At 40.5% G+C, this 144,179-nt stretch overlaps 1 protein-coding gene, 1 long non-coding RNA gene and 2 other non-coding genes across 5 annotated transcripts; 3 read left to right on the forward strand and 1 right to left on the reverse strand.

The window, feature by feature from the left end:
• Positions 1-50,972: 50,972 nt before the first annotated feature.
• Positions 50,973-51,079, forward strand: LOC131252273 (small nucleolar RNA R71). The gene has a single exon (XR_009174306.1). It is a non-coding gene; the product is annotated as a small nucleolar RNA R71 (small nucleolar RNA).
• A 37,572-nt stretch (positions 51,080-88,651) lies between these two features.
• On the forward strand, positions 88,652-91,291 carry LOC131252086 (uncharacterized). Its single transcript, XR_009174166.1, has 3 exons — positions 88,652-88,727; positions 88,838-88,926; positions 90,987-91,291. It is a non-coding gene; the product is annotated as an uncharacterized LOC131252086 (long non-coding RNA).
• A 557-nt stretch (positions 91,292-91,848) lies between these two features.
• LOC131252087 (squamosa promoter-binding-like protein 15) lies at positions 91,849-107,917 on the forward strand. Of its 2 annotated transcripts, none has more exons than XM_058252996.1 (3): positions 91,849-92,003; positions 92,079-92,309; positions 107,866-107,917. In XM_058252996.1, exons 1-3 carry the CDS (start codon positions 91,875-91,877, stop codon positions 107,875-107,877), a joined length of 372 nt encoding a protein of 123 aa, XP_058108979.1. In that variant the 5' UTR covers positions 91,849-91,874; the 3' UTR covers positions 107,878-107,917. The 2 variants fall into 2 exon arrangements, with proteins under 2 accessions (XP_058108979.1, XP_058108980.1); XM_058252997.1 differs by lacking the exon at positions 107,866-107,917 and adding an exon at positions 92,606-93,087.
• A 22,897-nt stretch (positions 107,918-130,814) lies between these two features.
• LOC131252194 (small nucleolar RNA R71) lies at positions 130,815-130,921 on the reverse strand. Its single transcript, XR_009174227.1, has one exon. It is a non-coding gene; the product is annotated as a small nucleolar RNA R71 (small nucleolar RNA).
• Between the last annotated feature and the right edge of the window lie 13,258 nt (positions 130,922-144,179).

Consider the following 144,179-nt stretch of genomic DNA (forward strand, 5'->3'; position numbering starts at 1 on the left):
GACAATTTTAGAAATATGTTTGTTTTCAGGACAATTTAAGGATTCCTTTTCTTCACTTCAAATCTTTAATTCTCTTTATTCCTCACTTGGTTTTCTTGGATCTTTGGCATGTGAATTCTTTATTAATGATTCTAAATTTCTAAATCTTCATTTAGTAATCTTTTGAGTATAAATCTTCCTTGACATCAATTTTACCTTAAGCTCTCGAAATCACCTCGCACATGAAGACATGCTTAATTAAATCGATTAAGCACTATCATGTTTATAAAATCAAGGTATAAATAGGAAAAATATATAATAGTTCACACTCAATACACCCCCCAACCAACATTTTGCTAGTCCCAAGCAAAACATGTGTGAAGTATTTCTCAATTCTCATTGTTCAAACCCTTTTTCAGAAATCAATCATTTGCGCAATCAAGTATGGATGAGTAGAATTAAGGTAAGAAAGTGGAATTTTGAAAACCTAGAGTTGAATCATATAAGCAATCCATGAAATAGGTTCTTTATCGATTAAATCATATCATAAATTCATATATCAAGTTTTTCTAATGTGCCTAGTGAATTCTAACTTACTTTTCACAAAAATATACTATCATTATATAATATTAACCATGATCATCACCTCAAGATTAATTGAATAATCATGTACTCATTCCGAACTTATCCCCTTTTCCTTCTTTTTTCAGTTTTTAATTTTATATCGACAGGCTCTTTTTGTTTATTCATTATTTTCAGACTTTCCATTCTTTTTCATTCTTCTACAGTCTTTTTTCTTTTCTAGTCTTTTCATAATATATGACCTTTTTGTTAATCCCATTATCTTTTTTAATTGGTTCTTTTTATCTTTTAAGGTGGATAAAATTCTCCAAACTTAATTCACAATCATCTATCAATGCTTAACATACAAACAATCAGAAATTCTAGCATAATTCACAGAAAGCAACTTGAACATGTTTTATGACTTAGATTAACATGATATTCAAACTTCCTCTTAATAAATTGAGTGCAAGAACTATAGGTAATATACTACTTAGTTAATCAAACTCTAACAATTCAAAATTTAATATCAATCTTATCATCATACTCAAAACATTCTTTACATGCACAATTTATCATTTTTCGAACAGATTTCAACTTGAAACATTGAAATTTTCAAAAAATAAAAATAAAAATTTCTTAGAACTAAGAAAACATTGATTAGTTTACCTAATTCACACCCTCCAACCTAAAATCTGCATTGTCCTCAATGTAAAAAATATATATATAAGCATGCAATGCATATGAGACAACGAAAAGAAATGAGAAGTGATGGAAAGGTTGTACCTAAAGAAAGGGGATTGAAGCTTTTCCAAGGTTCTCAATGTGAAGATGGGTTAGCACAATGACTCAAACAAACTGAAAGTAAATTATCCTAATCCTAAATCTTATGAAAGCAATAAAAGCTAACTACACCTCCATCAGACCAGGAGATCAATCCTGGTACACAAGATCAGTTAGAGGCATGGACATTTCCTTTGAGTCAAATTTCTCAACAAATGGCATTAAACAATGTCGGTTCATTTTTAAAACATGGGCATTCATTGGATTCTTTATCTCAACGACCCTATGTGGGTAAACATTAGTAACAATGAAAGGGTCGGTCCATCGAGATCCGAGTTTACTTGGAAAAAGGTGTAACAGAGAATTGTACAGAAGAACTTTTTGACCAGTTATGAATGATTTCTGAAGGATGTTCTTGTCGTGGAACACCTTCATCCTGTCCTTGTAAATTCTCGAGTTCTCGTATGCGTCGTTCTAGATTTCCTCAAGTTCATTTAACTGTAGTTTACACAGTGAACAGCGTTATCCAAATTAAAGTTCAAATTTTTTATAGCCAGTAGGCTCTATGTTCCAACTCTACAGGCAAGTAGCAAGCTTTCCCATAGATGAATCTAAAGGGAGACATTCCAATGGGCATCTTAAAAGCTGTACGGTATGCCCATAAAGCATCGGTCAAAATGGATTGACCAATCCTTACGGTCAGGGTTAATCATTTTCTCCAGAATGTGTTTAATTTTCCTATTGGAAATCTCAACTTACCCACTTGTCTACGGGTGGTATGGAGTGCTCACCTTATGAGAGATGTCATATTTCTTCATTAAGTTTTCAAATGGTCTATTACAAAAGTGTGGACCTCCATCACTAATGATGGCTTGAGGCGTTCCGAAATGGAAAAGGATATTTTCTTTTAAAAATCGAATGACCATACGATGGTCATTATTCCAGCACGGGATCGCTTCGACCCACTTAGTGACATAATCAGCTGCTAGCAAAATGTATAAAATTTCAAAGGATTGGGGGAATGACCCTATGAAATTGATGCCCCAGTAATCAAATACTTCAATGATAAGAATGGGGTTCAGAGGCATCATATTTCGACAAGACAATGCACCTAATTTCTGACAGCACTCACAAGCTTTGCAAAATCATGAGTGTCCTTAAACATAATGGGCCAGTAAAAGCCACACCACAGAATTTCAATTATGGTCTTTTTAGCAGAAAAGTGACCACCACAGGCCTGCGAATAATAGAAGGAGATGACACTTTGGTGTTCATTATCTGGCACACATCTCCTTATAATTTGTTCTGGGTAATATTTGAATAAATACGGGTCATCCCAGAAGAACTTACGAACATCGACGAAGAATTTTTTCTTATATTACACATTCCAATGAGTCGGCATGAAACCTGTGGCAACATAAATAGCAATGTCAGCAAACCAAGGTAATTAGGAGAGTTTAAACAATTTTTCGTCAGGGAACATATTGTTTATAGGTGACATCTCATGAGAATCGGCCACCTTATAATTCAAATCTACTACTCCCAAATCAACTTCAAACACACAAGCTACAATTGCTATAGACCCGCGTTTAAAGTGGGGAGTGACTTCGGGGAGATCAAGTCTCGAAAGATGGTCAGCCACTGCGTTCTCTACTCCCCTTTTGCCCCATATTTTTAAATCAAATTCTTGAAGTAGGAGGATCCATCTTATCAAGTGGGGCTTATCATCATTCTTAGAGAGAAGGTACTTTAACGCCGCATGATCAGTGTAGATGATGATCTCGAATTCAATTAAGTAGGACCTAAATTTATCCAAAGCGAACACTATGGCTAAGAGTTCTTTTCCGTAGTAGAGTGGTTCACTTGGACAAGATTTAGAGTTTTACTTACATAGTGAATAACATAAGGCTTCTTTTCTTTTCTCTGGCCTAACACTGCCCCCATAGCATAGTCAGACGCATCACACATAATCTCAAGAGGAATGCTCTAATTGGGTGGCTACATGATAGGTGTAGTAATCAACATGCCCTTGAGCTTAGTGAAAGCTTTCTAGCATTGGTCAGTCCACTCGTATGGTATACCTTTTGAAGTAGATTGCATAAAGGACGAGAGAGGTGACTAAATTCCATTATAAATTGTCTATAAAATCCAACGTGTCCTAAGAAGGATCGTATGTCTCATATGCTCTTGGGTGGAGGTAGGTTATAGATAAGATCAATTTTACCTTTATCTACCTCAATTTCCTTGGACAAGATGATATGTCCAAGAACAATTCCCTTACGAACCATAAAATGACACTTCTTCCAATTTAGTACCAGATTCTTTTTCCCACATCGCTTCAGCACATTTTTCAGATTTTCCAAACACTCATCGAAGAATGAACCAAAGACAGAGAAGTCATCCATGAAGACCTCTAAATATTACCTTATCATGTCAGAAAATATACTCAACATGCATCACTGAAAAGTGGCGTGGGCATTACACAGTCCGAATGGCATCCTTCGGTAAGCAAAGGTGTTAAACGGGCATGTGAAAGTGGTCTTTTCTTAATCTTCAAGGGCTATCTCTATCTGATTGTAGCTTGAGTATCTGTCAAGGAAGCAATAGTAAGAGTGACCAACTAGCCTTTCCAAGATTTCATCAATGAAGGGCAAAGGAAAGTGGTCATTCCTCATGATAGTATTCAACTTTTGTAGTCAATGCACATTCTCCAACCAGTGGTAACTCTAGTTGGCACGAGTTCATTATCGGCATTAATTACGATGGTGATTCTGAACTTCTTAGGAACCACCTGAGTTAGACTCGACCATTAGCTATCAAATATGGGGTATATAATACCCACATCGAACTTCAGTACCTCGTCCTTAAGCACTTCCTTCATGTTTGGATTTAATCGGTATTGTGGTTGTCAAGAGGACTTCGTATTATCCTCAAAATGAATGTGGTGAGTATAAATCAAAGGATCAATTCCCTTGAGATCCGCAATCGACCATCCAAGGGTTCCTTTATACTCAATGAGAGTAGAGATAAGCATACTCCCCTGTTCTTGCTCAAGATGGGAAGAAATCACCATCAGATGTCTCATGTTGACCTAAGTATACATATTTAAGATCAGAGGGTAAAGGTTTTAGGTCAAGCTTTAGTGCTTTGAGGCTATACGTTAAAGGCACTACATTAGTTTGGGGCAATTCTTTAAATTGTGGCCTCCACCGGTTAACTTCAAGTATTGACATAGCATCAAGTATGGCATCCATCTCCCTAATAGTGTTATCATCCAAATCAGGGGAGTGGGCCAAGAATGTCTTTAGAGTGTCGGAGTATAGAGTCAAGATTGCTCTATCTTCCATGAAAGAATCTATCAAATTCATGTCATGGATGTTATCAACATCCACTGACTGTTTTCTCATGTTGAAAAAGATATTGAGCTCTAATGTCATATTTTCAAAAGATTAATTCATAATTTCATTCCTTCAATTAATGATTACATTTGATGTATTAAGGAATGGGTGACTAAGAATTACGGGAATTTGAGTTCTCACATCTATGATGGGTTGAGTATCCAGGACAATAAAATCTACTGGATAGTAGAATTTATCAACTTGGACAAACACATTCTCAATCCTCCCTCTCGGTACACGAACTGAGTAATTAGCAAGTTGTAATGTGGTCTGGGTGAGTTTTAATTCACCTAGACCCAATTGTTTATAAACCGAGTAAGGGATCAAGTTCACACATGCCCCCAAGTCAAGAAGTGTGTGCTTAATCCGATAGTTCCCAATTGCACAAGTAATAGTCAGGCTATCGGGATCTTTGTATTTTTGTGGCACATCTTGCTTGAGGATAACACTCATTTTTTCTGTCAAAAAGATTTTTTTTGTATGTTTTTCCGTCTTTTGGTAATACATAAATCTTTTTGAAATTTGACATATGAAAAGATTTGTTTAACGACATCCAATAGAGAGATGTTGACCTTCACTTGTTTAAGCACCTATAGAATATCCCGAGAATTAGATTGAGGTTTTGGTACAATCAATCGTTGAGGGAATGACGCAATTGTCTTATTTTGAGGTTCTAGTTCTAACCCATGTGGAGTAATGTTAAGTCTATCATTCTTATCTTCTTCGGTATCCTTAGGCTTTTCAGCCCTTACCGGAATAGATATGTCAATTGTCTTTCCATTCCTAAGAGTGGTAATAGACTTAACTTGCTGCATTTGATTTGAAGAGCTTCGATCACTAATTTCACAATGTGGATTTAGATTGGGGAGAGGTTGGGCTAGAAGCATTCCTTTCTCCTCACTCACTAAGTATGACTCAATCCTTTGAATGGATGATACAAACATTCTCATTATTGTCTGATATCTTAGAATGCTTATACCATATTTTGGTTGAATAACTCTTGGTTTTGCATGAATTTTTGAACCGTATCCTCTTAAGGCCTCTTTTGATTTAAAAATTGAGTAAGGGCCTCTTGTGGGTTAGCCGTTGTACATTCCTCCAACTGAAATTTGGATGGTTTCTCTAGCTGGAATTGTATGTATTTGAGGTGGGTCCTCTGAAAGGTCTTCGCTAATTGTTCACGGCATTCAATTACTCATTCAATATCTCTTGAGAAGCAAGAATTGTTGGACAATTCTCAGTTGTATGTATGTAATAAGCACAAATACCACAAACAATTTCTGTAGCCTTATCAGATTTGATAGGTTCTTCCTTCTTAAGTTCCATGGCTTCGACTTTTCTTGTGAGATTGGCCACTCTTGCACTCATATCATCTTCCTCTTTTAGAACATAAATTCCTTCCCTTTCCTTTTATTGAGTAGGTTTAAAAGTGGTGAGTCTTGGAGAGGTGTCCTAAGATTGCGCATTTTCTGCCAATTGATCAAGGTAATCCCACATATCATCGGCCTCTTTGTTCATGAATTCACCATTACACATCATCTGTACAAACCGACGCATTGGTGAAGTTAATCCATTATAGAAAAAGCTTATTGTTCACCATACTTCGTAGCCATGAAGTGGACAGGAATTCGTGGGACTTTGAACCTTTCCTAGTATTGGAAGATGGTCACTTCCTCTTTTTGGACAAAGTTCATGATTGTCTTTCTTAAAGTATTAGTTTTATAAAACGCGAAAAACTTTTTTAGAAATTCCTGAGTCATCTCGGCCCATGTGCCGATGGATCTTGGCTTTAAGGAGTGCATCCATATCTTAGCCTTCTCTTTCAACGGTGCCAAAAACTTGTTCACAACCCCATGTGTAGGGTCGCTATGTAGTAATAATCTCGGTAAGTGTTCAAAACCCCAAGTGTAGGGTCACAATGTAGTAATAATCTCAGTAAGTGTTTATATCACCCCGAAACTGAAGGACTGAGTAACTACTCAGGTCCCGAATTCCTGAGTGCCACATGTACAATAATGAGTCACAAATGCATATAGTTAATCCGGTATTAGAAAGCAATGATGAATTAATCTAAGCATATATAATTTCTAATCAGATAGTCTAGAATTTAGATGCCACTAACCAATAGAGTACCATAGAAGGTTTGTATCCACTACGTTGACTGAATAAAATCAGTTTAACAGTTATCCATAGTTTTACTCTCAACACTCATCAATGCCCAAAATGAACTAGGCTCTAGCCCAGTCCCACCGACATCCCTCTTGCTAATATGCTTTGCCAAACTCCTGGTAGTATGCTTGCTCCTCATCGTCGTCAGCACCGACAACATGCAATGCATGTTGCTCCAGGGTACCTGCACTATATCGGGTTCTGGTTGGTGTTTTAGAACACTGTCCCAGAGTGAGAGTGAGTGATCAACTCAGTGGTACCATTAACAATAGGCATCGAATTATCATGCATAGAATGCATTTAATGAACAACAAATAGCATAGAATTCTAAACACTGTTATTAATGTAAATTCATGATTATGATATAATGCATGCTCCTCACCCAAAACCAACACTCCCTCAAGCGACGACATCTGATGTTCGCAATGAAACAACCCTCCCTCAAAGTGACCTCGACTGCATAATCGCCACAAATATAATGTAATGTCATGAAATATGTTAGCTTGGTTGATTAGTTAAGTTCGTTCATCCAGCTGGTTGGGGAAACCGGAATACCCTTAATGGAGTTATTGCCCTAACCCGATCGCGCGGCTCAAGGGCTGTGGTTATGTGGCTGTCGCGACCCTCAGCCCTATCTTAGCGTCATCAATCTTAAAAAGTGGTATAAACATAGATGAAATAGGTTGGGACTTAAATGTCGTACTCGCGGTCACTGTAGAGAGGTTGTCACCCCAACAAAGGCCAATAACATAGGTACAGTGTCCCATACCATCGTTCCCGGCTCATGACTCCAAGCCCTCAATGGACATTATGAGGAGGCTCTCACCCTGGCGTAGGCCGACAGTATGGGCATAGTGTCTCATACCACCATCCCCAGCTCATGAGACTTTGTGGGCCGTAAATCATAGTTAACAATGGGCACAACAGTCTTAGGGTACTTCAGGTTCATACAGGCGTGACCAAACAAGGTTAATGTATAAGGATGGTCGACTATTAGTCAATGTGCCCCGACGGGCTAAACCATAACTAATCGGCCTGAGAATGTAGTCTCATGTAGTCCAACTATGGCCAACAACTTATAGTTCAACTATTCAGGCCAGATTACTCACGGGTAGGTCCAACAAAAGGGGTCGCGCAAGTAATTCTAGGTAATCGGCCCATCCATAAGGGTTTATACACAACATGTATCATCAATTTCAAAGATAGTTCACTCATGATAGGCATAAATCAACAAATTTAAGTACATGGACAGCAATATATCAAGTTCCACTAACCTATACAGATCATGTTCACCATGTTCCAACATATACAACCATAAGGCAGCCATGCACCAACATACAACAACTAGCCTTCCATGAGTTAACATAAATCACATAATTCAGCTATAAATTGGGGAATTCAAGCAAGTAGTTCAACAAATCAGTAATGTGACAACATTTTATGCCTTTACACCTAGCACAATTTACATGTAGCAACTATTCAACCGACAATCAACAATTTACAATAATACATGTCATTGTTAAAGCATAGTTAGCTCCAAATTAGGAAATCAACAACCAACTAGCATAGATTTGGGGAAAGTTAGATATTTGCACCCTACATGAGCATGCAAATGCATAAGTCACAGATTTGGGGTATTAGGGTCTAATCCCCTTCATTAATTTCAGCAATTTCTAGTCCATTATTCTAATCATGCAACCTAAATGATAATTCAGCAACATGCACTAACAATGCACCACACACATTCACTAAACCTATACTAGGCATGATAATCGACTACCTAAATGTAATGGTCCTCACCTAAACTTAACTGGAGATTGCTAAGATGATTCTAACGACGCCGGGTCCGCAAGCTCGAGGTGTCGGGGCCCTGCATTGCATTGAATGGACATGAATCACATGCATATTGCAAAAATTATGAAAATAGTGTGAGAATCCTATATTACCTTAGATGGGTTGGAATTTCTCTTCCAACGGCGGAGAACAACTAGGATTTTCCGACAGAGGAGGGGAGAGGCTGCCAAAATTCACAAATTACCATCGCCGGAGTCACATGCAAGTGAGGTGCCCCCAAAATCTCTCTCCTCTTCTCTCACTTACTCTCTCTCTCTCTCTCAACTGCTGGGAATGGGGTTTGAGAGAGAGGGCAGCCTTATATATGCTCAGAATTATGTCTATTGACCCTAAGTTTTAAGAAATGCTTCCCATGGCCCCGTTGGATCCAAATCTGGCCGTTGGGGCTGTTCTGATGGCCCCATGGCCCATCTGATACATGGGATAGGTGCCCCATGACTCGATGAAGGGTTAGGCAAAGTTTGATCACAAACAAATGCAGTGTTTTGCCACAGTGGCCCGATTTATGATCAACGGTCACCGTTCCACGATCAACGGCCAGATTTTGTAGGTGTAAGTTTGGACTTATTTCTAACCTTCGGTGTGAATTTAGAAGAGATTCGATGGATGGAACACCCAGATTTGCATACTCAAGCAGCGAGGTTATATGGGCAGATTTTAAAATTTTATTTCTTTAGGCCAGGCGACTTGGAGCTTGCAAGTGCCAGCAGGGCAACGCTGCTTGACAGTTTCGAGATATTCCGGGGCCTAGCATCTACGTGGGACCACAAGCCCAGCGAGCCCAAAGGTCTAATAAAGTTTCTAGATTTTTGGATCTACCTCAGGCTATACACGGCCCGTATGGACAGTCACTGAATATAAAGGGGCTACCTGGCTCTACGGCCTGTACTCGGTCCGAGCATGGCTTGATTTGATCTCATTAGTGGTTAAGCTTAACATTAATTAGTCCATAGTAGGCCTACACGTGTGACTGAATTATCCAACCTTGTGTCGGTTCGTACGTGCGTCTCATGACATTGTTCCCTTTTTAGAGGGGTGAATAATGGGATTTACCAATCTCACTATCTCAAAACAAGAAAAGAAGATATCCAAAGCTATCATAGCATCTATTGTAATTTGAGTCATAATAAATCATATAAAACTAAAATATTCCTTTAATATCAAACTAGAAATCAATAAAGTTCAATAAGAACAATAATCAAAGCAAAAAAAAAATCTCAACACGCTACAAGCTTCACCTCTTAGCCCTACCTAAGAGGTTTATCAAACAATAGATATGATTGAAACCAAATCTCTTAAACAAAGTATGAAAAATAAACTAGGGATGAAAAAAAAAAATCTTTAGTGGCTAAGCCACCCTTGTGCTATGCACCTTGAGACCTTTTCAAATACTAGAAGATGTTTTAGAGCATCATAAGGAGTCCTACTTATAGTTGTGAAACTCCAACTTTCGCACCGAGTTGGAAAAATCTATAACCCGCCTTAAATATATGCACTCCGCGAACTTTTCTGAAATAGACTCGAGGTTTAAACCGACTCAAATTTAGCACTCTGCATAGTTTCCCAAATATATACTCTGAGTTTCAGAATATGCATTTTAGGACAATTTCAAAAATATGTTTGTTTTTAGGACAATATCAGGATTCCTTTTCTTCACTTTAAATCTTTGATTCTCTTTATTTCTCACTTAGTTTTCTTGGATCTTTGGCATGTGAATTCTTCATTAATGATTTACAAATCTCCAAATCTTCATTTAGTAATCTTTTGAGTGTAAAACTTGCTTTTAGCATCGATTTCACTTTAAGCTCTCGAAATCACCTCGTACATGAAAACATGCATAATTAAATCGATTAAGCACTATCATGTTTACAAAACCAAGGTATAAATAGGGCAAAATATGTAATATTTCACACTTAATAATAAGAATGAGGTCGTATCCACATGGACTAATCTCATATGTTTCTGAAAGTAACTAGAAGTAGAACTAGAAGAAGATCTATGTCTAAATCTCAGTATTTAGAAAGAGTAACTGTGAAGGATGTAATTAAAATTTGTGAATTTAAAAGTGAGAACTAGGGTGCTAAGGATCCACTTGTAGCTATTGAGATGCTACCTTACTTGATTCAAGAAATCTAATTGGAATCAAAGTCTTATCCTATCTAATTGGAAAGAGAGATGATCAAATCTCTGAACTTCTCATTGATCTGGCCTTAATGGAAGAGGATTGTGAAGATTTGTAAGGGATTCTGTTACCCAACCATGCCCAAGAAATGATGGCAAATAACAGGATTTACCAATCTGACAATCTCAATTAAGAAAAGAAGATATTCAAAGCTATTACAACATCTATTGTAATTTGAGTCACAATAAACCATTGAAAACTGAAAATACTGTTATAATTAGAAATTAATGAAGTTCAACATAAACATGAATCAATGCAAAGAAACATCCCAATCACGCTATAAGCTTCACCTCTTAGCCCTAGCTAAGAAGTTTAGCAAACTATAGACATGATTGAACTAAAAACTCTTAAATAAAACATAAAAACAACTAAGAAAGAAGAAAAAAAACTCTTAGTGGTGGCTCTCCACCCTTTTTCTCCACTCCTTAAACCCCAGAAGATGCATAGGAACATCCTAAGGACTCCTATTTATAGTTGTGAAGCTCCACCTTACGTACCAACTTGGAATTTTCACAAACCGACTTGAATTATGCAATCCACAACTTTTCTGCGTTACGCTTCAGTCGAACCGAAATCGAATCTAAAGTCAAGTCTAAATTTAGAAAGGATTTTGTTTTAGTAGTTGTATGATTTTAGTCGGACCGAGATGTGTTCGGTTGGACTAAACTTAAGTCTTCGATTGAACCGAATTAATCTCTTTCAGCACTGGAGCTTTTTGTGTACTTTCGATTGGACCGAATCCTCCTTTCGATCAGACCTAACTAGGTATCAGTCGAACCGATCGAACCGAATTAGCTTCTGAATTCCATCATCTATCACTAGACTATTTTGTGTAAGTTAGATCGAACTGAACATGGACTTGGTCGGACCGAACCTGTCTATTTTCTGCTACAGATTCATCGATCTTTCAAGTACTTTCTTTAGCTTTTGTACTTAGTTTCCTTGGATCTTTGGTATGTGAATTCTTCATTATTGGTCTTCTAAGATCCCTCTTTTGCCTTGGTGATTCTTAAGCATTAACTCTATGCTTTTAACATTCTTTTCAATCCAAGCTCTCAGATTCACCTTGCAACACAAACATGCATAAAATATACCTTTAATCAGCATCATAATCATAAAATTGAGACATAAAGAGGGGAGAATATTCAATATTTGACACTCAATACGTGTTTCTCGACTAAGAGTGTCAGATGGACTTTACATTGACACATTTTACTTACTTCCGATGCATTTATTTTAGTGTATATTTGTAAGTGCTATGGTTTCTTGCTCTTATAATTATCAAATTTTATAGTGCCAAAACCTCTCTTGGAATCTGTGTCTTGTGTAGCTTATCTACATAATGAAGACTGTGCATCACTCAAGAATAAAGATCTTTACTTCAAGAAATACAAGTTTACATGGTCATGTTCGAGTACAACATCAAGTGTGTGTTCAATGTTCAAGATTCATAGTACAAGCTCCAAGTCAGGACAAAGTTCCTATACTTTGAATCTCAAGCTCAAGATTCAAGATATTTTAAGTTCAAGCTTCTTAAAGTTTTAAATTTAAGGTTGAATATATTTCAAGTTGAAGCTTCAAAAGGTTTCAAGTTCAACGTTCATCATGTATAATGATCACAAGCTTCATGAACTTTAAAAATCATTTATCAACCGAAGGAAAGGAAGTTTCAATGTTCATACTTCATGTATAAGGTATGAATGACCCAAGATTGACCTTAGGGTGGGTCATTTTGAATACATAATTCAATTAGATCATTTTATAAGTGAATAGACTGTTGCTCGACTAGTCTTGGACTATATTCAACTAGTCCTAGCACTGGCTCGACTAGTCCAAGCAATTCCTCGACCAGCCCTAAGTTCGTTACAAATTTTTAAATTTTTTTATTAAGCCTCAACCAGTCCAGGAGACTATTCGACCGGTCATGTGAACAATGCTCGACTCGTTCTCGACCAGTCTTGCAGCCTCGACTCAAAGTCTAGCAACTAAATTTGGTTCCACACAACTAGTCGTGAACAGGTCACGACCAGTTGTGGAGGTCCCTCGACTGGTCATGAAGGGTCTACGACCAGTCGTGGAATGGCTTTATCTAATCGCACCTAAATTTTAAAAATCTGTTGGTCCTACGACCAGTCGTGGGGACCACATGACCAGTCGACAGTATGATTTCTTCAATTATAAATAGAGCACGAATTTCAGAGTTTTTCATTCAATTCAAGTTAAATCAATATGTCACTCTTAGAGATAAGTTAGTGATCTTTTTAAGCTATATTGTGCTCATTTAATATTTTCTTTTATTAGCTTTCTTTGCATTTGATTTTGAATTTTTGCATTCCAATTTTATTTGAAAGAGGGATTGAAGTATTCCGATTTCTTAGAATCAAAATCAAATCAAGCTAGCCCAAGGTGCTTTAAATCTAAAATCAATTTAGAACCTAAAACTATTTCATAAGTGAGTTTGGACATTGAACTTCTACTCCGATTTAGTTCTTCCGGACTTCATCAAAAAGAAAATATCCAGGTATTTTACATTATTGTAATTCATTGAGATTGTGCCAGAAGAATCTCTCTGTTCTGGTTTGTCTGAGGTGATTCAGAAAACTTAGTGTGTGGGGTTTTTGAATTGTGTAAGCCCACTTGAAAGAGACAATTGTAAGGGTTTTAGGTGAACCTGGAAAAATCTATTTTCATAGTGAACACTAATATCCACTATGTGAGGATATTAAGAGTGGAGTAGTTGTGTAGATGTTTTTCTAAACAGTTGGTGTACACATAAGTTAACCACTATAATTTCTAGTCTTATGGATTGATTATTTATTCTTTTTTGTGGATAATTGTAATTTCCCTTTTTGCATTTGTTGGAATGTTGCAATAGCTTAGATTTCTTTTCTCGTTATTTATTTCTTTATTCCTCTGTATCAGTTTGAGTTTTTGATACACAAACCGTTCTAGTAAGGTTGTCCTGCCATAAACACTTGGTTTTTATGGTGAAGGTTGTCCTTAGAATAACATCTGTATCAACCTCTCAATACTCGTTCCTTTGATGTTGTCTTTAAATTCAGCATTGTGGGATAGTCTATTATTATTTGTATTTAATTTATTTAAATTCCGATGTAACTTTTTTAATTTGGTATAGTCTTATTCACCCCCCTCCCCCCCTCTAGGAAATATAGCTCGGTCTTTTCAAGTGGTATTAAAGCCTAATCGCTATTTAAATTGTTATTTCTCTTGGATTAATTTCCTGAGCTAATCGATTTGGGCTTTGTAAGAGTCAAATTTTTTATAGTCTTTCAGTCATTAGGCCTCCACCATTTAATGGCTCCAATTATGCCTATTGAAAAGCCAGGATGAGAATTTTCTTAAAATCCATGGATAAGAGTGTGTGGCAAGCCACAATGACTGATTGGACCCCTCCTACCACTGAAGTAACTAGCATCAATGGATCCAAAACTATGAGAGTTACACCTTACTTCTCTTGGACCACTCTTCAGAAAAGTGAGAGTAGTACCAATGCAAAAGCACTAAATGCAATCACTTGTGCACTATCACCAGATGAATTTAAAAGAATTATATCCTATGATACTGCAAAGCAAGCTTAGGATATTTTAGAAATGATACATGAGGGAACAACAATTGTCAAGAAATCTAAAGTCCAAACCCTCACAACCATACATATGAAGGAAAGTGAAACTTTCATAGACTTTTATACTACATTAAATGACATTGTTAACTCTATGTGGGGTCTTGGTGATAAAATCCCAAAAAATAAAGTCTGCGCAAAGATAATACGCTCACTACCTGAACAGTTTTATTCATAGGTGACTGCGATCTAGGAACTTCGTGATACGGACAATATAAGGGTAGAAGAATTAGTTGGGTCATTACAGACCTATGAGTTAAACTTTAAAGCTCCTAAATGTAAATCCATCACCCTTAAATCTTCTAAATGTATTTCTCAAGAAAATAGTAATTCTGATTTAGAAAATTCTGAAGATGGTCCTTTTAGCTAAAAAGCTTTATAAGATTTTCAAAAGTAAAAAGAGGGTTGATTTTTAAAAATCTAATGATAAGAAAAGATCTAAATCTAAAACTTGAAAATCTTTAAAAGATAGTCAATGTTACAACTGCCATGAATATGGGCATTTAGCAAACAAGTGTCCTAAAAAGGACAAACCTAGAAAGAAAGGTATGTTGGTACTTAGGATGAATCTTCAGACACTGAAGCCTCTTCTGAATCAGAAGATTCTGAAACCGAGTTAGGTAATGAAGTTAAAGACCTTATGACTCTAGCCAAGTTCACGTTTTCAGATAATGATGATTCAACAAGTGAAGAAAATCTGAATAATGATCATGAAAATGAAGAAGATCTTCAAGATGTTTACAATGCCCTATACAAGGAAAGTTGTAAAATTGTGGTAAAACTAAAACTTCAGAAAGAAAAGTTTTCAAAACTTAAAGAAAATTTGGACACTCTTGTTTTAGAAAAATCTCACATTTCAGATTGTTTTGAAAAAACTAAATGCGATCTAGATTTCAAAACCTCCCTTATTGAAAATCTTAAATCTGAAACTAAAAAACTAAAAAATGAAGTCTCTTCACTTTTGAGTTTAAAAGACACTTGGAGGTATGCCCAAGGTGATCCTAACTTAGAAAATGTAACGCTCTGAAAATCGGGGGTCGAGTAGATACCCAACTCCCGAGTTCCAATACATCACTTATGCAACATACATAATGATGATTTGATGTTGTCCATGTTAGTACATAAAACATGAATGAGATTAAGCTAAATCAACAGATCATACTCCAGGAACAGTTAAATTTACGCAAGCGAAAGACTGTAATCAGAGTATAAAATATATAAATCATTGTAAGTCCCCAAAGCATAACACATTGCCAGGTCAAATAGTTACAAGTATTGATTCAAAATACAAAATGTCAAAAGAGTGATAGTCCTCTACAAGCATAAATCCTGAAGCCCCATTGATTCAGAATGGTCTACGAGAACCCGCCTGAATACTGCATATATGAGAAAGCATCCTCATCGTCCTCAAAGTCCGGCTCTGCCTCGCAGGCTACGCCATCATCTGAACCTATGACAGGGTCTAGTTGGTATGTACAACACCATCCCATAACGTGGGAGTGAGTGATCAACTCAGTGGAACAATAAAGCAAAGGTTAACATGTTATTAAACCAATCAAGCAGTAGTGATAAAGCAGCACAATCAGACATCCCTAAATACTCGGATTAATGCAAGAATGATATGAATTAATGATACATGCCCTCGCCTGCGCTCCCTCAGCGACTTCATCGCACGATTGCGCATGAAACACTTCCTCAGTGCTTGACCTGCTATGCCAAACACATACGTAATGCGATGCATAAGCGTGATTATTAAGTTCTTATTAGTCCTTTTCATACAGCAGGATTGGGAAGCTAAGGTACCTCCCTTATATCAATTCCTAAATAATGATTCATTCTAGGGTCGTCAGTCCTAGCAATTCTCATACAATGTTGCGGTTCTAGGTCGCTACAAAGGGCTTGTCATCTTATCAATGTAGGCCTAGTTTGTACTATTGTTGCTACAGAAAGGCTCTTCGCCTCTACGCAGTCTTAGAATACGCTGGAGGTCACTACAAAGGGCTCGTCACCTTATCAGTATTAGCCGACAACTTGAATACAGTGTCCCATACCACCATATTCGGCTCACGAGGCTGTGTTGCTCACTGGACACTACAGGGAAGCTCGTAACCCTAGCGTAGGCCAACAGCTCGACCACGGTGTCCCATACCACCATGCTCGGTTCATGAGTCTTAGCGGATCGAGGTAACAAGGTTAAAGGGATTTTCACTGGTGAATTTGGTACCTTAGATTCAAGCAGTAGCGTCCGTACATAGTGAACATACATCAGGCTAATCGGGTTACTTGATGAGCTCGACCGGTATGAGCACACATCGAATTGATCGACATGAAGTGCATGAGCACTCCGTGTGGCCTAAACACTGTGGACAACTGAAGTACGGCTCAGACTCATCGAACACGTCCTATGGGTGAAAACAACCTCAGCCACCAAATCAGAACCTATTACTAATTGCCTAGACTATTTCATAGTCCCAACCACACTCAGTACCAACAAGAGTTCATGTGAGATAATCAAGCAGTAAGTAATTCAAATCCTATAACCATTTAAGCATTTTATGAAATACAATATAAACATGAATTCACACATGCATTTCATAAGTAATCAGATAATATAATATAAGGTACATAGAGGGATTTATACACATAGTTAAGGTAGTTGAGAACCTTATCTCAATGCCCATATACAATACAATTCACCAATTACTTACTCATACAGACAATTTATCAAACACTTATACTACACTTATCGACATACATGACATATGTTGATTTTTAACATATACTTGGACAAATCCTTCTGACAAGGAGTTGTCACATACACCATCATCATGCACTTACATCTCATAGCCACAGTAGGCACAAATCATGATTTCATATTCATTCAGTCCTTTCAACAAACACTTAAACTACACCCTTCAACATACATGACGTACATCGGTCATAACATGTGTTTAGGCGGATACTTTTACTAAAGAGTTGTTATAAATGCAACTATCCTCTATCCATGATAGATAATCATGGCAAACACGATTCTCAATTCTACACGCATTTAATCATTTCAACAAATACCTAGAATATACTATAGTTAATATAGTTCATATATATCTGAAACGTGAAACAAACGACGCATTTGGCATGTGAAATAGCACCGACGTCAATAATAAACCATTAACTGACATTGAGAGCCTTGAAAACTATAACCTATACGTTTATAGTCCGCACCTTACACTGGTAAACTCGTAACGGATTCATTTTACACACTTATTTTCTGAGGGGTTGTCAAGTCCGGAAAGGCAGTCATAACCGTATGGTTTCGGGGTAATCGGACTTTCGACGTGCTGCTCAGGTCCGATACGGAGTTTCAAGGTGCTCCCGAGAGCAACTGGGTTTTGAGATGGATCTTAAGTTAAAAGATAATGTAGCGTAAATGATTCTACACATTTTGAGTCTTGTAGTTCGTATTTAAAGTAGTTCAAGCTAATTCTATTGATTGTTCAATTTAACACTTAACTAAATCATGCCCTAATTATGATAGAATAAGGTCCTAGGGCAGTTCTACACTCCTTTTTGGCACTTTTAGTTGGTATATTATTTTAATTATTTTATAATATTTCATCATCAAGTTCAATTCATCCCTACCAAATTTCATTATATTTCAGTTTGTAGAAAAATTCTAAAAATTTCAGAAGCAGTAGTTGTCCAAACTAATGATTTTCAGATAGTTGTCACAACGACCTATATTTAACTATATTAAGTATTTTATTATATTTTTTACTTATTTTATATGAAGAGACTTATCAAGTTTCAATATAGCTTTTGAATCACCTAAATAGGAGTTATAACGAGGGAGATATGACTTTTCAAAGTTGGAACCAAGTCATGGAAATTTGCGAAAAGCGGACTGCCCGGCCCGATGCGGCCTGGCCGGGCCCACTGTACGGACGAGGCCTCGCCGGTCGCTGGACTCTGAGGTGATGGCTCATCCCAGGGGTGATGTCCTCCCCCCCCCAGGGGTGCCGGATACATGCGGGACCCACCTTGGGTCCACACGAATTGTGTTGTTTGGGCCCCTGAGTCCGTCAAGGCATTATCGGGTCTCATTTGTAAACTAAAATGAGTTATTTGATGTGCAATATATGATTTTGGGGTAGGAGAAGCTAATCTATTTAAGCAATCTATTTATTTCGTAAGATTTCAAAAGGTTAATAGTCAAAAGCCCATTTTATTTATGTATTTACCATTTACAGTAAATTTTAGTTTAAGTATTGTTCTTCATCATTTAAACTTTAGGATTAGTATCTAATATGAAAGAACTTAGAAAAATTTGAAGAATAAGGTGGTGAAAGGTGAGATTTTTGAAGGAAATGGGAGATTTTTAAGGAAATGGGTTGAAAGGGGATTTGAGACTTTGGGATTGAGTTTTTGAGAAGTAATTAAGGTGGTAGGATCGACCCACTGCCTAAGTACGTCCAACTCTAAGTTGGCAAAAATTTGGGGTGTTACAATAACTCTTATCTGGATCTAAAAAATGTGGCGACCAATCTATTTTGGGTTACGACAGAAGTATTCCTCCCAAACATAAGAATACACCTCCTAAGTTTGTGAAAGAAGAGTCTTCAAACTCAAAAGGGAAAAGTTTAAATCAAAATTATCTTAAAAATACTAAAACTTTTCAATCGTTGAAACCTAAAGCAATCATATCAACTATAAAAAATCATAATCGTAATCCTTTAACTGAGAAAATTGTTGATTTACTTAAGGATCTCTTAAAATCTAACTCAATGGTTCAGTCTTATATCAATTACAAATACAAGAAGACTAACTATACTACTAAACCCAAAACTGTAATGAAATGGGTTCCTAAGGTTACTTGCTTCATTGCCGACATGGCTTTCAAAGCTTCAAGCCATTCAAAGTGATAACTAGACAGTGGATGCTCTAGGCACATGACTGGTGACAAAGGTCTGTTCACCAATCTTAAAGACATGACTGATGGTTTGGTCATATTTGGTGATGGTAGCAACTGCAGGATTATTGGCCAACGTACGATTCAACTTTCTAAACTCCCTTTATTTGAGAATGTTTTATATGTAAAAGGTTTAAAATACAACTTATTAAGCATCTCTCAAATATGCGATAAAAATCATAACATAAAATTTTCTTACCTAGGGTGTGAAATTTTAAATAAAAACAGTTCTATAATATTAACTGATCACAGAACTTTTGAAAACTGCTATATTGTAAGTGACTCTAGCTCATCTAGCCGTGGACATGTACATTACCGTAACTTGTATAGATTGAGCAAAAGAGAGTTACTAAGAGGCCTACCCAAAATACAAAAAGTAGATAAAATATGTGGCGAATGCCAGATTGGCAAGCAAACTAGGAGTTCTCACAAAAAAGTAGACTCCAATACCACATCTAAACCGCTCGAACTCCTCCATATGGATCTTAATGGACCTACTATAATGGAGAGTCAAGGTGGCAAGAAGTACATACTGGTAATTGTAGATGACTTTACCAAATATACTTAGGTAGTCTTCTTAAGAGATAAATCAGAAACTCTCGATGAAGTAAAAAGGGTACTCAGACGTATCCAAACTGAAAAATAATCTCAAGTCTGTAAGATCCGTAGCGATCATGGATCAGAATTTGAGAATAGTAGTTTTGAGAAGTTTGCAATGATCAGGAAATATCACATGAATTCTCTGCACCAAAAACACCATAACAAAATGGCATAGTAGAAAGAAAAAATAGAGTGCTTCAAGAAATGGCAAATGTAATGTTAAATAGTATGAAGCTCACTAAAAATCTTTGGGCCAAAGCCGTAAGTACTACATGTTATATAATTAACCGTGTTTATACTAGAAAATCAAATAGTAAAATGGCTTATGAAATGTGGTTTGATAAGAAGCCTACTGTTAAATACTTTCGAGTTTTCAGCAGCAAGTGCTACATTTTACATGACCGATAAAATCTGGGAAAGGTTAACACAAAAAAGTGATGAAGGGATATTTTTAGGGTATGCTCTAAATATTCGAGCATATCGGATTCTTAATAAAGGGGTCGGTGTAATTCAAGAATCAATTATTGTGGTTATTGATGATCACTTAAATACACTTGTCTCAAGTTCAGATAATGATGAAGTACTTCTAATTGATAAATCAGATTCTTCATCAAGTCCAAATAATTTTAAACTAAGGACTGCTAAAGACCATCAACTAATCAATTTCTTGGAAACCCTCTTATTGGTGTACGCACATGTAGAAAACTAGAAGATGTGTGTAACTATGTGTGCTTTACATCTCAGATAGAGCCGGCTGACGTAAAAGAAACTCTTACTGACGAAAACTGGATAGTTGCGATGCAAGAAGAGCTTAATCAATTTTTTAGAAATGATGTTTGGTACTTAGTTCCTAGACCAAAAGATAAACAAATTATCGGAACTAAGTAGATTTTTAAAAATAAGTTTGGTGAACTTGGTAATATTATTTGAAATAAGGCTAGACTAGTTGTATAAGGATAAACTCAAATTGAAGGCATCGATTATGATGAAACCTTTGCCCCAGTAGCTCGTCTTGAATCGATCAGACTATTTATATCCATTGCTTGCTTTAGAAAGTTCAAAATTTATCAAATGGATGTAAAGAGTATTTTTTTAAATAGCGATTTACATGAAGAAGTATATGTTGAACAACCAACGGGTTTTGAAGACCCTAAGAATACTGATCATGTATATCGCCTAAAAAAGGCTCTCTATGGTTTAAAACAAGCTCCCAGGGCATGTTATGAAAAGTTGGCTAAGTTTTTGCTAAGTCATAATTTTTTAATGGAAAGTTTTGATAAAACTCTATTTGTAAAGAAACATAATGATCACATTTTATTAGTGCAAATATATGTTGATGATATTATTTATGGATCTACCTGTGCTAACATGACTGTTGATTTTGCAGATCTAATGAAATCTAAGTTCGAAATGAGCATGGTTGGAAAATTGAATTATTTTCTTGGGTTGTAAGTTAAATAACAACCTGATGGTTTCTTTATTTCTCAAACCAAAATTGTTCTAAATTTAATTAAAAAGTTCGAATTTGAGAATGGAAAAAATTTTGATACTCCTATGAGTACGACTTTAAAACTCTCAAAGGACTCTACAGGTAAGAAAGTGGATCCTAAATTGTAACATAGTATAATAGGTAGTTTGCTGTATTTAACTGCGAGTTGACCTGATATTGCATTTAGCATAGGGATTTGTGCTAGATATCAATCTGAACCTAAAGAGTCACATTTAACTACTGTTAAGCAGATTATACAATATGTCACAAGTTTAGTTAATCTGGGTCTTTGGTATCCACATGATACTATTGTTCAATTAGCTAGTTACACTGATGTTGATTGGGCTGGTAACATTGATGATAGGAAATCAACTAGTGGTAGTTGTTTCTATATTGGGAACTATTTAGTTTCTTGGCAAAGTAAGAAACAAAGTTCTGTATCACTCTCAACTACTGAGGCTGAATACATTGCAGCAGGTAATGCATGTACTCAGCTTGCATGGATGAAAAGAATATTAAGCGATTACGAAATTACATAGGATTTTATGGTTTTATATTGTGATAATTCCAGTGCAATTAATATATCTAAAAATTCAATCCAGGATTCATTAACTAAGCACATTGACATTAGATATCACTACATCCGTGAATTAGTGGAAGAAAAGTTAATTTCTTTGGAATACATTCCGACCGAGACTCAACTTGCTGACATTTTCACAAAACCGCTCAACAAAAGCAGGTTTTATAAGTTAAAATTTGATCTTGGTATGTGCAATTTGAATTGATTATTCATGCATTTTTGTATCATAATGTATATATATTTGATATTTTATATGTTTAAAATTTTAAATTTCAAGAAAATTGCATTTTTTTGCTATGCACGACTAGTCGAGTACATACTCGACCAGTCATGGCATGACCAGTCAAGAATGTCCTCGACTAGTCGTGTAACGTGGGTTTGATGTTTATTTGGGAGAAAAACTCATTTTTTCTTTATTTGGGTTTCTAATCCAATAGGTCTTAGCTCGACCGGTCGAACCCATCTCCCTAGTTCTTTAAGTTTAGTGCTTTATTTCCTTTTTCCTTCTAGATTCAAGTTCTTATCACTCCTTTTTCGTCTTTGGTGTGATTTATTTCTTGTTTCATAGAGGTTTTTGGGGTTTTCTTCTCCAAAATCTGATTTTGAGAAAACCTACTCTACTTCTTTTGCAACCTTTTAATTCATTGATTTCCTAGTTACAAATGGAAAGCAGAGGTAAAAAGAAAAGTTCTCATAGTCCTTCAATATCTACATCGACACCTATCACAAGGCGCCACCTTCGATCACCCGAGGATGATCCCTCTTATGTGCGAGATTTAAGGTTGCATTGTGCAATGTTATAGTTGAACGACGAGTTCATGTTGAACATTTTGTTCCATTTAAAATCCTTCCTCTTCTCCGATTTGTAGGATGGGCCAACATTCTACATTAGGGTGGGCTAGTATACCGATCTATTGCGTAAGCTATGTATGCATGTATTTCTAATTTTTCAACCGAAAATTTAACTTTTATTATAGCAACTAGAAAAGGTCCATTTGAAGTAGACCGACATTAGATTTCTGGCTTAATGGACATACTTGTCAATGATAAAGGTATTCCAATTAGCACTCTAATAGGTAAACCATCTGAATTAAAAAAATATATGCTTACTAGAGCATTGTGCAATATAGATGCTCATTGGAGTCAAAATGGGAATGCGCTTGCTTCAAAGTATTTGTTACCCTGATATGGGGTTCTTCACAGAATATTTATTTCAAATCTTTATCCACATTCTGGTAACAAAACCGAACTCACCTCTCTCATGGTTTGGATTCTACATTCCATCATCTCTCGTACATCTATATGTCTTTCTTCTTTAATATGTCATTCCATCATACAATTTTGTCTCCATCCTGGACACAGTGATATCCCTTTTGCATATCTTATGACTATGTTAGCCACCCATATGTTACTAGTTATGCTTGTTGGAGAGGCTCTTATTCAACACCTATTCTTCAACAACTCAAATATAAACAAGATGAATTTGAGGTTGGCCATAGGCCAAGTCAATGTAGGTGTTGGTGGAAATGATGCCCCAAATGAAGAAGAAGGAGGTGATTTACCTCCAGATGACATTAACATGGATGATATCTTTGATGAGATTGAATCAGATTCTAAGGTTGGCCCTGATTATCAGCCTTCTGATTTCGCTGAGAGGTTGAATACTCTTGAGGAACAGGTGGCTTGGATTCGTGTAACCCGGGATTCATAATTTTCTTATATGTGTAAATATATGAGGTGCATTAATAAGGGTTTACATCAAATTGATCCATCTATTCATGCTCCCTCTTCAGGATCTGATTAATATTTTCTAATCTTATTTTGTAATAATTTTAATGATACTTGGATTTTTTTTTTGTCTTTTAAGGTAGTATTTGGTTGAACTTAACTTGTTAGTACTTGGTTAAACTTGGTTATATATGTTTGAACATGACTTGCTTATGGATTGTCTATCTTGCTCATTTATTCCTCAATACTCTTCTTATTCTTCCTTCTTTATCTACTTCCACTTCTATTTCTTGATTCCTTCCTTTGTCATATTGTGACAAAAAGGGGGAGAATTTTGGCATGCTTAATAAATGGTGATTGTGGTATATTGGTATATAGCATGTGGATTGTGGATGGATTGTGGATACACCTTCCTTGAGTAAGGGGGAGGAGTAAGTAAGGGGGAGTTATTGTTGGTGGAAGAATTGATGCTTTGTTTATAATTGGTGCATGATTCTTTATTGTACGTATAATGCTTATGTTATTATGAAGTGTGTTTTGTCACAAATTTGACAAAGGGGGAGATTGTAAGTCCTATGGTTTCTTGCTCCTATAATTATCAAATTTTGTAGTGCCAAAACCTCTCTTAGAATCTGTGTCTTGTGTAGCTCATCTACATAATGAAGATTGTGCATCACTCAAGAACAAAGATCTTTACCACAAGAAATGCAAGTTTACATGGTCATGTTTGAGTACAAAGTCAAGTGTGTGTTCAATGTTCAAGATTCATAGTTCAAGCTCCAAGTTAAGACAAAGTTCCTATACTTTGAATCTCAAGCTCAAGATTCAAGATATTTTAAGTTCAAGCTTCTTAAAGTTACAAATTCAAGGTTGAATATATTTCAAGTTGAAGCTTCAAAAGGTTTCAAGTTCAAGGTTCATCATGTGTAATGATCACAAGCTTCATGAACTTTAAAGATCATCTTTCAACCGAAGGAAAAGAAGTTTCAATGTTCAAACTTCATGTATAAGGTATGAATGACCCTAGATTGACCTTAGGGTAGGCCATTTTGAATACATAATTCAATTAGATCATTTTATAAGTGAATAAAATATTTCTCGACTAGTCTTGGACTCTGTTCGACTAGTCCTAATACTAGCTCGACCAGTCCAAGAAATTCCTCGACCAGTCCTAAATTTGTTACAGATTTTTGGAATATTTTGTTAAGCCTCGACCAGTCCAGGAGACTGCTCGACCGGTCGTGTGAACAGTGCTCGACTCGTTCTCAACTAGTCCTTCAGCCTCGACTCAAAGTCCAACAACTAAATCTGGTTCCACACGACTAGTCGTGGAGGTCCATCGAATGGTCGTGAAGGGTCTACGACCAGTCGTGGAACGACTTTATCTTATCGCACCCAAATTTCAAAAATCTGTTGGTCCTATGACTAGTCGTAGAGACCACATGACCAATCGAGAGTGCGATTTCTTCACTTATAAATAGAGCACGAATTTCAAAGTCTTTCATTCAATTCAAGCTAAATCAATACGACACTCGGAGAGATAAGTTAGTGATCTTTTTAAGCTATATTGTGCTCATTTAATATTTCTTTTATTAGCTTTCTTTGCATTTGATTTTGATTTTTCGCGTTCTAATTTTATTTGAAAGAGAGATTGAAGTATTCCCATTTCTTGGAATCAAAATCAAATCAAGCTAGCCCAAAGTGCTTTAAATCTAAAATCAATTTTGAACCTAAAACCATTTCAGAAGTGAGTTTGGACATTGAACTTCTACATTGAACTTTTATTCTGATTTGGTTCTTCCGGGCTTCATAAAAATGAGAATATCCAGGTATTTTATATTATTGTAAATTTCTGTATTTTGATTTCATTGAGATTATGCCAGAAAAATCTCTCTGTTTTGATTTGTCTGAGGTGATCCAGAAAACTTAGAGTGTTGGGTTTTTTAATTGTGTAAGCCCACTTAAAAGACACAATTGTGAGGGTTTTTTGTGAACTTGAAAAAATCTATTTTCATAGTGAACGCTAATATCCACTGTGTGAGGATATTAGCAGTGGAGTAGTTGTGTGGCTATTTTTCTAAACAGATGGTGTATACACAAGAAAACCATTATAATTTTCGGTCATGTGGATTGATTGTTTATTCCTTTTTGTGAATGATTGTAATTTCCCTTTTTGCATTTGTGGAGAACGTTGTAATAGCTTAGATTTCTTTCCTTGCTATTATTTCTTTATTCCTCTGTATAAGTTTGAGTTTTTTATACACAAAACGTTCTAGTAAGGTTGTCATGGGATAAACCTTCAGTTTTTATGGTGTAAGGTTGTCCTTAGAACAACATCTATATCAACCTCTCAATACTCGTTCATTTGAGGTTATCTTTAAATTCAGCATTGTGGGATTGTCTATTGTTATATGTATTTAATTTGAGGTTGTCTTTAAATTCAGCATTGTGGGATTGTCTATTGCTATCTGTATTTAATTTATTTAATTCTACTGTTATTTTTTTAATTCGGCATAGTCCTATTCATCCTATCTAGTTGATAAGAAGAGATTTGTCAGATCTCTAAATGTCTCATGGATCTAATCATCAACAGATACGATTGGTGTAGATTTGGAAGTGATTCCATCACCTAACCATGCCTAGGAGACTATGGCAAACAACAGCAATTTACCAATACCACAGCCAATCACAAGAGAATTGTGAAAGTTAGGAAGGGGTTCCGTCACCCAACCATGCCAAGGAGACAATGGTGAACAACAGAGCCTCCTAAGTTCACAATCTCATAATGAAAAGAACATACTCAAAGCTATTGCAGATCTACTATAATTTGAGTCACAATAAACCATTAAAAACTAAAAGTATTCTTTAATAATCAAACTAAAATTCACAAGAGTTCAATAACCATGAATCAAAGCAAAGCTAACAACCCAATCACACTACAAGCTTCACCTCTTAGCCCTAGCTAAGAGGTTTAGCCTATCATAATCATGATCAGACTAAAGTCTCATAAAAGCATTAAAAGAAGAAGAAAAACTAAAAGGGAAGAAAGAAGAAGATCTTGGCCGACCACTTTGCCTCCACGGCTGACCACTCTCCATAGTCCAAGAGATCCCTCTCTCTCCTGTGCTTCACGTCCAGCCCAAAGATGATCCTTCTCACATTCTCTCTCTCTGTTTTATAGGTGCTAGGGGCGGTGGAATCGGTTACACAGCAAGAGTCGGTTGAACCGACACTATTTCCGCAGTTTGCAGTGGAACCGAACTGCGCATGCAGTAAAAACGCATGGACAGTTGCTTCACTTTGTAGCCTAGCTCCATGATTAGGGTCGTTTCTTGCTTAACCTTCATCTGGATGGTCCAGATCGGCCATCTAAACAACGGTGGTGGTCTACTACTTCCCGGATCATCTGGAACTTGCGGACGCGCTCAATTTGCACAGCAGCTGCGCGGAAGGAAAACGGAAACTTCCGTTTCCATGGATGAGGTCGGTGGGGTCCACTTATACTGACTTTATGGTGCATCAAATCCAGTATTAGAGCTTCTGTATTCATGCTTGATAACAGACTCAAATTTGGAGTGAATCTATTATTCATATGGGCCACATCATCAATAAACGCAGCAGCGTTTTCCTTACTACTACAATCTTGAACGTGTGCATGGAAGCTTGGAATCACTCAGGTTGCGGTCGAATTTATCTTCTGGGTGCATTGGATGGTTCCGATCATGAAAAAGGATGATGGATGGGGCCCACTGGCAAAACCCAATCGCAAGCACGTCTGTCACTGGATGTTTTTGACACTATTTGGATGTTTTGTACAAAAAATAGGAGGGGCCCACTTCTGATGGTATTTTCGGAGATCTGTTCCATTCATCCTCTTCTTAGTAACGTGTAAGCCCATGAGTCAAAGTATGAAGTAGATCTGAACACTAGGTGGGCCACACCATCCACATGTGATGAGTCACTACCCATCGTCAAAGCAAGTCAATTCTCAGTTACGTGCATGGATATGGAGTTCATTATATTTACAAATTTTCCACTCTCCATTTCAGAAACGTCTATCGTTCATTTCTCCCTACTGTATCATCCAAAAGAAGTGAAATTTGATTGGTATCCACCGTTTTTCATGCTCTTTCCATCGGTTCAGTTTGGGTCCTGATCTCCGAAGGATGTCCAAGATGCTTTCTTAATGGTTATTGTCTAATCTTATCCATCGGGTCACTTACACACTGATCTAAGGGCTGAATTTTGATACGTACGGTTAATTTGTGGTCCCTTGGTTATGTATGAAGTTTTGAGCCGAACGGAAGGTGGGAACCACATGATCTTGTATTCTTGACAAATTTTGGACTACTTGATCTTCAGTTTTCTGATTTTCTCAGATCTCTGGCGTGTAAATCTGTCGATCTCAGTCCCCTGTAGTCCCGTCCATTGCCTTGGTAATTTCTGAGCGTTAAATCCATGCTTTTAACATCCTTTTCGGTCCAGGCTCGTAAATACACCTTGCACCAAAAACAAGATTAAAGCAGGGCGCTTAACATTATCATGTACGTAAAATCAGGTAATAATTAAGGTCTAACATGCAATATTTGACCCTCAACATAGATCACTAATCATGACATGTCTTAAATCAACGTACTAAAGACTCGATTAAGTGAGACATTCAAAATGAAGGATCGGGGAGTTGCAAAGATGGTTTTCAACATTGAGACTAAAAGAGGAGTATACTTTGGTTATCTCAAGTAGAATACCTAAGGTAGGTATTGATTAAATAAGTGATGGACCAAGCAAAGCCGAAGAGCGTTCCCTACGTGTCTCTCCTCAAGTTTTCCTCAAGACATATCTTAAAAGAGATGAGGAAAAGTAGGATATATCTCATGAGCCTTATTCGAATGCGGTTGACAGTGTATGCCATGGTCTGTATTAAAAGTTATTTCATAGGCTATCGGTGTTATGAGCAAATACCCCAGCAAGCAATATTAAGTGGCGGTGAGATGACACAGAAGACTACGTCTTACTTTAAGAAGACAGGAGCAAAGGTAGTTGAGCATGTGGATTTAGATCTGGCAGACATGCTCACCTAGATCGTTCCTGCAAAGAAGTTCAAGTTTTGTGCAACTTCTCTAAGCTTGGCGATGACGTAAAAGGAAAATGGAGTGTGCACAAGAAGCTATGATGTGATGCAGAGATGAGAGAAGAGGTCAAGAAGCTACATGATTAAAGATTGAAGATATAGTAAAAATTGCTGTTAAAGGATGTCTTAAATCTTGGCGCTGCTCGACCAGTCGAGGGACTGGCTCGACTAGTCGAAAGAGTCCTCTCACTAGTCGAAGTAAGTTTGACTCAAAGTCCAGCAATAATGTTTTTGAAAATCTCGAGGTCTTCGACTAGTCAAAGCCCAGGCTCGACCAGTTGAAGGTTACGCAGATGGTGCTGGATTCTACGCGGACAGTGTAAATTTGAGCCGGTTTCAGAGAGGTGCGTAAGGGGAGTTTCCTAAACTATAAATAGGGGTCCCTAAGACCTTTTATAGGTATGGTTAACGTTTCCTAAAGGTATTCCAAGGGTTTCTAGAAGGGTTCTAGGGTATCAAAGGGTGTAGCAGGGGTAAGATTCGAGGTTGTTCGAATCGGGTAAGTCTTGTCTCTTTGTTTTTTCTATTTTCATAGTGAAGATTCGTTGCTTTGTGCCATTCTTTTTTTCCCGAAAGGGTTTTCCACGTTAAATCTTTGCGTTCTCTTGTGATTGCTTGGTGCTCTTGAATTGTTATCATAGATTTAGTTACATGTGATTCTAACATGATTAATCCAACAAATCTCTTTAAACTATGCAATATATATATATATATATATATATATATATATATATATATATATATATATGTATATATATATTTTAGAGCAAGTACAATTTACTTATTCGAGCACATGCAAGTAGACAAAGACTTGATAGTCTGGGTGAGCATGATGGATGACAAATAGGCACTTAGAAATAACTTTGAAATTACATATGTGACATAGATGTTAAATAAACCACCAAAATGATGAATCCCGGTTTAGATCTATCATGAAAAAAAAACTTAAGCTCATCAGCTATCAAATTAATAGAAAATTTATTGGATGGTTAAAAATGAAAAATATGAAATGTTCTTACAACAGCAAGTGTCATCACTTGGATGTCATGATCATTCAAACAATTTGATTTTGGATTAAAAAGTGCTTCTACAATTTAGTTTTTTTTTGAGTTGAGGGATGTGAGTCTACAGTTTCTCCGTAACTTCATATTAGGCATCACTGCCTGAGTATCATGCAACTCGCAGGACAAATATACTATGGTAATGGAAAAATAGATAATATTAGTTTCCACAACGAGGGAAACTGAGGTGTCCAAATCCCAGGAGACCCTATAGACCAGTCCCATACATGTCTTCATGTGTGTAAACTTGGCATAATGGGAAATATGAGACTTATATCCGGTATGCCCTACCATAAAGACACCGTGGATATAAAAAAATAATAATAATAAATAAATAAATAAAAACAGGCTGGTTTAAAGACTCGATGAGTAGATACATCCAAAATTTTCGGTGAAGGAACGGGTCGCCGGAGCATAGTTGCGCATGTGGAATTGGGTATGGGACCGCGTTATACCCCCATGAGAACATCAGCAAACCTTGGAGAGGCTCACATCTTCCTTAGGCCCAAGAACCGTTTGGTCAAAGCACGAAGTTTCCCATGAGGTAGGGACATCAATTATAAAGAAAATAAGAACATCATAGCTAATGTGTCATGTTTTCCAACAGTGCACATGCGTTTTATGTCAAAGCACGAGGTTTCCGATTAGGTGGAAACATCAATGAAACGGGAAATAAGAACATTGTAGCTGACGTGTCACATGTTTTTCAACGGTTCTATATGAGTGGGCCATGTCCCGCAGTCAATACGCCCTAAAACGTTTAAGAAACTTTATACTTTCCAATTTTTTCATAAGCGGCCTACCATTTCCATAGGTATGGTTAAAAAAAATTTTACTTTTAAACTCTCTCCCCAAAATCACCTGTTGTTGGAACCGTTAACCCCAAAACCACTTGTGACAATTTTAACCAAAATATTTTTGTGCTGTCAAAATTACCCATCTCACTTTTTTTTTTAGAAGACAGATCTTTCTTAAGGTACTTTCGACAAAGCTAGATGAGACACTTTCTTGATACTTGTCGCAAATCCAAACCGTCCACCATTTCCGCCAACTCACTTTACACAATGAACCTAAAAATGAGGCAGAGACAAGTCTCAAGTGGATCACAGTGCAAGAAATAGTTAGATTAAATACGTACGGTTGCAAAACTTCTTGAGGCCACAGAAGTTTTAGATCAAGCTAATATTTGTCTCTTCCCTCCATCTAGGTCCATGTGACATTATCAACAAGTTGGATGGCAAACACACATCATGTTGGGCCCTATAAGAATATTTCAACAGTAGGTGTCATTGTTCCCACTGCTTTATCTACCGTGGTCCTCTTGAGCTTTGGATCTACCTCATTTTGGAGCTCATGTCATAAAATGATACCGAAAAATGGATGGACGGCGTGGATAAAACAAATAGATGATTGTGGGGGCCACAACTTTCCCACATATACGTGGTATAAATGTTGGCATTGTCATGCATAGAGGTGCATAAGAGCCCAACAAAGTCAAGCTTCGCCCAACTCGGCTTGGCTTGGGGTAGCGGGCTATCCCAGCTTGAACTCGGCTTGGTTCGATCGTCGAACCTAATTGGCCAACTCTGCTCGGCTCGATCAATAGCTCAGGCCAATTCGAGATGAGTTCGAGTTTGAGCCTATGAGCTAAGTTCGAGTTTAGATTTTAGGGATTTTAAGATATATATATATATATATATATAGAGAGAGAGAGAGAGAGAGAGAGAGAGAGAGAGAGTACCGGTCTCCTACAAACCGTACCACACAAAATTTATGTGTGAGCCGTCGTGTACACCATAGGATGAGGAGAGCGGCTGGGATTCCACTACATTGAGAAAGAGAGAGTCTTCGACTCTCTCCTACATTCACGCCGAGGGAGGCGGATTAGCTGCTGCTAGCCAAACTTGAAGTGACGTTACCAAGTTTTGTGAGCCCACCTTGATGTATTTGTTGTATCCACACCGTCTATCCAGTTTTAGAAATCATTTTAAGACATGAGAAAAAGAATGAGCATATCGAAAGCTGGAGTGGACCCCACCACAGAAAACAATAGGGAGAGAGACACCCACCGTTGAAACCTTCCTAAGGTCCACTCTGATGTTTATTTAAGATCTATCATGTTCATAAGTACATTAAAGAAGGGAAAACACTAATATCAGCTTGATCGAAAAAACTTTTGTCGCCCTTAAAAGTTTTTAATGGTGAGCATCACTTTCTCCACTGTTTTCTGTGGTGGGGTCCACTCAAGCTTTTGATCTGATTCATTCTTTAGCTCATGCCATAAAATGATCTCTACAAATGGATTGACGGTGTGGATACAACACATACATCATAGTGAGGCCCACATAATTAGGTGACGTCACTTCAATAGCAAGTCTTCTCAACCAGTTAGTTTTGGACGGGGATTGCGTCCTACCCCAACTCGGATGGGCAGGGCTCTGCGAGGTGGACAGTAATGTTTACATGCCATATGTAGTCGTGCAAGCTCGACAGAAATGTTTACATGACATCCACACCGTTCATAACATCATTTCTACTGAGATAACTAAAAACAAAAATATTATCTTGATTCAAAACTTATGTGGCCTCTTGAAACCATGGACATTCAATCCTCATATTTTTAGTACACTTGAGTATTGGATCCAGCTCATTTTTTACCCCGTGTCCTAACATGATCTCAGAAAATGGATGAATGGGATGGATTTCTCAAAACATTACAGTGCACCCCACCTAGGTTCTAGTGTAGGAACTTGATGCGAAAGGCTGTGGCAGGAAATTGGGAAACGGATTGGCTGGTAACCGGCTAGCCAATGGCTAGTGGTCGATGCTCCGTGAGCCCCACCATGATATGTGTGTTTCATCCATTCAGTCCACCCATTCTTTTATATCATTTGATGGTATGAGCCTAAAAATGAGGTTGATCCAAATCTCGAGTGGACCGCAGTGTTGATTGAACGCCCACCATTAAAAACTTCTTAGGGCCACAAAAGTTTTGGATCAAGCTGATATATATTTTTTCACTTCTTCCAAATTTGTATGACATAATCAATAGGTTAGATGTCAAATAACCATTACAGAGGCCTAGGAGTTTTTTAATGGTGGACTTTCAATCAAATTTCTTTTCCATGGTGTGGTCCACCTGAGATTTAGATCCACCTCATTTTTTGTATCAAGATATAAAATTATCTTTAAAAATGGATGGACGGTGTGGATAAAACTCATACATCATTGTGGGGTCCACATAGAACTGACCACTAGCCACCTGGCTAGTGGCAACTTACTAGCCAAACCACGTCTAGAAGTCTGGATTGGAAGCGGATTGCGTGCTAAGTAACTCAGTACCCTAAGTTTACTAAGTAAAATCTGTGGGGGCCACCATGATTTATTTATTTTATCCACTCCATCCATCCATTTTATCATATAATTTTATTGCATGAGTTCAAAACTTAAGCCTATAAAAATATTAAGTGGACCACATCATAGGAAACAATATAGATTGAACATCTACCAATGAAAAATTCTAGGAGGCCACGGAAGTTTTGGATCAAGTTGATATTTTAGTTTTCCCTTCATCCATGTATTTGTGATCTTATGAACGGGTTGAATGACAAATAAACATCATTGTGCGCCATAAGAAGATTTTAACGGTGTAAATCATTATTCCCACTGTTTCTCGTGGTATGGTCCACTTGAGCTTTGGATATGCTTCAATTTTGGGCTCAACCACTGTAATGATCTGAAAAAATGGATCAATGATGTGGATAAACCAAATACATTCACCGTGGGCCAACGAAAAGAGCGTACTGAGTAACTCAATACGCAATCCAATTTCGTATGGATCAGACGTTGTACCACACACGACTGGAAATGGATTGGCTACCCCCTGCCACTAGCCATGTGGGCCCCACTATGAAGTATGTATTTTATCCATGCCCTTCATCTATTTTTAAAGATCAATTTAGAGCTTATATACAAAAAATGAAACGGATATAAATCTAAGGCGGACCACACCACAAGAAAACAATAGTGATTGGATATCCACCATTAAAATCTACTAAGGCCCATTATATTGTTTATTGGACATCCAATCTGTTGATTAGGTCATACAAACCTGGATAAAGGGAAAAAAAACAAAGATCAACTTGATCCAAAACTTTTATGGCCCCCAAAAAGTTTTTAATAGCCGACGGTCAATCAACACCGTTTCAATCTCTCCCTATTGTTTTTTGTGGTGGAGTCCACTCCAGCTTTCGATATACTCATTCTTTTTCTTATCTCCTAAAATGATTTCTAAAACTGGATGGACAGTGTGGATACAACAAATACATCAAGGTGGGCCCACAAAACTTGGTGACGTCACTTAAGTCTCACTGCTCAACTTGGCAGTAACTAATCTACCTCCCTCGGCGTAAGCGCAGGAGAGAGTCTTTTTTCCGAAGTCTCTCTCTTTCACAGTGAAGTGGAATCCCAGCCGCTCTCCTCATCCTATGGTGTACATGAAGGCTCACACATAAATTCCATGCAGTACGGTTCGTAAGAGACCGGCACTCTCTCTCTCTCTCTCTCTCTCTCTCTCTCTCTCTCTCTCTCTCTCTCTATATATATATATATATATATATGTGTGTGTGTGTGTGTGTGTGTGTGTGTGTGTGTGTGTGTGAACTTTATCCGAGTTGAATCAATTCGAACCAAGTCAAGTTCGAGTCAAGTTCCAAGCAGAGTCGAGTCGAGCTTGGTCTAGAGCAGACTCGGCTCGGATTTTTTTCAAGCTTAAAAAATCCCATTCGACTCTGCTTGAACCCAGTTTCAAGCCAAGTCGAGCCGAGTAAATTAACCAAGCTAATATTCAATCCTACTCTAGAAATACGACGGTTTTTATGCATACTTAATCTTAGTGGGTCTCACTTTGATGATGCTTGTTGTAAATCCGAACCTCCATCTCATTTTGGGGTTGGGCCTAAAATCCTGACCGATCCAATGCAAAGTTGGTCCCATGACATAAAAAAGTTGGTTTTATGGCTTACCATTGTTAAAACTATCAATGGTCCATTTTTTTCAATGTTTAAGCTATCAAAATTGTTGAAATGACATTCCTATCCATTCAGAATGTTAGTCCCATTCAACTGAACGTAACCACCGGTTTTTGTTCCTGATCTAATTTGTTTTCATCTAATAATGCTTCGAAGGGCTTGGGTTCAATATGCATTGTGACTTGTCATAGCCATTTTAAACGTCGGATCTAGATTTATTTTGAGCATAGCCCTAAAATCATACGAGGAAAATGGTGGACGGCTTAGATTTTTCACATTGAGCATAGTGTGCCTGATTTTATGAGCACCTTCTCCTAAAGCTGGAGATGTGATGTTACCATGCAACCAAAAATTTTGGTAGGTCTCACTTTAGTCATGCTTATTACAAATTTGAACCATCCACCGTTTTCACCATCTTAGTTTAGGGCATGAGCATAAAATTCCGGAGTATCCAATGCAAAGGTGGGTCACACATAGGTCACACATAAGAAAAGGAGGTTGGTAGCTTACCACCATTAAAATTATTAATAATCCATTTTTAAAAATATTTTTAGGCTTTTAAAATTGTTGAAATGATATTCCCAACCATCCAGGCTATCATTAACCGATGATTGAATTTTGCCGTTGATCTAAAATTTCTTTGGCCCTGCAATGATTTGAAGGACTTATGTTCAATGCGCACTTTCACTTTTTGTGTGACCCACCAAATCTTTAGATCTTGATCTGTTTTAGCCCAAGCCCTAAAATCATATGAGGAAAATGGTGAACGGCTTTGAATTTTCACAAGCGGAGCCATGGTTAAGTAATCCAGACCATTGCTCTGTTGCATTCCACTATGCACAGGTCCAGGCTCTGACAATGAGGTTTGCTTATCCCACATGATTGTACAAGGGAGCACATCTACACGCCACCCCATATATGTGTGTGCGATCCATCTCATCCATGAGACAGGCTTCATGCGTAGATGCCCTTCAGTGAAGAAGCGGCTCTTCCTCTCATTATATAGGCCACAACATCAGGAATCTAACGATGGCTCAGGAGCACATTCCTTATACGTCCAATTATTTTAAAAAACTCTACCTCACTTAATAAGTGGACTGCCTCCAGTTTTGGCAAGGGCGTCTAGAGAGGATGATACATCCATGGATGGCTTGGATCTCACACATGCTAGGCACCCTTTTACACCCATGAAATATGGCCTGGGTCTCAGGCACGGAAGCAGATTGAGTGGGTGCGATGCGGCTGGTGGCTTTGGGCATGAGCCCGGCATATTTTATTTACATGCTTTCCCTTTGTTTTGCCAGCTCATTTTACCATATGAGCCAATAAATGAAGCGTATCCGAAACTCAAGTTAACCATACAGGAAATAGTGGCATAATGATACCAACCTTTGAAACCTTCTTAAGGAAAAACAGCCAAATTTGTAGTCAAGCAAGAACGAGATGCAATTTTTATTCTAGTAAAAAGACATTTTTATTCTTTCATTTTCATCCATCCTCTTACGTTTGAAACCGATTGCAATCGATTACAAATGGGCGAGTACAAAGCCTTAAAAAATTGTAAAAAGTCACCAGATAGTAGCAAATTGTGTCCTACCCCACCTAGATGCTAATCCATCTAGGCAGCCCTCTGCAGGCCCGCCATCATGTATCGATTTTATCCATGCCATCCATCCATTTTGGAAGATCATTTTAGGGTATGATCCCAAAAATGAGGTAGATCCAAGGTTCAAGTGGACCATACCATAGGAAGCACCGGTGACAATGAAGCCCAACATTGAAACCATCTTAGAGCCCACCCTATCGTTTATTATCATCCAACCTATTCTTAAGGTCACATAGACATGGATGAAGGGAAATCATAAATATCAGCTTGATTCAAAACTTATGTGGCACCATACCATTACGATGTTATCCATGCTGCCCACTGTGATGTTTATATGTCATCCATACCATTCATAAAGTCATTCCTACTAGGATGATCTGAATACAAAGAATGAAAATTATTGACCTGATCTAAAACTTGAGTGGCCCCACTAGTGTTTTAACAGTAGAAGTTCATTCCTTGTTGTTTCATATCCCTGCCTCACTTGAGTTTTGCATTACCTCATTTATGGCCTCATGTCCTTACATGTTTTGGAAAAATGTATGGAAGGTGTGGATTTCTCGTAGATATCATGATGGCCCACTTAGTATACAAAAGCCTTTTACAGGCACTTTGCCTTAGTTTCGCCCAACCAAATATGCTCCAGTCGGAATGGCGATGCCAGTGTAGGGGTCGGTCGCATGGGATGGGATCTCCCATTCTTTGTTTTTGAAAATTCAAGTTGATCACTTATTGCATGACCTACTTTCAAGCATAGGTGTTAAAAACGAGTCTCATACCTGATTTATTATTTTTTGGAAATCTAATGGGTGAAGTAGATTTATTATAATTATTACAGTGGAATGTGTAAAATAAAAAAATAAAAATCAGCGTTCCAGATTTGTCCCTAATGTTTCCTTTGGTGTGACTCATTTGAATCATAAGTTAGCTTGATTTTTTAGCCTTGGGTCTAGTATAAGGTTACACAACTAATGGTTGGAGTCAATTTCTTATATGCATTAAGCTATGCTTGAGTGTACTTTATATATATATATATATATATATATATATAAAAGCTAGATTCCTTCCCGAGGATGCCATATGCTAAACCTAAATCTCATCATCAAAGGGTGGCACTGCCAATTTTTGATGGGCCAGGCATAATCTGTAAATAAAATTCATTATAAACAATTACTTTCCTTCCTGGGATATTAAAAAAAGAATTAAAGAAATAAAAAAATCAGACTGGTCTCTGATTTAGATGGGCCACGCCAAAAGAAACCACGGGGATAATGTTAATTTTTTATAGGGCTCACCATAAAAATTATAAGAAATCCACTCCAACTATTAGATTTTATAATAACATTTATGCTTAAGGTTCAACAATTAGGACAATCCATAAATCATGTGGGTTAGACAGAAGCAACCAGTTTGGAGGGCGCCCATCATCATCGTGTACACTATTTTCAATTGTACGGTCCACCTAAATCATGGAAAGGTCTCCTTTTTAGTACTCATATGTAAATTAGATCACACAACTAATGATCAGCTTGGATTTTTAGATACACAACAAGTTAAGGGTCACATCGCCTTTAAATTTTCAAAGTGTAATATCTGGCACTGGGAAGAGACGGGGCCTCCGGTTTTGCGAAAATATCTTCTAATAGTAAATCTGACTTTTCATCTTGCATTTGTATACTAGCTGAAACGTTTTGGTAAACATGGATGGTCAAAGCACGTTACGGGAATCAGAAGCTTCAAGGAATTTTCCGCTAAAGAACTCTAAGAGAAAAATAATTCTGACTCCCAGTACAAGCGAAAGTTCTTCCTATGGATGTGTTCCACTTCAACGCACATGCTCTAAGCAAGGTAACGGAACCTCCAGTGGGTCTATCATGTTCTAGGTCAAACAGACGTGTACGCTACGAAACTTAAGTGACTTAAAGTATGCTACGAAACTTAAGTAGGTCACTCCAAACGGAATAACAGTGAGGCTTCGTACCAAATGATTATTGTATTTAGTGCGGTGGCCCACCTGACCATTGGATTGGTTTCATTTTCGTGGAAGCCCATAATCATCAAGAATGGGGATTGCCTCCTACCCAGCTCGTCTTCAACTGAGTGGCCACAATGATATATGGGTCTTATCTACACCATCCACTCATTTTTTTTCATATCATTTCACCGGGGTAGGACTAAAATTTAGGCAGATCCAATGCTCAAGTGGATAATACCAAAGGAAGTTCTCACCGTTGAAACTTTTCTGGGGCCTATCATGATGTTTATTTGCCATCCAACCTATTCATAAAGTTGCATATACCCGTTTTCCGTCCAACTTATTCATAAAGTTGCATGAGAAAATTACCACCATAGATGCCGGCTTTTATCCCGCTTCTTCTCTCAACGGCCCAAAGCTTACCTTCCCAACTAAGACCTTTCATATACGGACCAAGTATTTGAGAACGAAAATACCCCTGCTATTCAGCTAAAAGCAGCTGAAAAGTAGGAGTATTTTCGTGCTCAAATACTCTGTCGGTACGTGAAAGGTCTAAGTTGGGTATGTAAGTTTTGGACGGCTCAAAAATAGGAAACCAGATAGAAGGTTGCGTCTACGGTGATGATTTTCTCAAGTTGCATAAGGGCCCATTTGGCCTGGTGGATTGGAAGGGATTGAATGGTACTAGGGTGGATGGCATGATGATGTTGTCAGTGGATTGTCTTGAGATCCATGGGATTGCTCTATCCCTTGATCACCATATCCAGTCTGTTTGGCACGCCGGGCCAATCTTGGGATTAAACCTTTCCATCCCTTCCAATCCCTCGAACCAAACACCAAACACGTCCGAGGCAAATTTGAATGGATTAGGGTGGATTGGATAGGATTTAAAGGTAATGATGGTGTTGTCAGTGGATTGTCTTAAGATCCATGGGATTGGGATCAGATCACCGATCACCGACTCTGTTTGGCACTCCCTGCTAATCCCGGGATTTAACTTCCAATCCCTTCCAATACCATCCAATCTCTTCCAATCCGACCGGCCAAACCGGCCCTAAAGGTCTCAACAGTATGCTGCAAGCCTATTGTTTTCCAGTGGGAGCGGTACCCCTGGGCTGGAAACTACCTCGTGTTTGGCTGGACCCTGTTGCTCTCAAGGGTTGTCCATGCCTGATGAACGGTATAAAGAGAGCATACACATCTTAATGGGCCCCACAGTCCAAGAATTAGGCACCTAATCTAGGGATGATGCAGGCATTGAGATGGCCAATCCAACGGTGGTCCACCAAGTCCATGGGTGGCTGGATCATCTCACACATCAGATGACTGATCTGAATGGCGATCCACCGGTGGATGGATGGCCCAATCGGCACATGCATCAAGTGGGCCATCTCAAGCACAAAAATGAAAGAACTAAAGAGAAATAAGGTGCAAGGTGAGTTCCCAAGTTTGTGTGTTGGTGTCCCTCTCCCCCGATGCAGTCTGTCTGAAGATCTTGGCCCACCTAGATGGCCCATTACAACTCCCAATCTCAGCAACACACACCCTTTCTTCTACAAATTTCCAAATTTCTTACTCTCTACCTCTTCGAAAAGTTTTACAGCTGTTCTTTCCTCTTCTCACGGACGTCTAGTGGGGCGAATCACATTAAGCCGTAATTGCTACTGCATTACCCAAAAAAAATGGACTATGGCGCCCACCACAATATTTGTGTTTTATTTAAGCCATCTATCCATTTTGAAAGATCAATTTAGGGTATAAGTAAAAAACAGGGAGGTAAACGAAGGCCCAAGTGAACCACACCGTAGGAAACAATCGAGATTAAATGTATACCATTGATAAGTGGTGTGCTCCATTCCAAGCTTCCATTTACCTCATTTTTAGGATCACGTCCTAAAATAAACGGTAGAAATGGATGGGCGGAGTGGATGAACAAAATACATTACAGGTGGGCTCCATGAGCCCTGAATTGATCATCCATCTCTATCCCTTCCCCACACGATTTTCCATGCTAAAGCTTTTTGCAGGAATGCAGGAAGTTCCTGCACTCGAAACCTAGGTGGGGCTCACTATGATGTTTGTTAGAAATCCACCTCATCCATCCATTTTGTGAGATAATTTCACAACTTGATATCAAAAGTTAACAAGATCCAAGACTCAAGTGAGCTGCACTAAAGGAAAAGGTAGGCAGTGAAATTCCTACGTTAAAGCTTTCCTTGGTCGAAAATGATGTTTACATGCCATCTATACCGTTCATAATGTCATTCCTTTGGACACGGGTTGGTTACTACCCCGCCACCAGCCAACGACTGATGGTCTGTTCTTTGTAGGCCCCAAAATGATGTATGTGTTTCATCCATGCCGTTCATCTATTTTTCGATATCATTTTATGGTAAGAGAGACAAAATTAGGTATACCTCAATCTCAAGTGGACCACATAAAAGTGTTGAATGAACGTCAACCATTGAAAACTTTTTGTGGGCCATAAAAGTTTTGGATTAAGCCAGTATTTGTTTTTTCCCTTCATCTGTATCTGGATCAGTATAACCTAATCAACAGGTTGAATTGAAAGTGCCATGGTTTGTCAATTAGCGTGAGTGTTGAGTCAGTTAGACTGCAGAGCCTCATAGGAAGATCAAATTAAAGCATTTGTCTCAACCGGATGTATGCAAGCTCGCCACAGGTAAATCTAAGCCTCACATCCCATATCCCAAAACACCAGGTATATAAAACCCTTAAAACAAACTAGAATATCATAAGATTTTTAAGTTAAAAAAACTTTTTCAAAATCAGAAAACTCTCGAAGTTTTCTTACTTTGTCGATTTTATCGATACACTTCTCGATAGAATCGACCTGTGTTTTCGATGTCCTTGATGCTTAAACAATACAATCGAAATGAGAACAAAATACGTCCAGCAAACACATATATCTCTGGACGGATTTATCAATGTATCGATATACCTATCGATATCATCGATATTTAAATCTCGAGTCCATCAAAGTTGATTAGATAATATCGACAGACAGATATCTGCGCCCCACTTTTTACTTAAGAAAATCACATGTGCATCGATATATCAAAGCCGTTATCGATACCATCGAAGTTCAAATCTTGATGGCATCGGAGGGCTCTCAATATTATCAGTCATGGGCGCCTAGTCTTTCAGCAATTATTTCAGGGTTGTTTATCTGTGATCGAGGGTCACTCGATAGAATCGATATTCAAATATCGATGATATCGGTACGGTTTCGATGGCATCGAACAGGGACAGAAACTGTCCAGCAAGCTTGAATGAAAATCCCTTAAATTTATCAATGCCTCGATACATCTATCAATATCATTAACATTCAAATTTCGATGATCTCAAAGGTCCCTTGATCATTCTTGTAAACCTGAAATATTTCAAAGCAAGTCTCTCTCATTTTCAAATGTCGAGAAATCGAACCTCGCATCGATGGAATCGGAGTTCGAAATCCGATGACATCGATACGTGTTTCGATTCCCTCAACCAGCTGACAAATGGTTTCAAAAGCGTATGACATTCGAGTTTGTGTCAACAAGTAGACCGTCGATGCTATCGAGAGTATATGCTCGATGATATCAAACTCTATCATAAATGTGACCATTTTATATCCGTTGGAACCTTTTGCCCATATAAAGAGAGCTTGTCTATTGTTACTGGTAGAGAAAGAAGAGAGTGCTTTTGACTGTTTAACCTTAGATCATATACCCAAAGCTCTTTCTTTCAGGGAAGTTCATCCTCCAATCCACCCTCATCATTGATATTCAATAATGTGGATTGGGGAATGAACTTCCGCATTAAAGGATTCTCCAACTACTACCTTAATGATAAATCATTAAGCTGGGATGCATTTGTTCACTCCCCAAGTATAGGGTTGTGATGTAGTAATAAACTCGGTAAGACCGAGGTCGAATCCACAGGGACTGAAACTTGTACGTTTCCTGAAACTAGATAGAAATAGAACTAGCCTAAGATGCAATATAAATTAAATAGAATTTCCGAAATAATTATCTAAAACTTTAAACAATTCAAAGGAAGGAAACTAGGGATTCAGAAGATCCACTTGTAGGGATCAGGGAGATCTTTATGCCTGCATCAAGAATTATGGAATTTAAACTGAACTTACTTGATCTGGTTTTCAAGAGATGAAAGGTATATGAATTAGAATGGATTCCATCACCAAACCATGCCTAGGAGACAAAGTAAACAACAGAATTAAACTAATTACCAACCAACCAACAATGTATGAAAATCAGGAGGGGTACTGTCATCCTACTATGCCCATGGAACAATGATGAACAACAGGGCTTCCTGACTTCATAAACATTAAAAGGGGAAAGAAATATTCGAAGCCATTGCAAACCCATTGTAATTTCAGTCACAACAGACCATTAAAGACTAATAAAAATATTCCTTTAATAATCAACTAAATCAAATTCAGTTTATGAAATTTAAAGGCTCAAAGTAGAATCTCCCATCTCACTACAGGCTTCACCTCTTAGCCCTAGCTAAGAGGTTTAGCCACACATGAATGGGTTAAATCTTAAAAGAAATATAAAGGAAAAGAGGAATAAAAACCAGGCTGCTTCACTCTCTCTCTCCGTTCCAGCTTCTCCTCAGCTTTTTCTTCTTTTCTTCCTTTTCTTTTCTCCACATGCTGCCGGCTTCGCAGCCAATCCTTTCAATAAACTCCAGCCACGTCCAGTCCCACGGTCCAACAGCCCCTCGTCCAAAACCTTTTTTTTTCTTTTCTTTTCCTCCCCACGTTCCTTTACGTTTTTCCTTTGTTGCTCACGTACCTGCCCAACTGTCTTCTTACCTTTTCTTTCCGTTCCAAAAGAATCCCCCTCGGCCTCCGTTTCTCTCTTGCTTATATGGTGGTCTCAACCTTCCTCGGTTGGGAGTGCGTAACACAATGCGGAATGGTTGCCGCGAAATCGTTTCGCAACCAGTTTGCAGGTTTCGGGATTCCTTACGCAACATACCAAGCTGCAACTGAACCTTTTGGATTGCTGATTCCTTCAGTCGAAATTCCGGCGACATAGCTAGGATCATGGCTGACCTGCGCTCCTACTAGACGGATCAGATCAACCATCTGATCAACAGGGGTGGACCACATCGTCACGGATTTTCCGGATCGCGTGAACAGAGGCACGCACGTCCGAGCGCTATACTGCTGGTGGGGCCCACTTCACTGCTGGTTCGAGGAATCCACGACATCCACTGTATTCTACTCACAAAACCGTTCGGATATGGTCGGTTTTGGATCGACGCTGAAGCGGCCCACCTGATTTTCTATTTCACCGTTCAACCTGCGTTTGAACGGTATTATCCTGTGTATGCAAGCATCGATTTGGAAAAACCTCATGTGTACGGTCATTTTGACCTTCTGAAACAAATGGACGGTCCAGATGAGGCTTATCTGCGTTGATGATGGCCCACCTGAAGTCACCCGCAACTCCCTGTTGCGAACAGAGACGGTGATTTCCGTTTCCTTTTGAATAAGGTCGGTCAAAACTGACTTTGACCGCTCTTGTTGGTCCGGTGCACAGCGGGTGTACACTGGCTGTGCACATTCGCCTCTTGAAGTGGGGTCTACCTTGATGTTTGTGGGAAATCGGATCCACTCGTCCCTTTTCTCATCTCATTTAATGGATAGAGTCCAAGTTTGAAGCATATCTGAACATCAGGTGGGCCTCAGATCAGTAATTCGTGGGCTGATCTGACCATTGGACCACTTCCAGAGGGATCCAATGGCTGAAATTTTACGTGTACGGTTCATTTATGGTCCTCAGGCCACATATGGAGTTTTGAACTGATCAGATGGTGGGAACCCTATGATCTTGTATTCTGGACACTTTTCAGGCCACTTGAGCTTCAATTTCTCAGGTTTTCTTGGATCCTTGGCGTGCAAATCTGTCGATCTTGGTCTCCTAGGGTCCGTCGCTTGCCTTGGTGCCTTCAGATCGTTAAATCCATGCTTTTAGTACCCTTTCCCAGTCCAGGCTCGTGAATATGCCCTACATCACAAACATGATTAAATCAGGCCGTTAAACAGTACTATGTTTGTAAATCCTGGCAACGACTGGGGTCTGATATGCAATATTTGACCCTCAACACAACCCCCAACCAGCATCTTGCTAGTCCCGAGCAAGGTATGCGAAAAATAAATTGAGAATTACAGGATAATTTCTACAAACTCAAGAGATTTATGAGAAACAATTTAGATACTCGAATTCTAAGATTCATAAATGTTGGCATTACTTTCTCCTGAAATCAAGCTCACGATAAACTTCATAATCAAGCTCAAATATTAATCCATTAATCAGAACGATTCTAAATATTGAGTTCCATGGGTGTATCGTGTAATCTTGGTTTAACATTATTAAAATTCACTTCTCTATTTTAGGATATCATTGGTAACCACAAGAGAATTCATGATAACCAACACCTAAACCAAAGCTTGATTCATTCTTCCAGCTTTTAATGACTTTCACACTATGTCAACTTGTTTAAAAGTACAGCCAAGGAGGAGAATCGAATCTACACATATAGGGAACAAACCTATGGTAAAGACCGGTCGCCAAAAAAATTTATGAATGTCAACCTTGGGGAATCAAACCTTCACCTGTAGGGAGCAAACCTATGGTGAAAACCATTCGCCCAATCTTTTCAATTTCTCAGGGTTGGTTCCTTTCAAGCTTAGTGATCACCAAATTAATCCTTCAATATCGAATGAAACCTTAATGTGTAAGCGAGATGTGACATGTAAAATTATGATTCAATCAATGTTTAAAACTTCTAATCATGGATTAATAGTTCTAACTTAACTGTGAAATTTAACAAATAGTTGAATCCCAGAGTCATCAATTCCAACATCACTTATCTTATAATTCTAAATCCAAGATGGCCGTCAAAATCGCTTGAATTCATACGAAATTCTAGAAAAATTTAAAAATTTTCACAACTTTTGCTCAAGACCAAGAAAACACTGATTAGGAGACCTAATCTCCCACCCCCAACCAAAAGTCTACATTGTCCTCAATGTAAAAGAAATAAACATGCAATGCACATGGGACAACGGAAATATAAGAGGAGTGATGGAAAGATAGTACCTGGACGAAAGAATCAAGAGGTTTTCCAAAGATATCTACGTAAGAGCGGGTCAGCACAAGAGAGAAACCAACAAAAATAAAAATAAAAATAAAAATAGCACAAATGAAATCCTACTTACACCACTTTCGCAGGTACTCTCGATTGCACTTAGCATATGCAACAAGCCTTTAAACCCCTAGGTTGCCCCTAGTGGACGAGTTTGAGTCTCGTGAGGGTTTGCAGTAATGTTACCCACAAACATTGAACTAACTAATGATAAAAATGACATGAAATGAAGAACTGGATTGCCTCCCAGGAGCGCTAAGTTTACCGTCTTCAGCCAGACAAATAAAGCAACTACCCTAGTCCTAAGAAAACAGGAAACCTACCTATACCTCCATCAGACTAGGAGATCAATCCTGGTAAACAGGATCAGTCAGAGGCATGGACATGTCCTCTGAATCAAATTTCTCGACAAATGGTTTCAATCGATATCCATTGACTTTAAACTCCTTGCCACTGTCGGGATCTCTTATCTCAACGACCCCATGAGGAAAAACAGTAACAACAATGTAAGGGCCGGTCCAACGAGATCGAAGCTTACTCGGAAAGAGATGTAATCGAGAATTGTACAAAAGGACCTTCTGACCAAGCGTGAATGATTTTCGCACAATATGTTGGTCATGAAATGCTCCTGTCCTTGTAAATTCTCGAATTATCGTACGCATCATTCCGGATTTCCTCAAGTTCATTCAATTGAAGTTTGCGTAGCGAGCCAGCATTGTCCAGATTGAAATTAAGATTTTTGATCGCCCAGTACGCTTTATGTTCCAGCTCCACAGGCAAGTGACAAGCTTTCCCATAGACAAGTCTAAAGGGAGACATTCCAATAGGGGTTTTAAAGGCAGTACGGTATGCCCATAAGGCATCGGTCAATCGGATTGACCAATCCTTATGATTAGGGTTAACCGTTTTCTCCAAAATGTGTTTAATTTTCCTATTAGAATCTCGACTTGCCCACTTGTTTGTGGGTGGTACGGGGTGCTCACCTTGTGAGAGATACCGTATTTCTTCATTAAGCTCTCAAATGGTTTATTACAAAAGTGTGAGCCCCCATCACTAATAATGGCTCGAGGCGTTCCGAATCGAGAAAGGATGTTTTCTTTTAGGAATTTAATGACCATGCGATGGTCATTAGTTCGACACGGAATCGCTTCGACCCATTTAGTGACATAATCCACGGCGAGCAAAATATACAGATTCCCAAACGATTGGGGGAATGGTCCCATGAAATCGATGCCCCAGCAATCAAATGCTTCAATGATAAGGATGGGATTCAAAGGCATCATATTTCGACAAGAGAATGCTCCCAATTTCTGACAACTCTCACAAGCTTTGTAAAATTCGCGAGTGTCCCTGAATATAGTGGGCCAAAAAAAGCCACATTGCAGAATCTTGGCCGTGGTTTTTTTAGCAAAAAAGTGACCACCACAAGCCTGAGAGTAACAAAAGGAGATGAAACTTTGATGCTCATCGTCTGGCACACATCTCCTTAGGATTTGGTTTGGGCAATATTTAAATAAATAAAGATCATCCCAGAAAAATTTGCGCACCTCGGTGAAAAATTTCTTCTTATCTTGCACAGTCCACTGTGGCGGTATGGCACCTGTAGTAAGATAATTAGTAATATCAGTGAACCAAGGTGAATGGGAGACTCGGAACAGTTGTTCATCAGGGAACATGTCGTTAATATGGGTCGTCTCAAGGGGATCAGAGGTATTAAGGCGAGAAAGGTGATCGGCCACAACGTTTTCTACTCCCTTTTTATCTTTAATTTTCAAATCAAATTCTTGGAGTAGAAGAATCCATCGTATCAAGCGGGGCTTAGAATCATTCTTAGAAAGAAGATACTTCAGTGCCGCATGATCTGTATAGATAATGATTTTGGATCCGATCAGGTGGGACCTAAATTTATCCAAGGCGAACACTACGGCTAAGAGTTCCTTTTCCGTAGTCGAGTAGTTCACTTGGGCAGGATTTAGAGTCCTACTTGCGTAATGAATGACGTAGGGCCTCTTATCTTTTCTCTGGCCTAGGACCGCTCCAAGAGCATAATCAGAAGCGTCGCACATAAGCTCAAAAGGAAGGCTCCAGTCAGGTGGCTGCATGATAGGTGCAGTGGTTAACGTGCCCTTAAGCTTGGTGAAAGCTTCCTGGCATTGCTCAGTCCACTCGTACGGAGCATCCTTTTGAAGGAGAGTACATAAAGGATGAGAGAGGAGACTAAAGTCCTTTATGAATCACCTATAAAATCCTGTGTGTCCTAAGAAGGATCGCACGTCTCTGATGTTCTTGGGTGGAGGTAGGTTAGAGATAAGATCGATTTTTGCCTTATCTACCTCGATTCCCTTGGACGAGATGATATGCCCAAGGACAATTCCCTTCTGAACCATGAAATGACACTTCTCCCAATTAAGTACCAAGTTCTTTTCTTCACATCTTTTCAGCACACATTTAAGACTTTCCAAGCACTTGCTGAAAGATGAACCGTAAACAGAGAAATCGTCCATGAAGACCTCTAGATATTGCCCTACCATATCAAAAAAGATACTAAGCATACATCGCTGAAAGGTGGCAGGGGCATTACATAGTCCGAATGGCATCCTTCGATAGGCAAAGGTGTCGTAGGGACATGTAAATGTGGTTTTTTCCTGGTCTTCAGGGGCTATCTCTATCTGGTCGTAGCCTGAATACCCGTCAAGGAAACTATAATAGGAATGACCAGCTAACCTTTCCAGGATCTGATCAATGAATGGTAAAGGAAAGTGGTCTTTTCTCGTGACGGTATTCAACTTCCTGTAGTCAATGCACATTCTCCAACCAGTAGTGACTCTAGTTGGCACGAGTTCATTATTAGCATTGGCTACGATGGTGATTCCGGACTTCTTAGGGACCACTTGAGTTGGACTCACCCATTGACTATCAGATATAGGGTATATAATACCCACATCCAATAGTTTAAGAACCTCGGCCTTAACCACTTCCTTCATGTTTGGATTTAGTCTACGTTGTGGTTGCCGAGCGATTTTTGCATTATCCTCAAGATATATGTGGTGAGTACAAATCGAGGGATTGATTCCCTTGAGGTCCACTATCGTCCATCCCAGGGCTCCTTTATGCTCAATGAGAGTAGATATGAGCATACTCTCCTGTTCTTTCTCCAGGTGGGCAGAGATCACCACCGGGTATGTCTCATCTTGACCTAAATAGGCATATTTCAAATCAGAGGGCAAAGGTTTTAGGTCAAGCTTCGGCGGCTTGAGGTTAGACGGTAGAGGCACTACATCGGTTTGTGGCAATTCTTCAAATTGTGGCCTCTACAGGTTAACTTCAAGTACCGGTGCAGTATCAAGTAAGGCATACGTCTCCCTAATCATGTCATCATCAAAATCATGGGAGTGGGCCAGGCACGTCTCCAGATGGTCGGAGGATAAGGTCAGCGGTGTCGTATCTTCCACGAAAGAGTCAATCATGTTAATATCGTGGAAATCGTCATCATCCTCTGAGTTGCTGCCGTTATTGAAAAAAATGTTTGACTTCAATGTCAAATTTCCAAAAGACATAGTCATGACACCATTCTTGCAATTGATAATTACATTTGACGTGGCAAGGAATGGGCGACCAAGAATAACGGGAATCTGAGTGCTCATGTTATTAATGGGTTCGGTGTCCAGGATGATAAAATCTACAGGGTAGTAAAATCTATCGACCCGGATTAACACATCCTCAATTATCCCTCTTGGTACACAAACAGAGCGATCAGTAAGTTGTAGTGTGGTTAGGGTAGGTTTTAATTCACCCAAACCTAACTGTTTGTATACCGAGTAGGGAATCAGATTGACGCTCGCTACAAAGTCAAGAAGTGCGTGATCAATTCGATGGTTCCCGATTACACATGATATGGTTGGGCTACCGGGATCCTTGAATTTCTGCGGCACGTCTTGCTTCAGGATGACACTCACTTTCTCAGTCAAGAAGATTTTTTTTTGAATAATTTTTCATCTTTTGGTCGTGCATAAGTCTTTCAGAAATTTGGCATATGAAGGAATCTGTTTCATGACATCAAGTAGAGGAATGTTGACTTTCACTTGTTTCAACACCTCTAGCATATCCTGAGAGTTAGAAAGAGGTTTTGGTGACACCAACCATTGGGGGAACGGAGCAACTGGCTTCTCTAGAAGTTCCGGTTCTAATTTTTATGGGGCCTCACTAGATCCATCATTGTTGTCCTCTTCTGGTTCTTGAGGCTTTTCAAGCCTAACTGGAAGAGTTTTATCAATGATCTTTCCACTCCTAAGAGTGGTGATGGATTTAGCGTGCCCCATCTGATTTGAAGAGCTGGGATCATTAATCTAGTACTGCGGTTTAGGATTGGGGAGAGGTTGTGCAGGAAGCATCCTCTTTTCTATAACCGTTATACGAGAATCTATCTTTTACATAAAATCTGTAATTTCCCGCATAGCCTGAGCCAGCTCTTATATGGAATTTTGAACCGGTTCCTCTTGAGGTTTCACTTGATTTGGATTTTGATTGAAGAAACCTGGAAGAGTAGCCATTTGTCCATTCCTCCAACTAAAGTTTGGATGATTTTTCCAACCAGGATTGTATGTATTGGAGTTAGGTCCAGTAAAAGGTCTTTGATAGTTGTTTACGGCATTAGCTTGTTCATTCAACACTCTTCGAAAGGCGGGTATTGTAGGACAATTTTCAGTTGTATGAATGTTGCAATCACAGATGCCGCAAACAATTTCATTAACCTTATCCTTCTTTCCTTCCATGGCCTTAACTTTCCTTATGAGCATAGTCACTTTACACTTGAGATCATCCTCTTCTTTCAAGAGATATAATCCACCTTTCTCCTTTAATTGAGGCGGCCTAGACGTGGTGTTCGACTTTGGGTAATAGTCCCAAGATTGTGTTTTTTCAGCTAGACTGTCGAGGTAGTCCCATACCTCGTCAACATCTTTATTAATGAACTCTCCATTACACATTGTCTCGACCATTTGGTGCATGGAAGATGTCAGTCCATCATAGAAAAAATTTGTAATGCGCCACGTTTCAAATCCGTGTTGTGGGCATGAACTGACCAAATCTTTGAACCTTTTCCAACATTGGAAGAATGTTTCATCTTCCTTTTGGGCAAAGTTCATGATTGCTTTTCTGAGGGTAATTGTTTTATGATGTGGGAAGAATTTTTTTATGAATTCCCTCTGCATGTCGTTCCATGTGCCAATGGATCTAGGACGCAGTGAATATAACCACGTCTTAGCTTTCTCTTTTAAGGAAAAAGGAAAGAGTTTCAGCCTAATTGTATCCTCAGATACATTAGGAAAACATAATGTAGCTATAATCTCATCGAACTCTTTCAAATGTAAATATGGACTCTCTGATTCAAGTCCATGGAATTTGGGAAGGAGTTGGATAACTCCTGGCTTGATGTCCATTTGTCCTGTGTTTTCAGGGAAAATCATGCATGAGGGCATACTCACTCCCGCCGGTTGCAGATAATCTCGTAAAGTATGAGGCGGGGGTGCCTGTTGCACTTCATTTTCATCTTGGGTATCCTCCACCCTAGGTGGAAGTAGAGGAGGTTGGTCTTCAGCCATAACTTCAGTTAACTCAGGGAATTTTGAGCGGTGTCTAGTCCTGCGATGGATAGTCAACCCCTTAACCAATCCTTCTTCAGTCAAGAGACGTCGAGTGTTGTCACGGGCCCACTTGGGCATGAAACACTCACAGCCCTCAATCAAATTTAAAGCCTAGTCCTAAGAAAGGAAAAGAAAATCTAAAAAGAAAGAGAGGGAGAGTTGGAAAGAAGTTACCAAATTGGAGTCCTAAGTTAAAACCTACAAAATAAAACAAATTAAGTTAGATTTAAAAAGAGAAGAATGATCCTTTAAGAGAAAAATAGTAGTAAATTAATTTCTAAAAGAAGGAATTCCGACAAGAAAGTGGAAATTTTTAAAATAAATTAGGAAAGACCTAAACTAGAAAGTAAATTATTAAAAGAGAACTGAAAAATAGAAAGTAGAGAAGGAGCTTACAGAATTAGAAATTTCTATTTTAAAGGCCCACAAAATAGGAAGGTTAGTTTCAAAACAAAAATTCTGAAAATAAATTAGGAAACAAATTAGATCCTAAAAGAGTTAAAATTAGAAAGTTACTAGAGAACAAAAATAGAAGGTTAATCTCTAAAAAAGGAAATAACTAACCTAGTTTCTAAAAACAAAGGAGGAAAGTTTTCTAAAAATAAACTATTTCCTACAAATAGAGAAATACTAGAGTTAGAAAATTTCTAAGATTTAAACCTTAATTCTAAAAACAGAAAAAGTAGAGAAATTAGGAAGGAATTACCAATTTAAGAACTTATGTCAGGATCCTACAAAACAGGAAAACAGGTTAAGTTCTAAAAATAGAATAAAATAAAATAAAACTTTTATCCTAAAGTAAGTAAAATCTTAATCCTAACCTAATTCTAAAACTAATTAATTTCAGAAAAACGTAACCGTCAGTCCCCGGCAACGGCGCCAAAAACTTGTTCACTCCCCAAGTATAGGGTTGTGATGTAGTAATAAACTCGGTAAGACCGAGGTCGAATCCACAGGGACTGAAACTTGTACGTTTCCTGAAACTAGATAGAAATAGAACTATCCTAAGATGCGATATAAATCAAATAGAATTTTTGAAATAATTGTGGAATAATTATCTAAAACTTTAAATAATTCAAAGGAAGGAAACTAGGGATTCAGAGGATCCACTTGTAGGGATCAGGGAGATCTTTATGCCTGCATCAAGAATTATGGAATTTAAACTGAACTTCCTTTGATATAGTTGTCAAGAAGTGAAAGGTATATGAATTAGAATGGATTCTATCACCAAACCATGCCCAGGAGACAAAGTAGACAACAGAATTAAACTAATTACCAACCAACCAATAGTGTATGAAGTTCAGGAAGGGTACTGTCATCCTACCATGCCCATGGAACAATGATGAACAACAGGGCTTCCTGAATTCATAAACATAAAAAGGGGAAAGAAATACTCAAAACCATTGCAAACCCATTGTAATTTCAGTCACAACAGACCATTAAAGACTAAGAAAAATATTCCTTTAATAATCAACTAAATCAAATTCAGTTTATGAAATTTAAAGGCTCAAAGTAAAATCTCCCATCTTGCTACAGGCTTCACCTCTTAGCCCTAGCTAAGAGGTTTAGCCACACATGAATGGGCTAAATCTTAAAAGGAATATAAAGGAAAAGAGGAATAAAAACCAAGCTGCTTCACTCTCTCTCTCCATTCCAGCTTCTCCTCAGCTTTTTCTTCTTTTCTTCCTTTTCTTTTCTCCACACGCTGCCGGCTTCCCAGCCAATCCTTTCAATAAACTCTAGCCATGTCCAGTCCCACGGTCCAGCAGCCCCCCGTCCAAAACCTTTTTTTTTTTTTTCTTTTCCTCCCCACATTCCTTTAGGTTTTTCCTTTGTTGCTCACGTACCTGCCCAACTGTCTTCTTACCTTTTCTTTCCGTTCCAAAAGAATCCCCCTCGGCCTCCGTTTCTCTCTTGCTTATATGGTGGTCTCAACCTTCCTCGGTTGGGAGTGCGTAACACAATGCGGAATGGTTGCCGCGAAATCGTTTCGCAACCAGTTTGCAGGTTTCGGGATTCCTTACGCAACATACCAAGCTGCGACTGAACTTTTTGGATTGCTGATTCCTTCAGTCGAAATTTCGGCGACATTGCCAGGATCATGGCTGACCTGCGCTCCTACTAGATGGATCAGATCAACCATCTGATCAACAGGGGTGGACCACATCGTCCCGAATTTTTCGGATCGCGTGAACAGAGGCGCGCACGTCCGAGCGCTGTACTGCTGGTGGGGCCCACTTCACTGCTGGTTCGAGGAATCCACGACGTCCACTGTATTCTACTCACAAAACCATTCGGATATGGTCGGTTTTGGATCGACGCTGAAGCGGCCCACCTGATTTTCCATATCACCGTTCAACCTGCGTTTGAACGGTATTATCCTGTGTATGCAAGCATCAATTTGGAAAAGCCTCATGTGTACGGTCAGTTTGAGCTTTTGAAACAAATGGACGGTCCGGATGAGGCTTATCTGCGATGATGATGGCCCACCTGAAGTCACCCGCAACTCCCTGTTGCGAACAGAGACGGTGATTTCCGTTTTCTTTTGAATAAGGTCGGTCAAAACCGACTTTGACCGCTCTTGATGGTCCGGTGCACAGCGGGTGTACACTGGCTGTGCACATTCGCCTTTTGAAGTGGGGTCTACCTTGATGTTTGTGGGAAATTGGATCCACTCGTCCCTTTTCTCATCTCATTTAATGGATAGAGTCCAAGTTTGAAGCATATCTGAATATCAGGTGGGCCTCAGATCAGTAATTCGTGGGCTGATCTGACCATTGGACCACTTCCAGAGGGATCCAATGGCTGAAATTATATGTGTACAGTTCATTTATGGTCCTCACGCCACATATGGAGTTTTGAACTGATCAGACGGTGGGAACCCTATGATCTTGCATTCTAAACACTTTTCAGGCCACTTGAGCTTCAATTTCTCAGGTTTTCTTGAATCCTTGGCGTGCAAATCTGTCGATCTTGGTCTCCTAGGGTCCGTCGCTTGCCTTGGTGCCTTCAGATCGTTAAATCCATACTTTTAGTACCATTTCCCAGTCCAGGCTCGTGAATATGCCCTACATCACAAATATGATTAAATCGGGCCGTTAAACAGTACTATGTTTGTAAATCCTGGCAATAACTGGGGTCTAGTATGCAATATTCGACCCTCAACAGCATTGAATGCACAATCGGAATCACTCTACCTTCTTTATAGGAAAACATTATATAGAGTAGGATTCCGTCTTAACCTTGACCCAACCCAAAGCCTCGTATTGGTACATCATCTGAGTTGTGGATCAAGGAAGTCGAAGATTCTTCATCAGCAAGAAGGAGAACTTCCTCAACGTGCTGAATGAGACTCATCCACTTAATTGTAAGTTATTAGAGTCCAGAGGACACTTGTGATCATTCCTTTTTAGGATTGAGTCTAAAGTGTTTCTCACCCTTGTAAGCCCCCGTATGAGGCCTCTGACGAGAGTGTACGTGGTGGGTGTGTTGTGTTGACCCTTGCTCTGTGGAGAGCATAAACAGTTAGGGTCTTGTGGAAGATCCTTAGCCAGTGTGCATAAAAGTGGGTGCTATGTGTTGACCCTTGCTCGTGAGAACATAAACAGAGGTTCCTTGTGTGGATCCTTGACTAATGTGCCTAAAACCTGGGTGTTATGTGTTGACCCTTTCTCGGGGAGCATAAACAATCAGCCTCGGTGTAGGTTGTAAAGGTTGAAGGTGAACCGCTGTAAAACTTCCTTAGTAAAATCCGGTACACTCAATGGTTGAGTACGGTTACCTGGATTGGAGTAGACAAGTAGTCAAACCACTATAAAAATGACTGTGTTTGAGATTATTATTCTTTTGATTATATGATTTACTTTAATACTTTCGTATCTGAGATCACACCTCACACATATATACAGTCATATCCATCATAAATTAATTTGCATATTATTCATTTCTTAAATAGTTTATGATTAGATCCTCTACCAGGCTTGGAAGCCAGTAGAGTTACTTTTGAGTAATCCTGATAAGTATCGCCTGTTAGGATTAGCGTAATAGGATTTTTAATAAATCATAAAAACTTTAAAAAGTCTTATTCACTCCCTCTAGGATATATTGACATATTCTTACTTCAACTAAAGCGATCCTTACCACAATTTCAATTAGTATCAGAGCGAGTCTCTCTTTAAGGGCTTCACCACCTAGAGAGTGATCTTAACTGAAGTTGGGAATATGACCAAAGGAGAGGGCTCATCGGTCACTAGGCCTCCAGTATTTGGTGGATCAAATTATGCATACTGAAAGGCTAGGATGCACTACTTTCTGAGATATTTGGATCATGATGTTTGGGATATAGTTGAAAGTGGATATGTGCCACCATCTGAACAAGTTATACTTGACAGTGGCACAACCATCACAAAACCCAAACCAAAAGAAAAGTGGACAACGTTCGATAAAGGAAAAAAAACTGTTGAAGCTAAAGCTATGAACGCCATCTACCGTGTTGTGTCCCAAGATATATTCAATCAAATAAGTATGTGTGAGACATCCAAAGAAGCATGAGATCTATTGGAAACAACCCATGAAAGCACAAGCACTATGAAGAGATCCAAACTACAACTCCCTACTTCACAGTTCGAAAGTCAGAGAATGGAAGAGCATGAGACCTTTATGGAGTTTTTCACAAAGTTGAATATCATTTGCAACTCCATGGGTGGTTTGGGAGAAAAAGTTCCGATTCCTAAAATCTATAGGAAAATACTGAGATCACTATCGGAACAGTTTCATCCCAAAGTAACAACCATTGAAGAGTGTAGGAATATTGATGAAATGAAAGTAGAAGAACTGGTAAATTTCCTACAAACTTTTAAACTACACTTCAAACAAATGCAAAAATCTAAAACTACTGTCCTAAAAACTTTAAAGAAAACAACAAATGAGGACAGTGGAAGTGAAAAAGATGATGAAGATGAGGAAGTGGCTTTGTTGGCACAATGATTCAGGAAATTCTTTCAGAAGAATCGTGGCCATCCCTTCAAAGGTAGAAAGGTGAACAACAAACCCTCTGCAGGCAAATTTGGTAGAAAGACCAAAAAACCATAATGTTATGCCTGTCAGAAGTATGAACACCTATCTACTGAATGCCCAAACAGAAAAACTAAGGCCAAGGCTATGGCTGCCACATGAGATGATATAGAAAAGTCAAACTCAGAATCTAGTAACTCAGAGAGTGATGGAGATTAGAAATCCTTGAAAATTCTAATAGTCTCCATTACTTCAATCATTCCCAGTGAATCTGAGAACGAAAAAAGAACAGCAAGCCACTGAATCATTTCCATCAGATAATGAGAAAATTGAAAAGAAAGAAGAAGAAGAACAAAACAAGCTACAAGATGCTTACAATCAACTATGCATTCATAGGATCAAAGTTATTAAAAGACTTGGAATATCTGAGAATAAGAAGGAATTGCTGCAAAAAGATTTGGATAAAACTCGGGAAATAAATACATAGCTAATCAATGACTTATAGCAATATCACTCAGATAATGACAGACTTAAGAGAATTAACACCTTCCTTAAATCAGAATTTGAAAAACTAAACAGACAGGTCAAGTAATTAAAAGATAAAAATATGCTCCTACAAAATGAAAATCATACACTTCTATTTGATTTAGAAGAGTCCAGAAAAATTGCCAAGCTAAACTGTAAGTTTTCCTAGAGTAGTGAAAAGATAGAAAAACTTTTAGGTATGGAAAAATCTAGAAATAACAAAAATGGCCTAAGATATGAACAAGTTAAAGCAAAAACTGGATATGAAGCACAAATAGAAAAATCTGGTGCTTCTAAAAGTAATACAAGAACTAATAGGATGATAGAACCATTAAATCAAGTGGGTGAATCAAATAAAAAAACTAAAACTACCACAATAAAAAATTCTGTTACAAAATGGGTAATTAAAGAAAAGAAAAATTGCTTTGCTACTCACACAAAACTTTCAACAGCCAAAAATACTAAGTGGTTCTTAGACAGTGGTTGCTCAAGACATGTTATAGGTGATAAATCCCTTCTTTCAAACTATACAGATCTTTATAATGGGATAATCACCTAAGGAGATGGAACCACCACCAAAGTAATTGGACAAGGAATCATAAGAGGAATTAATTTGCTCAAAAATGAGAATGCTTTTTACATAAAAGGATTGACACATAATCTACTAAGCATATCTCAAATTTGTGATAATAAGCACGTGGTTACATTCAACAAAGACGAATGCAAAATCTTAGACCTATCAGGAAAAATAGTTATGAAGGGTTGTCGCACAAATAACCACTGTTATGTCATCGAAGGCAAATGTAGGGCTGATACCTATGCCTAGCAATGTCAAGCACGAAAAGACAAGTCTAGGTCATGCATCTAGATTTGGATATTTGCTAAAATGATGCAATTTTTTGCTGAGCTCTAAATGATATATCTGAGGTTCCTCACCTCAATCTTTTGTATATAAACATTCAAATGTTTATAATTTTGATATGTGCATTGATTGTACAAATTTTTACTATGTATACTGTTGATACATAGATATACTAATAATATACATGGAAGATTACTAAATGTTGAAAACTGAAAACATTCACATTTAAGACACCTATTGATAATTCGAGTGAACAGTTCGATTGCATCGACCTAGAATCGATACCATCGACTATCTCTTGAGAAGCTGAATCGTCGGGACGGTTGAACTTTCTTCTGATCTTCATTGAAAATATCAATAAGGTACCCCGATGTCATCGAAACAATGCTCGATGATATCGATGGTTACGAAAAAATTAAATATGAAAGAATGGAAAAAGAGACTCACTGGTTGATCTTGGAATGAGGTTACATTTCTTAGAACAGGTTTCCTTTCAAACAAAAATGTCTAAAAATCTGGTTCTTCCACAACAACCCTTAATGAAGAGCAAGAATGGAAAGAATAAATCAACTGACTCATCCCCACTTTTCAACTTGAACCTTGTGGTAGAACGGTCAGTTCAGACGAAGGGCATTATACCTTTTGGGATCATCAATCTATTAGAATTGATTAGATGGGGGGAATATCATGAATCTTGGTGGTGGATTTTAACATAATCTAGTGCATCAATTTTTTAGTCTAATCTACAATGTTGAAAATAATCCTCCAATTGTGTCAGTAGCTATCACAAATTGGACCGAGCACATTACTCCTAGATTGATAAGCCGATTGATTGGGGTAGAGGTGACTAGAATACCTGTATCAGAACGAAATATGAATAGTCTTGGTGTATGGGGTGAAGTTACTCGAGCGATGTGTAATGATGCCACTATATCAAGCAATGCAAAGAATATCCTTCATGTTAAATATCTCAATCCCATATGCAAAATTCATCACAGCATTTTCAGCACAAATGTCTATCCCTATGACGTCTCTGGCAACATGCTTTCTCCATACATGCTAAATGTCTTGTATGATGTTCATCTCAGTATTCACATCTGCCTACCCACTCTTATTCTAGAACAATTAATTCAGGTGTCTTCAGATGAATCCATCACTGTACTTCCATTCCTATATCTTATATCCAAGCTATCTTGACAATTTGGGTTGTCTCCTACTAACGATCTCCCACGCCCATGTGCCTGGTTTAATCATGAAGACATCTGCAATATCATTGCCAATGTGCCTCGTAAGGGAAAATCGATTCAGGCTCAGACAAAGGGTATCCTGTGCACAGCCCCATCTCTATTGAGAACATTCAGGCTATCCACGAACAAGATACTATTCAGGATCTGCTTGAGAGACAATCTTACATCATGAAGCGGCTGGATGACTGTGAGGGTTGTCTATTAGAGATTAAAACCTTGCTAGTAACTCAGCAACATGCTACTCAACAAATTCTCGATGCCTTACCAACATAGTAAAGGTTTTTTATTGTCTAACGTATGACCAATGCATCACATACCTGGAGTCTCCTTGAAATGTTAAGGGCATAAAATATTTTTTTTAATGCTCTTCGCTCATATATATGTGTGTTATGCATTACTAATCCACTAAGTGTGAATATTTTTTGTTGATATTCTCTAAGTAAAGAATATATTTTGGTGTTAGGGGCCCATAAAATTTACTGCTGTTTGTGGCAGTATGTGTTTTGGATATTTGGATATAGCTGTTATTATTCATTATTTTTACTGCCATGATTATGTCTCATCTGTCCCCTAGTTTATTCAGTTTCTGACAAATAGAAGGCATGTGATGTTCTTCTCATGATTATCCTAACTGCTCTATCTAATTTTCTATGTAGTTTCTGAAAATGTTGTCTACTTAAAGTATTTCGATCATTATACATCAATACTCTATGTATGTATGCTTACTGAGTGAGTGGTTCTCCCAAATACTTCAAGCTATCAACTGCTATATCTTTGTTAATGACTGACAAAAAGGGGGAGAACGATTCAATCACCCCGAACAACGGAAGATTGTATATCTGCTTGAATGGTGCTCCAGGTGTTAGGGGGAGCAACTGCACTAAGCAAGGGAGAGTTTTACAGTTAGGGGGGGTAAATTTTGGATATGTTGTGTATATGTCATTGTTAGCATTGTACAGTGGTGTAAAGAACATGTACACACAATTTAGCATGTCAGTATAGAAGCTGGTTTAGGGTATTTTGGTATTTTGTCACGTAATTAATAAAGGGGGAGATTGAAAGTGCCCTGGTTTGTTAATTAGCGTGAGTGTTGAGTCAGTTAAACTGCAGAGCTTCATAGGAAGATTAAATCAAAGCGTCTGTCTCAACCGGATGTGTGCAAGTTCGCTACAGGTAAATCTAAGCCTCACATCCCATGTCCTAAAACACCAGGTATATAAAACTCTTAAAACAAAGTAGAATATCATAGGGTTTTTAAGTTAAAAAAACTTTTTCAACATGAGAAAATTCTTTAAGTTTTCTTGCTTTGTCGATTTTATCGATACACTTCTCGATAGAATCAACTTGTGCTGTCGATGTCTGCGATGCTTAAACGATATAATCGAAATGAGGACAAATTACATCCAGCAAACACATATATCCCCAGACGGATTTATTGATGTATCGATATACTTATTGATATCATCAATATTTGAGTCTCGAGTCCATCGAAATTGACTTGATAATATCAACAGATAGATATCCGACGCCCCTGTTTTTACTTGAGAAAATCATATGTGCATCGATATATCGAAGTCGTTATCAATACCATCGAAGTTCAAATCTCGATGACATCGGAGGTCTCTCGATATTATCGGTCATGGGCGCCTAGTCTTCTAGCGATTGTTTTAGGGTTGTTTATCTGTGATCGAGGGTCACTCGATAAAATCGATATTCAAATATCAATGATATCGGTACGGTTTCAATGGCATTGAATAGGGACAAAAACTGTCCAGCAAGCTTAAACGAAAATCCATTGGATTTACGATGCCTCGACACATATATCAATATTATCGACATTCAAATTCTGATGATCTTGAAGGTCCCTGATTATTCTGGTAAACCTGAAATATTTCAAAGTAAGTCTCTCTCATTTTTAAATGTCAAGGAATCGAACCTCGCATCAATGGAATCGGAGTTCGAAATCCGATGACATTGACATGTGTTTTGATTCCCGGCAATTGGTTTCAAAAGCGTATGACATTTGAGTTTATGTCATCGAGCTGACCGTCGATGCTATCAAGAGTATACCCTTGACGATATCGAACTCTGTCATAAATATGACCGTTTATATCCGTTGGAACCTTTTGCCTATATAAAGAGAGCTTGTCTATTGTTGTTGGTAGAGAAAGAAGAGAGTGTTTTTGAGTGTTTTACCTTTGATCATATACCTAAAGCCCTTTCTCTCAGGGAAGTTCATCATCCAATCCACCCTCATCATTGATATTCAATAGAGTGGATTGGGGAATGAACTTCCGCATTCAAGGATCCTCCAGTTACTACCTTAATGGCAAATCATTAAGTTGGGATGCCTTGAATGCATAATCGGAATCACTCTATCTTCATCATAGGAAAACATTTTATAGAGTAGGATTCCATCTTAACCTTAACCCAACCCGAATCCTCATATTGGTACATCATCTGAGTTGCGAATCAAGGAAGTCGAAGATTCTTCATCAATAAGGAGGAGAACTTCGTCCACGGGCTGAATAAGACTCATCCACTTATTTGTAAGTTATTAGAGTCCAAAGGACATCTGTGATCATTCCTTTTTAGGATTGTGTTTCTCACGCTTACAAGCCCTCGTAGGAGGCCTCCGGCGGGAGTGTACGTGGTGGGTGTGTTGAGTTGACCCTTGCTCTGTGGAGAGCATAAACAGTTAGGGTCTTGTGGAAGATCCTTGGCCAGTGTGCCTAAAAGTGGGTGCTATGTATTGTCCCTTGCTCATGAGAGCATAAACAGAGGTTCCTTGTGTGGATCCTTGGCCAGTGTGCCAAAAACCCGGGTGTTATGTGTTGACCCTTGCTTAGGGAGCATAAACAGTCAGCCTCAGTGTAGGTTGTAAAGGTTAAAGGTGAACCTGATTTAAAACCTTAGGTTTGAGGTGAACCACTGTGAAACCTCTTTAGTGAAATCCGGTGCACTCAAAGGTTTAGTGTTGTTACCGGGAGTGGAGTAGACAAGTAGTCGAACCACTATAAAAATGACTGTGTTTGAGATTGTTATTCTTTTGATTGTGTGATTTACTTTAATACTTTCATATCTGAGATCACACCTCACACACAAAGACAGTCATATCGATCATAAATTAGTTTGCATATTGTTCATTTCTTAAATAATTTGTGATTGAATCCTCTACGGGGCTTGAAAGCCAGTAGAGTTACTTTTGAGTAATTCTGATAAGTATCGTCTTTTAGGATTAATGTAATAGGAATTTTAATAAATCATAAAAACTTAAAAAAGTCCTATTCACCCCCCTCTAAGATATATTGGCATATTCCTACTTCAAATAAAGAGGTCCTCACCGTAATTTCATGAATGTCAAATAAACAGTATAGTGGGCCTTATGAGGTTTTCCAATGGTGTGGTCCACCTGCGATTTATATCCCTCTCATTTTTGGGATCAAGCCCTAAAATAATCTGTAAAAATGGATGAATGAAATGGATGAAATACATACATCATGGTGGGCTCACATAGCACCAACCACCAGCCACCTAGTTGGTAGCATGGGAGCAGCCCATTCGTTGCATGAAATCTGCGTCCTCTCCGCCCCGCCCTAGATAGTTCGGAAGCCGTTTGGCTGGGGTACCACTCACCAGCAATGTAGCTGCTATGTTGGCATCATTAAATTCCTTGGGTTTCATCATGAGGTATGAGTTATATCCAAACTGTCCAATTACTTAATGAGTTCATCGTAAGGCTTTAGTTGAAAAGTAAGACAGATCCAAAAATCAAGTAAACCACACTGTAAAAAGCAGGGGATTGAACACCTGCCATTGAAACCCTCCAAGGGTCATAAAAATTTTGAATCAATATGATATTTGTTTTTCTCTTCATCTAGGTCTTTGTGACCTTATGAACAGATTGGATGGAAAGTAAACATTACACATTTTTTAGATCAAGACCTGGAATAATCTCTCTAAATATATGAATGATGTAGATATGATAAATATATCATTATGGAGCCACGTAACTTTCAGATTTGTTCAAGAAAAGCCAAATGTGTGTATCTCCTTTGGACTGTTCGTACAACTCGGAACTTGAGGAGCGTCAGCAGTCGGAAGATGGAAACGGATTCCCCTGCCACTAGCGAGGTCAGTGCTCCATAGGCCCACCATGATATATGTGTTTCATCCATGCGTTTATATATATATTTTAGATAATTTTAACGTATGAGCCCAAAAATCAGATATATCTTAATCTCGAATAGACCACATTACATTATAGGAACAGTAGTGATTAATCATAGACTATTAAAAACTTTTTAGGGCTGTAAAAGTTTTGAATCAAATAATATATATATATATATATATATATATCCTTCATCTAGGTCTGTATGACTTGATCAACATATTGGATGTCAAATAAACAGTATAGTAGGCCTTATGAGGATTTTAATGGCGAATATCCAATCACTATTGTTTTCCTATGGTGTATCCGTTTCGTTTTTATATCAAGCCCTAAAATGATCTCTACAAATGGATGAATGGGATGGATAAAAGACACACTTCACAATGGGGCCCCCAGATGACCGACTACCGGTCACCGGGCAAATGGTAGCGGAGGAGCCAACCTGTCAATACCTTTCCGGCGATACCTCCCTCTCTCTCTCACTCTCTCTCTCTCTCTCTCTTGAAATTGTTCCCATCAAAACCCCTCTCTCGTTCCCTCCCTCTCCCTCTCCCTTTCAATCTCTGTGGAGTGATGCCAGTGGTGTGTCTATCTAACTAGTGATGCATCTACCTGACCAGTGATGCGTCTATTTGACTAGTGGTGCATTCCCTCTCTCTCCCTCTCTGCCATTTTGATTTCGATTTTTGAGGCTTATTTGGGCCATCTGGACCTTTGTCGTGCTCGGCTCCACAGTGGATGAAGTATGCCTCAAATCATCAAATCCAACACTTAAATCCATGGCTTCACCATGTTTTAAGCAATGCTAGGGCCAGGATAACATTTTAGCCTCTTTGGAGGTTTTTGAATTTTTGGGGCTCTTTTGTTGTGGTTTCTCGAAGAGAGGTCAGATCCGCTGTAACTCTTTGCAGGTTGAGCTTAGCCCAGAACAAGATGTATAGAGCCCACCATGATGTGTGTATGACATCCAATCCGTTTTCATGTGCACCCTCAAGTTATCCAGGTGTCCAGAAATCAGGCTGATCGAAAAGTCAAGTGAGCCACACTGTGAAATCATGTTTATGACCTCTAAGTCACACGCTGATGCTCGCCTAAGTCTTGTAATGGCTGGTTTTTTAGGGGGCTATCTTTTGAATGGATTAGATGGCATATGGAAAAAACATAGTGGGCCTCACTGGTGAGCATCCCCAAGGGTGCTATTGACTGTCATATTATTAAGTTCATCTTTGGCTTTTGTTTTCTTAAATTTGGATGCTTTAAATATCTTCAAGGAATACATATGAAGCTTCAAATCACTAGCTTAGACCTCTTGTTCTTCAACTAGAGCATCTTAGACTATTGACAGACTGTTATCTTAGGAAATAATCATGTGGGTAGTAATGGGCCTTGTTATTTGTATAGTGTAGACGCCCTACCCAGGCTAACATCTTATAAAGGTAAGGACAATTCGGACCATGATCAATAACCCAAACCCCAAAACCTAATCAAAATCCTAATCCGAGCCTAAAACCCTAATCCAAACCCTAACTCGAACCCAAAACCCCACAACCTGACTTAAAACCCATTAGAGCCAGATCAACATGAAATACACCCAGTCAAGCCAAAAAACCCGAAAAGAAGATCATCGGATGAACCAGTGCACCAAATAAGGCCCACACGCTCGAACCCGACCTGGGCTGTAGTTTGACTACCGCCTGTGGTACTCTAATTACCGCTGCTCGCGGGGCGCATGTTTCCTCTGAGAAACAGCAGTCACATCGTCCAAAAGTCGACTTTCTTTCAGAATTACCCCTCTAGCCTACCCTATTTACCCTTTTATCAATGTCACGTGGCATTTCTCTACCACTCACAAACTGCCACATCAGCTTTTACCGCTCATAAACCCTACAATTACCATAAAACTATTGGAGAAGGCTATAAATAGCCCTCTCCTCTTTTCATTTTTGCAACAACAATAACTTCCACTATTTAAGGGAGAGAAAGAGAGGGAGAGTGAGGGTGAGAGAGAGCTCTCAAGCATCCAAGATCAATTTTTTTTAGCCATCTCTTAGCATCCTGCTAACCTTCTCGATCCCAAGTCTAGCCCGGATTGATCATAGTACAACCCATGTCTTAGCCCACTTAAGTTTAAGCCAAAGATCTTTTCATTTTATATACAAGTATTCATCATGACATATATTCCCCTCTCAAACCCCATGCTTCTTTAGATCTCTAATGAACATATGCTCTGTGACTTGTCGTACATCGGATCCTGTCACATCAAAAATTCCTAGTGATCTAGTCCACCTTTCTTTACCTTTTTGCATGAACATCATCACATCCACCTTCTAGACACATTTTTGGACGCATGCTCTGTGGTCTGTCAAAATCTTGGATCTTGCCGCATCAAAAATCTACATATGTCTAGTCTTACCTCAACCACATCATTCATCTCTTGAGATTTCCGTACCACACCAAGTAGAGACCGTACATTTGTACAGGCAAAGAGGGTGCCTAACACCTTCCCTCTTTGTAACTGAGGTCCCTTAACCATAATCCCGGATCGTAGACCAGGAGTCAATCTAAGGTAGGAGAGTCTTTGGATTTCTCCAACCTTACATATTTCGTAAGTTCAAGCCAATTGCGGGATTTTGAGATTAATTGGCTAGTGGTGACTCCAACATTCACAAATCAACCTACTAACCCCCACCTTTCACACCAAAAATATTTAAATCAGCGTGGGGTGCCAATTTTCAATATTCACAGAATGACAACTCCACTGGGGAATTTTGTTAGCTCCCACTAGCCGAGACCCGATTCGAAAGTGTGTGGCACTTTAATCTCAAAGGATATCATCACTGCATTCATACCAAAAAAATCAGTCTTTTACTTACACTTGTTTTGAGCATCAATCCGAGTTATGACTACTCGATCTCGAGCAACCTTGGTTACCCATGAAGAAGAGCCAGTAGCTCCGCCAACTTCAAAAGCATCAGTATCAGAACCAACACCTGTACCAGCACCGACAGCTCAAACAGATTCGCCAGTCACTACAGCCTTGAATGAGATGTCTCAGAACTTCAAGGCATTACTGGAGTTGTTACTTTGCTTGGTATCAAGCGCCATATTAAACACACAGGCAACGCAACCTAGTATCCAAAATAGCATAATCCCACAAACTCCTTTTGCTTTCTCCCTCATTCCTCAAGCTAATCCTGTTCTCCCTCTTCCAGAGGAGTCAACATAGCCACAACAACAACCAACAAATGGGAGCAATCCTAATACACATCACTACTCAACACATCACAACAATCAGGTTACAACACAAGTTCTCCCTAATGAGAATCAGAGACAAGAACTGGTGGATGCCCACGAAGGGGGTCGATTTCGAGTCCAACATACTCCCCCTTATGGGAGTAACATTCCGTAATTGACAAATACCCTGAGTGGGAGCCATTTTCGTACATCACACCCTCCCCTAAAAGAGAGTGGAGTTCAATTTCAGCTACCTTCCGCCACCGGGAGTCCATCTTCTCTCTAACAACCCCCCATTCTTGAAAATCAAAGGGTCAAAAAACTTGACTCTTATGAGGAGGAAGCAGCACAAGCCCTACAACAAGGCAAAAGATATACGCAACCCCACAAATCTGAAATGGATTAAATGCAGGAACAGCTGCAAATGGTACAAAATCAACTACAGAGGCAGCAAGGAGTGGATCTCCCATCCACTAAGTTCAAAGATTTATGTCCCTTTCTAGATGCTTAGGTGCCTTCAAACTTCGAGGTACCAAAATTCAAAAGATACGATGGTAGTGGATGTCCTACAACATATCTAAAAGCTTTTTATGGGGAACTCATTACAATAGCCGAGAATGATGGAGCCTTAATATGGCTTTTCCAAAAATTCCTTAAGGGCGATGCCCTGGACTGGTATACTTTATTAGACAACCATCATATTAGGACTTGGGAGAGACTCTCCCAAGCATTCATTGACAGATTTTCCTATAATCTAAACATGGCTCCGAGAAGAGCCGATCTGGATGCCTTGAGACAAAAAAGCGACGAATCATTGTCAGCGTATGTGGGACAATGACGGGCCATGGCAGCCCGAATAAGAAGCCCCATTGATAATGAGGAACAAATATCCGTGATTGTCCATTCGGTGAATCTAAACATCTCAGGATACTTGATCTCATACCCATAGATAAACTTCTCCCAATACATCTGAGCTGGAGAGCAGGTAAAAGCTGGGATAAGAGTCGGAACCATTTCACCATGGCTACATTAGGCCCCCTCAATCAAAAGAAACAAAGTCATGGGAAAACCCATTGGATATGTGAATGGAAATGGCACTGCTCTCGTGCAACATACCACCAAAGTCAACAATATCATCACCACTACTTAAGGCAACCAGTACACTCTGCCACCGGAGCTGCAGCAAAACAAGTAATACCAACCAGAGCAAATCCAATAGGGGTATTAGGTGCAGGTGCCTCAACCGCAACCACAACAGCATAAGGGAAATGCACAAAATTCATACAGGCAAGCTATGTTGGGTAGGAAGTTCATCCCGCTCGCACAAACGTATAGGTAGGTCCTGATAATGTTGATGCAAAGGCAACTCCTAATGCAACTCCAACCGTGACTTCTGCAATCCCCTACCACTAGGATACAATGAAAATTAATATTGCACATATCCAATCTCCTGGTCATCTAACAGATTGTTGTTTTGCCTTGAAACACGTAGTCCAAGATCTGATCGAAAGTCAGAAAATTGTGATCAACCCACAGGCCGACAGCACCACTCAAGCCATCATTCTTTAGAATCCCTCGCCATCACATCAAGCAGGACCCAACATATTTGACACCTCTACCGTCAACAACATTGAGAAAGAGCGTCCCACATATTCCTCCTCACATCATTCCATAGAAGTAATCATGCCTGATACAGCAAATTGGACATGGGGATACTGACAGCCGCCTCTGCCTAGGCCATAAGTATTCCTCAAGGCAGTACCAACAACACCACCTCTCATCCTTGATGCAACACCAATAGCACCACCTCTCATCCTCAAGGCAGCACCAACAACACCACCTCTCATCTAAAGGGCATCAACAACACCCACTAGGTCACATTCTTAGCTCTCTCTCTCTCCAACAGGCATGTCCAGCCCCATCCCCGGCATATCCAAATAGGTCAAATTCTGAACCCCTCATTCTTCTAATAGGCCTCCCTTATCTAGCCCCACTAACCTTACAAGGGGCACCCTCGGTCCAATCCCTAAGTTTCCTAATGCCTCACCAACAGGAACATGCCCAAAGGATCCCTCCTTCACAGATTACACATCAAGAGGAGAAAAATTCCACTGTCAAATCCTGCCAGGATTCAGTTATAGTCCAAGAGAAATCATGAAGTCCACCATAAACGGTTCCGGTAACGAATCCGCCGCCTTAGGATTTGATGATATACCTAGAAGGGAGGATGTTTCCCTCCTATAACACGAGAGCAGTCCCAAGGCACTATTCAAAGTGTGCTGAAGTGGGCAACAATGGTAGGTATTTCAGGAGAGACAATCAGAACCCAAAAGAAACCTGGGGAAATTTATTAGGAACAACCCACAAAACTGATGTTGCCTATGACATCGCAGCTTAGTTCAAATCCATTCCTGCATAAATTTCCATCTGGGAACTTTTGTGTACGTCCAGATCGCATCAAGAAATCTTTACATAAACTTTGAATGATGTACATATCTCTCCTTACGTACCTTCTGAAATGGTGGTAAGCATGATCGGACAACTCCTCACACCGCGAGCTATCACTTTCTCTGAGGATTAATTGCCACCTGAAGGTCACAAACATGGGCGCTCACTCAATATAGGCGTTCGTTATAGGAATTTTAAAATACCACTCGTACTCATTGACAATGGATCAAGCCTAAATGTTTACCCTTTAAGGATTGCCGAATGTTTAAAGATCAAACCATCTTCTTTCAGGCCCAGCACCATGAGTGTCAGAGCCTTCAATAATTCCCGAAGGCAAGTAGAGGCATAAATAGACATTGAATTACAAATCGGACCAGACATGACTCTTGTCACGTGTCAGATCATTAACATTCATGCCTCATTCAACCTTCTGTTGGGACGGCCATGGCTCCATGCTGTTGGAGCCATCGCATCTACTCTCCATCAAAGGGTTAAATTCCCTTTAAGAAATCGGATCATCTCAGTGCTGGCCGAACCAGAAATCATCCTACTGGTGGTAGTCAATACCCTAAAAACTGATATTCCAGTGATTGACATCCAACATATGGAGAGCGACATACCATATTATAGTTTCGAGTTCAAAATTGTGAACTCCATTGTCAACCCCTACCCACTCGCAGTCGAATATGTCATCCCTCTTATTGAACGGCTAATCTCAAAATACCGTATTGAGTTCTATGAGAAAGGTATGGTAGTAAAGCCAGCTTGGGCCAATGTGCAAAGACAGGGACTGAGGTATCAACCAACACCGGAAGATGAGGCCACAAGGTCAAAAAAGAGCCAACTGTTCAAGTGCACACTCATCAAGTTTGTTAAGGCCGGAACAGTCTGTGGTGACATGATGATCTCTCTTGAGGACCACCTCCAGTAGCTCAAATTAACAGAACATTCCAGCCAGGAATCCATTTAGCTGCCAATACGATGGGATAAGATCATCACGGCATCAAAAGCACACTCAATTCCAAGGGCAGAACCCCCGGACCTATCACATGAAGCTGGGGGCACGGAGGCAGGGCCACCCATAGAGGATCCAGGACTAGGAGTGCCCATTATAAGTCACCCAGGCAAGAGCGGGGAGTCACCCATCCTCACCAACAGTCAAGGGGAAACACCCCCACCAACAGCACAACAGTACAAGGGGCAGAAGCAACCCATCCATTAGATCGAGAAAGGGAAGTGGCCTTCTCTTGACTGGACAGACATCAATATCACACCAAAATGTGGACCTGATGAGTCTGAAGAACTCCAACTTCTGAGTGAAGAGATTAAATCGAACTCAGACTCTGAACCCGGTCCCACAGACATCATGGTCATCGGGACGGCTGACTCATAGGAAAAAACAGAGCAGAACAGTAGGGGTAAAGAACCACGCTGGATAGCTACCCCTCTGACGATCGAATCAGCTAGTAAGCCACCCATGGATGCCAGCCTTAAAAAAAACGCCAATGTAAATAGTAGTTGGTACCCCAAATCAGGACAGGATTAATCATGGTTTGTAATATCGTCTTATTCGGGATCCTTCGGTGATATAAAAAATTCAGAAAACATTCAAAACACAAAAACATCAAATATTTCTCAAAATCACAAAACATTAGAAAATCTTCAAAAATAAAAAAATATCAGAAAATCTTTCAAAATTCATTGTTCCAAACACTCCACACGAAGCAGTAGAGTTCGAGGTCGACTCATATGATTTCGATCTAGAGTTGGACTTCGAGCTCATGGGTTTGAATGAAGCTTAGGATGAGGGAAATAATGATACAACTCTTGAACTTGAGGATTCTCTCGAAAGGTTCGAAACAAAGGCCAACGTTGTAGCAGATGATTTCGAAGTTGTGAACTTGGGATCACAGGAACTCCTTAGAGAGACGCACATCGGTAGATCACTCTCTCCGGAATACAAGCTGAAGATGATGGAATTCTTGAGACCAAGTTGGCCAATTTTACCTTTTCTTACGAAGATATACCAGGGCTTGATGAAGATCTGGTGGTACATCGCTTGCCAACAAAGCCAGACATGAAGCCTATCAAGCAGACGCTATGGAGAATGAAGCCAGAATGGGCCTTGAAGGTCTGTGATGAAGTCATTAAGCAGTACAATGAGGGATTCTTGGTATTCTCTAACTACCCAGCTTGGCTTGCATATATTGTACCAATTCCAAAGAAAGACAGCAAAGTCAGGATGTACAACGACTTTAGGGACCTTAACAAAGCAAGTCCTAAAGATGATTTCACTCTGCCTTATATCGGCACGTTGGTAGATAATACTGCTGGACACAAGATCTTCTTCTTCATGGACGGCTTCTCTAGCTATAATCAGATCAAGATGTCCGTCGAAGATTGTGAAAAGACTTCTTTTATCACACCATGGGGAACTTTCTGCTATGGGTTTATGCCCTTCGGGCTGAAGAATGCGGGAGCCACATATCAGCGAGCCATGACTGCCTTGTTCCACGACATGATAAACAAGGAAATGGAAGTCTATGTGGATGACATGATTGTGAAGTCTCACACGATTGAAGGACATTTTAAAGACCTCAAGAAGCTCTTCAACAGGTTAGAAAAGTTCAAGCTCCTCCTTAACCGGCAAAAATGTGTCTTCGGCGTAACCGGAGGCAAGTTATTAGGTTTCATCGTCAGCGAAGATGGCATCCGAGTGGACGAGACCAAAACCAAAGCAATCATCGAGATGCTGCTGCTCAGTACCGAAAAAGAGATTTGGGGTTTCCTCGGAAGGATCCAGTACATCAGCTAATTCGTCTCACAACTCACGCCCATCTGTGAGCCCATATTCAAGCTTCCAAGGAAGAATTCGGCAAAGGAATAGAACGACAACTGTCAAACGGCTTTCGAAAAGATCAAGAAGTATCCGTTAAACCCTTTAGTGCTCAAGCCACCTATCATAGGTAGGCCCCTTCTGCTGTACTCTGTTGCAGCAAAAGCAATCAGATGCGTCCTCGGCCAACACGACGATACAGAGAGAAAGGAGCAAGTGATCTACTATCTAAGCCGACAGTTCACAAGCTATGAAGCCAAATACTTCAGCTTAGAGAAAATGTGTCTCACGCAACGCAATGGTTACGACAATACAAGATCGCTCACCCAATCCTTCTGCTTGCTTACATGAACCCGTTGATGTACTTATTTGAGAAACCGGCGCTAATGGGTAGGATTACAAAATGGCAACTACTGCTTTCCAAGTTTGACATCACCTATGTTGCTTAGAAAGCAATCAAGGGGCAAACACTAACTAACCATTTAACAGCACACTCTCTACCAGATTACCAACCATTGAATACCTTCTTCCCTGACGAGGACATCCTCCTAATCGAGGAAGAAGAAGAAAGAAAGGCAGGAGAGTGGACACTCTAATTCGACAGAGCTACGAATTCAAAAGGGAGTGGGGTAGGAGCAATACTCTACTCTCTCGATGATGTCCCAATTTCCATATCCAGGAGATTGATGTTCCAATGCACCAACAACGTGGATAAATATGAAGCATGTATCGTTGGTCTAAGAGAAGCCATAATCCCTAACATGAAAGAGCTACGAGTCTTTGGAGACTCACAACTCATCATCAATCAGACGAATGACGACTGGAAGACCAAGGATGAAAAGCTGATCCCGTATCACGTCTATCTAGAGAATCTAACCAAGGAGTTTGAAGAGATCACATTCTCTCACCTGCCCCTAGCTAAGAACCAATTCGGGGATGCTCTGGTTACCATTTCCTCGACACTGGAAATCCCAAAAGGAGTTGTTGAATGAGAACTCACCATCGAACTCCAGGAAGAACCCGCGTTCTACCTATAGATTGACGAAGCCATAACGTCTCCGAATGATCAGCCATGGTACACAGACATCAAGGAGTATCTCGAGCATCAATAGTACCCAGAAGGAGCGATGTTAACTGATCATCGCACCATCCAACGGTTAGCGGCCCAGTCACGATCACCGAGGGCATCCTCTACAAGTGATCCTTCAATTAAGTCCTCTGTTGCATGGATGAAACAGAAGCAGCATAGATCATGTCGAAAATCTACGAAGGACCATGAGGCCCACACATGAACGAACATATGATGGCAAAGAAGATCCTACGGCTTAGTTACTATTAGCTAATGATGGAGACAGATTGCTGCAAACATGTCAGGAAATGCTTCAAGTGTCAGGAACATGTGAACCGGATCCATGTGCTTGCTTTCAAACTCTACAACTTGACAACACCATGGCCCTTCTCTATATGGGGACTTGACATCATCGGCAAGGTCAACCCCAAAGCTTTAAACGGGCATGAGTACATCCTGGTGGCAGTAGATTACTTCAGCAAATGGATAGAGGTAGCATCCTACACCACCATCGCAGCATTTCACATAATAAAGTTTATGCAGAACAACATCATCAGCCGGTACAGGGTTCCTCATGCCATTATTATAGACAACGAGACTCCATTCGTCAATAAAAGGATGGACGATTTCCTTGATAAATTCAAGATTCAATGTCATCGGTGAAGCCCCTACCGTCCTTAAATGAATGGTGGGGTTAAAGCTGCAAACAAGACTATCATCCACATACTAGAGAAAATGATCAAAACGTATCGCAACAGGTCAGAAATGCTCCCATATGCACTCTGGGCTTATCGGACGTCTGTACAGTTTGCTACAGGCATAACTCCATATGAACTCATATATGGAATAGAAGCAGTGGTACCAGTTGAAATCGAAATCCCATCACTCCTGAGTATTGCTAGAGAGAAAAGTCGAGTGGCAACAAGCAAGATACGATCAACTGCATCTGATTGAAAAAAAGTGCATGCGTACGTTAAGTCACTTGCAATGCTACTAAATAAAGATCGCCCAGGCTTACAATAAGAGGGTCCGAAAAAGAAGTTTCAAAGTGGGTGACATGGTTATGAAGCGTATCTTATTGCCACACTTGCAAGATCCTAGAGGAAAGTTCAAACCCTCATGGGATGAACCGCTAATCATTCAGGAGGTACTTCCAAGAGGCGCTCTTCGGCTCATCAGTTTAAGAGGAAAAAATCTTCCTGAGCCCATCAACTCCGACAATGTGAAGATCTATCACGGGTAACTATACCTAACCTTGTTAATGATTACAATCGCAAAGTTGTACCGATCAACCCCCAACCCGGCTCACCAATCTGAGAGGAGAAGATCTTCCTGAGCCCATCAATGACTACAATTGCAAAGCTGTGATCAACAAAAAAAGAGTACCCATCACTTCTCCCATAGAAAATACCAAAAAAAGGAAAAAAAGAGAGAAAAGATATATATATATATATATATGTCATTTCTCCCATAAAAAAAAAAAAAGAGGAAAAAATACCACAACAAGAAGAAGAAACAAAGAAAAAGAATAAGAGAAAAAAGGAAATGACAGAAAATCTCGTCTAAATCAATTCGGCTATTCTTTCCTCGCTTAAGGTGCGGACTTTAAGTGTATAGGTTATGGTTTTCAAGGCTTTCAATCCCGAGTTAGTGATTTATTCTTGTTATGGATGAGATTTCACATGTCAAATGTTATGTTTACATTGCTTTCCGATATGCATGTGCTATATTGAGATTTGTGTATTCTAAGTGTATTTATAAAGTACCGTATACGTATAAAATACGCACTTGTGCTTGCCATGATTATTGGTCATGTATGTATGCTAGATGCATGTATGACAACTCCTTGGTAAAGGGAATTGTCTAAGTGCATGTATTCCAACATACGTCATGTATGTTATTCCTTGTATGCTAAGTGTTTGTAGAAATGCATGAATGACCTAAGTGTAACTGATTACACTAAATGCAGGCGTTGAGAAGTGATTCTCAATACTTCTATGGATGCGCATGATTTCCCTTATGCATTTACATTCCAAGTTATTTAAATTCAAGCATTCCTATGCTTACATTTATGTTAAGTTGATATTCTTCGATGTGTATGCACCATGATTTGAGTGGTTGTTCCATTCTTGTTTGACATTCCATATGAATATCTGTAGTAGTGTAGGATATTTGGGACTATGCCTTAGTCCAGGAAATCGGTAATTGACCCTATATTCGTGGTTGAGATTGCTTTCGCCACGTAGGACGTATTAGACGAACCCGAGCCGTATTAGAGTTGGCGGCAGTGGTTTGGCCACGCGGAGTGTTTGCGCACTCTATGTCGTTCAATTCAACGTGCGCTCGTGCTAGTCGAGTTCGTCAACTAACCCGATTGTCCAGTGTATGTTAACCATGTATGGACGCCATTGCTTGAATCTAGGTACCGAACTTACCGGTGAAATCCTAATAACCATGGTACGATCCGCTAAGACTCATGAGCGGACATGGTGGTATGGGACACCGTGGTCGAGCCGTCGGCCTACGCGGGTGACGAGCCTCCCGTAGTGACCGGTGAGCAACTTAACTCGTGAGCCGATTATGGTGGTATGGGACACTATATTCGTCTTTGTCGGCCTACATTGATTGGTGACGAGCCCTTTGTAGTGACCTCGAGCATACCTGGATACCGCAAGGAGGTGACGAGCCGATCTGTGGTAGTAAGGGCATGAAAGGCGTGCATTGATTGGTGCGAGCCCTTTGCTACGACCTCAACTATATGATCGTATGAGATGTCTAGGATTGACGACCCTAGTATGGATCACGGTTTGGATGGTGATATGAGGAAGGTATCTTAGCTTCCCAATCCTGATGTATGAATTGGACTAATAACAACTTGGTAATCATATCCATGCACCGCATTTGCATGTGCTTTGTAGATGTGGCGCACTTTGAGGCGATGTCATGCGTAACGTAAGATGAAGACGCTGAGGGTGTACGCGTGAGGGCACGCATCATATTGCATTCATACTGCATTAACAAGAGTACTTAGGATTTATTTAATTGTCCTGCTTTATCATTCCTGTTTGATTGAACTGATTACATGTTAACCAAGGCCTTATTGTTCCACCGAGTTGATCACTCACTCCCACGTTTCGGGACGGTGTTTTAACCACCAGACTCTGTCTTAGGCCCCGATGTTGCAGATGTGGATGCGACGTCGAGGCAGAGCTGGATGACGACGAGGCTGCCTTCTCCTATATGCAGTTTTCAGACGGGTTCTAGTGAGCCTCGGTCTGTTGCGCGGGATCTATGGGATTACTATTTTGGGAACTGAAATGATGTAACTTGTACTTATAATTTTGATAAATAACACTTTTACACGATCTGGTTGTATATGTAATTCAGGGACTTACACTTGTACACATATTTTACTATAAGTCTTCCGCTTGCTTTATTCACTTATCCCTGAATCATATCTGCGTTTTGGCTTAATCTATCCCATGTTTATGTGCTAATACAGTCAACATACATCATTCATTAATTATGTTGCATAAGTGATGTTTTGGAACTCGGGAGCTGAGTTATGCTCGACCCCCGAATTTCAGGGCGTTACATGCCCCGAGCTAAGAACCAATTTGGGGATGCTCTAGTTACCATTTCCTCGACACTGGAAATCCCAAAAGGAGTTGTTGAATGGGAACTCACCATCGAACTCCAGGAAGAACCCGCGTTCTACCTATAGATTGACGAAGCCGTAACGTCTCCGAATGATCAGCCATGGTACACAGACATTAAGGAGTATCTCGAGCATTAATAGTACCCAAAAGGAGCGATGTTAACTGATCGTCGCACCATCCAACGGTTAGCGGCCTAGTTCACGATCACCGAGGGCATCCTCTACAAGTGATCCTTCAATTAAGTCCTCTGTTGCGTGGATGAAACAGAAGCAGCACAGATCATGTCGAAAATCTACGAAGGACTATGAGGCCCACACATGAACGAACATATGATGACAAAGAAGATCCTACGGCTTAGTTACTATTAGCTAATGATGGAGACAGATTGCTGCAAACACGTCAGGAAATGCTTCAAGTGTTAGGAACATGTGAACCGGATCCATGTGCTTGCTTTCAAACTCTACAACTTGACAACACCATGGCCCTTCTCTATATGGGGACTTGACATCAACGGCAAGGTCAACCCCAAAGCTTTAAACGGGCATGAATACATCCTGGTGGCAGTAGATTACTTCAGCAAATGGATAGAGGTAGCATCCTACACCACCATCGCAGCATTTCACGTAATAAAGTTTATGCAGAACAACATCATCAGCCGGTACAGGGTTCCTCATGCCATTATTACAGACAACGAGACTCCATTCGTCAATAAAAGGATGGACGATTTCCTTAATAAATTCAAGATTCAATGTCATCGGTGAAGCCCCTACCGTCCTTAAATGAATGGTGGGGTTAAAGCTGCAAACAAGACTATCATCCGCATACTAGAGAAAATGATCAAAACGTATCGCAACTGGTCGAAAATGCTCCCATATGCACTTTTGGCTTATCGGACATCTGTACAGTTTGCTACAGGCGTAACTCCATATGAACTCATATATGGAATAGAAGCAGTGGTACCAGTTGAAATCGAAATCCCATCACTCCTGAGTATTGCTAGAGAGAAAAGTCGAGTGGCAACAAGCAAGATACGATCAACTGCATCTGATAGAAAAAAAAATGCATGCGTACGTTAAGTCACTTGCAATGCTACTAAAGAAAGATCGCCCAGGCTTACAATAAGAGGGTCCGAAAAAGAAGTTTCAAAGTGGGTGACATGGTTATGAAGCGTATCATATTACCACACTTGCCAGATCCCAGAGGAAAGTTCAAACCCTCATGGGATGAACCGCTAATCATTCAGGAGGTACTTCCAAGAGGCGCTCTTCGGCTCATCAGTTTGAGAGGAAAAAATCTTCCTGAGCCCATCAACTCCGACAATGTGAAGATCTATCATGGGTAACTATACATAACCTTGTTAATTATTACAATCGCAAAGTTGTACCGATCACCCCCCCCCCCCCCCCCAACCAAAATAAATAAAAAAAAGAGAGGAGAAAAGCACCGTTTTCGTCAAAAACAAAAAATATACTCACCACTTCCCCCACTAAAATGTACCCATCACTTCTCCCATACCAATATATATATATATATATATATATATATATATATATATATATATATATATATATATATATATATATGTCATTGACAATGTCAGTCTATCACACACAACAAGATCAAAGAAAAAGAAGAAGAGAAAAAGGGAAACGACAGAAAATCTCAAAAAGAAGACAATAAAGGAGAAGAAAATAAGATCATCATCCCCAAATAATCCAACTGACATAAAACGGCTTACGATTGTGATCAAAGACAAGGACAGGAGGGTAATGAATTGGTCGACTATGAAGGAAATCTCTCCATCTCTTTCGACACTTCAACAAAAAAAAGAAGAGAAAAGAATGCCTAAGCAAAAAGGGTGAGTTGAAAACCTGAAAGGGCAACTTGAGTAAAAATAGCAGGCATGTGGTGGACTTGGTGAAAACCTGAAAAAGTGCCAAGGGTAAAAACAGTACAGTTGCTAAGGGATAGGCAAGAACAAAGACCCGAGACGTAGTGAAAATTTGAAAGGACGCTACGGGAAAAAATGATAGGAAAAGCCAGTCATAGTGAAAACCTGAAAGGATGCTATAGGCCAAAATGGTTAACAAATAAAAACAAATATATATATATATAAGTGCGGGTATAGAAGAAGTCGAGGCAGCAAGCGTAACAACGAGATACAAGGAAATGACTAACTTCGAATCAGTATTCTATCAGATTCTACTCAAATCCAAAGGACAGGATCTTGGACACACTCTCAGGAAACCAAGATCTCTAGTACACAACCCAGACGACTGAATGCAACATGGGCCGAGTCCAATGTTCTGATCCCAATCGTCCAAAGAACGAATCCAAACCTAAGCTAACATTCACAAGTTTTGGCGCGCACAAAAATATCCTTTCCTGTCACAAGTCTTTGACATCACTTGCTTCTTTTACTTGCAAAAACAAAAATAAGAAAACAAATATATATATATATATATACATATACATATACATACATATATATATATATATATATATATATATATATATATATAATATCCATCCATACAGGAGAAGCAGCTGGTCAAAATCAGGGATCCCAGGTAAGCTCCTATCCCTCATACACCAAAAATTTTTGCCTGAGTCGCTCTACCTCCATGTGCAGATAGAAGACATCATCCCTCTCCAGGCGATGCGTAACAAGCATGCCCTCATTATACCACCTCCCCACTGCCAGCGGGCGGGCCATATCCTCATAGGAATGATGAAGAAAGGCAATCTCGGATATAGGATGGCTATGCGTCGTGAGCAGAAACGATGGATCAATGAACGACCATTCCTCGAAAGCCTCCAACAAATCATCAACACATGAGGAGGATGAAGCAGTATTGCCAACCATGTCTCAATCATCGGCCTCATCCGCCAAGTGCTAACCCGAGACCTAATGATAAAGCGATTGCTCCGTTACCCATCGCTGGTATGATACTGTCGCTAAGGGCGAAGCCTAAGACTCGAACTCCAGAGCCGTTGCATCCAAAGAGCCCTACAAGGAAATCTAGACTCGTTGATACAGAGCAATCAATCCAGAAGGAAGAGGAGCATGTCCAAATCCAGAAAAGACGAGGTCAGGAACATCCTGCCAAAAGCCAAACTGCCGAAGAAAACGAGTAGGATGATAAGAGCAGTATCCTCAGAGGCCTAGCAACAACAAAGGAGTGTGAGCTGCACTACAAATTAAAGGCTTACAGCGGAGCCATGGAGCCTCCCAGCTAATCTCCCATCCTCGGAGTTGGGAGAGCATGCAATGGTAAAGTGACTTAGTGGCCTCCGCACTAAGGGGAAGGCCATCAAGCAATAGAGACAGCATATCATCACGACGGGAGTCAGGCCACAAAAGCAGAGGGGTCATATAAAGGTGCTCCCACAGCCATACCTGGAGAAAGGCACAAGTCGAGCTCAAGTTGCAAGCAGATAACAAAGCAGAGGAAAGAAAAGAGGACGAAAGCAAGAAGTACCTGAAGGAATAAACAGCAGCCCCGAAGAATGCGGGTATGACTGAGTGAGCACTCAGTCAAACCCAAAAAGACCTCCGCTAGCACCACAGAGACAACGCTCCGATGGCCTAGAACGCGATGGAAGATATCAAGCAAAACCACCAGAGATGACTGTCGCCAACATGAAAAGAACAACTGCGCCAAGACACAGAAGATCAGTGCATTCAAGCACTGAAGCTGGCGGTGAGATCCTGGAACCCCTCGAGCCGTCGAACAACGGTCATATAAAACCTCGGGTGAAAACTCATCAACTCTACTCTCTAAAGTGGGAAATGCGGCTGAAAATCCAAACTATGGGCCTAGATAAGCAGGACGAACTAGCTCGGATGAAGGAATGTAAGGCTCCCGAGTGAGAGGAAGACCAAGTAAGCTCGCGAACTCCTCTAAAGATGGGCCCAGCTCCAAATCATTGAAGGAAAACAAGTTCAATGCTAAAACCTAATCATATGAAGCTGCACTCAACAATCGTCAATTTATGTGAACTCTGTGGAAGTGAAGAACCTCTCGGAAGCCCAAGGAGCCTAACTCGAAGATCTCGGACTTAGTCAAGCTCTCGATCCAGATGTGTAACCTCTCAGAACATATGCCACGTGGCTGTAGTCAACAAGTCTGAACAGGCATGCCCTCTACAATCTGAAACCCAGGATCATGGGAGAATCATCAAAAATGTGCATGCCCTCATCTAGCAAATCTATCTCGTGGTGTTGAAAAAAGCCTGATCCACCCATTACATATCGAAGAGTACCCTGGAAAGTTGTAAGAGGGGGGCCCAAGCCTCCAACGACTGCCACATCAGGAGCAATCTGAAAAGTATATGCCCTAGGAGCTACAACACTCAAAGTACCCCAGTAGTTGATTGGACCATTACCTTGATCCCTGACAACAATAGCCTGTCCCATCACTACCTCGAAATCCGCATCAAATATCTGACCTGAGCCAGCTACAGGAGATCCATCACCCGCCAAATCCAAACTGCCCGAACCATCAATAGGGGGACCACCACCCGTCCGGGATCCAATCTGCGCCATATACATCGCTCAGGTCCATCAACATAGCATCCTCACCATCCAAGTGTGGCCCGACAAGATCCAGACCATCCACCATCCCTCCAACACCATCCACACTATCCAATGGTCCAACCATCCCAACATCCATAACACCCAATGGCCCACCAAGCATGGAACCATCAAATCCATCCAAACCACCAAACTCATCAAATTCATCAAACCCATCTAATGCATCCAACCCACCTCATGGTTACCATTAATGGTGGTAGGAACCATGCCATAAATGGCATTAACCTCTTTAAAAGAGCCCATCACACCACCACCAACCCCCATCAATCCACCCATAAATGAAGGACCCACCACCCATCTCTCCATCATTCATGTTGGGCCCACCAACATCTCCATCATGACCCGCCATAATAAAGACAAGAGAAGAAGAAGACAAAGGAGAGAAGACAAAAAATGAGGACAAAAAGGAAGAAAAGAGAGCAAAAGGAATGATCAGAGGATCTAAGAAAAAGGAAAAAGGGCTAGGGAAGTTGCTGGAAGTAGACAGAGAAGAAGAGAGTTTGCTGAAAGAAAAGACGGATGGAGCTGGTAATCCAATTACCGCTGGCGGTAATCCGAGTATCGCTGTTAGTCCCTGACATCTCTGCACCACTAATAAGGCTGAACGGGAAGAAAAAAAGTCAGCGGTGGTAGTCCGACTACCGCTCAGGCCCACTTTTCAGTGAGATCAATGTGGGGTCCACTTCAGGGGCCTCAGAACAAGAAATGTTTGCCCAAAAGTGAAAGTGAGATTATAAAAATGATCAAGGACAATCCGAGAAGCAGCATTGAGCAACCAAAATTTCATATACACAGAAGATTATATAGCTGGGGATACGTGATCGCATGATACAATGAAACTAGTCATCATTAGGTATATAGTCGTTTATAGCCTTCTGGCGAACATGTGGCCCTAAAAATCTCCCTCCAGCAAAAGCACACTGCCACCCAGAGCATAAGCAGGCTGCAAGATCGGGCTAATACCGTATAGCTCACACCATGAGCTATACTCCCTTGCCGTATCGACAAAGGCACTGACATCAAGCCCCTCCAAAGCAGCAGTCAACTCCTGCTCGGACACCGTCCTCCAATCCGACGAACCGATTAAAGGGCTAAGCAGAACCAAAGAACTACCAGGCAATGGCTAAAAAAGCCTCTCTCCAAGATACCATTTTGTCATGCTAGGATCTTCCAGGATGCAACGCCGTCGCGAAGCCTGAAAAGCCTCCCGAGCTGCAGGAGTAAGCGTCATGTTTGACCAGAGATATGGCCTGGTGTGAAATTAAAAAAAAAAACTGGGAAATCAAAGAAAAAAAAGGGGGGCAGGAGTAACTAACAAGGGGACAGAGCAATCGCTTACATCATCAGGGATTAGGGCATCGACGTTCGACCTCAATGCGAGGTCAGGGAAACTACACATACAGTTGCAGTTATCTATATACCACAACATTATACGTGAAAAAGGAAGAGAACGGTCGATCAGTGTGGGCGCTAGATGCGAAAAATGGTCAAAGAAGCAAACCTGCACAGGGCTTCAATCGGAAACTACAGGCAATCATCTCAAAGGGAGTGAAAAGATAAAAGGGCTTGATCGTACCTCGATGAACGGATAGAAACCAGTCGAGGACCTGCTAAGGCAGCGACTGGCTTTATCCAACCTCTTGTACAAATGAGCAAGGAGGGTCGCATTCCAATTGTATGACATGGGGAAAGTGACGTCTGCCAAAAGCGACAACAGACGGGAACTCACCAGGTCATTCCCGTAACAAAAAATCATTGCTTCCATGGTATACAATATCATGGCACAGGCCTTCACAACAGTTGTGGCCTTAGTCTCAGGAATGTGCTAGGCAAAATTGGTGGATAGCTAAAGTAGCTTGAACCGATGGTCGAAAAATTCAGGAGGATCTAGCATCATCCTTAGCTGGCTCATCCAATCGTCAGGAGAAGGTATCGGGAGATCATCCTCAAATGGGACAGATCCCCCATCATACCTCAAACCCAACTACATGTGAATGTCGTATGAGGTGATCCCCCATTTCCCAAAGGGCAAATGGAAAGTGTGGGTCTTTACAAGCCATTGCTTCGTCAAGACGGACAAGAGAGACATGTTCGTCTTACTAAGACAAACCTGGAACAAATCAGCAAAAAGTGTGTGCTCTAGTACGTTAAAGAATAGAGGTTGAGGATCATGAAACCAGTTTAGCCAGTGCTTCCTGACTCCACGCCCCCTCAAGATCACAGGAGCACTGCCCTCCCTACCCACATCAGATAAGTGACGGCCCCCCCAAGGAACATAACATGGATCAGCAGACTGACCGGAAGGGTCAGCCTTATTCCTACTACAGTGAGGCATGCTGCACAGGCAAGATTTACAGATAAGTATGCTTCTCGCTACCAAGCCTAAAGCTCAAGTCAATGATCAAAGCCCAAGTCAAGGAGCCCAAGTCAAATGGTCAAAGCCCATGTCAAAGCTCAAGTTAATAGTCAAAGTTGAAGTCAATGGTCAAAGCTCAAGTCAATGGTCAAAGTCAAAAGTCAAAAGTCCAAGTCAATGGTCAAAGTCCAAAGACAAAAGGCCCAAGTCAACGGTTGAGGCCCAAATGTTTAGAGCCCATCCAGGCCCATTTTCAAAAATACATATCTTTAAGGCCCAAGCCCATTTTTAAGAACCTACTTTCAAGAGCCCACTTTTCCAAGGCCCATTCTCTCGACCCATTTGTCCAAAGTCAGGCCCAGTTCCATAAGTCCATATTCTCACAAGCCCATCTCCTAGGCCCACATACCCCAAATTAAGGGTCGGTCCAACTTGACCAAAATCAGGACCATGATTTTAGGCTCGCTTGAGAAACTTCATCCATGCATGGAACCAAAAATCAAGCTAAGGCGAGCTATCCACTCCACAAGGAATGGCCTGCCATCAAGATCCATACCATCAAAGTGCTCAAGTGGCTCCCAAATCACCCATCATACGATCCAGATCATCACAAAAAAAAAAAACCAAATAAAAGAGTGGGGCCCCCTTTTCTTATCACACCCCACTCTAACAAAATAAAAAAATTAAAAAAAAAACAAACAAATAAAAAATACAACTAATTCTTTAGCCCAAACGAATAATCTAGCAAGGTCCGACGGTTAAGATTAGACCAAAATGATCAATGGTCCCGATCATAATTCTCTTTAGGCCCAAATAGGAGATCCAAGGCCACAAATAAACTCCTTCAAACATCTTACAAAGAAAATCTGGTCAAACTCCAAGCAAACACAAGTAAAGTTTATGATCGTCTACCTGAAAAATGAAGAAGGAAGGAAAACAAGGAAAAACTGCAGAGATCAATGTCCAAGAAACTTCCAGGGAGCAAAAATGGTGTCCCTGGATGCCCTTGGAACGAAATCAAATAAGGGAGGAGGCTACACCGGTTGGACCGGCGTCCACCACTAACCAGCAGATAAAGCTAGTGACCGGCGGTAATTGGACTGCCGTCCCTGACCAGAATTACATGGGACAGTGGGCCTGTCTCCTTTGATAAGAAGGGACTCTCAGATCTCCCCTTGGTCCATTGGACAACAACCCAAGAAAAGATAAAAAAGAAAGGGAAAAAAAAGATTCTCCCCTAAAAGTTGTTTCTCATCTCAAAATCTCACGAGAATTTGGGAATCTTGATAAAGTAAAAAGATAAATTGCTGAAAAAAACCAAAAAAAAGAAGGAAAAATATCAAATATATAAATATAATAAAATAAAATGCCCCATTATTTTAGTGGAGGTCATCTGACTATTTGATCTGAACCGTACAATAAAAACCGGACGACTGCACTCACTAGCAAGATCGGACGGATCTTTCAAAAAATCCAAAAATATTTCAAACCATTTGCCACATCAGCTTATCTATGGAGGCAATGCAACTACTAATTTTTGTAAATAAAAACCGAACGACAATGCCCACTCACGAGATCGAACAGATATTTTTCAAAAAATTATATTTTCAAATAAAATCCCCAAAGAGTCTAGCTCCAAAGGGAACAACTTTCAAAGAAAGTTAAAAAAAAAAAAACAAATGCACATAGTGCGCAATACACTGAGGAATCTTCCATATTCTCCAGTTGCGGTCAGTGCAAACAACTAAATAAGATTTGATCTCTCCCGGTTTCCCTGGAGGATGATCGAATCCATACATAATACATGTACAATTGGCCCGATCTCTATATCTGGATAGTCGTACGAATGCTAGTAAAAATGATTGGATCTATCTCAGGAAAGAATAATAAAATTCAAAGTGACAACAATCCATTGTAACCAAATTATCAAAATCATCATACTGCATGACAGAAGATTACCTGCACATACCTAGTCTGAGATGTTCACAAAATTTGATCGAGTCCAAGTCGATGTAGTGAGCTCCCCTAATGGCCACACGAACACGCAGGGCAGCTCACCACTTTGACGATCAAATGGATCGAATACTCCTAGGGTGATTATGTAGCAAAGGGACGATAGACCAAACAGTACAGGAATCCTCGTAAAGCCGCACCAACGCGTAAAGGCCCTACTTTTAGACTTACCCTCTAATGTTATTAACAATCTGACATAAAAGGGTTGTGATTGGTGACTTGTAATGTCGCACTAATACGTAGGGACAATCACAACATTTTCCTCAGCCCTCATGATATGTGTAAGTCATCTCTTTTTCAAATAGTCAGCTGATAATGATACGATGGCAGGCAACAAATTTGAATCACTATCCTTTTTTACCAGAAGGGTGGGGTGTCCACTTGCTTTGACCTTCGGTTGCTCGCAACCTCGGATAAAGAGGGGCATCTGTAGACACCCACTAATGCTAACATCTTGAAAATGTAAGAATAATCCAGACCATGATCAATAACCCAAACCCCAAAACCTAATCAAAACCCTAATCCGAGACTAAAACCCTAATCCAAACCCTAACCTGAACCCAAAACCCCACAACTTAAATTGAAACCCATTAGAGCCAGATCAACATGAAATACACCCTGTCGAGCCAAAAAAACCTGAAAAGAAGACCATCGGACGAACCGATGCACTAAACAAGGCCCACATGCTTGAGCCCAGCCCGGGCGGTAGTCTGACTACTGTCGGCGGTACTCCAACTACCACCGCTTGCCGGGTGCGTGTCCTCTGAGAAACAACTGTCACAGCGTTCAAAAATTAACTTTCTTTCAGAATTACCCCTCCAGCCGACCCTATTTATCCTTTTACCAACCCCAAAAGGTAATGAGAGTGCGCCATGTGGCGTTTCTCTCTCCTCAACTACTCACAAACTGCCACATCAGCTTTTACCCCTCATAAACCCTACAATTACCATAAAACCATTGGAGAAGGCTATAAATAGTCCTCTCCTCTTTGATTTTTATAACAACAACTTTCACTTTCCAAGCGTGAGAGAGAGAGGGAGAGGGAGAGAAGAAGAGAGTGAGAGTGAGGGTGAGAGGGAGCTCCCAAGCCTCCAAGATTAGATTTTTTTAGCCATCTCTTAGCCTCCTCCGAACCTTCTCAATTTCAAGTCTAGCTCCGATTGTTCATAATGCAACCCATGTCTTAGCATACTCAAGTTCAAGCCAAAGATCTTTTCATTTTATATACAAGCATTCATCATGACATCTATTCCCTTCTCAACCCCCCTGCTTCTCTAGATCTCTAATGAACGTACACTTTGTGACTTGTTGTATATCGGATCCTATCACATCAGAAATTTCTAGTGATCTAGTCCACTTTTCTTTACCTTTTTGCACGAACATCATCACATCTGCCTTCTAGACACATTGTTGGATGTATGCACTGTGGCTTGCTGAAATTTCAGATCTTGCCTCATTAGAAATCCACGTGTACCTAGTCCTACCTCGACTACATCATTCATCCCTTGAGATTTTCGTACCACACCAAGTACAGACCGTATATTTTATAGGCAAATAGGGTGCCTAACACCTTCCCTCTTTGTAACCGAGGTCCCTTACCCATAATCTCAGATCGTAGACTAGGAATCAATCTAAGGTAGGAGAGTCTTCGAATTTCTCCAACCTTGCATATTATGCGAGTTCTAACCGACTGCGGGATTATGAGATTAATTGGCTAGTGGCGACTCCAACATTCACAAATCGACCTACTAGCCCCCACCTTTCACACCAAAAACATTTAAATCAGCGTGGGCGCCGATTTTCAGTGTTCACATATAGTATAGTAGCTAAGGCTACTGAAGGTGTTATGACCCCACACAACATGATTTCAATAGCAGCTTACCAATGTATTAGACTATGTTTTGTTGTTGGATATAGCAGTTCTTCATTGCTCTCTTTATTGTCCCACACTGCATGATGTAGTAGCTTTCCCAAGGTGGAAAATACCTGCACTGCATGATGTGAATGTAGTAGCTTAGCAACCTACGTAGGTGGGATTTTCTGTTGGATCTAGCATTTAGACATTGCTTCTTTCTTCTTTTTTTTCCTTTTTTTTTTTTTTTTTCTAATCATCTTCTGGTCTGAATTTTCAGATGTTTTGTGGATGGAACATTCAAATCAAGACAAATGTGTGTTTCATCTAAACATTCCAATTCGAACAATGTTTAAGAATGGATGAAATCTCATTGTTAAGATTGCCTGCTCAATTAGTATTTGATCTTAGCCCAATCATCAACAGCATATGCTTGACTCCCATATGCCCAAGCTTACTAAACAACAATCGTCTAAAGTATTTTGTGGGGGACATCCAAATGAATTATATTGTGGGAGTGCATGATCAACTGACCAAAGTGCTCCATTGTGTATGTGATGCAAAACAAGTTTGATGGGAACTTGTTTTTCCTTGCGGCTTCCTGAACTGGAATCATTTCATTGGTTCTTTTTATGCTATAAGTTGATTGACTTTTATTAGTAACAGAACTCATCCTAGGTTTTCCTAATTGCAATTAATCCTCGTATCCATTTTCATTAACTTCTCGTGTGTGACTCATCCATCTTATACTATTTTATACATGAGTGAAATATAATTAATGATATAATTCTATTGACGCTTTGTCATTAATCTGTTGACATTCTTAAAAGCATAAACTAATCAGTGTCATTTTACCAGTAGCAGTAATATACCAATATCACTTTAAACGGTAAGGATGGTATGTCATGGCTTTTCCCACAAGGCTAATCCTTTTCTCTTTAGTAATTATCCAGAATTTATGTTGAGATTTAGTATTCCCGAAGTCAAGAGAATGGTGGCATTTCCGTAGGCTCCAGTGGACTTTGCTTGTTGGAAGCTTAGGATGGTTTACAATTTGATGGACCATCAATAACCACATATTTATTCCTTCAGTTAACTTCAATTTGTTTTGGAATCAGTCGGGATGCTAGTATATGTTTTATTGACATAATTTTCATACATTCTCATGCATATTGATCACTTTTTTTTTTTGTTAACAATGTGATAGGTTGTTCTGTCTTGTATTGAGGGAAGCCCAGTTGCTCGTGCTGGCATACATGAAGGAGATGAGCTGATTGAGATTGATGGTAGGCTAAACAATGCACTTTTTTGGCCTCTCTGACTGTATCCATTACTTGCTAGATGGGTGCACTTGGAAGTAAATTCATCTAACATGTTTGGCCTTCAGTATTTACAGGGTAGGCGCTTGATGGTATTGATGTTGAGGCTGCAGCACAAAAGCTTCGAGGGCGTGTTTGGACGACAGTTACAGTAGAACTTTATAGTGTAATGAGCCTTTCTTTTTCATCATTTTATGATAAAATGGTGTTCACCAATAGTTGCTCCCATTAAGGTTGCATAATTTAGCGTTATCCATCGCTAATATTTATTATTTTTATTTTTCCAAGTTCTACATCACTCTAAATTGAAGCATGCCTTGTTGCTGTTTAACTTCTATTTTGTTTTCTGATATATCAATGTTCTCTACCAAGGTATTCTGTAATAGTAACGGTGGCAATAACAGCTACCACCGTTACCTTTACGATACGGGTCACAACGGCTGTTACAACTCCCATTATGGCCATTATAGTCTATTTTTTCATTGAAAGAAAATCACTAGATCCCTGCGTGTGGGTCCCACCGTAATGTATGTGCCTTAAATCTATGCCACCCATACGTTTGGACATATCATTTTAGAGTATGATCTAAAAATGAGTTTTATCCACACTTTCCATCCATTCTTCCATATCAATTTAGGGTACAAGCCCAAAAATGAGTCAGATCTAAGGCTCAAGTGGATCACACTGCAAGAAGCAACGATGATAATGACAATCACAGTTGAAACCTTCCTATGGCCCACTGTGATGGTTGATTGCTATACAACCTGTTCATAAGGTTACATAGACATGGAAGAAGGTCCATAACTTTTGTGGCCCCTAAGAAGTTTTCAACTGTTGGTTTTTAATCCTACTGTGAGGTCCACATAATAGCTCATATTATAGGTGTAGACATTCGAGCTTGGATGTGATGTTTGCTTGAATTTACTTTTTCCATCATATATTCATGATTTGGTTTATTACTTTCGAATTTTATTGGAATTTGGATGTGTTATGCTTTATTGCTTTCTGTGGAAACATGCATTAGAATGGTTTAGATATGAGTGAGTATGATTAGCTAGCATCATAGTATCATAAGGTTTGCAAACCAGTTTTGGTTTTGTACTTTTACCTTTCAAGGAAAAAAATAAATATTGCCATATTATTCCAATCAGATGATTTTCTACATTCAACAAATTGGACCAGTGATTGGTCCATAAACCCATATCAAAACGGACCTTTGACCAGTCTTGGGTTTGTCCATTTAAGGACTATTTTATGACTAGACTTGGATGTGTCCATTTATATATGCATAACTACCCTTTTTGCTTACTATACATGTATAAATTGTCCATCGATTTAATCAGGTGGGTCTGCAATGACAGCCTCTGGTTGGGGTACACTTGTTTGTTAAAATAGGACCATTAGATTCTTTTTTCTTTTTTTCTTTTTTCATTTTTAACTATCCAATTGATGTCCACCAATCCAATATTCAGATGATCAAATGAGAGTACATTTTGGTCATGGCACATTTGATTTTAGAACCGATAATTTGAATCAAAGTCTAGGATTACTCAACAACTTTAATGTTTGGGACTGTCACTCTTGATATTTGAGGATGTTTCTTAATACTTTGCCATCTTATCACACTTAAAAAGTCAGTTGGAATAGCATGCAATATTGCAGGTATTACTTTAGGTGGGCTCTCTCTCTCTCTCTCTCTCTCTCTCTCTCTCTCTCTCTCTCTCTCTCTCTCTCTCTCTCCGTATGTGAGTTTAAAATCCTTCCCTTATCTTAGAGGACTAAAAAAAATTTGTTTATTTCGAGAAACGATCAATGATTTCATAAATCGCCATTGAGTGAAGTTGGCTTGAAAGCAGTTCACATTGTATAGATGCAATACAGGAAATGTGAGGAATCTTCAAAATCTGGTCTATGTTTATGGATGAATTGAATGGGTTTGCACCTTTTTTTTTTATTTTTTTATTTTTAAATGGGCTTGCACTAAAATAGCTTATGCAACTAATATGTTCATTTTCTATTGGAGTTGATAGTACTGTACTACATGGAGGTGGTTTGGTGTTATGGTTGAGAGCCATAAGCCATAGATGGCAAAAAATAAAAATAAAAAATGCAAGTTCTTCAGAGATATAGTCAGAAGCACATCAATGGTGAGGCGGCTATGATTTTTCGTTCTTTTTTCTTGGTGGGAACTACCTCCACATGACCCATTAAAATTGAATTTGGCAGCAATCAGAGACTTTTGGGGAATTTGATTGGTTAGGGATGAGAATGGAAAAGTAGATGAAAATGGCGCGGTTAAATCTAGAGATGAAGGGATCCTGAAACACTTCTCTAGTTTTCCGAACTGGTGAGTGTTGCAGAGAAAAACTTTGATACTCTTGCAGAGTGTGATGGTTTTATCAGTTTGTCTCCATGCCTTCCATTGTCTGGGATGAGGTGAGTTCAATCCAGGTAAAACTTAGAAGTGAGTTTGTAATGTGGCTTTCGATTTAAGTGATTGCGGGTTTTATGCTGGACTTGCAGCTGGAAGAAGACCTTTAGCATGTCAGTTGGCTCGTTCAGGATCCCAGTTCTGATTTCTGGAGAAGCGGGAGGATTTTTTTATTTTTTTATTTTTTTATTTTTTTATTATTATTTTTTTTTTTGTTTTTTTTATAAATCCACACTGATAGGAAACTAGCATCGCATAAAGATGGTAAAATTGTTAAAACCAACGTTGTATTTCATCACTTGTACATGATGTTCAAACGGACTTTTTTCGTTCATCCATTTGTTGGTATTGCTGCATTTGATAATTTAATCTTGATGATATGAAGCTAGGCCCTTGTTTCCCTGAAATTAGTACTTCTCTGATAATTCTTTTTACCTTGACGTTCAGGAAAGATTCGTATGTGCAAATCTTGGAGAACATGGAGTGCCCCAGAATTGATGTCCGTGTCACCTCTGGCAGTTCTGGGAGGGCAAGAGACTTCCCTTGTTTTGATAGGTCGCAATTTGACAGTTCCTGGTACCAAGTAAGTGGACCAATTCGTCTTAATGGTGGCCATGATACATGATTAATGTTTCCTTAAAAAATAAACAATATTTACTGTGTGCAGAATTCATTGTACATGTATGGGTGGATATGTGTCTAAAGAAGTTTTAGGATCAGCTTATTCAGGCACCATGCATGAGGACTCAAGCTTAGAGAGTTTTAATGTCCCTGGTGGAGCTCCTAATGTATTGGGTCGCTGTTTTATAGAGGTAACATATTCTTCTACCATTGATCAACAATAAATATATTCTTTATCCAATAATTTCCTTTGTAATTGTGTGCAGGTGGAGAATGGCTTTAGAGGAAACAGCTTTCCTGTTATAATTGCAGATGCTGCAATCTGTCAAGAATTGAGAATCCTCGAATCGGAGTTTGAGGAAGATGCTAGAACGATGGATATCATTTGTGAAGACCAGATTCAGGATTTCAGACAGCCAAGATCCAGGGAGGATGTTCTGCACCTTTTGAAGGAACTTGGATGGATCTTCCAAACAAAGAGCACCCCGACGAGACAGGTAGGATCTCCTTTCCTCTTTTTTATCTTTTATGCATTTCCCATTGGGAACTGATATATGTGGCTCTCTTTTGCATGTACACTTTGGGACTTCTCATATATATATATATATATATATATGGAAAAAAGAAAAGTAGAAAAATGGCAAATTCTGTGAAAAGAAAAATAAAAAAATGGGGTTTATATATCATTTCCCTTACAATAGAAATTAGTATCGACCTATGCCTATGCCAACTAGGACTTCTAGTCTCAGAACAAAATTTTTATCTTTTATTAATTATTTCTTTTAATTTTCAGCCTTAAAAAAATCAAACTTCAACAAAGAGGTTTGCTGGTTTCCATGCACCTTTGCAAATAGACGGACCTGCCAGGAAATGTGGACTTTTGATGTGTGTATTAGGTGGGACGTATAGTTTTGATATATGGCCAAAACTTGTTTGTATTAGGTGGGACCTATAATTTTGACACATGGCCAAAACATTGTGTGCCTGCATATCAAGTGTCATAGGTTGCCAAAGTATGAAATAACTTGTCTTGACATTATTCATTTGGAGAATACTTGTGTTGCTGGCGCTTGATAGGCTTGTATTCAGTTAGGAATGGGACTAACTTGTTTTGAACCTCTATGTATTCTAATCTCAATGATATCTTCATTTTCATTAAACGTGATCTAGCAGGAAGAACAAGTGTCCATCTGAATGGAATTAACAGCTATGAAACCCTCTGTTAGAAAAAGGCACTCAAATTGATGTGGGGGCACATGAAACCCTCAGTTAAAATTATTTTTGGATCCTTGTTATATTCTACTCTAGTAAGAAGAACAAGTGTCTATCTGAATGGTTATGCTTATGAGTACAACTGGTCCTTGTATACCTATATTCCAAGAATTTGGGCTGAGAGGAACAACAATCCCTATACTTGCACATTATCATCTAATCTGCTATGCGAAATTCGAGCTCATTATAGTTCCGAGGACCTACGTCTTTGTAGTCTGATCAGGTGAAAGAACACCCGAAATAATGAACACAGATGAAAAGAGCAACATCAAAGCACTTGAGCCGAGGGAACAACCTCCGAGCCCAGGGCTCATACCCACGCAAAGAAGGACATCCGAGTCGGGGGATCGTCCTTGTCCTCATCTTCATCGTCATTCAGAGAAGAATGTCCCGAGCCAAGACCAGGACGGAACATCTCAGATGCTAAACTAAGAAACTGCCTTAAGTGGACATGCCCGCCAACTTCGCCCATTGATACGTTACACGATCTCTAGATTACGCAAGATATCTCCACGATCCGAAAATCCTCCTGATTAGTGAATCGCGCCGAGTTTAACGGACCCAAACCATCCGATAGTCAGGTATAAATACATCAAGACCCCATTACTATAGGTATGTAACAACTCACACCATAAACCCCAGTTACACTACTTAGACTAGATTCCTAGCCTGACTTTGGCATCGGAGGGTCCCCTGCTCTAGTCGGGGACTCCTTTGTCCTTCTCTTGTGCAAGCATACAGGGCTAGGCTCAAGTGCTCGGAGCTCGGCGAAGGGTGAACCAAATTTTTGCATCAACATTTTTGGCATCGTCTATGGAAATCTAATACAAAAGGGTAGGTTCATATTCTCGAGCATAATCGCTAGAGGAAAGAAGAAAACAGTAGTCACGGAGCCAGAACCAAATGAACAGAGTCGCTCCTCCTCACTACTTCATGCAGAATCGGCTCCAGGACCTTCCTAGCGTTCTCACAATTGGGCTAGTAAGCATCGAGCTATGCAGAATGAGATACAGGCCCTGCGCAACGAAGTAAACCTGATGAAGCAACAATAGGAGCCGCAACTGTGCCCGACTCAGGAAAACCCTGCTCCCGATCTGATTGGTCTTGTCGTGGAAGCTATTTCACACTAAGGAGTGCGAGGCACGAGGTGCCTCAACACCGCCAGGCGCGGGTTTCAGGTCAGAATCCTCCTTCGACCCAAGTCCGAGTCTCGGCTCAGAACACAGCCACTCAAGCTCCGACCAATGCTTCGGTCACTTCGACCCTTGCACCAACCGACCTCCGTCATCGGTTAGAATGGAGGAGGGGAAGGAGAACTCCAGAGAGGGAAGACACCCAAGAGATCGTGGCGAAAAACAAAGACCCTTGGGAAAAACGGTTCGCGGAGCTCAACGACAAGTTTTTAGCGCTGGAAACAAAATAACAGCCAACGTCAGTTCCCACCGTCGTTCAAGCGATGATGGAAGAGACCAAACCTCCCATCACCTCGGATATTATGAATGAGGTGATGCCCCAGAGGTTCCAGATTCCTCCTTTCATCCAATACTCTGGGTCCGGAGACCCATCTGAGCACGTGGAAGCTTATCGATCGTGGATGCAGATTTAGACGGCAACAGATGCAATGATGTACCGAGGATTCTTAATCACGCTCACGGGATCCACCCGGAGTTAGTATCGGTAGCTCAAGCCAAATTCCATTAGTTCTTTCACAGAGTTGAGTCGATTATTCCTTACGCAATTCATAAGTGGCAAGAGAAGTTGAAAACCCAACACTCACCTGTTTGCTATCAACTAAGAGCCGAAGGAGTCATTGAAAGATTACATTGCTCACTTCAATGGGGAAGCACTATTGACAAAAGATTATAATGATAAGATGGCACTTGCAGCCATGTTCAGTGGCCTAAAAGAAGCGAAATTCACGTTCTCCATTCGAAAGAACCCACCAAAGACGTTGGCGGAACTCATTGTCAGAGATCAGAAATACACTAACGTCAAGGAATTCTCTAACGCTGGCAAAAATATCAAAGTGCCAAAGCCAAATGGTAAAGGGAAGAGGCCTAGGAAAGATGAATCCCAAACGCCCAACAAAAGGTCCGATGATCGCGCTCCCCGCGATCGTCGTCTGAGCAGGAAGCCAGAAGGGAGATTTCGTTCCTACACCCCCCTCAACACGTCCGCCGAGCGGATTCTTCTGGATATCCAAGGAGAGAAACTTCTGAATTGACCTGTCTGTATGAAGGCCGACTCGGAACACCGGGATAAATGCAAGTTCTGCCACTTTCATCGGGACCACGGCCACAATACAGATGATTGTGTGGTTCTCAAGGATTAGATCGAGTCCCTTATCCGAAAGGGACATCTGCACCGATACACCAAGAGAGAAAGGACCACTCAAAATGAATAACAAAGACAAGAGTGACCGAATAACCCTATGAAAGAGCTAGCTGAAATTCGCACCATTTTTAGGGGCTCGTCTGATGGGGGAGATTCGAACAGGGCTCGGAAAGCCCACTCTCGGAAGCCTGATCCAGAACATTATGTCCACTTGACTGAGTGGCCCAGCAAAGAGCTTCGAGTCAGCCCATGTAGCCTTACCTTCACTGAGGACGTTGCCCGCAGGATTCAGCAACCACACGACAATGCCCTGGTAGTTACCATGACCATAGCTAACCATAAAGTATTTCGTATTCTAGTTGACACGGGCAGCTTGGCTGATGTTGTTTACTCCGAGGCTTTCAAAAAAATAGAGATTCCACGGTCACACCTTTGACCTATGAAGACACCCCTGCATGGCTTTGTCGAGGAGAGGGTGATCTCCGAGAGGGCCATTTCCCTCCTAGTAACTGCTGGAGAAGGACAACATCAAGTCACCCTTATGCTAGACTACCTTGTTGTTAACGTACCATCCGTACACAATGTCATTTTGGGTAGACCCTTGCTCAACGCAATAAGGGCGTTCATCTCTACTTGTCTCCTGATGATGAAGTTCCCTTCCGAGGGTGGAATAGGTTACCTCCGAGGCAATCAACGTGAGTCGCGGAGGTGTTATCCCATAGTAGTAAAAAAGGGATCCGTGAAGCAAACACTTTCTATCAATGTCTTGGATCCCCGAGGACTTGCAGAGAATTCATCTGTGCAAGATCTGGAGAAAGTGCCCCTCAATGAAGTGGACCCAAGCAAGACCATCCAGCTTGAAACATCACTAAGTTCCAGCAACGGTCCAAAATGCTCTCCTTCCTATGACAACACAGGGACGTCTTCGCATGGTCACACACAGACATGCCAGGAATCTCTCCTGACGTCTTGGTCCATAGGCTGAATGTGGACCCAGACCACAAACCCGTAAAGCAAAAGAGAAGACTATTTGATGCCGATAGGTACGAGGCCATTGCCGAAGAGGTTTTTGTCCTACTCGATGCTAATTTTATAGAAGAAGTGTATTACCACGACTGGATCGCAAATGTGGTACTTGTCAAAAAATCCAACAGGAGGTGGTGGGTCTGCGTAGACTACTCAGATATGAATAAGGCGTGTCCTAAGGATAGCTTTCCATTACCCTGAATTAACCAGCTGGTAGACAGTACGGCCGGCCATGAATTACTCTCCTTCCTAGACGCCTATTCTAGATATAACCAGATCGCAATGCATCCCCCAGACAGGCGGAATACTACCTTCGTCATAGACAAGGGGCTCTACTGTTATCGGGTCATGCCATTTGGCCTGAAATTTGCTGGGGCTACATATCAAATATTGGTAAATCAGATGTTTTCCAAACAGATCAGATGCACTATGGAGGTGTAAGTCGACGACATGCTAGTAAAAAGTATCAAGGCATCTGATCACCTGACGGATCTTGAGGAAACATTTACCATCCTCCAAGAGTATCAGATGAAATTGAATCCCGCAAAGTGCCCTTTCGGAGTTAGTTCGGGAAAATTCCTTGGGTTTCAGGTCAGTAAGAGAGGCATTGAAGTAAATCCTGACAAAATCAAAGTACTCCTAAACATGAGTTCACCTCGGATCGTTAAAGAAATAAAATGCCTCTCAGGGCGAGTCACCGCGCTCGAACGCTTCATATCCAGAGTAACAGACAAGTGCCTCCCCTTCTTTCAACAGTTGAAGGGTCATAAGAAGGAAGAATAAACATCAGAATGTGAACAAGCCTTTCAGCAATTGAAACAATATCTGGGCATGCCCCCTACTGTCCAAGCCTGAGAAAGGTGAGCCTTTGTTCCTGTATCTGGTGGTCTCATCCTCGACTGTCAGTTCGGCCCTGATTAGAGAGGTTAGAGGCAAGTAACATCCCGTATATTACGTGAGCAAGCTATGGTACCTAAAGAGACGGGATATCCACCCCTGGAGAAGCTAGCGCTCAGCCTCATCATTTCATCTTGGAGGTTACGTCCGTACTTCCAAGCCCATTCGATCATTGTATTGACTGATTCCCGTCTCAAATAAGTCCTCTAGAGACCTGAAGTCTCGGGTCGACTAACCAAGTCGGCTATCTTACTTGGTGAATTCGACATCCAGTTTTGTCCAAGGACGGCAATCAAGGGCCAAGCTGTGGTTGACTTCATCGCCGAACTTACCATCCCGAGTGTAAAAAAATTAACGCTGGAGTCGAAACGACACCACCTGTTCCTCTAAGTGATCAGAAGGCAATGTCGGAACAAGGATGGGTTCTCTACGTAGACGGATCGTCTAACACTAAGCGGGACGGAGTAGGAATCATTCTGGTTGCACCTGACTCCATGTCCATCCAGTACACGATCAGACTCGGCTTCAAGGCCTCGAACATTGAGGCAGAGTACGAGGCTTTGCTTGCTGGACTCAGATTAGCAGCGAGTCTAGGTGTCCAGTCTCTTTAGGTCTGATGCGACTCTCAACTGGTAGTGAACCACATCTCCACTGAGTACAAAGCAAAGGAGACGAGGATGATCGCCTATCTAGATGAAGTAAGGAAATTAATTAAAAGATTTTGGAGTTGCACTATCCATCAGATCCCCAGAGCAGAAAATTCTTGGGCCGACGCCCTAGCAAGGCTCGCCTCAACTAAAGAAGGTAAAATCCCACGAATCATCCTCGTTGAATTCATAGAACATCCGAGCATCGACCATGTAGAAAAGAGGGAAGTCAATCCAGTACACGTTACTTTAAGCTGGATGGAACCGATCTTTAACTACCTCACATCTGGTGAGATCCCCTCGGATAAACTAGAGGCCAAGCACCTGAGAGTCCGAGCTGCGTGGTACATTGTCCTCGACGGTATCCTATATAAGAAAGGTCACTATCAACCCTACCTCAGTTGCTTCCGACCCGACGAGGGAGACTCTGTTATTCGGGAGATTCACGAAGGAATCTGTGGAAACCATTCCAGCAGCCGAGCCTTGGCCCTGAAGATACTTCAGCAAGGGTACTTTTGGCCGACCCTCCAGCAAGACTCAAAAGATTATGTTCAAAAATGCAATAAATGCCAACGCTTTACAGCTGTACCGAGACAACCCGCAGAGGAAAGGACTCCTATGAGCGGTCCGTGGCCGTTCGCTTAGAGGGAGATCGATATCATCGGCCCCTTATCCACAAGGAAGGGGCAGGTCAAGTTCACCATTGTTGCAATCGACTATTTCACCAAATGGGCTGAGGCCGAGCCGATTGCCAAGATCATGGAACAGAGAACGATTGACTTCATCTGGAAAAACATCATATGCCGATCTGGGATTTTGAGCCTCATCGTATCAGACATTGGCAGGCAATTCGACAATGACAAGTTCCGAAACATGTGTCGAGGGCTCGGCATCACAAACGCATATTCTTCGCCTCGGTACCCATAGTCCAATGGACAGGTGGAAGTGGTCAACAAGGTTATCAAACACTATCTTAAAACAAGATTGGAAAAAGTGAAAGGTAATTGGGTCGAGGAGCTTTCATTAGTCCTTTGGGCCTACAAGACCACAACCTAGTCCTCTACAGAGGAAACACCATTTTCGCTCTCCTACAGCTCGGAAGCAATGGTTCCAGTAGAAATCGACCTTCCCATTGCTCAGGTAAGAAACTATCAAGAGAACTAAAACTCTAAGCAGATCGCAGCTAACCTAGATCTGCTTGAAGAAATCAGAGACATCTCCGCACTCCGAGTAGCTGCTCGGCATCAGCAGGTGGCGCGATTCTACAATTTCAAAGTCAAGGTCAGGTGGTTCTGCACAAGAGGCTTGGTCCTTCGCCAGGTCTCCCAGAGCACTGCTGAGCTAGGGGCTGGGGTGCTCGGACCTAACTGGGAAGGGTCGTATCGTGTGGTTCGATCAACTAAAGCAGGCTCCTACCACTTAGAAGATCTCGAGGGCCGCCGGCTCCCCCATCCCTGGAATGCCGAGCATTTAAAGGTCTAATATTCGTGATGAAATAACATTTAAGGCTCTCAAATAAGTGCGCGCCTCCGAGCGACTAGCCTTTAAAGCTCTCAAATAAGTGTACATCTCTAGGCGACTAGCCTTTAAGGCTCTCAATGAAATTCATTGCTTCTTCCACAGCCATTTTATCTACTAAGGAAAAAGTCACCTCTCATATGAAGAGGCGGACAGGATGAGCTGATCCCTTAAAGAATGGGTTAGAGCGTAACTCCACGAAAACTCGACAAGACATCCCCTCTAAGTCAGGGGAAAAGCTAAAAGATGACCTGACTCCCCAATGGAGGAGTCGGCCTGTCACCCAACTAACAATTGGAGTGGAGGTCTCTCGCCATTTGTGGGACGAGCCGACCCCCTAGGCGTTCGGACTCAAACAATGACCAGGCCATAAAGGCTTGAGAATTTTACGAGATGGCATTGGAAAGGGCCTGCCAGTCAAGGAGTCGGCTCAACCATGCCTAGAAATAAACCGACCTGTCAGCAGATTGGTTCAGCAATCAACAATCAACATCCAACGTCAAGAAAGTAACTACAAATTAGCATATATAAAAGCAATCATCCGAGCGCCCTTTCTAAAGGGTCAAAAATCATCATCATCCAAAGAGTCAAAAAATAAATCCACCACAACATTCACAAAAAGTTATTAAGTTCCTATCAGTAATGAAGAAGATATATTGAAAACTATGCAATCGGAGGGGCCTGGGAATTGGGGGTTTGGTCCGGGCAGATGTCCTCTGCGGGCTTCTCTCCAGCATCTTCAAACCACATGGGTTCAAGGTTAAGGTCGAGATACAAGTCCTGGACTACCTTAATGAAGCATCAAAGGCACAATTGTAAAACTTGGTAGCTTCAGCTTCTCTTTCCTTTGAGGCCTTGAAGGCGTCCACTACTGCTACCACCGCTACAGCCAGGGAGGCCTCATCTTCAGCCCATTGAGCCTCCATCGCTTGAGAGATGGCTCGGCTTCGCTCTTCTGCCACCTCAGCCTTAGTCTGCTCAAGGACTTCACCTAATTGGGTGTTCTCCTTGGCCAACGAATCCGCGTGACCCATGGCATGGGTTAGCACGGTGGTTGTAGCGTCACACTGGGCTTTGAAGTTATCCGCGATTTCCTTCAACCGAAGCTCCCTAACCTTCCCGTCCTCAAGATGCCTACGTAGCTCACCCTGCTCAATTACAGAAAAGTGGCTTCATCCCGTAAGATCCCCACTTTGGTCTTAAGGGCCTCCACCTCAGCCTCTCTCTTTTCAAACTCCCACGCCCTCTCCCGAGCCAAAAGGAGCTTCGGGACAGACTGTACAAAAATAAGAGAATAAGTACTTAGAAGCAGGAGTGCAAAAAGGCAAGGAAAGTTAATATAAATACCCTGTAAAATACAGAAGCCATGTCATTCAAGAAGGAGTTGTCCGACTTGCTGACGAGGCAGGTTATATCCTCCTCTAGGGCATGTTTGGTAGCCCAAGGCGTCAGGCAAGAAAAATGGTAGCCCAGTTCGAACCTCTCGCCGCTCGTCCCCACCTGGGCTGAGCCTGCAGCCTCCCCGGCTCCAATATAGCTACCAGCTAAGGCTTGAGCCTAGACCCTGACATCATTCCTAGCTTCAGGGGGGGTGAGATCATGGCATCGGCCATCCAGATAGCCGCCTCCCGTTCAGACGACGAAGGGATGGCTATGCAGGGGGCTACAGGACGGGCTTCCGTAGTGGGGGGAATGATGATAGGAGGAAGGGAAGGAGTTATGGTTGCCATAGTTGGAACAATAATTGCTAGGACCCGAGTCTCGACGGGCACCACAGCGGGGGTTACAGCAATGGGAGCTGTAGTCGGAGCTGTAAATACAGGAGCGAGACCGGAGGGGCCCTCTTCGTGAGGAGTAATCTATCATCTTCGAATGGTAGTCTTCATCCAGGGCTCGGCCCTCAACATCTCCTCCGCCGTTGGGGCAACTTTCCTCCTCCAGGAACTAGATGCCTCGGCCATGCCTACATAGAGGATAATTACTCAACTAACGAAATGAATAAGTTTGGCCTCTCTAGAAGTGGATGGAAGAGAAACTTACTGAAGGATGTCGGGAGAGGCGGGCACTTGTAAAGCCCAAACCAGTGAAGGTTGGTGGCTGTGATCAGGTCCGACCAAGAGTGAAGCTCTCCCAATTGCGCCTTAGCCTTAGCAGCGTTGTTCTTTTGGTCCGAGGTGAGGAGTGGCGTGCCCCTCAGGAAATCTAAAAGGATAAAAGAGAGCTTCAGTCAGCCTGGAGTAAATAAAAGGGGTGAAGGGAAGAAAAATGCCTAAAGTTAGACCTAGTTTTGAGAATCGGGTGGGGACTTGAGTCATCAGAGTCCCGAGCTCCACCGATGACGCCTCCCATTTGCCCCCAGCCCAAAACCACTTGTTCTTCCGGTCCTTGTTGGAAGACGAAAGATTCATCACCAACCCCGACCCTTTGTCACCTCAGGTCGCGAAGTAGTACTATGGTTCTTGACTGTCATGCTTGACCAGGTACAAGCTTATCAGCTTTTCTGGGGTTAGCTCCGGATTCCTAACTTGACACCAGATGATGAAAGAAGAAATTAACACCCTCCAAGCATTAGGGGTGAACTGCCCAGGAGCTAGTCCGAGGTAGGCGGTGGTGGCTCGGATGAAGGGATGCAAAGGAAGTCAGACCTCACATTGCAGTGCAAAGAGAAAAATGGTAACTTCTCCCTCAGCGGGCACGCCAGCAGTATCAAGAGGCTCTGGGGCCCTTATCTCCACGGAGTTTGGGATTTAAAACTCCAAATGGATCCACCCCATTTAAGACTCCGATAGTACAGAGCCTCTGGGGAATACCTCTGAGGCCCGCCCGCTAACTGGCATCTCAGCGACCTCGGTGGTTGTGGCTCGGGGGGCTCGAGCAGCTTTCTTCTTGCCGGCCTGAAGAGTCCGAGCCCCCGCTTCCTTCCGTCTTCGATGCAGGGGGAACAAGGGAACAACTTCGAAGGGTCCCTCCGAGGCTCCCCTCTTATTACCAGAACTCTCCGGTTCAGAGTCGTCATCATAATCCCGAACGGTTTCCAGGCCAGACGACATCTCGAAAGGAAGGAATGCAAAGAGGCACAAGGAAAAGGACTCATCAGACGATCACCGAGAATCGCTTCTGCCAAAAATGCTTGATCGGCCCGAATCGCCTGGTCAAAAACTTGAAAACAGTTGGAATTGCCCTCACCAGAAATCGCCTTCTCCGGTACACTTTCAAATTTAGAATGTAAGCGGGGAGAGTGGTTCCAAAGGGGATTATATAGCCCAAAGAGAATCTTTGCATTAATTGTAAGCATGATGGCTGCCGTGGAACAGTCGCAAGCCGACTTCACTAGCACACGCGGTTGCAGGTCACTAGTTTAACCTCTACCCAGCCGAATGCGCCTAACATCAAAAGACGGGCTGCAGTAACAGAAATAGCACTCGAGAAGAGGGAGCGTCACTCAAATGTCTCCCAGGGTATACGTGGTGGTTAGTCATAAGCTGAATGACGATTCAAAATCCCAACTGTCCCCACACGTCCGCTGAATGTTAGCCCATAAGCGGGAAACCCTGAGGGTACAACGCTTCATAACTCCAGAATCATAATAATATCAGCGTGCACAGAAGGTTCGGCATCCGTTTGCTTACTCTTCGAGTCCGTAGCCGACCTCAAAGAGTAGGGGGTTTCTATTATGGGAAGATTCGAGCACGTTATAGCTCAGAGGACCTGTGTCTTTGTAGTCCGATCGGGCAAAAGAACACTCGAAATAATGAACACTGATGAAGAGAGCAACATCAAAGCACCTGAGCCAAGGGAACAACCTCTGAGCCCAGGGCTCATACTCACGTAAAGAAGGACATCCGAGCCAGGGGATCATCCTTGTCCTCATCTTCATCGTCATCCGGAGAAGAATGTCCCGAGCTGAGACCAGGGCGGAACATCTCAAATGTTAAACTAAGAAACTGCCTTAAGTGGATGTGCCCGCTAACTTCGCTCATTGATACGCTACACGATCCCTAGATTACGCACGATATCTCCATGATCCAAAAATCTGAAATATCCAAGCTATATGTCCTAGAGGGGGGGTGAATAAGACTATGCCAAATTAAATTTAAATACTGCGGAATATGAAATAAAGGATAATAGCACTATACACCAATCACAGTATAGGAATGGAAAGCAAAATTCGAGGAATAGAAACAAAAATTGTTCTAAGGACAACCTTACACCAAAAACCAAAGTTTATGGTAGGACAACCTTATTTCTAGAACAAACAGAGAAACTGAAGCTCAACGTAATAAAGTGATAACAAAAATATAATGCTGAAATGTAAATCTAAATTATTACAACATTTCCCACTATGCATGAAATGAAATAATTACAACATTCACATTCACACTTACATTCCACAATTCTGAATGATAAAAGATAGGAAATATAAATCACACATCCACAACACAAAGAATTATAGTGGTTCGCCTGTGTGTTCACCAACTGTTGAACAACAGCCACACAGAATGCCACTCCACTCCTAATATCCTCACATAGGGGATATTAGCGTTCACTATCAAATAGGTTTTCACAGGTTCACCCAAAACCTTCACAATTTTACCTTTTTCAAAGGGCTTACACAATTCAAAAACCCTCACTTCTGAGTTTTTTGGCTCTCCTCAGATAACCAACAACTTTAAGATTTTTCTGGCTTAACCTCAAATAAAACCAAACAATGTAAATTACACAAATTGTAAAATACCTGATTTTCTCCTTCATTGTAGCAGCCCAGAAGAACCAAGTCGGAGTAGAGATTTGAATGTCAAAGTTCAATGTCCAATAATCACTTTATAATGGTTCTAGGTTCTAATAGATTTTAAATTAAAACAAAAGGGCTAGCTCTAATTGATTTTGATTCCAAAAAAAAGGAAAACAACAATTCCTCTTTTCAGATTAGATTGGAATGCAAGAAACAAAATTAATTAACAAAGCTAAAGAAAGAGAATATTAAATATACACACTAAGCTTAAATGGAGCACTGACTTATTTCTCAGAAGACCGAATTAAATTAACTTGAATTGCATTCTTTATTATGAGATTCGTCCTCTATTTATAAGTGAGCAAATCACACCTTCGACTGGTATGAGGACCTCTACGACTGGTCGTAGAACCAATAGATATTTAAAAATTCTAGTACGATAAGATTTGGCAGTTTCACGATTGGTCGTAGGTCTCCTTCGATTGGTCATAGGATCCCTTCGACTGGTCGTAAGTTATCTAATTTCAACGTTGTTCTTTGAGTCGTAGGTCTACGACTGGTTGTAGATGTAGTCGACACTCTTCCTATGATTGGTCAAACAGTCCCCAGGACTAGTCGAAGCCTAACAAAAAATTTCTAATTTTTGTAACAAACTTATGACTGATCCAAGAAATGTTTAGGTAGGTCGAAGCAGTGCTAGGACTAGTCGAACAAAGTCTAGGACTAGTCTTAGAACATACCAAACTCACTTATATAAAACATATGAATTATGTATCCAAAATGACCTACTTTAAAGGTCAACCTATGATCAGTCATACCTCAATAGTGAAGTAAGGACATTGAAACTTTAGAGATGAGTGACCTTTGAAAGTAATGGAACTTGAAGTCTTAATAAAGCTCAAACTTGAAAGCTTCTTGAGATTCTTGACTTGTGAATAGTGCTTGTTAAATTAAGTTGATCTTGAGTAGAGCATTGTTCTTCATAGATGCAAGCTTCATAACAATGTCTTTGGTACCACAAATTTGACAATACAAAGGGCTATAAACTATGACACTTACAAAATCCTCTTGATTAAATGAATCGTGCCGAGATTAACGGACCCATACCATTCGACAGTCAGGTATAAATACATCAAGACCCCATTGCTAAAGGTATGCAACAACTTACACCCTAAACCCCAGCTACGCTACTTAGACCTAGATTCCTAGCCTGACTTTGGCATTAGAGGGTCCCCTACTCTAGCCAGGGTCTCCTTTGTCCTTTTCTTGTGCAGGCACACAGTGCTAGGCTCAAGTGCTCGGAGCTCGGTGAAGGGTGAACAAGATTTTTGCATCAACATAATCCATATCCCAACCAGTGTTTGAAATATTAGTATCGTGCTATGTATCGCACCCTTGGGATACAAATACGTATCAATTATTGCACGGGATATATTGTTTGTATCGCATAATTTATTGCACTTCATGGAAAACATGGAGAAACATGGGGAAAATGGTTAAACTTGTCAATGAAACTTCATGGATTGTTAAAAAGACCTTAATACATAATTTTAAATCATAACATCTCAAAAAAAGGTGCACATAATAAATTTTCTTTGTATAGGGTCATAAGCTATGCGATGTTTAACTGAGCTAATGCAACTATATTTAAATTGAATGCATGACATTTATAAATGTATCAAAGACATGTATGAAAACACAACCAATTCAATGAAAATCAAAATAAGAAGTAAAAAATTGAGAAATATACAACAGGTGGACCACACTGTCCATACCTATTGGAAGATCATTTTAGACAACGATTCAAAATATGAAGTAGATCCAAATCCTAGGTGGACCATAATATATGAAACAGTGGTAATCGACCATTGAAAACTTCATGTGGGCCACAAAAGTTTTAGATCAATCTTGCATTTGCCTGGTCTCTTCATCCTGATCTTTGTGACCTTATCAACAGGTTTGATAGCAAATAAACATTCCGATGGCCCTCATAAAGTTTTTAATGATGGGGATTCAATCACTACTATTTCCTGTAGTATGGCCCACATAAGATTTGGATTTGCTTCATTTTTGGGATCATAGCTTAAAGTGATCTTTCAAAACTATTGGACGGTGTGGATTTAGGACAAATATATCACTGTGAGTCCCACAATCAAAGTCCTGCCCACCTCGGTGGATCCACGCCCACGGTTGTAACTGGGGCATTTACTGTCAAAGCCTTTCGCATGAAGTTCCTGTGTTGGGAACCTAAGTGGGGCCCGCTGTGATGTTTGTGAGAAATCCACTCCTTCCATCCGTTTTGTGAGTACATTTTTGGACAAGAAGCCAAAAGCGAGCCGAATCTAATACTCAAGTGGGCTAAAAACATGAGGATTGAACATCCACATTTGCTAATATTTGAGTTTTCATTTCATTCCAGTAAAAATGATGTTATGAATGGTATGGATGGCTTGTAAACATCGGTGTCGACCTCAGGGAGGCTTCAATAATAGGAATTCCCCTAACCACATTTTTCCTTTAATACGGATCACTTGAGTCTTGGATCTTGGTCACTTTTGGTCTAATTCAGTAAAATGAGTTCATAAAATGGATGGACAGTATGGATTTCTCACAAACATCACATTGGGCCCATATAGTTATCTAGCATAGGAAATTCTTGGACAGTGTGGATAAACCACATACTTTCACGATGGGCCCAAACTCAATGTTAAAGATATTGGATTTACCATTTAAAGGGACCAACTATGTGGATAAACCACATACATTCCTGGGTTCGAATTTCCTGTTACAACGAAGCTCAAAGGAGGGAAGAAAGAGGGTTCCGCTACTTCAAGAACCCCTAAATCCCTGAAATTGCGTTGTTTCCAACCATTTTCAAAGAAAGAGGCTTTCAGAAGGACCAAAACCCCAATCTTGTGGATTTCTCACCAAAAACTGCATTGCTAGTGCAATCTTTATCCACTTAATTGATGGAGTGGCCCACTAAATTCTTGGTCCAATTAAGAAATCTTCTTCTCTACGGTCCTCTCTCACATCGATTCAAAGGTTCTCATTTAAAAAAAAATCTTGATTTTTTGGTAGTTATGCAACCCCGACATCTACATTCTTTTTATCGTTGAAATGGGGTTGTAGGCTATAGTGGTCGCGTGACTCAACGACAGAAATTCGTGACTCAGTCCTAAAATCTGTAAATAATACATGATATGCTGGCAATATTGAGGAAAATCATGACAATATCAATGAAAATCGTGCGATATCCTGCAATATATCACACGATATAGAGAATCCTTATTTTAAAAAAAAAAATATTGCCTTTTGGGGGTTTCGTATCGCTTGCATGCGATAATGATATTATCAGCCGATATATCAATATATTGGCTGATAGTATCGATATTATGAACATTGATCCCAACTAAAGGTTTTCAGCTACATCAATCCTGTTACACCATTCCACTCTACCATAGACCATATCCTCGGTTAAATTGTGGGTCCTCAAGTCTCAATTGTTTCTACAAATAACTTTAGATTAAGATCTAAATTAATGACAATTTTTTTATTTGTTGTATTTTTTTTTAAGTTTATTGATTTGATTTTATCTTTCCTCTCAACTCTTGTCATTGATTTCAGGTAATTCATTAAGAATTCAGAGGTTTGCTGGTTGGTTTCGAAACTTCAGATTCAACTACAGTAATCATTTCAGGTAGTTTAATCTAAACTATCCAAACTTTATTTCTTGATCAAACTTTAGTTTATACATTAGCTTGAATTTGAATGTAATCATTAAGAATGTGAGAATTAGCTTATAGCTTGAAGGATTTACCTCATATGATTTGTGAGAATTGGGAGATATATTTTTTGTTAACATAGAGATAATTATTGTATCAACATTCTTCTTAAGATTGCTTTTAGATAGAGTTGTCATGATCCATCATGGCTAGGTCCTAACTTGAGATTGGGTAATATACAATCATTTTTTTAAAATTTTTATTTTTGTGAAAATACAAATTTTATATGTTTGGGATTTGGATGATAGATCTGATTTTGATTTCTTCCTTTTCTTTTTTATAGACTTACCTTTTCAAATAGGTTGGTTGGTTTGGGACTTTGGAGAAATGGGTATAGCTAGTTTCGAATGTGTCGACTCTCCTGATGGCTAAAAGTCATCAAGGAAGGTTAATGCCAACAGTTTTTAGCCATTGGCGTTGCCCTATTTTTTGGTAGTCTCTATAGAAAAATGGTCAAACATAAACTAACATGGTTGCCGTGTGGAGGGCATGCTTGGAGAGATGGCACCTTAATGGCCATGCATTGGCTGTTAGTGAGGTAGTGGATGGAGAGATCATTAGTACATGTTGTAGTGGAAAGTGATGCGCAAATGAGATAAGAGAGGGAATAAGTGGATGGTGTTGGAGAGGGCTTAGGCTTGACCTTGTGAAAGGCCCACCTAAGGGTGGTGATGTATAAAGTGGAGTCAACATTCCTCCATTTTGGTCAACAATTTATTGGAAATGTGCTTTGTGTGTGAGGGCATATGGGGTGGTATGTTTGCACACTTGCTCAGGCTCACACAAATGCAAGCATGTGTTAGTGTGGGGTGTGGTCACATGGATCCAGTAGCGGTGCTAAGTGTGCACACAAATTTCAAAATGTTTGGGATTAACCAACAATAATGGGGCTCATGGCGACTTCAAATCTTTGTTTCAGCATTCCCAATTCTCCATCTTAATGGACATCTAGTGATCTTACATGATTTATAATGCGGCCCTGAGCTACTGCTCGTGCTCTTCCTAGTTCTTAGAGTAGAACAAGATGTCATTAATGAAGACCACAACGAACTGGTATACGTATGGGTGAAAAATCTCATTCATTAACTCCAATACAACTGGTGCGTTGGTTAGTCTGAACAGTATCACCGGGAACTTGAAGTGTCCGTAGCGAGTCTGAAAGCATATCTTAGGAACATCCTCCTCGACTCGAAGTTGATGATATTTGGACCTCGGATCATTTTTTATTATAAATGTGCTTCCTTCAGTTGGTCAAACAAGTCACCTATATCCTTGGTATCAGGTACTTATTTTTCATAGTGACCTTGTTGAGCTAGCAGTAATCGATGCACAACCTCAACGACCCATCTTTCTTCTTTACAAATAGGACTTCCACTCCCTATGCCGATACACTTAATTAGATGAAACCTTATCCACATAGCTCCCCTATATGATCCTTCAATTCCCTCAACTTTACCCATGACATTCAGTATCACTACAAGAAAGTAGGCCTTTAGCCTCAACTTTTTAGCATCGGTTCAAAAAAAAGGAGGCTAAACGTGGTTTTTAGCTCAGTTGTAAAGGAACTGAGGTTAAAACTTCATTTTTTACCTCGGTTGGTGAGAAACTGAGGCCAAAAGTCTACCCTTTTACCTTGGTTGGTGAACAACTGAGGCTAAAAGTTTACCCTTTTGCCTTGATTGTTAAAAATTAAGGCCAAAAGTCTGCCCTTTTTGCCTCGGTTGGTCAACAACTAAGGCTAAAAGTTTACCCTTTTGCCTCGGTTGGTGAGAAACTGAGGCAAAAAGTCTGCCCTTTTGCCTCGGTTAGTGAGCAATTGAGGCCAAAAGTCTGCCCTTTTGCCTCGGTTGGTGAGCAACCGAGGCCAAAAGTCTTCCCTTTTGCCTTGGTTGTTGAAAATTGAGGCCAAAAGTCTACCCTTTTTCCTCGGTTGGTGAGAAACTAAGGCCAAAAGTCTGCCCTTTTGCCTCGGTTGTTGAAAACTGAGGCCAAAAGTCTGTCCCTTTGCCTCGATTGGTGAGCAACTGAGGTTAAAAGTTTGCCTTTTACCTCAGTTGGTGAGAAATTGAGGCCATAAAGTTTGCCCTTTTTCCTTGGTTGGTGAGCAAACGAGGCCAAAAGTCTGCCCTTTTGCCTCAGTTATTGAAAACTAAGGCCAAAAGTCTACCCTTTTGCCTCGGTTGGTGAGCAACTGAGGCCAAAAGTCTACCCTTTTGCCTCAGTTATTGAAAACTGAGGCCAAAAGCCTGTCATTTTTCCTTGGTTATTGAAAACTGAGGCCAAAAGTCTACCCTTTTGCCTCAGTTGGTGAGAAACTGAGGCTAAAAGTCTGCCTTTTTGCCTCGGTTATTGAAAACTGAGGCTAAAAGTCTGCCCTTTTGCCTCGGTTGGTGAGAAACTGAGGCCAAAAGTTTATCCTTTGGCCTCGGTTGATGAGCAACTAAGGCTAAAAGTCTGTCCTTTTACCTCGGTTGGTGAGCAATCGAGGCTAAAAGTCTACCCTTTTGCCTCGGTTGGTGAGAAACTGTGGCTAAATGTTTGCCCTTTTAGCTCGGTTGGTAAGTAACTGAGGCCAACCGAGGCCAAAAGTCTACCCTTTTTCCTCAATTAGTTAGTAACCAAGGCTAAAAGTTCTTCCATCATTTTTGAAAACTCATTTATAGAAGTGGGCTGAAAAATTATTTCTTGAAGACGTCTATCATTGAAGCCTTCATGAGGATACCGAACTCATCACGGTGGGCCATTGTAAGATTTCAAAGGTAAATGGTCCCATTATCACTGAGGCATGCATTATGGACCATTAGAGTTTTGAATCAGCCTACTATTTTGGGTCCCATTCTAAAATAATCAGCCATAAAAGATGGACGGAGTGGATACATTGTCATGGTGGGCCCCACAGAGCTCTTTGCTTCACGTGCTATTACTATAAGGGATGATGCAAGGAATCCGCGCCCGGCCAGGCCTGGCGAACACCCTAGACACATGCCGATATTCTAAAGTTATAGTGGCATTTTCGTTATTTTTGGTAAAGCCTAGTACAAAAGCAAGCCACCATTCCTCTCTCTCGGAGGCTTTTCAGGCAAAAGGTCTCTCAGCGAGTCCAAGCAAGTCTCCCAACACCCTCATTTCTCTCGACTTTCGCTCAAAAATCGCCATTTCTTTCTTCAGTTCAACTATTTCGTCGATTGATGGCGAAAGGAGCTTCGGAATTCTCGTTTCTCGGACGTGCAAGTCGATATTGCTCTTATTCCCACATTTTTATTTCGTTAAATCCCATCGAAGATCAGATGTTCTAGCTCTCAATTTCATTTTTCTTGATTTGTTTGGAATTTCTTTGTTGTTTTTCCGTTTTTTCTCGATTGAGAACCCTAGATCGTCTGGTTCGGAGAGGAATGCAGAGATTATTTATTTTTATTTTTTTTTTGTGGAATTCAGTCAGATTCCCATAAAGAAGACCTTTGTGATTTCCTTGTTTGCAGATTTTGATTCTTTTTGCATGTTTTCGAGTTTTTTCTAGTCGAAACCCTAGAAACGGAGATTTCACATAAACCGTTGGGAAAATTTTTCTTACTCTTGTTCTTGATTTCTCATTTCTTTTTTCTTTTAATGATTTTTTTGCTATTTTCTGAGTTTCTGTTGATTTGTGACTCATTAACTTTGTGAATGAAGATTGAAGCAGAGGAGTAGTAAAAAGAAAGGGAGGATTGCAATGGACATTATAAGCAATGTACGTATTTTCCTTCGTTAGCCATCTCATATTTTAGACAAAAATCTCACTTCCTTGTTCCTCTTGAAGTCTCTTATAGCATCTCCTATAACGTCTTTAATGAGGATTATAAGCAGTTAAAAGAAATGTTGCTGACTCAATTACATTTGGGAAGTTAAGAGGGAAAATCAGTAGAAGGAATTTGATATCAGTTGAAGTTAATAATAAGGAAATCAGTAGGAGGAATCTGATATTGGTTCGTTTTAATCATCTTACTTTAAGTTTTGGCTTATATTAGGTAGCCTCTCCCGCTTGTAAGCTTTTCATGATGCATACATGTAAGTGGTTCACTCCCTGTGGCTCTACATGCCAACCTGGCACAAATCTATGACATCCAAAGCGTTCATCTGGTGGGACATGCTGTTCAGATCATGCCCTCTAAAGAAATCGAACCTGTCAATTATGTAGCAGCCCATGCATTGATGAAAGCAATGGATGGTCTAGAAATTTAAAGGTTTATTGTTAGATTTTCCATTGTTTTAGTTCTTGCATTGCCTACTGAGTTTACCAGCCAAAGCACCTGATTTTACATGGTGTGGCCCGCCAGTGTTTTTGAATTGCCTGATTTTTTGTGGGATTGATTCTTAATTTATTTCTGCTTTCTGTTGATAGAAAACTTCAATCAGCTATACATATTTATAGAGCTTACATGTCAAAGGTTCTGTTTTTTAATATCTCTGGTGCATGATATTAAAAGCTGGTGCTTGGTGGTGAATTTTCTATTTTCCTCATGTATGACATTTACTTCACTGCTATTAACTCAAATATGTTCCATAGAACTATCAAAATGCCTATGCTTCTTTTACAATACCTAACAATGTAGCAGACTCTTGCTAAAGGTGGAGTTAGGAGGGGATCACATTTGGTGGTTGTTCTATGTATTTGTTGTAATATCTGTGTAATTGTTCTATTATTAATAAGCTACCATTTATTATCACCACCACAACCTTTCATTTCACTACACCGAAAACGCTATTCTGGTACGGTAGAAACTTTGGTTTAGAAACGACTTTAAGCCGTTTTTGGTTGGAAACGGTTCTCTACCGTACTCAATTCAAGGTTACTTAATTTATTATTTCCACTATTTTATTGGTGTGTCCCAATTGAGTATTGGATCTTATTACTTTTTATTATGTTGTTTTATTTTTTTATTTTAAAACATATGGATGGAATGGATTCAGTTAGCTACCTCTCAGTGGACCCCACAACGCCTAAGAGGTACGATGATTTATTTGTACCGCAAACTACCGATTGATTTAACCTATTTTCTTATGCCATAAGCCCTAGAGCTTCATTTCGTAGAGAGAAATTTACGACTGTGGACCTTACCTTTTATCTAGTGGTTTTTTTGAAGCAATACAAACTTAGAATACGCAGTTGGACCTCCTCGTACGGAGTCGGAATTTCAGGACGAAAATACCCCCATCTTCCTTTCAAAGACGAGCGCTGACGCTCCTCCAACCGAGAGTTGTACGAACGGCTCAAAAGAGATCAAAGTTACATGGCCCCACAGCCATGTATTTATTATATCCACAACGTTCATCCATATTTCGAGATCATTTTGGAGCATTATCCCAAAAAAAAAAAAAAAATCATATCCAAAGATCAACTGGACCACACCACAGAGAGCAGCAGGAAAATTGATTTTCACCGTTAAAAATTTTGTAGGGCCCACCATGACATTTATTTTCCATCCAATCTATTCATAAGGCCACAAAGGACTTTATGAAGAGGAAAAACAAATTTCATAATGATCCAAAATTCTGTAACCCTTAAAAGGGTTTCAATGGTAGACATTCAATTCCCTACTGCTTTTTACATTGTGGTCCACTTGATAGTTAGATCTATCTTATTTTTCGTCTCAAGCTTTAATATGAGCTTGTCAAATAGATGGACGGTTTGGATATAACACAAACCTCGTGATGGGACCTTCAAAAGTAACATTGTAAAAAAAAAAAAAAATCATCACAGAAGGCCGCGACACTACTGCCGGTTTGGCGGCAGGTTCGAACCAGCGGTAGTGCCACGGCAGTCTGACTTTTTTTTTTATTACATAGAGAACTTTTTCTCCCTTACATTTTTCTCTAATACATAATTAAGTAAATATGTATATATAAGTGTATAAAAATATTTTTGTCTTTCAATTCATTTCTTTGTCTATATATTTAAGAAGCATATCTCCTAAACTAAAATGATTTACTTAATGTACCACATATGATTTTGGGGTAGGAGAAGCTAATTAAGCCAACCAACCTAGTTATTTTCCAAGATTCCATCGGATCGATGGTCGAAAATCCATTTCATTCAGTTCGTGGTCAATTTCAATCACTTCACGGTCAAACTGGAAATTCAGTGGGGCAAACATGAAATTAAGCGAATCAAATATGAAATTGAGTGGGGAAAACTAGAAATTTAGTGGGTAAAACATGAAATTGAGCAGGGTAAACATGAAATTAGGGCTGAAAGTCGGGCCGATTGGTTCAGGTTGGTGCTCAACCCTAACCCAACCCAAGGTTCCTATACCTAAACCTTGACTTAACCCAACCCAATCTTGGGTTGGGAATTCTCAACCCAAGCCCAACCCAAGAGAGCTCAACGGGTTGATTAGGTTGGTCGAGTGTATACATGTCCATTTAGGAGAGAGAAATCCGATATATCTTATTAGCTTAAGTCCTTGGAAATGACGTGGACAAATGAGACCCGACATCATTAGTGTACCTTCTACACATACAATCCACACTTAATTATAATTTATAAGTAACTAATATATTGATTGGGTTCAGGTTGGGTTAGGTAACCTGAGACTTCAACCCAAACCCAACTTAAGTTTTATCGGGTTGGTATTTGTATAGGCCAAGCTTGAGATTGGACCTGATATATCCTGCCCGAGCCTAACCCAATGTCGGGTCGGTCACAGGTCGGTCGGGTTGAACCTGCCCAACTTTCAGTCATACATGAAATTGAGGGGGGCAAACTAGAAATTCAGAGGGGCAAACATGAAATTAAGCGGAGGAAACTATAAAATCAGCGGGGCAAACTAGAAAATCAGTGAGGCAAATTAGAAAATCAGCATGGCAAACTAAAAAATCAGCGAGGCAAACTAGAAAATCAGCGAGGCAAACTATGAAATCAGTGGGAAAAACTAGAAAATCAGCAGGTGTAATGACCCAAAAAATTTTGTGCCAAGACCCGAGTACTACCTCTATTTTCCTTAGAAGCTTATTGTGGGTTATTTAGCGCTAAACTCGATTGCTTGTGAAATTTGCATCAATCACTTTAAATTGGATCTGCATGACTCAAAACCTGTAGAATAGTTAGCGCTATGTTAATCTGAAATCTGGGATACATTGCTAAATCCGGTTGCTCTTGGAAATTTTTGAAAGTTCTGGATCGGACCTGGACCGCGCGTCGAAAGTCCGATAGCGATGATCTTAGGCAGTATTGGTCACCATTTTGGACTTGGCCATCACCTCAAAAATCAAGTCCAGATGATGTTGTGGGTCAATTTGATCGGGTACGGAGTGAAGAGTGTGAGAACGGTAAGAAATTAATGTGATTTTATGAAATCTGAATCGTGTCGCTTACGCGATGATTTTAAGCAATCTGACCGTTGGATTCTGACCCAATTTCACCCTCTGATCAGGAAAGGTGGCCCAGGTAAGTCCTTGTGCTTGTGGACCTGATCGAGATTCGGTGACCATTGAATTGAGTGTGGTCCGCCACGGCTGATCTGAAGATCCGATCGGTACGAAAACTCAGTCTGACCTAGATCCATGGTCAGTGAGCTTAAGTCCGACCTCTCGTGGAAAAAGGCCCACCAGAAGTGTTCCGTTGGATCGAGAGAAGCCTGTTTTGATTATAACCTAAGTATACCTCGGCCCTGGGATTATTTTCATCAATGTTAGGCCTATATATAGACCTTAAAACCCTAACTCTCTTTTCCATACGAATTTTCTAACCCTAGCTAAGAAAGAGAGGGGAAAAGAGAGAGAAAGTGAGAGAGAAGTTGGTGAATCATCTTAGATTATTTCTTGTTCTTCTTCATCCTTAAACCATCACTTTTGAATGGTTATTCCGGCGATTCTAAGTTCCTTCTTTGGGTAAGTTAACCTAACCCTAATCTGTTTTAGAGCTTAGAATAGTTTATGTGTGTTGTAGCTCATTTCTATTCTTGCCTTGGGTTATCTTGTCGCCATTGACGAAGACATATCATCTGAATCAGTTCGGTGTTCTATTTCTGGTTTAAGGTGCGGACTTTAATTGTTTGGGTTATGGTTTTCAAGGCTTTCAATGTTAGCTAATGGTTTATTCTTGTTATGGATGAGATTTCACATGCCTAATGATATGTTTTTTATGCGTTCCTGATATACATGTGCTATATTGAGATTTGTGTATTCTATGTGTATGTCTAAAGTACCGTATATGTATAAGATATGAACATGTGATTGCCATGATTATTTGTCTTGTATTTATGTTGGATGTATGTGTGACAACTCCTTGGCAAAGGGAATTGTCCAAATGCGTGTATTTCAACATGCGTCATGTATGTTAAACTATGTATTCTAAGTGTTTGTAGAAATGTCTGAATGGCTTAAAGTGTGATATATTAACCTAATTGCGGGCATTGAGAAGTGATTCTCAACACTCATATTGATGTGTATGATTTCCTACATGCAAGTTATATTCCTTGTTGTTTAAGTTCAAGTATTACTTATGTGTAAATCCATATTGAGTTGATATTCTGCAAATGCTCACATACTACATGATTCGAATTATTGTTCCATTACTGTTCCAAATTCAATATGAATATCTGTTGTAGTGGAATGTGTTTGGGACTATGAATAGTCCAGGAAATCGGTAATCGGCCTTAAGTTCGTGGCTGAGGTTGCTTTCGCCACAAAGGACGTGTTTTGATGAACCTAAGTCGTATTAGAGGTGTCGGCAGTGGTTTGACCACACGCAATGTTTGCGTACTCTATGTCGTTCAACCCAACATGCGCTCGTGCCACAAAGGACATGGTTTGATGAACCCGATTATCTGATGTATGTTCACCATGTATGGACGCTATTATTTGAATCTAGGGTATTGAAGTTACCAATGAAATCCTGTTAACCATGGTACCTTGATCCGCTAAGACTCATGAGCCGGACATGGTAGTATGGGACACCGTGGTCGACCTGTCGGCCTATGCTGGGGTGACGAGCCTCCCTGTAGTGACCAGTGAGCAACCAAACTCGTGAGCGGATTATAGTGGTATGAGACACTATATTCGTGCTGTCGGCCTACATTAATTGTTGACGAGCCCTCTGTAGTGACCTCGAGCATACCTGGATACCACATTGAGGTGACGAGCCTTATTGTAGTAATGAAGGTATGATAGGCGTGCATTGATTGGTGACGAGCCCTTTACAATGACCTAAAACCATATGATTGTATGAGATGATCTAGGACTGACAACCCTAGAATGGATCACTGTTTGGATGGTGATATGAGGAAGGTACCTTAGCTTCACAATCTTGCTGTATGAAAAGGACTAATAACAACTTGGTAATCATGTTCATGCACCGCATTTGCATGTGCCTGGAAGAGGTGGCGCACTTTGAGGCGATGTCATGCGTAACGTAAGATGAAGACGCTGAGGCTGTATGCCCGAGGGCATGCATCATACTACATACATCCTTGCATTAATAAGAGTACTTAGGACATGTTTGATTGTTCTGCTTTATCATTACTGCTTGATTGAATTGATAACATGTTAACCTTTGCTTTATTGTTCCACTGAGTTGATCACTCACACTCATGTTTTGGGGCTGTGTTAAACACCCACCAGACTCTGTCTTATTTGCAGATGTTGATGAGACCTCTGAGGTAGAGCAGGAGATCGAGGATGATAAGGCTGCATTTTCTTTCATGCAGTTTTCAGGCGAGTTCTAGTGAGCCTTGTTCTGATGCGCGGGATTCTGGGATTTCTTTTGGGATTAAATGATGTAATTTGATACTTGTAATTTTGATAGCAACACTTGTAATATGACCTGGTATGTATATGTATTTCAAGGATTTACACATGTACACATATATTTCTTCAAGTCTTCCGCTTGCGTTCTTCACTTATCTCTGAATTATATTTACAATTTGGTTTAATCTATTCTATGTTTTATGCACTCATATAGACAACATACATCCATCATTCAATATGTTGCATAAGTGATGTTTTGAAACTCGGAGCTGAGTTATGCTCGACCCTCGAATTTTAGGGCGTTATAAGTTGGTATCAGAGTATAAATTGGATTAAACCGGACTTGGGTTATGGTCACACACAACACCGTGTCGCTACTTTAGTGTATTTGGGTACGAGTTTATCGTAGATTGTGTGTTTGTGTTCCGATGCTTCTATTGGTGAAAGTTTACTGAAAACGATCGCCGAGATCGAGTCTGTGCTCTCTCCTGATCACACACAGCGATCCAAAATCTCTTCTAGACCATCTATTAATGAGTCTAGATGGTTTATCATCCCATCTCAACCCTTCAATTGTCAAGAAATCTCTGTTTGTATCAGATTTCTACCCGAATGGCCCGATAGGCGTCGAATCAAGCAAAGGGGCCGATCGGGGGATTTTTAGGGGGACCCACCTCATTTAGAGCTTAGGGACCATGAGGACCTAGCCCAAACAGCGAGCCATCACCGAACGGTCCAGAGACCGACGATGTCCTCGCCGGTTCGGTGAGCCAGGCAGGGCGGGCCGACGAGTTTGTGGCCTACTGTGGCCCATCCTTACACGGTTTGCTGATTAAAACCTTCCGTAAACCCTATCTCCTTCACAATCCACCCTCCCAAGCTCTCCTTTTCTCCAAGTTCCTCTCAAAACTCCACCAAATCTCTTCCAAATCTTCTTCTTCTTCCATTTTTGTGCATACCCAACCAACCCATCTTAAAACCTCACCCCCCATTACTATTTACATTTTCTTTTCTACTCATTTGGGCTCTCAAATCCTCCTTTGGGATCTCAAGTGTGTGGAAGCTTCACCATTCTTCCTATTTCTCTCTTTTTCTCATTTCTCATGGCCCTCTTTGAGTTTATCACGGCCATCTTTTCCATCTTCACCCTTCTTTCTTCGATGGGGAAGAAGAGAGCGCCCATGGATGAAGTTGGGCCTAGCCGCCTAACTCGTGCACGGAGGTCGAGAGGTGCCGCCGCGAGCACGACCGCCACCCGTGAGTTTCAGACTAAGCAGGACCTTGATCCTCAAGCTCCCATTAGAAGAACCTTGTTGGCGGAGCTATTGCATGGAGTCTATAAAGGCTGTAGGGTCCTTTTTGAGGCTCATGTTGATCCGTGGCTGTTTGGCGAGTTTTTGTTGTTGGAGCGTCTGGAAGGGGCTGGTTGGTGTCCCTTGTTTGAGGGCGAGTATCGTGCCAATGCAAGTACTGTTCGAGCTTTTTTTGCCAACATTCATGATCCTTCACTGGAGCCTCTGTAGTTCAAGATTTCTTGTGGTAGCGGTCGAGAGGCCACGGTCAACGTCGCTTTAATATCCCGACTCTTGAATGCGCCACTTGGTGAGGTGCATGCCAGTGAGAAGAATTTGAACAATATGCGCGAGAGGGATCGTCGCACCCGGTTCTTATGTGGTCGTCTAGTCAAGTGGCAGCTAAATCAAAGTCTTCTAGCTACCTACATGATGGACGACTTCCACTTGCTTCACCACATGTATACGTTTAATGTATATCCAAGGTGGAGCAACCACAACGAGTGTACGCGCCTGATGGTAGATTTTCTGTATCAGGTGGGGTAAGGAGCGAAGTTATGTGTGCCGACGTACATCTTGCATCAGATTATCCTTATCGCTCATTCGACTAAGAGGACCGAATTGCTCACATTTGGCTGACTTATCTGTAAGCTTGCTCATGAGTTTGGCTATAGGCATGGAGCAGAGAAGCCGGTTCCTATTCGTCACATTAATCTGACGACTCTTAAGCAGATGGAGATTGGACCTCGTCATCAGGCCTCAGAGAGTAAGGATGAGTAAGAGAGTGATGAGGATGAGAGTTATGCTGAAGGTGGAGTTGGGATTGAAGAAGAAACAGAGCAGGACGAGGAAGAGGTTGAGGCACAGGATATGAGTGAGAGTTCTCCTCTTGTGGCACCAGAGCAGAGCGCAGATCAAGTTGCCCGAGATGCCTATATCGCTCGGCTTGAGGAAGGGCAGGTTGTTCTACGCCAGGATATCATGGATCTTCGAGTCCTTGTGAAGCATAAGTTCAAGAAGGTAACTCGAACTCTGAAGTCTATCCTGTGTTGCTTGCAGGATAAGGGTGCCCCACCTCCATCTCCTGATTCTGACTAGTAGTTGTCATTGTAGTCATCCTTTGCTTTGTTTTCTTGTTTCTTTCTATGTGTAGCCGTTGTTAGCTTTGTAGTTGGAGGTTGTTGGTTGGTTGAAGTTTTAGATGTTGTAGTTCACATGCTTTCCTTGTCGTGATTCATGTAATGCTACACTACTTGTATTGTGATAAATTTTCTTTAATAGAATGCATGTTGCTTATTATTGAAGTTGTGCTGTGAATGCTGTGTGGCTGGATTATGTGAACATAGAATCTTACAGGTTGCATGCTCTGTTGAATGTAGGGTATGCCTCCTAAGGGTTCGAAGACTTCGACCCGTCTTTTCTTGGTTGAATCACTTGTCGGGGTTCCTCCCTTGAGCGATAGGCAGACAGATCCACAGTCGGGCCCGTCTCATGCTGGTATTGGGCCGACGCCTATGGCTCCTCCAGTCACGCCTTCGGTTCGTGAGCCTAGCCGTGCATCTTCGTCTGCTCTGCCTTCTGATAGGTTTGAGTAGATGATGCTGTTGATGTAGCAGCAGTAGATCCAGCAGCAGCAGCAGTAGCAGTTTTTATCTTCCATGGCTGACATCTTTGCTCAGTCAATGGGGGCAACTCCACCTACTTCACCTATGCCCTTATCTAGGAGCGCTAGTGCGAGCGGCACTTTTGAGCAATTCCAGCGCTTAGGACCTCCCACATTTGTGGGTTCTCATAGACCCGAGGAGGCCGAGTACTGGATTGATCGCATCTCTAAGATGCTGAGACCGCTACACTGCTCTGAGGTTGAGCAGGTCGAGCTTGCCTCCTTTTTGTTTGAGAAGGAGGCCAGTCTATAGTGGGACAGTGTTCTTCGCACTGTCGAGGAAGGATATGAGTGGTCTTGACAAGTGTTTGAGGCACGCTTCCACGAGAAGTATTTTTCGGTTACGTACCGACATGAGAAGGAGAGTGAGTTCCTTCGCCTCTGCCAGGGAGGGCTGTCGGTGACGGAATATGAGAACTGGTTCACTGAGCTAGGTCGGTATGTTCCTTTGATTCTAGGCGATCATCCGATGAGGATGCGACGCTTTTCTGAGGGATTGAGACCTGAGATCCGATCGAAGATATGCTGTACTAGCATTTCTTGCTATGCGGAGTTGGTGAGCATGTCCTTGCGAGCAGAGCAGGACGGGGGTAGGTCGTCCCGTATGCGAGCACCTATGATTCCCAGACCTGCACCTTTTCTCGGCAAGAGGCCGCGGGCAGATTCTCCTCCTAAGCATTCAGCGCCGCTCGCTCAGCAGATGTGAGCTGATATTCGCTGTTCGTATTGTGGGAAGATGGGGCATCTAGATTATTTTTGCTTTTCGCGTATGTGGGCCAGTGGTTTTACTCCACCGCAGAGGATCAGCCATTCGATGCCTCAGGTTATTTCACCTCCACCTCTTCGTTCAGCGCCAGCTCATCCATCCTTCAGACCTTCAGTACCTAGCTTTAGGCCACCTCAGCGGCCCATGGTTCCTCCACTTAATTGTCAGCAGCAGGCTCGAGTTCATGCAGTCTCAGCTGAAGCGCCTATGTCTGACTTGGTGCCGAGATCCTTCGAGGTTACAACACACATTGAAAGTAGTCTCGTTTCTATGTTAGTGGATATAGGGTCCACTACCTCTCTTATATCATATGCAGCAGTTAGGCGTCTGAGTTTGAGCATTATTTTTATGAGAGGAGTGACGCTCACTACCGCTACGGGGATTTCCTCTGCTATGAACAAGCGTTGTATGGATTGTTGGGTTGATCTAAGAAGTGGATCGATTCATGTTGACTTTTTGTCGCACCTCTTTTTCATTACGATGTTATTATGGGTATGGATTGGCTCACGAGGATGCGAGCAGAGATTGATTATGAAGCAAGGTCGGTGACAATCCATGGACCTGAGGGCAAGACAGTTACTTTCCCCGTTAAGGTCAGTTACCCTTTTCGTCTTGATTATTATACTTCTCTGTTGGAGAGTATGGCTGAGTCGGCGTTTGAAAGCATGCCTGTAGTTTGGGAGTTTGAAGATGTGTTTGAGTCGATTCCTGGATTACCTCCTCAGCGTGAGATTGACTTTACTATCGATCTCATGCCTGGTGCGGCGCCCATTTCTTTGCCCACCTATCGTATGCCTCCGAGTGAAATGGAGGAATTGAGGAAGCAAATAGATGGTTTGTTGAATTTGAGCTTTATTCGGCCTAGTGTGTCTCCTTGGGGAGCACCTGTCTTGTTTGTGAAGAAGAAAGATGGTTCCTTATGACTATGTATTGATTATCGCAGGTTGAATCTGGTAACTGTAAAGAACAAGTACCCTTCGCTTATGATTGATGATCTGTTTGATCAGTTGAAGGGGGCACGGTACTTTTCGAAGGTTGATCTGCAGTCAGGGTATCACTAGTTGCGCGTCAAGAATGAGGACGTGCAGAAGACCGCTTTCAGGACTAGCTTCGGTCACTATGAGTTCCTTGTGATGTCGTTCGGTCTTACGAACACACCGGCCGTGTTCATGGATCTGATGAACAGGGTGTTTCGGCCATTCTTATTCCGATTCGTCATTGTCTTTATCGATGACATCTTGATATATTCTGCGAGTCGGGAAGAGCACGAGGAGCACTTAAGAGCGATTTTGGATACTCTTAGGAAGAATCAGCTTTTTGCGCAATTCAAGAAATGTGATTTCTGGAAAGAGGAAGTCAAGTTCTTGGGACATGTGGTGTCCATGGAAGGGATAGCTGTCGATCTTGCTAAGGTAGCTGCAGTGCAGGATTGGAAGCAGCTTGGTTCTCCGATTGCATGCTGAGTTCTAGCAGGCTATTATGGACACTTCATACAAGACTTCTCGAAGATTGCCAGACCGTTGTCTCAGTTGACACAGAAAGATTTGAAGTTTGCTTGGAATGAGAGGGCGGAGGAAGATTTTTAAGAGCTGAAGGACAAGTTGACGTCTGCCCCTATGCTAGTATTACCAGAGCAAGGGGTTAAGTATATTATATATACTGACGCCTCTCTCGTTGGTCTGGATTGTGTCCTTATGCAGAAGGACAGGGTGATTGGTTATGCTTCGAGACAGTTGAGGAAACACGAAGAGAATTATCCTACGCATGACCTAGAGTTAGCAGCTGTCATTTTCACATTAAAGCTCTGGAGACATTACCTCTATGGAGAGGAGTTCGAGCTCTTTTGCGACCACAAGAGTCTTAAGTATATTTTCACGCAGCGTGATTTAAATATGAGGCAGCGCCGATGGATGGAAGCATTGAAAGACTTTAAGTTCGATGTTTCGTACCATCCAAGCAAGGCGAACCTTGTGGCAGATGCGTTGAGACCTAAGAAGGCTATAGAGTTTGCAGCTCCACTAATGATAGCAGAATAGGACATGTTGAAGTTTTTGCGAGACTTCGAGCAGAAGCTTACGGTGGAAGAGTCATATGAGGTTATCGCACACATTCGTGTACAGGCCCTTATCGACGAGAAGATCGTTGCAACTCAGGCAGATGATAAGCTTTTGGTGAAGATGAGAAAGCGGGTTGGTACAGATAAGAACTCCGACTGGAGTGTTAGTTCTGATGGGGGCCTACGATTTCATGGCCGGTTATGTGTCCTAGACATTCCTGACTTGAGACGGGAGGTTCTCGAGTTAGCCCATAGTTTTAAGCTTGCGATGCATCCAGGTAGTACGAAGATGTATCAGGGTATGAGAAGATCTTATTGGTGGGACAACATAAAGGTTCACATTGCTGAGTTTATATCTCGTTGTCTCACGTGCCAGCAGGTCAAGGCAGAGCATCGCCGACCTCCTGGGTTGCTTCAACCCATGCCCATAGCAGAATGGAAGTGGGACTTCATCTCTATGGACTTTATTTTTGGGTTGCCGAGAACGAGGAAGGGACATGACTCTATTTGGGTGATCGTCGACCGATTAACGAAGTCGGCTCACTTCTTACCTATCAGAGTCACAAACTCTGCAGACGAGTTGGCTAGGGTGTATATCAGGGAGATTGTACGTCTGCATAGAGTTCCCTTGGAGATTTTGTCTAACAGAGACACGTGTTTCACATCTATCTTCTGGACTCGTATCCAGGAAGCGATGGGTGTGAAATTGAAGTTCAGCACCGCGTTTCATTCGCAGACGGATGGGCAGACGAAACGTGTGAATCAGATCCTGGAAGACATGTTGCGAGCCTGTGTTTTGGATTTGAAGGACAGTTAGGATGATTGTCTCCAGTATGCAGAGTTCGCGTATAATAATAGTTTCCCGGCGAGTATTGGCATGGCTCTCTATGAGGCGTTGTATGGTCGCCCGTGCAGAGCACCGCATTGCTAGGCAGAAGTTGGCGAGCGTAGTTTGATTGGCCTGGAGTTGGTGCAGGTGACTTCAGAGAAAGTTGACATTATTCGATGTCAACTTCTGACAGCCCAGAGTATGCAGAAGAGTGATGCTAATACGAGGCGGCGACCGCTTGAGTTTGAGGTTGGAGACCATGTGTTTCTTAAGGTTTCCCCTATGAAGGGAGTTCTGCAGTTCGGTAAGAAGGGAAAGTTTACGCCGAGATTTATTGGTCCATTTCAAATTCTGGATCGAGTGGGAGCGGTAGCATACCGCCTTGCTTTGCCCACACCTCTTGCGGGCGTGCATAACGTATTTCATGTTTCTATGCTGAAGAAGTATGTTCCTGATCCTTCACATATTATCAGTTGGGAGCAGGTGCAGTTGAGCGAGGATGCCACATATGTACTGCGACCGACTCGTATTCTAAACAGGAAGGAGCAGGTATTGCGTAGCAAGGTCATCCCTCTTGTGAAAGTTCTATGGACGCATCATAGTGAGGAAGAGGCTACTTGGGAATCTGAAGCTGAGGTTAGAAAGAGCTACCCTTAGATCCTTGAGGAATATGAGAAGGTATAAATTTTGAGGACGAAATTTTCTTTAAGGGGGGTAGATTGTAATGACCCGAAAAATTTTGTGCCAAGACCCGAGTACTACCTCTATTTTCCTTAGAAGCTTATTGTGGGTTATTTAACGCTAAACTCGATTGCTTGTGAAATTTGCATCAATCACTTTAAATTTGATCTGCATGACTCAAAACTTGTAGAATAGTTAGCGCTATGTTACTCTGAAATCTGGGATTCTTCGCTAAATCTTGTTGCTCTTGAAAATTTTTGGAAGTTCTGGATTGGACCTGGACCGCGCGTCGAAAGTCCAATAGCGATGATCTTAGGCAGTATTGGTCACCATGTTGGACTTAGCCATCACCTCAAAAATCAAGTCCAGATGATGTTCTGGGTCGATTTGATTGAGTCCGGAGTGAAGAGTGTGAGAACGATGAGAAATTAATGTGATTTTGTGAAATCTGAGTCGTGTCGCTTGCGCGATGATTTTAAGTAATCTGACCATTGGATTCTGACCCAATTTCACCTTCTGATCAGGAAAGGTGGCCCATGCAGGTCCTTGTGCTTGTGAACCTGATCAAGATTCGGTGACCGTTGAATTGAGTGTGGTCCGCCACGGCTGATCTGAAGATCCGATCGGTACGAAAACTCAGTCTGACTTAGATCCATGGTCAGTGAGCTTAAGTCTGACCTCTCGTGGAAAAAGGCCCACTGGAAGTGTTCCGTTGGATCGAGAGAAGCCTGTTTTGGTTATAACCTAAGTATACCTCGGCCCTGGGGTTATTTTCATCAATGTTAGGCCTATATATAGACCTTAAAACCCTAACTCTCTTTTCCATACGAATTTCCTAACCTTAGCTAAGAAAGAGAGGGGAAAAGAGAGAGAAAGTGAGAGAGAAGTTGGTGAATCATCTTAGATTCTTTCCTGTTCTTCTTCATCCTTAAACCATCACTTTTGAATCGTTATTCCAGCGATTCTAAGTTCCTTCTTTGGGTAAGTTAACCTAACCTTAATATGTTTTAGAGCTTAGAATAGTTTATGTGTGTTGTACCTCATTTCTATTTTTGCCTTAGGTTATCTTGTCGCCGTTGACAAAGACAAATCGTCTGAATCAGTTCGGTGTTCTATTTCTGGTTTAAGGTACAGACTTTAATTGTTTAGGTTATGGTTTTCAAGGCTTTCAATGTTAGCTAATGATTTATTCTTGTTATGGATGAGATTTCACATGCCTAATGCTATGTTTTTTATGCGTTCCTGATATAGATGTGCTATATTGAGATTTGTGTATTCTATGTGTATGTCTAAAGTACCGTATACGTATAAGATATGAACATGTGATTGCCATAATTATTTGTCTTGTATTTGTGCTGGATGTATGTGTGACAACTCCTTGGCAAAGGGAATTGTCCAAATGGATGTATTTCATCATGCGTCATGTATGTTGAACTATGTATTCTAAGTGTTTGTAGAAATGTCTGAATGGCTTAAAGTGTGATATATTAACCTAATTGCGGGCATTGAGAAGCGATTCTCAACACTCCTATTGATGTGTATGATTTCCTACATGCAAGTCATATTCCTTGTTGTTTAAGTTCAAGTATTACTTATGTCTAAATCCATGTTGGGTTGATATTCTGCAAATGCTCACATACTACATGATTCGAATTTTTGTTCCATTACTGTTCCAAATTCAATATGAATATCTGTTGTAGCAGAATGTGTTTGGGACTATGAATAGTTTAGGAAATCGGTAATCGGCCTTAAGTTCGTGGCTGAGGTTGCTTTCACCACAAAGGACGTGTTTTGACGAACCCGAGTCGTATTAGAGTTGTTGCCAGTGGTTTGGCCACACGGAGTGTTTGTGGACTCTATGTCGTTCAACCCAACGTGCGGTTGTGCTAGTCGAGCTCATTAAGTAACCCGATTGTCCGATGTATATTCACCATGTATGGACGCTATTGTTTGAATCTAGGGTACCGAACTTACCAATGAAATCCTGTTAATCATGGTACCTTGATCCGCTAAAACTCATGAGCCAGACATGGTGGTATGGGACACCGTGGTCGAGCTGTCGGCTATTGAGAGTCAAATATTGCATATTAGACCCCAGTTATTGCTTGGATTTACGATCATGATACCATTTAATAGCCCGCTTTAATCATGTTTGTGATGCAGAGTGTATTTACGAGCGTGGACTGAAAAGGGAGCTTAAAGCATGGATTTAATGCTCTGATGACACTAAAGGCAAGGGACGGACTCCAGGGGACTAAGATCGACGAAATTACACGCCAGGGATCCACGAAAATCGAGAAACTGAAGCTCAAGCGGCCTGAAAGTCAGCCAGAATGCAAGATCATGGGGTTTCCATCATCTTTTCGGCTCAAAACTTCATACATGGGTCGAGGACCAAAAACTAACCGTACATGTCAAATTTCAGTCATTGGATCCTTCTGGAAGTGGCCCAACGGATAGATCAGCCTATAAGTCAGTGATTTGGGGCCCGCCTGGTATCTGAAAATGCTTCAATTTTGTTCTCAACGACTTAAATGGAGTGACACAGCAAATGGACAGAGCAGATGTCTCACGAACATCACAGTGGACCCTACATGAACAGTGCATGTACATGGTGTACACGCACCGGCCGTGCACTGGACGATCAGCCCGGTCAAAGACGGGCTGACCCGTCTTCTTCTCCCGCAGCAACAGCGGACGGACAGCGTCCGTCCATTTTTCATCAGTGGGCCCCACTCTCTCTCCAGATGATAAATCTGGACCATTCATCAGACTCCCAGGGTCCATGTTACCATGGCCTAGGTGGAGAAATTTTGAGATACATCGGAGATCGACTTTCGATCGTTCAAACGGAAGACGGACGGCCGGTTTAAAAATTCAATGGGCCACACTCAACCCAATCAAAAACTGACCATCTCAAAACATTTTTATGAGGAGAAACTAATGGACGTAGTGGATTTCGAAGATACCAAGTATGTGGACCCCACCAACTCTCATTCAAAAAACAGAGCTTTCCGCGAAAGCTTGAACAGGGACTTACGGCGGATCTCTTTGGGCCAACACCGTGCATCAACGGTTAGATCTGAAATGTTTATGAGACTCAAACCGCTCCTCTCACTCAGGCCTAGGTGGATAGATTTCAAAATACATCGGAGATCAGTTTTTGATCGTCCGAACGGAAGATAGACGGAGGAACTGTTTCAATTGATGGGCTGCACTAAACCTGAGAAAAAATACACCTTCTCGACTAAAATTTCGAGAGGAATTCAATGGATGGGTTGGATTCCTCGTCTGACATCAATCTTGGGCCCACCGACTTCAACAGCGTAAGGTTTTACACACTACACACGTCCAGATGCGAACGACTTTCGTGGGCCATTGTGCGATCGTATTGATGGTCGGATCCATGATCTGGACCGTACACATGTTACATCAAGTGGCCAAAACCCTAGCCAAGATGTCAGAATCAATAGATGAATTGATTTCGCGTCGAAATTCTTCTCAGAAGGTGAGTAGTTTCGCATGGCTCTTCCGCAGCCTATTTCTTTTGGGACTCCATAGCAGCTCCGTGGAGAGCCTTTTTGTCTTTAAAAGGGAGGAGCTTTGGCTGAACCAAGGGAAGGTTTTTTTTTTGGAGGCTGGACGTAAGGCTGGAAGAGGAATCGAGATCTGGTTTTTTTTCTTTCCTTGTTGTTCTTTTCTTTCTCTTTTTATTTTTATTTTTTTGCTCTGTTCAGCCCATTCATGTGTGGCTAAACCTCTTAGCTAGGGCTAAGAGGTGAGGCCTGTAGCGAGATGGGAGATACTATTTCATGCCTTTAATTTAAATTTCTGAACTGAATTTGATTTTAGTTGATTATTAAAGGAATATTTTCTTAGTCTTTAATGGTCTGTTGTGACTGAAATTACAATGGGTTTGCAATGGCTTTGAATATTTCTTTTTCCCTTTTGATGTTTATGACGTCAGGAAGCCCCGTTGTTCACCATCATCTCCTGGGCATGGTTGGATGATGATACTCTTCCTAACTTTCATGCACTGTTGATTGGTTGGTAATTGGTTTAATTCTGCTGTTGCTTTGTCTCCTGGGCATGGTTTGGTGATGGAATCCACTCTAATTCATATACCTTTCATCTCTTGAAAACTAAATCAAGTAAGTTCAGTTCAATTTCCATAATTCTTGAAGCGGGCATAAGATCTCCCTGATCTCTACAAGTGGATCCTCTGAATCCCTAGTTTCTTAATTCTGATTTCCTTAAGTTATTAGATAATTATTCCACAATTATTCCTTAAATTCTATTTGATTTAGATTACATCTTAGGCTATTTCTATTTCTATATAGTTTCAGATAACGTACAGGTTTCAGTCCCTTGGGATTCGACCTAGGTCTCACCAAGTTTATTACTACATCACAACCCTATACTTGGGGAGTGAACAAGTTTTTGGCGCCGTTGCCGGGGATTGACGGCTATGTTTTTCTGAAATTAATTAGTTTTAGAATTAGGTTATGATTAGGATTTTACTAACCTTAGGTTAAAGGTTGTTATTTTATTTTATTTTTAGGAACTGTTATTTTATTTTTAGAAACTAACCTGTTTTCCTGATTTTGTAGGACCCTGTCATGAGTTTCTAAAATTGGTAATTCCTTCCTAATTTCTCTACTTTTTCTACTCTTAAATTAGGGTTTAAATTTTAAAAAATTTTCTAATTCTAGTATCCTCCTATTTGTAGGAAATAGTTTATTTTTAGAAACTTTCTTCTTTTGTTTTTAGAAACTAGGTTAGTTATTTCCCTTTTTAGAAATTAACTTTCTATTTTATTTTTAGTATCTTTCTAATTTTAACTCTTTTAGAATCTAATTTTGTTTCCTAATTTTCCACTTATAGAATTTTTGTTTAGAAACTAACTTTCCTATTCTGTAGGCCTTTAAAAAAGAAATTTCTAATTCGATGAGTTCTTTCTCTACTTTCTATTTTTTTCAGTTCTCTTTTAGTAATTTACTTTCTAGTTAGACTTTTCTTCTTTTAGAAACTAATTTACCTCTATCTTTCTTTTTAAGGATTTTCATTCTAGACCTTCTCTTTCGAAACTGACTTGTTTGTTTTCTTTTGCAGGTCTTTAACTTACGGCCTTCAATTTGGTAACTTCTTTCCAACCCTCTCTTTCTTTTTAGATTTCCTTTCTTAGGATTAGGTTTCAAATTTGATTGAAGGCTACGAGTGTTTCATGCCCAAGTGGGCCCGTGACGACACTCGACGTCTCTTGACTGAAGGAGGATTGGTTGAGGAGTTGACTATCCATCGCAGGACTAGACACCGCTCGAAATCCCCTAAGTTAATTGAAGTTATGGCTGAAGACCAACCTCCTCTACTTCCACCTAGGGTGGAGGATACCCAAGATGAGAACGAGGTGCATCAGGCACCCCCGCCTCGTACTTTACAAGATTATCTACAACCGGCGGGAGTGAGTACGCCCTCATGCATGATTTTCCCTGAAAACACAGGACAAATGGAATCAAGCCAGGAGTTATCCAACTCCTTCCCAAATTCCATGGACTTGAATCAGAGAGTCCATATTTACATTTGAAAGAGTTCGATGAGATTATAGCTATATTATGTTTTCCTATTGTATCTGAGGATACAATCAGGCTGAAACTCTTTCCTCTTTCCTTAAAAGAGAAAGCTAAGACGTGGTTACATTCACTGCATCCTAGATCCATTAGCACATGAAACGACATGCAGAGGGAATTCATAAAAAAATTCTTCCCACATCATAAAATGATTACCCTCAGAAAAGCGATCATGAACTTTGCCCAAAAGGAAGATGAAACATTCTTCCAATGTTGGGAAAGGTTCAAAGATTTGGTCAGTTCATGCCCACAACACGGATTTGAAACGTGGCGCATTACAAATTTTTTCTATGATGGACTGACATCTTCCATGCGTCAAATGGTCGAGATAATGTGTAATGGAGAGTTCATTAATAAAGATGTTGACGAGGTATGGGATTACCTCGATAGTCTTGTTGAAAAAACACAATCATGGGACTATTACCCAAAGTTGAACACCACGTCTAGGCCGACTTAATTAAAGGAGAAAGGTGGATTATATCTCTTGAAAGAAGAGGATGATCTCAAGTGTAAAGTGACTACACTCATAAGGAAAGTTGAGGCCATGGAAGGAAAGAAAGATAAGGTTAATGAAATTGTTTGCGGCATCTGTGATTGCAACATTCATACAACAGAAAATTGTCCTACAATACCCGCCTTTTGAGGAGTATTGAATGAACAAGCCAATGCCGTAAACAACTATCAAAGACCATTTACTGGACCTAACTCCAATACGTACAATCCTGGTTGGAAAAATCATCCAAACTTTGGTTGGAGGAATGGACAAACGGCTACCCCTCAAGGTTTCTTCAATCAAAATCCAAATCAAGTGAAACCTCAAGAGGAACCGGTTCAAAATTCCATACAAGAGCTGGCTCAAGCAATGTGGGGAATTACAGATTTTATGTAAAAGATATATTCTCATATGACGGTTATAGAAAAGGGGATGCTTCCTGCACAACCTCTCCCCAATCCTAAACTGCAGTACGAGATTAATGATCCCAGCTCTTCAAATCAGATGGGGCACGCTAAATTCATCACCACTCTTAGGAGTGGAAAGATCATTGATAAAACTCTTCTGGTTAGACCTGAAAAGCCTCAAGAACTAGAAGACGACAAAAATGATGGATGTAGTGATGCCGCACAAAAATTAGAACCGGAACTTCTAGAGAAGCCAGTTGCTCCGTTCCCCCAACGGTTGGTTTCACTAAAACCGCTCTCTAACTCTCAGGATATCCTGGAGGTGTTGAAACAAGTGAAAGTCAACATTCCTCTACTTGATGTCATGAAACAGATACCTTTATATGCCAAATTCCTGAAGGACTTATGCACGACCAAATGACGGCAAAGTATTCAAAAGAAGATCTTCTTGACCGAGAAAGTGAGTGTCATCCTAAAGCAAGACGTGCCGCAAAAATTCAAGGATCCTGGTAGCCCAACTATATCATGTGTAATCGGGAACCATCGAATTGATCACGCACTTTTTGACTTAGGAGCGAGCATAAATCTGATTCCCTACTCGGTATACAAACAGTTAGGTTTGGGTGAATTAAAACCCACCCTAACCACACTACAATTTGCTGATCACTCTGTTCATGTACCAAGAGGGATAATTGAGAATGTGTTGGTCTAAGTTGATAGATTTTACTACCCTGTAGATTTTATCATCCTGGACACTGAACCCATTAATAACATAAGCACTCAGATCCCCGTCATTCTTGGCCGCCCATTCCTTGCCACTTCAAATGCAATTATCAATTGCAGGAATGGAGTCATGACTATGTCTTTTGGGAATATGACATTGGAGTCAAACATCTTTTTCAATAACGGCAGAAACTTAGAGGAGGATGACGATTTCCATGACATTAACATGATTGACTCTTTAGTGGAAGATACGACGCCTCTAACCTTATCCTCTGACTCTCTAGAGACGTGTCTAGCCCACTCCCATGATTTTGATGATGACATGATTAGGGAGACGTGTGCCTTGCTTGATACTGCACCGGTACTTGAAGTTAACCGGTGGAGGCCACAATTTGAAGAATTGCCACAAACCGATGTAATGCCTCTACCGTCTAACCTCAAGCCGCCGAAGCTTGACCCAAAACCTTTGCCCTTTGATTTGAAATATACCTATTTAGGTCAAGATGAGACATACCCGGTGGTGATCTCTGCCTACCTGGAGAAAGAACAGGAGAGTATGCTCATATCTACTCTCATTGAGCATAAAGGAGCCTTGGGATGGACAATAGCGGACCTCAAGGGAATCGATCCCTCGATTTGTACTCACTACATATATCTTGAGGATAATGCAAAAACCGTTCGGCAACCACAACGTAGACTAAATCCAAACATGAAGGAAGTGGTTAAGGTCGAGGTTCTTAAACTATTGGACGTGGGTATCATATACCCTATATCTGATAGTCAATGGGTGAGTCCAACTCAAGTGGTCCCTAAGAAGTCCGGAATCACCATCGTAGCCAATGCTAATAATGAACTCGTGCCAACTAGAGTCACTACTGGTTGGAGAATGTGCATTGACTACAGGAAGTTGAATATCGTCACGAGGAAAGACCACTTTCCTTTACCATTCATTGATCAAATCCTGGAAAGGTTAGCTGGTTATTCCTATTACAGTTTCCTTGACGGGTATTCGGGCTACAACTAGATAGAGATAGCCCCTGAAGACCAGGAAAAGACTACATTTACATGTCCCTACGACACTTTTATCTACCGAAGGATGCCATTCGGACTATGTAATGCCCCTGCCACCTTGCAGCGATGTATGCTTAGTATCTTCTCTGATATGATGGGGCAATATCTAGAGGTCTTCATAGACGACTTCTCTGTTTATGGTTCATCTTTCAGCAAGTGCTTGGAAAGTCTTAAATGTGTGCTGAAAAGATGTGAAGAAAAGAACTTGGTACTTAATTGGGAGAAGTGTCATTTCATGGTTCGGAAGGGAATTGTCCTTGGGCATATTATCTCATCCAAGGGAATCGAGGTAGATAAGGTAAAAATCGATCTTATCTCTAACCTACCTCCACCCAAGAACATCAGAGACGTGCGATCCTTCTTAGGACACGCAGGATTTTACAGGCGATTCATAAAGGACTTTAGTCTCCTCTCTCGTCCTTTATGTAATCTTCTTCAAAAGGATGCTCCATACGAGTGGACTGAGAAATGCCAGGAAGCTTTCACTAAGCTTAAGGGCACGTTAACCATTGCACCTATCATGCAGCCACCCGACTAGAACCTTCCTTTTGAGCTTATGTGTGACGCTTCTGATTTGTTCTTGGAGCGGTTCTAGGCCAGAGAAAGGATAAGAGACCCTACATCATCCATTACGCAAGTAGGACTCTAAATCCTGCCCAAGTGAACTACTCGACTACGGAAAAGGAACTCTTAGCCGTAGTGTTCGCCTTGGACAAATTTAGGTCCTACCTGATCGGATCCAAGATCATTATCTATACAGATCATGCAGCACTGAAGTATCTTCTTTCTAAGAATGACTCTAAGCCCCGCTTGATACGATGGATTCTTCTACTCCAAGAATTTGATTTGGAAATTAAAGATAAAAAGGGAGTAGAAAATGTTGTGGCCGATCACCTTTCTCGCCTTAATACCTCTGATCCCCTTGAGACGACCCATATCAACGACATGTTCCCTGATGAACAACTGTTCAGAGTCTCCCATTCACCTTGGTTCGCTGATATTGCTAATTATCTTGCTATAGGTGCCATACCGACACAGTGGACTGCGCAGGATAAGAAGAAATTCTTCACCGAGGTGCGCAACTTTTTCTGGGATGATCCTTATTTATTTAAATATTGCCCAAACCAAATCCTAAGGAGATGTGTACCAGACGATGAGCATCAGAGCGTCATCTCCTTCTGTCACTCACAGGCTTGTGGTGGTCACTTTTCTGTTAAAAAGACCACGGCCAAGATTCTGCAGTGTGGTTTTTACCGGCCCACTATGTTTAGAAACACTCATGAGTTTTGCAAAGCTTGTGAGCGTTGTCAGAAATTGGGAGTATTGTCCCGTCGAAATATGATGCCCTTGAATCCCATCCTTATCATTGAAGCATTTGATTGTTGGGGCATCGATTTCATGGGACCATTCCCTCAATCGTTTGGAAATCTGTATATTCTGCTCGCCGTGGATTATGTCACTAAATGGGTTGAAGTGATTCCGTGTCGAACTAATGACCATCGCACGGTCATTAAATTTCTAAAAGAAAACATCCTTTCTCGATTCGGAACGCCTCGAGCCATCATTAGTGATGGGGCTCACACTTTTGTAATAAACCATTTGAGAGCTTAATGAAGAAATACGGTATCTCTCATAAGGTAAGCACCCCGTACCACCCATAGACAAGTGAGCAAGCTGAGATTTCTAATAGGAAAATTAAACACATCTTGGAGAAAACGGTTAACCCTGATCATAAGGATTGGTCAATCCGATTGACCGATGCCTTATGGGCATATCGTACTGCTTTTAAAACCCCTATTGGAATATCTCCCTTTAGACTTGTCTATGGGAAAGCTTGTCACTTGCCTGTGGAGCTGGAATATAAAGCGTACTGGGCGATCAAAAATCTTAATTTCAATCTGGACAATGCTGGCTCGCTACGCAAACTTCAATTGAATGAACTTGAGGAAATCTGGAATGATGCGTACGATAATTTAAGAATTTACAAGGACAAAATGAAAGCATTTCATGACCAACACATTTTACAAAAATCATTCATACCTGATCAGAAGGTCCTTTTGTACAATTCTCGATTACATCTCTTTCCGGGTAAGCTTCAATCTCGTTGGACTGGCCCTTACATTGTTGTTACTGTTTTTCCTCATGGGACCGTTGAGATAAGAGATCCTGACAATGGCAAGGAGTTTAAAGTCAATGGACATTGATTGAAACCATTTGTCAAGAAATTTGATTTAGAGGACATGTCCATGCCCCTGACTGCTCCTGTTTACCAGGATTGATCTCTTAGTCTGATGGAGGTATAGGTAGGTTTATCGCTTTCATAGGACTAGGGTAGTTGCTTTATTTGTCTGGCTGAAGACGGTAAACTTAGCGCTCCTGAGAGGCAACCCAGCTCTTCATTTCATTTCGTTTTTATCATTAGTTAGTTCAATGTTTATGGGTAACATTGCTGCAAACCCTCACGAGACTACAACTCGTCCACTAGGGGCAACCTAGGGGTTTAAAGGCTTGTTGCATATGCTAAATGCAATCGAGAGCACCTACGAAAGTGGTATAGGTAGGATTTTATTTTTTTTACTTCTGTTGGTTTCTCTCTTGTGCTAACCTGCTCTTACATAGATACCTTTGGAAAGCCTCTTGATTCTTTCATCTAGGTAATATCTTTCCATCACTCCTCTTATATTTTCGTTGTCCCATGTGCATTGCATGCTTATTTCTTTTACATTGAGGACAATGTAGATTTTAGATTGGGGGTGGGAGATTAGGTTTCCTAATCAGCATTTTCATGGTCTTGAGCAAAAATTGTGAAAATTTTTGATATTTTTTTTGGACTTTCTTGTGAATTTTAAGATACGTAATGTTGGTAATTTATAACTCTTGGATTCAGTATCTTGATGTTAGTAGTTTAAGACACTTGGAGTCAGTATCTGTTGGATTTCATAGTTAAGTTTGAATTATTAATCCAGAATTAGAAGTTGTAAACATTAATTGAGTTATGATCTTACTGGTCACATCTCGCTTACATATTAAGGTTTCATTTGATATTGAAGGATTAATTTGGTGATCACTAAGCTTGAAAGGAACCAACCTGAGAAATTGAATGAATTGGGCGAATGGTCTACACCATAGGTTTGCTCCCTATAGGTGTAGATTTAATTCCCTATGAATGATATGTGAAAAAATTTGGGTGTACAGTCTTCATCATAGGTTTACTCCCTATAGGTGAAGATTTGATTCCCCTTCTTGGCATTACTTTTAATGGAAAAATTAAAAATTAAAAGAATTAAAAGATAATGTGTGAGGCAAGTTTGAGTTATCGTGAATTCTCTTATTGGTTACCAACGATATCCTTAAATAGAGAGGTGAATCTTAATGTTGACAAGTCAAGATTAGATTATACATCTATGGAATTCAGTGTTTAGAATTGTTCTAATTGATAGACTAATATTTTGAACTTAATTATGAAGTTGTCGTGAGTCTGATATCAGGAGAAAGTAATGCCAACATTCATGATTTTTTTTCTTAAAATTCTAGTATTTGACGTGTTATTCAAAAATCACTCGAGTGCATATAAATTGCCCTGTAATTCTCAACTTATTTTTCGCATACTTTGCTTGGGACTAGCAAAATGCTGGTTGGGGGTTGTGTTGAGGGTAAAATATTGCATATTAGACCCCAGTTATTGCTTGGATTTACGAACATGATACCATTTAATAGCCCGCTTTAATCATGTTTGTGATGCAGAGTGTATTTACGAGCGTGGACTGAAAAGGGAGCTTAAAGCATGGATTTAATGCTCTGATGACACTAAAGGCAAGGGACGGACTCCAAGGGACTAAGATCGATGAAATTACACGCTAGGGATCCTCGAAAATTGAAAAACTGAAGCTCAAGCGGCCTAAAAGTCAGCTAGAATGCAAGATCACGGGGTTTCCATCATCTTTTCGGCTCAAAACTTCATACATGGCTCGAGGACCAAAAACTAACCGTACACGTCAAATTTCAGTCATTGGATCCCTCTGGAAGTGGCCCAACGGATAGATCAGCCCATAAGTCAGTGATTTGGGGCCCGCCTGGTATCTGAAAATGCTTCAATTTTGTTCTCAACGCCTTAAATGGAGTGACACAGCAAATGGACAGAGCAGATGTCTCACGAACATCACAGTGGACCCTATATGAATAGTGCGTATACATGGTGTACACGCGCCGGCCGTGCACTGGACGGTCAGCCTGGTCAAAGATAGGCTGACCCGTCTTCTTCTCCCGCAGCAACAGCGGACGAACAACGTCCGTCCATTTTTCATCAGTGGGCCCCACTCGCTCTCCAGATGATAAATCTGGACCATTCATCAGACTCCCACAGTCCATGTTACCATGGCCTAGGTGGAGAAATTTCGAGATACATCGGAGATCGACTTTCGATCGTTCAAACGGAAGACGGACGGCCGGTTTAAAAATTCAATGGGCCACACTCAACCCAATTAAAAACTAACCATCTCAAAACATTTTTTTGAGGAGAAACTAATGGACGTAGTGGATTTCGAAGATACCAAGTATGTGGACCCCACCAACTCTCATTCAAAAAATAGAGCTTTCCGCGAAAGCTTGAACAGGGACTTGCGGTGGATCTCTTTAGGCCAACACCGTGCATCAACGGTCAGATACGAACTGTTTATGAGACTCAAACCACCCCTCTCATTCAGGCCTAGGTGGATAGATTTCAAAATACATCGGAGATCGGTTTTTAATCGTCCGAACGGAAGATAGACAGAGGAACTATTTCAATTGATGGGCTGCACTAAACTTGAGAAAAAATACTCCTTCTCGACTGAAATTTCGAGAGGAATTCAATGGACGGGTCGGATTCCTCGTTTGACATCAATCCTAGGCCCACCGACTTCAATAGCGTAAGGTTTTACGCACTACGCATGTCCAAACGCGAACGACTTTCGTGGGCCGTTGTGCGATCGTATTGATGGTCAGATCCATGATCTGGACTTACACATGTTACAACAGGTGGCCATAACCCTAGCCAAGATGTCAGAATCAATAGATGAATTGATTTCACGCCGAAATTCTTCTCCAGAAGGTGAGTAGTTTCTCATGGCTCTTCCGCAGCCTATTTCTTTTGGGACTCCACAACAGCTCCGTGGAGAGCCTTTTTGTCTTTAAAAGGGAGGAGCTTTGGCTGAACCAGGGGAAGGTTTTTTTTGAAGGCTGGACGTAAGGCTGGAAGAGGAATCGAGATCTGGTTTTTTTCTTTCCTTGTTGTTCTTTTCTTTCTCTTTTTATTTTTATTTTTTTCCTTTGTTCAGCCCATTCATGTGTGGCTAAACCTCTTAGCTTGGGCTAAGAGGTGAAGCCTGTAGCGAGATGGGAGATACTATTTCATGCCTTTAATTTAAATTTCTGAACTGAATTTGATTTTAGTTGATTATTAAAGGAATATTTTCTTAGTCTTTAATGGTCTGTTGTGACTGAAATTATAATGGGTTTGCAATGGCTTTGAATATTTCTTTTTCCCTTTTGATGTTTATGACGTTGGGAAGCCCCGTTGTTCACCATCGTCTCCTGGGCATGGTTGGATGATGATACTCTTCCTAACTTTCATGCACTGTTGATTGGTTGGTAATTGGTTTAATTCTATTATTACTTTGTCTCCTGGGCATGGTTTGGTGATGGAATCCACTCTAATTCATATACCTTTCATCTCTTGAAAACTAAATCAAGTAAGTTCAGTTCAATTTTCATAATTCTTGAAGCGGGCATAAGATCTCCCTGATCTCTACAAGTGGATCCTCTGAATCCCTAGTTTCTTAATTCTGATTTCCTTAAGTTATTAGATAATTATTCCATAATTATTCCTTAAATTCTATTTGATTTAGATTACATCTTAGGCTATTTCTATTTCTACCTAGTTTCAGATAACGTACAGGTTTCAGTCCCTTGGGATTCGACCTCGGTCTCACTGAGTTTATTACTACATCACAACCCTATACTTGGGGAGTGAACATCGGCCTACGCTGGGGTGACGAGTCTCCCCGTAGTGACCAGTGAGCAACCAAACTTGTGAGCCGATTATAGTGGTATGGGACACTATATTCGTGCTGTCGGCCTACATTGATTGGTAGCGAGCCCTCTGTAGTGACCTCGAGCATACCTGGATACCGCATTGAGGTGGCGAGCCTTATTGTAGTAATGAAGGTATGATAGGCGTGCATTGATTGGTGACGAGCCCTTTGCAATGACCTAAAACCATATGATCGTATGAGATGATCTAGGACTGACGACCCTAGAATGGATCACTGTTTGGATGGTGATATGAGGAAGGTACCTTAGCTTCCTAATCCTGCTGTATGAAAAGGACTAATAACAACTTGGTAATCATGTTCATGCACCGCATTTGCATGTGCCTGGAAGAGGTGGCGCACTTTGAGGCGATGTCATGCGTAACGTAAGATGAAAACGCTGAGGGTGTACGCGCGAGGGCACACATCATACTACATACATCCTTGCATTAACAAGAGCACTTAGGACATGTTTGATTGTTCTGCTTTATCATTACTGCTTGATTGAATTGATAACATGTTAACCTTTGATTTATTGTTCCACTGAGTTGATCACTCACTCCCACGTTCTTGGGCAATGTTAAACACCCACCAGACTCTGTCTTAGTTGCAGATGTTGATGAGACCTCTGAGGCAGAGCAGGAGATCGAGGATGATAAGGCTGCATTTTCTTTCATGCAGTTTTCAGGCGGGTTCTAGTGAGCCTTGTTCTGATACGTGGGATTCTGGAATTTCTTTTGGGATTAAATGATGTAATTTGATACTTGTAATTTTGATAGCAACACTTGTAATACGACCTAGTATGTGTATGCATTTCAAGGATTTGCACATGTACATATATATTTCTTTAAGTCTTCCGCTTGCGTTCTTCACTTATCCCTGAATTATATTTGCAACTTGGCTTAATCTATTCCATATTTTATGCACTCATATAGACAACATACATCCATCATTCAATATGTTGCATAAGTGATGTTTTGAAGCTCGGGAGCTGAGTTATGCTCGACCCCCGAATTTCAGGACATTACAGCGGGGCAAACTAGAAAATTAGCGGGGCAAACTATGAAATCAGCGGGGCAAACTAGAAAATCAGCGGGGCAAACTATGAAATCAGCGGGGCAAACTATGAAATCAGTGAGGTAAACTAGAAAATCAGTAGGGCAAACTAGAAAATCAGCGGGGCAAACTAGAAAATCAGCGGGGTAAACTACAAAATCAGTGAGGCAAACTAGGAAATCAGCGGGGCAAACATGAAATTGAGCAGGGCAAACATGAAATTCAATGGGGCAAACTAGACAATCAGCGGGGCGAACTTAACAAATATTTTCATTGCTTAAGACGATAGATCTAAACTCATTTAATGTTCAAATGGACCACATGAAATGCAATTTTTAATTGAACTTCTATTGTTGATAATTTCTTAATGGCTATAGAAGTTTTGGATCAAGCTTATAATTGTTTTTTCTATTAATCCATGTCTGTATGATCTTATGAATAGGTTTGATAACAAACAAACATCACTATTGGGCCCATTATGGTTTCAACGGTGGAAATCATTATGCTCATTGTTTCCCGTGGTGTGATCCCTTGGAAATGACGTGGACAAATGAGACCCGACATCACTAGTGTACCTTCTACACAAACAATCCACACTCAATTATAATTTATAAGTAACTAATATATTGAACGTCTACCATTAAAACCCTTTTAGGGGTTACAAAAGTTTTATACCATTATGAAATTTGTTTTTCCTCTTCGTCACATCTTTGCGACCCTATAAATGAACTCAGATGAGGAGGATTTCTCACAAACATCACAGGTGGCCCCACCTGAGTTTCTAATGGTTGATGCTCATTCAACACTGTTTCCTGTAATGTGGTATAGTTGAGATTTGGATATACCTCATTTTTGGTATCATACCATAAAATGATTTGGAAAAATATATGGACGGCATGGATGAAAATCATACATCATGATGGGGCCCACAGACCAGCGATGATCCGCCATTAGCGGGTGGCAGGAGTACCCAATCCGTTTCTATGAAAAGGAGGGGTATTTTCGTGAAAAACAGCAGTGCAAATTGAAATATGAGTGGGGCAAGCTAGAAAAACAGCAGGGCAAACTGAAGTATGAGCGGGGCAAACTAGAAAAACAGTGGGGCAAACTAGAAAAGTAGCTGGGGAAACATGAAAAACAGTGGGGCAAATATGAAAAAAAGCGGGGGAAACATGAAAAATAGTGGGGCAAATTAGAAAAACAACGGGGGAAACATGAAACACAGCGGGGCAAACTAGAAAAACGGCGGGGGAAACATGAAAAACAGCGGGAGAAACATGAAAAACAGCAGGCCCAACTAGAAAAACAACGGGGGAAACATAAAAAACTGTGGGGAAAACAGGAAAAACAGCGGGGGAAACATGAAAAACAGTGGGAAAAATATGAAAAATATGAAAAATAAGAAAAACAACGGGGAAAATATGAAAAATAGCGGGGCAAACAAAACAGTGGGGGAAACATGAAAACAATGGGAAACATGAAAAACTCTATGAGCCCATCATGATAGATGTGTTTGATCCATGCTAGGTGGCTGTCCATTTTACCAGCTCATTTTAAAGTATGAGCATGAAAGTGATGCAGGTCTAAACAAGTGTAGCTCAACATTTTTGGGGGCCTTAGGCAAGTAATAAAAATAAGGCTTAGAATTTAATTTTTTGAGAACTTAATTAGCAATAAAGTAGGTAGTTATAGTCATAGGTTTTAGGAGAAGAATTTATTGAGAATGATGTTATTATTTTGAAAAGAGACGATAGAGTTGGACTATTATTATTGATCGTGCTAGTTTCTAGGATTTGTTTTTACTAGGAGTTGGAAACATGAGCTCCATTGTTTTTCATGTTTCCCCCGTTGTTTTTCATGTTTCTCCCACTGTTTTTCATATTTTTCATGTTTTCCCCGCTGTTTTTCATGTTTCCCCCACTGTTTTTCTAGTTTTCCCTGCTGTTTTTCATATTTCGCCCACTGTTTTTCATGTTTCCCTCGTTGTTCTTCATGTTTTCCCCGTTGTTTTTCTAGTTTCCCCCTCTGCTTTTCATGTTTTCTCCGCTGTTTTTCTAGTTTGCCCCACTTTTTTTCATGTTTCCCCCGCTGCTTTTCTAGTTTGCCCCGTTGTTTTTCTAGTTTGCCCCGCTGTTTTTTTAGTTTGCCCCGCTCGTACTTCAGTTTGCCCGGCTCTATTTCATGCTTACCTTGCACATTTTCATGCTTGCCCCACTCTTAGGATCGATACCAAGACCTCAAGTGTTGAAACGAGGTATTTCCACTCAGTCTACCGGTTGAGCTATGGATCTAGGTGATAGCTAGATCTATCTTATTTTTCGTCTCAAGCCTTAATACGAGCTCATCAAATAGTTGGACGGTTTGGATATAACACGTACCTTATAATGGGACCTACAAAATGCCATAGGAATTATAACAAAAAAAGAAAAAGAAGAAGAAGCTAGTGAATTAGGGTTAGTGGGACCCTATAGCTAATGGTGAAAATAAGTGTTTTGACCTGATAGAGGGAGGTGGTTTCACACATACTGCATAGTGGGCTATATAGAGCATGAGTGTAGGCCTATTTTAGTTTTCCCTACTATTTTTCTAGTTTGCCCCACTCATATTTCAGTTTGCCCTGCTGTTTTTCTTGTTTGCCCCGCTCATATTTTAGTTTGCCCCACTGTTTTTCTACTTTGCCCCGCTCATATTTCAGTTTGCCTCGTTGTTTTTCCTATTTGCCCTGCTGTTTTTCTAGTTTGCCCCGCTAGATTTTCAACCATCGACCCGAGGAAATCTTAGAAAATAACTAGGTTGGTTGGCTAAATTAGCTTCTCCTATCCCAAAATCATGTGATACGTTAAGTAAATCATTCTAGTTTGGATCCTTACTCTTGCTCGAGTGGTAGACTCTTACGAATTTCAACACCCGGTCAAGCGTTTGAGTATCCATAGGTGGTGAAATTCCACTAGTGTGAGTGTGTGGGGGTGTGTGTGCGTGTGTAAAAAAAAAATCATTCTAATTTAGGAGATATGCTTGTTAAATACATAGATAAAGAAACGAATTAAAAGATAGAAAAATATTTTTATATACTTATATATACATATTTACATAATTATGTATTAGAGAAAAATGTAAAGGAGAAAAAGTTCTCCCCGTAACTGCCGCCGTGGCTGCCTATATATTTGTTTTTTTTTGTGCTTTTATAGGTCCCATCATGAGGTCTATGTTATATCCAAACCGTCCATCTATTTGGTGAGCTCATATTAAGGATTGAGACGAAAAATAAGATAGATCTAACTATCCAATGGACCACACTCTAAAAGGCAGTGGGGAATTGAACGTTTACCATTGAAACCCTTTTAGGGGTTACAAAAGTTTTGGATCATTATGAAATTTGTTTTTCTTCTTCATCCAAGTTTTTGTGACCTTATGAATGAACTTAGATGGGGAGGATTTCTCATAAACATCACAGTGGGCCCCAACTTAGACAGGGGAGGATTTATAATGTTTGACGCTCATTCAACACTGTTTCCAGTAATGTGGTACACTAAGATTTGGATACACTCATTTTTTGTCTCATACCATAAAATGATCCGTAAAAATATATGGACAACATGGATGAAAAGCATACATCATGGTGGGGCCCACAGACCACCGACGGTAGGCGGAGTAGCGAATCTATTTCTGTGAAAAGGAGGGGTATTTTCATCCTGAAATTT

The sequence above is a fragment of the Magnolia sinica genome, chromosome 7 (assembly GCF_029962835.1).
Source record: "Magnolia sinica isolate HGM2019 chromosome 7, MsV1, whole genome shotgun sequence".
In the NCBI taxonomy this organism is placed as follows: Eukaryota; Viridiplantae; Streptophyta; class Magnoliopsida; order Magnoliales; family Magnoliaceae; genus Magnolia; species Magnolia sinica.

What these genes read in the sequence shown, in the direction of transcription:
- LOC131252087 (XM_058252996.1), top strand. Translation starts at nt 91,875, where the DNA reads ATGGGTGGATATGTGTCTAAAGAAGTTTTAGGATCAGCTTATTCAGGC. An exon ending in TGGGTCGCTGTTTTATAGAG is followed by an intron (nt 92,004 to 92,078) that starts GTAACATATTCT and finishes AATTGTGTGCAG; the next exon opens with GTGGAGAATGGCTTTAGAGG.